General features: G+C 35.4%; 1 protein-coding gene across 4 annotated transcripts; it reads left to right on the top strand.

The window, feature by feature from the left end:
• Positions 1–24,983: 24,983 nt before the first annotated feature.
• On the top strand, positions 24,984–116,296 carry LRRC4C (leucine rich repeat containing 4C). Of its 4 annotated transcripts, none has more exons than XM_068684692.1 (3): positions 24,984–26,859; positions 64,584–64,716; positions 114,181–116,296. In XM_068684692.1, the coding sequence occupies exon 3, from the start codon at positions 114,223–114,225 to the stop codon at positions 116,137–116,139; it is 1,917 nt and encodes a 638-aa protein (XP_068540793.1). In that variant the 5' UTR covers positions 24,984–26,859; positions 64,584–64,716; positions 114,181–114,222; the 3' UTR covers positions 116,140–116,296. The 4 variants fall into 4 exon arrangements, with proteins under 4 accessions (XP_068540793.1, XP_068540796.1, XP_068540794.1 ...); XM_068684693.1 differs by lacking the exon at positions 24,984–26,859 and adding an exon at positions 32,222–32,285; XM_068684694.1 differs by lacking the exon at positions 24,984–26,859 and adding an exon at positions 53,452–53,547.
• The last annotated feature ends 27,883 nt before the right edge of the window (positions 116,297–144,179 follow it).

The raw sequence follows: 144,179 nt of genomic DNA, 5'->3' as shown, positions 1-144,179 counted from the left end.
AATAGAATAACCCTGCTTAAAATGTATCCTGTATAGTCTAAATGTCCATGTTCCAGTTGGTATTTATCCTTACTTTAAGCCACACACTGCTCAACTGAAAACTTTTACCTATACATTCTGATGTTTTGATTGAAATGATGGGGAACATTTGCTGTCTTTCCTGTTCACTTCAAAGTTGGTAACTTTATCATTTCTGCATATGCCAGATACTGCTCTGCAGCATCTGGCTGTTAAGCTGTTTAATCTCCCTGGGAGAATCTTGGTTTAAGTCCATGACTAACAATCATATAAAAATATGTCCAAGCCAGATGCCTTTCAACTTGTGTAGCTTTTGATATTGGGGTGTATAATGTGGTCAGTCTAGTTCTTAAAAATGTTTCCAAGTAATCCCTCCTCCCCCCCCCCCCCCCCAAAGAAAACTTCTCTGGAAACAAATGAGTGGTCTAAATAGATAAAATATTTAATTGTCTTTCTAACTTTCATGAGAGTTTGAATATATTACTTATTTTTGTGGTTTCATCTTGAGATCTTCTAGACACAAGATGTATGGTTTATGTCATCAGCTCTTTGACATTTCAGAGTATTGCTGCTTGAATACACTCGGTTGTGGAGACCAAAGCTATACATATGCTAGGGTAATTAAAAGGATAATTAAAAACAAATACAAAAAGCGAGTTTACATACATATGTTTAGAAAAATCAGTAATACTTTAAGTTGCTGAGAAATTATATGAACATTGGAAAAAAATAGTCAAGGACTAGTATTATTGTTTCTTCTGTAATAGTAGTTTTTAGAAAATTGTTAAAGCTCGAACATTTAACTTGATTCTGTAGTCTAAAATTTCATTTTGCCTTTTGGGAATAATCTTCATAGTTTCCTAAGAATGTTGCAAAAAGGCTTCTACTTTACTGAAAACAGCATAATCAGTTATTCAGGAATGCTAGAAAAATTAACATATTTTTCCTTTTAAAACTACAAAAGTTAATTGGAGGACAATAAATACTTTTTATTTAAAGATTTTTTTATGTTTGAATTTGAATTATTATAGTTATGTAATTTCAAATTTTCAACTTGAAATTTATTTTTTGAAGTTAGTAAATGATTTTTTTATTTTTTTTTTAATGTGTTGGTCTTCATTTCTCAAACTGCACAGCTTTTACATTTTTACCTCTTAGCTATTCTCTGCCTAGTTTTTCCCTCCTGAAAAGGAAAGGAGGACTTTTGCTAAAATAATTCTTTCCCAAAATTGATTTTCCCTTTTTTCTTGCAAAAAAATTAGATTTGTTTTTCTAAGTTGAAAATGTTTTTCCCCTGATAGAGGAAATCTCTTCGCTGCAAAAATGAACAAATAATAATAGAAGAAAATAATAAATTAGACATTATTACTAGTATGATCAAAACAAGGAAAGAGGAATTCAGAAAGATAATTAAATATATCTGGATTCCACAGTAAGATCTTCATAATAGCTCTGAACCTTTATCTGAAGACTACCACGTCTATCCTTAATGTAGTTTTGACCATTGCTTTACAGCATTCTCGTGCTTGACGGTGTGTGCACAATCAGTGCAAAGTAAATATCAGCATGTGCAACAAAAAAGCAAAGCAAAGCAAAAAACTGGGATCTTTGACATACGTGTGGCTTTAAATTAAATTGAGTAATGTCGTGTGATTCCAGCACACTCCATTGCTTATTTATGAAAGATTTACAAAGGGTTCAAGTCCTGTGGTGATTATGAATTGACCTATTACACATAATATGCACAGATAGCTCTGATTTATGTCTCTTGAAGATGTAATAAACAAAGTTAAATCTTAATGAATGCAAAATGTTACCATTACATTCTAGCTGAATTCTTTTGTAAAGGAAGGTTGGGGTGAGGTGGGTGTAGGGGAAAAGGAAAGAAAAATAAAGGTGGGGTAGGATGGGAAGGCTTTAATTACTACAAGTTATGTACAGGTTTTTAGTGGAATTTAACTACCCAAATTGGACATGTGACCGTACAGTGAGCTGTAAAGCCTTTACTTGTCAAGTAGAAGTTAGAAGTAGAGCTCCTACTATTGGGACGTAATTCAAACAAACACTAAAAGGTCAAAATGCTTACTATTGCAATAATGTCTTTTCATTGCAGCACAGTACATAATATTCTGCAAAACTGTGACTTTGCAAATTCATGCAGTCATTAAGGTTGGAAAAGACCTCCAAGATCATCTGGTCCAACTATCCCTGTACCTCCAATATCACCCACTAAACCATGTCCCTAAATAATTCCAAATTTGTCAAATTATTCAGTCTTCAAGGGTAAAAACACAGAAGAAGACTGGTACAAAAAAAAAATAAATCAGAGAAACTTCACCTAAGAACATATTATATAGGTATTGAATGATAATCACAACATACAGCTGGTGGGTGTGGGTGTGTGTAAACATTATTTTACACTTGTTTAAAATAAGAAGTTTCTGTATGAAAAAAATGTGTGTGTTTTTTGTTTGTTTGTTTGTTTTTAAAGCACAAATGTTTTTAGCATTTCATATTTCAGTTGTTTGTCTTCATGAAGTCAGTGTGGTCTTCCATATCCTCCCAAAATTACATTAGTATCTTTTTTAAAAAAGCAAAGAAAAGAGGTAAGCTGAGGGGTGAAAAAATGGACAAGGACCTTTTACTCCTTTATACCAATAACTTTTGGGTTTTTCTTTTTTGATAAGTTATATTTTCTACCATGAGCTTCAGAGAAAATAAACCTTTTGAACAATTTTAGAGGTGTTACTCTGTTTTCACGGATGCAATGATTTTATTATATAGAGAGCTATACTTTTTGCTACAATCACTAGGGGTGAAGTGAAAGATATGACCTCCAAGTGGCTGTTAAACAAGTTGATATTGATGATGTTATTTATTTTGTACTCTTAATTTTTAATTCACAAAATACCATATGAAATTAGTTCTCTTTTTACTCATTTTAAATATCATCATATAGAATCATAGTATGACTTGGGTTGGAGAGGACCTTAAAGATCACCTATTTCCAATTCCCCTGCCATAAGCAGAGATGCCACCCTCTAGATCAGGTTGCCCAGCACTTTGTCCAACTTGGTCTTGAACACCTCCAGGGATAGGGCATCCACAGCTTCTTTGGTAACCTGTGCCAATGCCTCACCACCCTGAGTAAAGAGGTTCCACGTAACATCTAATCTAACTCTCCCTTCTTTTAGTTTGAAATCATTCCCCCTTGTCCTGTCACTTTTTCAATTTTCAAATTTTTTCAAAATTTGCTCAAACAAAAAGTCACTCCCCATCTTTTTTTATAGGCCCTCTTTAAGTACTGAAAGGCTACAATGAGGTCTCCCTAGGGCTTTCTTTTCTCTAAGCTGAACAGCCCTAGGTCTCTCAGCCTTTCTTCATAAGAAGGAGCCTCAGACCTGGATGCAGCACTATAGGTGGGGTCTCACAAGGGCAGAGCAGAGGGGCACAATCACCTCCCTTGACCTTCTAGTCTCGCCTATGTTATATAGGCCAGGATGCAGTTGGCTTTCTGGGCTTCAGGTGTGTGCTGCTGGCTCATGTTGAGCCTTTTGTCCACCAGAACCCCCAAGTCCTTCTCTGCCAGGCTGCTCTCAATGCTTTCTTCTCCCAGTCTGTGCTGATGTCTGGGATTGCCCCAACCCAGATGCAGCACCCTGCACTTGGAACTTTTGAACCTCATTAAGTCCCCAGGGGCCCATTTCTCAAGCTTGTCCAAGTCCCTTTGGATGGTATCTGTTCCTTCTGTTGTATCAACTGTACCACTCAGCTTGGTGTGATAAAGTATGTTTGTGATCTTTTTTTGTTTGTTTGTTTGTTTGTTTTGTTTTGTTTTGTTTGTTTCGTTTCTTCTTCTTCTTCATATTCTTATATTTATTATCAGTCATAATAGGTGTTAGAGATTAATGTTGTGGGTTTTAATACAAGACTTACAAGGCTTATGCTAATGACGTCTAGACTATTTTTATGTAAATTTTCTGAATGTGACCTACTTTCATCTCTGTTACTACATCTGCAGATTCTCCTATTCATGTCATATTAATTCATCCAAGTTTAATGATTGTCCTGCCTCATTAACTGGACTTGCAGGACACATATGGGAGATCTTGATGAGGCCAAAACTTGTTTCTCAGTCATGCCAATAACATGTCAACATGTTTATTCAGCCCATTGTGACCCAACGATCTCAAGTAAATCTATATATTTTTAGTTATTATTAATGGATGTTGAGATCTATTTTGCAAAGTTTAACGAAACTACTTAATGATGGTCTGTCCATCTATACTTTTAATAATTAATGACAAACATACATTTTCACACATGCAGATGCAGGAAGAAAAAATGAATTTTAATGATGAATTGCTTTGAGTATTGAAAAGAAGAAAATATTGCACTTTCAATTTGTGTCTTGATGATAACTGATTCTAGCTCCTGCTAGAGTTTAATGTCTTTTGTTCCTTTGTAAATGTGGCAATTTGTTGGATCCTGTTTGATGCTATTTTCTGTTTTTCCTTATCATTTACTAGCTAGATAGTACTAACAGAAAACCTCACAACATATTTTACTAAAGAAAACTAGAACGAACATCAGATGTTTTGGATAGCTATCTATGAAGCCAACTGCATTTGTCAACTCATTATTTAGGTCCTCTGGAATGCCTCAGCTATTTCATAATGAAATTCATTCCAACTTTCCTTTAAATTACACAGTGTTACCAGATTCAATTCTATTATTTTCATAAGCAATAGTGCTTATGAAAGCTATATTAATGTTGGCATTGTATGGTACATAATATTTCTTAATCATTGCGAGGAAAAAAGTACCTTGAGTTACCCAGTTTATAAGTTAATTGAACAATAATAGAGTTTTAGGGGTAACTCCTTATTCCACCTTTCTGCCCCCAGGCTCACCTGTGCTTGATTGCATGTTGAGATGCTAAATTTTGCTTCTGACTTAGTTGTTGAAAATGTTGTATGCTTTGTGGAGATTATGGTTCCATACCAAGATTTGATTGCAGTTTATTGCTAGATGTTCTTGTCACAGTACACTTCAGTGAAATCTGAACACAATACTTCTGACAAGGAACAATGTACATACAAGATCAGAAAAATGCCTTGAAAGTTAGATGCTTAGGCATCTACTCGGTCTTGCTAAGCATGCATAAATTGATTGGGAAAAAAATCAAAATAACATTTGTGTTACGTTAGCTGTGCAGAAAGCTGAAAATACATAACTGAGGTAGAGCTTCAGAAAGCACCCAATTGTGAAGAACTTGAATACTCCTTGCCTACTTAGATATTCTGTATGTTTCACAATTCTATTGATTACTAATTATTAGATTATAATTGTTTTACATGCAAATCATTTAGATATGGGAGTTATGCAACATATAGCTTGCTACTGATATATCAATAGGAAATTTTTACCTCAGCAGATGAAGTACTTCTCAATACAAAAGATTCATGCAAGACTGAGAGTTTTTAAGTCCTCAGAATTCTAAAGTGGTTTGTAATTGATTTCTAGGCCTTCTGTTGGGTTTCTACACCGCTGTGAATTGTAATGTAGGGATAATTAGTAACTTTAATACTATAACTCCATGTTCACCTTGAATTTATTACAGAATTACTGAAATATATACTATATTCTAGTACATAGAACACAGTTGCATTCATTGCTTTGGTGCTCAAATTGAAGAGAAAACAGAGGACCCTAAAATTAGAAAATTCAAATTCAGATGTTTTTAGTACATCAGAATCTCAAGCATTTCACTGAGATTATTAATTTTCATGCTTAGGTGTGTTTTTGTCTTTTTTTTCTTTTTTTTTTTTTCTTTTTTTTCTTTTTTTGTGAGCAAGTGCAGCTAATATGAGTATTTTTCATAGAAATTTTTTGAATATGAAACAGATCTGCTATGAACATAAGTGAATGTCTCATTGTGTGAGGGTTGTATTTGGACTAGATTTTCCAAAAGTGAATGTACATTTGTAATTAGCTATGACTCACAGGACATTAAAATTCTGCAGTAGATTAATTTAATTGTATATAAAAACTGAGAAAATGCAAAACTTAGAATAACTTTTCTAATAGCATTAGAAAAAAAACACACCCTCAGTCATGTTAACAGTACCACATTAACCAAACCAAGGGAAATCTTTAAAGCAATCTTTAAAGCGTTTACTTATAAAAATTTATTTGAATTTAGAAAATATTCCATACTGAGAAGATGAAACTGAACCCTAACCAGGCTAAATACTCCATTCAAATAGTTCAAAAAGTCTGAGGTTTAGTAGGAAACTGATGGATTTCCAAATGCAAACCTAGAATGCTAAGTCAAGTTTTTTGCATATCACTGCACTCAGTGCCCCAACTCACACGTCCTTTGACTTGTGAGTTGGCTTTTATGATGTATTAACATATAGTTGAAAATATTATTCAAAAGGAGTTATTGAGGTGAACTTGTTAATTTTGCATTGAATTTCTTGTTTAGGGATTATGGGTACTGAAAGTAATGACTGAGTAAGTGTTTTTGAGAGCTATCTATAACATAAGGTTTGCAGAATTATTTTCCTTTTTTTTTTTTTTTTGGGGGGGGGGGGGGGGGGGGGAGTAGTCCTTCATTCCTTTCTCTGTCAAGCATTTAGCAAGTGCCAATATCAGATTTTTTCTTAACTGCCCAGTATGTCCTAGTATGGTTGTATGTACAGTAATATATTTGTTTTCATTTTATCTGTTTTTAAAAGAATTCTACAAATGGAAAATTATACTTCAGTCCTGTATAGGTATAGACATAGCTTCCTCAGGTGATACTATCCTCATGTAAATGTGACGCATATTTAATGTGATATCTCATTTTTCTGTATGTGTCCGTAGATAATATGACCAAAAAGATTTGCGTATGTTTCCTAGATATTTTACGTTAGTGATTACATAACGTGTTTAAGTGTAGATTAAGACACTTGGCATCATGCACTTTCTCTCCGTTTCCTTTATTGAAGGTCTGTTTTAGGGATTATTTCCTCTTCGTCAAGGCCAGGTTAGATGGGACCTTTGAGCAATGTGATCTAGTGGAGGTGTCCCTGTCCATGTGAGGGGAATTGGAACCAGATAATCATGAAGGTCCCTTCCAACCCAAACCATTCTATTTAGGATTAAAAGATTCACATATTATAAGTGGTTAAAAACCTCGCACTATACAGCGATACACAGCACTAATACTTTTATTAAATCCAGTGATATACTTAAAGATATCTTCAAACTTTTTTTTTTTTTTTCCTCCTAATAAAAACCACACAAGCATTTTCAAGGGAATGACAAAGACATTGCTGCAAGTAATGGTTATTTGTACCTTGTCATGCATCAACATTGTCACTTTGCAAATGTAGCATGAAGAGCTGAAAATCATCAGTCTGAGTCATATTCAGTGACTTTTTTTCCTCTCCATCTTCAATTTTTGCAATAATATATATTATGTTTACTTCTCTCTCCTAAATTGCTGATCTAAATTACAACAATTAAGGAATAAGGGGTATCTGGAATGCATTGGTCAGAAGACTGAGTGAGAACAAGGATATAGATTTAAGCAAGTATGATTAAAATGGTGGTATGTGTTTTTTTTTAATGTAGATGGAAAAAGCATAATGTTAAGTGCAGGAAGAGCCATCTGAGGCATGAGATGATAGCTCTGTGGCTAGAATGACAGCTATTTAACACTGAATCTGACAAAGCATTGCAGAATGAGATGTAGGAAATAACCCTGAAGTGCCTTAGGATGTGGACAAAACATTAATAAACTGTTTCACATTTTCAGAAATAATTTTTAAATGTGTACATGGCAATATTAGCACATTAGTTTTCATGAACATGTTATTTCATAATTGCAGATGGAGCATCTGTTAATAGTTTGGGTACTGAGGCTATTGAAAGTGTTTAATATTTCACTTTTGCTTCTGTGCAAAGCTTCATCATTTTGAAAAGTACAAAACGTGAGTGCGTGCTTTTTTTTTTTTATGCATAGGTATAGAAATAGTTGATCTCCCAATTCATCCCTTTAACTATAAAATCAAAAAGAAAAAGTACACTGTGACCAAATGGAAAAAAAAAAAGTTTTTCTGTCTTCCCTTTCTACTAATTATAATCAAATTATAAAAATTGTTTCAGACCCAAAGGCACATTTTGTTTGATCTGAATAAAATATTTTCTTTTTAATTTTATTCTATTCAGGATTTCTTTTTTTTTTTTTAATGAATTTTTAATCTAATTTTTGAACTCGAATATGTTCTAAATAAACCCTCAGCAAGTGGCTAGACACCACACAGCCTCTCATTAGGTGCCCCCTTCATCAATGTGGGGTGAGGGAAGTGGAAAGGAAGAGTAAAAGCAAGAAGATTTGTGGGTTGAGATAAAATTGTTTACTAAGTGAAGGAAAAGAGAGAAAGAAAACAAAACAATTTAAAGACAATCACTTACCATCTACCAAAGGTAGACTGATACCCAGCTAGACCATGAGCAAAAGATTGCTAACCTCCCTAAGCCCCCTTTTCCCTTTTATGTCTGATCATGACGTATGGCATGGTATCTCTCTGTGATTAGTTTAGGTCATCTATCTGATTGTGCCTCCTCCCTAATCTAATTCACCAGGGAGGGGGGGGACACAGAGTAAGAAACAGAGAAGGCCTTTGTGCTGTACAAACTGATCAGCAATAGCTAAAGCATAAGTGTGTTATCACTATTGTTTTGATCACATGTGTGAAACATGGCACCATATAAACTGCTGTGAAGAAAGTTAACTCCATCCCTGCCATAGGATGCAATAGATGTACAGAGCACCATAGGATGGCAATGAGGAGAAAGGCCTAGGAAGCTGGCATTTGGGAAACACCTAATACTGGAAAAAGAACAGAAGGAAGAGAGTTGGAAATTGAGGAATGATAACAGTCCATGAAAAAATATTGGAAAGGAGTGATCCCTGCTGAAGGTAGAAAGGATATGTAGCAGGTTTACTGTACCGAGTTTTTTCAAGTTTAATATTGGGAATCACTTTATAATAGAGAGACTGAAATATTGGATTGTAAGGTCCAATAATATCTATTGCCGAAGTCTTTCTGAACAAGTTAGGAAAAACATTTATCAAAAAGGATGGTGGTTGACATTGTGAGAGGTGTAGAGTGGTGAAAAAGGAAAAATTTACCTGTTGAAGGGACTGATTTTCTGAGTACAGAATAATGTAAATGGGTTCTAGAGCCAAGGTAGTCTAATTTTCCACTCCAAACTTGTAAACGTACTTTACTTCTAAATTTCTAGCGTTTCATTTTTGTATTGGTATTCAAGGTACAAGCATGTTCATGGTTCTGAAATTGTTAACAGAGTAGTTTGTACAAGTTCTTTCACTTGGAAATAATAATAACATATTTCTGCTTTTTACAGCCTCTTTTCAGACTCTCAGAATACATAAAACTGGAATGATTTTACCATAGATAGCAAGACTGTCTTGTTTTCCTTAAACAGTGGCAATAATAGGATAAATTAATTAAACTGGTCACTTAAACTAATGACCATAGCTTTCAAGAGGCAAATAAACTCTTCACGGTCATGTGGGAGACATTCTGTGAGAATGAAGTGCAAGAATAATACAAAGCCACTCTGAGATAAATATTCTGTTTTTTTTTTTTTTTTTTTTTTTTTTAATTATTATTATTTTAAATTTTATTTATTTATATATATATATTTTTTCCAGGGGAACATGAATTGATTTTCTCTTGGGAATTACTTTATGCAAATTTTTGGAATGTGGCCAGTTCAACAAGTAGGTCTGTTCAAATTGGAGTTGTTTTTTTTTTTGTTTGTTTGTTTTTTTTCTGGTTCTAGTGGCAAGATACGTAATTCAAAGGCAGGTTATTGTTCTGCACAGAGGGGAGCAAATGCATGTTTTTGACATCCTTAAATTTGTTCTCCTCCCCCGCCCCCAGCAACACATCTTGTTCATTTGAGTGGCAACTGAAGTATGGAGTATTATACTGAATAAAGTGAAGGGCAAAATTAAACAATTAACTGTTCTTTCCAAGACAATGAAGGTACCAAGTAAGATTTAGAAGAGATGGATATTAACCCTCTTTTTGTATGTAAATCATAGCAGAAAAAGGCAAGTGTGGTTGCAGGAAGTTTATCTCTGCTGCTTTTTCCAGCCTCTTGAGCTCAAGTTATGCAAACTCATGTAACTTTCATGCTTGTGAAATAAATATATTTCTCATTGGGAAGTTCTGGATAGCCTAGGAAATGAGGAAACATTCTTCCCCTCCTAGCCATCTGTAAAAATGGCTAAAAAAAATAAAAACGTTTATTAAAAAAAATAAATAATAAGGGACCATGGATTTATGACTTTTATCAGGCTTTCCCTTACAATAAACCTCAACAGAACAACCTAAGCTAAAGTTTTTAGGTATCATGCAGAGTACAGATTTCCTAGGCTTGATTCCACAGTAAAACTGAGCTGGATTTACAGTTTTGAAGAAGTAGGTAGGATTTTGACTGAATGTTTCAGTCTGTTAAACTCTAATACGATGTGACTCATAATAAAATGGGAGCCTGTAGCAGAACAACTGTACAGCTCTTAACAGCATCACTGATACAATAGTTTTCAGTCTCTGAATTTGCAGTAAAAATGATGTGGTATTTGCATTTCTTCATTTTGTCTTATACTTTTCTAGCAACTTGAGAATGTTTCAAGGATGAATTGATTTGCATATGTCAGAATTTAAGACAAAGCTGGGAAATGTAGATAATGCATGCACAGAATGTGTGCTTTATAATATGAGGTCATACAAATACAAATGTTTGGAGAAGTTTGTGTGCAACCTTTTTCTGATGCAAAGTGCCATTACATGGAAACACATTGGCTTTCATGAAAATTTCATTACAGTGGTTACTGAGGGCAATGGAAAACTCAAGAGTTGACTCATTCATTGCTGAGTTTACCCACAATGGGGAAGTTTCTTTATTTCTGCTAGCTTATTGGGACATTTTGGAACTTGAATTACAGTCAAGGTTACTGTACAGTTTATAAAGGTTTGTGCTTACATATTCTTAAAACTAGAAACCTTTTTTTTGTCACCTTATTATCCAGTTTTCTTTGGCTGTGAATTAAGTTTTCTCTTGCTTTAACTCGTGAAGATGTGAAGAACAATTAACAGAGGTCAATTTATAAAGTTATGCATGTCAGTTTATCCTAATTATTTTCCCCTACCAGTTGTGTTCTAGAAGAGTTCCAGGGCTGTGTTTTAGAGTTATGAAATCTTTTTTATTCTGTTGGGAATAATTAGTAATTAGTTTCACTTCATGTGAAAATTTTGATTCTATTAAAAGTTTTTATTAGCTGTTGTTATTATTTTGAGAGCTGAAGGCAACATATTCTAACACTTTAAATAAACCATTTAGTATAAATCATATATAATCCTGTAGGCATAACTCAAAACACTGCTCTGTAATCTCACTAGTCTTCCACAAGACTGTGATAATGTCTTAAATAGATTGGGGAAAAAGGCATACGTAGCTAGAAGTGTGTTCAACTGCATTTTACATTGGTGTCATCTTTAATGAAGCTTGTGCAGAAAAAGTTCCTTGATGAGACAACATTAAATAAAAGATCATTTGGGAGATATTTACAGTACGTGGCTGTTCTTGTAAACAGGTAATAGGAAAGGGAACAATTTGGTTTCCTTTTGTTGTGGTTTTATAATCAGTTGGTTCTATTTCAGTTTCCTTAATGCTATGATAGTGCTGGCAGGCAACATAGAAACAGACTTCAGCAGTGTGCGACATCTCTATCGCTTGTCTGAACTTTGGCACAAGAATGACAGTTGTCGGGAAAGACCTGAATTTATATACTGATCCCTAATAGAGTTTTCATGTCTTCTGATAACTTCATTTTCTCTTTTCTCATATGAAACCTGTTAAATTTTATCAGTACCTCAAACTTATTTTCTCTGGGTAAATGCTTAGAGCCATATTTGCAGGTACAATTGGTCTGATTCTGCTTGATGGGAAAAGACAAAAAACGTGTAAGTGTATATATGTATAAAAAATGGTACGTGGAAGTATATTAGCCTTATTTATATATATATATATATATTTTATGTAAGGGAACAAATAATTCAGCTTTTCTAATGAAGGTATTTCTGACAAAGTTACTATGTGTACTTGCTTGTCAAATAGGAACAGACTAATAATTTTTAGAAAAGTCTTAGAATTAATCTTTAGGAAACTATTCGCATCCTACTTCAATAGTCATGCACTGTGCTTATCCACTGACTATCTTACACTTTTTACTGTTTTTCAAGTGTCAATTGACTACAGAATATTTTGATAAAATGTTTTGATCAATGAATTTACTTCTTAGTGCATGTATATTCTATTATTACCTGTGAATAAATCGCATATTTTCTATCCATTTATATGGATTGAATCTGACTTTCTCTAATAAGAATATAAATAGTCTTTCTCACATGTTAGAGAAACTTTTGTATTTCTTTTCAGTCATGATTGGCAAAAAAGTTGCTAGATGGCATCTTTCATGAAACTTCTTTTTAGCTTGACTTTTTAAAATTCCAAAAAAATAAAAATAAAAATGCACCACATGTAATAACAGAATACATTTATGTAGATCAGATTAGGCCAATCTGGACTGTTTCAAAGAAATTTGAAATAAAAAATACAGCTGCTTCTGACACAGTTAAGTAATAGTTCCACTGTAACAGGTATACTTTATGTGTATTTTAAAGACTAAAATTTGAGATGAACTTTTCCAGTTGGATAATTCCATTCATACTAACCTGATTTTTGATATTGAATATGTCCAGGACATCAGAGGATCACAAGGAACAACAGGGTACCAATAAAGCTAAAAGAAAGTAACCAGATGTCTCACAATGCCGAGTCAATGATATTGCACAGTGGCCATCACTTCACTTAGCTAATATTTCTGGGAGACTGGATATACAAAGGTGTTCTCTGTTCTTTTTTTAATTCCTTGATCCCTCCTTTTCTGTATTTAGATTTGCCAATTCAATATTTTCATTCACATTTAAAAATATAATATTTATTTTCTTATGAAGCATTTCTGTCGCATAGGTTAGTGCACGTGATAGTATTTTTCTCCAACTATGTGACGTTCAAAACTGGTTAGGAATTTGTGGACCAGCTTTGCAATGGTGGATTCAGCACCAAGGACAGCATTGGAGTACCTAATTCATTCCTCCCTCACTGTTGTGTTTTTTTTTTTTTTTTTCTTATCAAGTTTTGCTAAAAATAGTTGGATAATAATTCTGAATATAAAGAAAAATTAATCATGGATGATACTGAGTTTACTGAAAGAAATTGATTTGTTAATGAAAATATGAATGCATAAATGCTTTCTAATATGAATATTTGATATTCATCCTGACCTTCTCATAATGCCTTTGCCAGCAGTATCATTGTCCTAATTTGTTCTCTTACTATTCTCAAAGTGTTCAGTGAGGTAGGAAATGGTCAGAGTAGGAGGGACATGCTCTGTGCTGTTTATAACAATCCTAATGAAATTAGAAGGTTTAGTTCGGGTCCCTTGATATCACTGTCTTTTGTATAATGATAAAAATGATAATCTGCTGGTTGAATTCCACTTGCATAATTGTATTTTGCCTATTAAAATTGTAAAAGATTGAACAGATTTTTTTTTATTTTTTTTATTTTTTTTCTTGGTATGAATATTCTATGTTGTACTACTGTGAATCATTTACCAGAAGTTATGCTCCACCACAGAGATCACATATCTGTGGTCTCTAAAATAATTCCGATGTGGTGATTTTAGACAAACTGTGATGAAAAGTTCTGTATTCATACAACTTACTGATTGTTTTTGTTGTTATTATCACTTTATAAGAAGTAAACTTAGATTTTTTTTAATCTTATAATTCTATAATATCTTAAAGATTGGACTAGATGTTTTTAGAGGTTTTCCAACCTAAATGATTATATGATTACTTACAAATTGATATTATTGATACGGGGCCATGATTATTAGCTCCTCTGTGAGTTAGTTTCTCAGGAATACTGTGCACCTCAATCATTATTGCTTAAATGTTACTCTAACAAGGAAGAATACAGCATGTTTAATATAATTTCTTTTGTATCCTGTTATCCACAGTATTCTAAAAAGTGAAGCATGAGTGAAGCCTAGATGAGCTTTGTAGGCAATGATACCAGCTGCTAGAAGCAAGAAGGCCTCACACAGTGCTGGTTGCAATGGCACTGCAATAATGCTTCCTGACCTGATAATTATGTTTGAGAACTATTTCTCTGAATTGCTGCTAAATGCTGATTTTTATTTTTATTATTCTTTACTCCAAGTTAGAAGATTATTTTAGAGAAACAAAGAAGCCAGCCAACCAACCAATCAAACAAACAAAAACCCAAACAGAGAATGTGGCTGTATATGGGGAAAAAAGAGGGAGAAGCAGAAAAATTGAAAAAGTTGTCACAGTATTGCAACTGGCTAAAGGACAGGGGAATGAAAAGTGAATTTGCTTATTGTGATTTAATTTTCTGCAAATACTTGAAGAGGCAAATTTTAATGGAAACAAGACGTATAAAGCTTTGTTCATATACATGTAGGCTAATTTTCAAAGATATGGAAGCTGTTCTTAATTATTTATACATGTAACTTGAAATTTTCTTCTTCAGGAAATTCAGGCTTCCATACGTGTCTAATTGGCTCCTCTTCTTTTTTTTTGTGTCTGTGTATTTAAAACATGATGCCTGTATCTGACCTCCTTACTTTAATGCCTTATTTCTTTATATTCTTCTTGGGTGATATTGAATTTTACTCTTATGTTGCTTTTGACCTTGCAGCTTCTGCCATTAACCTTCCTCTTCAGCAAAGTGTTGTGCCGACCACTCACTGTTTGCACATTTGACCTGGTAGTTGTTCAGATCACTTTACCTACGACTAATAGATGTGGTTGAATAATATTAACTGAATACTTTACATACTGAATTCCGACTGCTTCTCAGGAAACCTTACAAATACGTCTTGATTTGTAATTTTGTGGTTGTTGGGATTCAGTTGATGATCCCCTAGTTTGTGCTGCCAGATCATTTCCACAATGAGCAGCAAACTTGTGCCTGGATTGTGACAGAGATTTTTCCTCAAAATGACTTGTGCCTCTGCAATCCCTCTCAGTGCTGTTCAGCATCAATAATGTGCGTGCTCTCTGCTGTGCATTATGACAGTCTGACTGATGCACTACGCAATGAATAATAATGTGTCATAACTGCAAGTAGTTAGAGCTTCCTTCTCACTTCTAGCACCTTGCCTAAAAAAATCATCTACTCCTACACTGTTGTGTGACAAAGGGCTGGGGTATATTTATATACTTGCTCTCGTTTAACCAAAGCAAAAATCCTTGCCATTCTAGAGCTCAGAATAGAGGTCTTCATCAGTATGATTGACTTATAAATATCTCATTTAAATGCTTTACAGAATCAAATCCCAAAGATGGGCATGGGTGTAATACAGAACTAGCCCAGAGCAAACATCAATCAGTTTGTTAAGGAAGGAATGTATAGGATGGTATTTGAAGTTTTCTGCAGCAAGATAGTGGGGTGGTATTTCAGATATTGTCTTAGAAATTCTGGAAGGAAATATGAATCTGCGTGTATATTAATATATTTTCAGTCTGCACAGAACAACCCCGGCTACTATGACAGGCTTTTGTTTTGTTTTATTGACCAGCAGGATTAATGACTGGTTTATAATCCTGCAATACTCAGCCTCCAACCAAATAACAGAGCATACAAACTTTTGGGTTTCTTCTGCTCAAAGGAAGTAATAAAGAGAAATGAAGTCTTTTTAAAAAAATAAAAATTGGAATAGCCACCAATATCTTGTTATGATTAAGCTGACACAAATGGTACTGACTATCTCTAAGAAGTATTTCTTAGTCCTGTAAATTATGTGTGGACTTTATACATTTAACACATGTTATTAGGAGACAAATGGTGTTCTTGTTTGAAAAGCTTTCGAACATGAAGACATACAACACTTAGGTGATTAATGAACTTAAACTCTGTAAATCTCAAAATGTTCCAATGTTTATGCATCTGAATACCTCTTAAAATCTATCCTAGGGGCTTTGTTTGGAGAGTAGATTCAGGTTTGGTGGTGTTTTGATGTTGTTAGGCCTTTATACTTTAGCAAAAGAGAAGTTTATTTTGGTGAATTTCAGCAAGCTCAAGTTCTTATATGTAAAGCATCAATTTAAAGAAAACAATAACACTGCCTAGAAACTGGTGGAAAATCTTAGACTAACAAGGTCAAGGACCAGTCTGCATCTACCTCTCATTCCATTGTATTCCATTATGGATTTAACAAGCATATGCTATGTAATAAATACAGGCAACAGTATTTTAGGATAAATGTATGAGAAAATTCTATTTATTTTAAATCACAGGTGTACGAAAAAATGCCTTTTTTTTTTTTTTTTTTTTTTTTTTAATATCCATTACTGCAGTGTTTTGGAATGTAAAACAAACAAAAACTTAACAATGACAATATTTTAGACTTACAATATATCATTATATATGTATTTAGGTACATACATGTTTATGTAGCTGTATAGATGGCAAAAACAAACCAATTCTTTTTTCTTATATCTGGGGAAGTCATGGAGAAAGGGGAATTCATGGAGAACGTGAATCATCTATTACACTGTAATTCTGTCATCCTAATAAGGATTTGAATTCCTAAGGAAATATTAAAGAAAAATATATACATAAAAATAATCACTTTGGACCCCATTGTTTCTTGATATTTATGTATCTGGTATTATTTTCCTTTGAATGAAAGAAATAACTGTTGGAGAGAGAGAGGAGACATAATCAGAAAAAATATATAAACAACAAAAATGAATAAAAACAGGCAAAACATGGAATAGATTGTTCTACAAATTATCAAAATAGGAATACTTCGATATTATCAGTATTTTTGTTTTAAAATTAGTTTTTCTTTAATTATGCTATTTCCAGGGAAAATTTTTAATATAAAATTAAAACGGCTTTATACCTTTACTTTTGGGAGAGCTTGTATTAGATGTGTACTTTGAACCTAAATCTCTATTCTCGTCTAAATTTCTCCTCTAGAAAAGGAATTCTAGTAAAATATGATTTATGTTCTTTAGCACCACAGATGCTAATTCCTGCTTTTGTGTCTATGATTTCACATAGAGAATTATCAAATGAGTTTTCCAAAACTCACGATTAATTTCAACCGACTCCTGATTTTGGAGATCCCATTTTAATAGAGGTTGGAATAAAAAAAAAAAAAAAAAAAAAAAAAAAAGATTGCCGTGCCTGCTTTTGGTAAAGATGCACTAGAGGTATTTTTAATGAAACCCCCTGTCCCTTGTCCTCCTGAGTTTCACCAAATGTATTTGCACACATTTTTTTCAAACTTTGTAAACTTTAGTCCATTATTCCTGTATTCTTATTAATCCCCCAACTTATTGTCCTATACTATAGTACTGTAAACTTAGATGCCGCTACTACTTCTCATCTGTTAAATGATAGTTTGTGCATTTTTTTCACCATGTTGAAGATCATTTCCACCTACATTCATAAAGGGGTATAAAGCAGATAAGATTATTAGGAAATGCAATTTCAGTCTAAAGTACTGAAAAAGTATAGAAAGAGAAAAATGGGGGGTGCACACACAAGTAAAAAGAAAGCAATTTTACAGGTTTTAACCAAATTCAGACTCCTATGCATTACTACTTTTTTTTTTTTTTTCCCTAAAAAAAATACAATCCTATAATCATGATGTACAACTTTTTAAATTAATGTTTTGTTCCTTGCAGGATATTTGTCCTCTTCATTATCAGAAATGCCCTTCAGAAGAGGTTCTTCCTTAGATTTTGAAGATCAGATCTGATTCAATAAGGTAGGTTTCAATTTAAAACTCTACCATACCCATTGGGAAAGATGTTTGGAGAGATGATAGGAAAACTGAGTCTTAAGTATCACTGATGGAAAAAATATTAAATATACACTTTAAATAACCAATATTTTTACCATCATTTTCACCAGTCACAACTGACAGGATTTCTTAAAATCTTATAATCATTTCTAACATACAGTCAATAAAGAGTGAGAAATATTCTTGACCACAACTTTCTTTTAGAATTTCTTAGACTCTTGTTCTAAGGGAAGCAAAGATGTATATGTATTAAATCTGTTTCCTCTTATTGCCTCCAAAACATATTCCCTTGTAACTTTTCCATGGCTTAAGTTCATTCTTTCCCTTATTTTGCTTTATGAAATAAATATTCTGGAACCACTTACTATATATTCTCTACAGAAGTAATACTTCACTTCAGTGGACTAGTTAGACCATTGGATTGTTCTAGAGTGGTAGTAGCCTAGTAAACTCTAAAAGAATGTAAAGAGGCTCATTATTGTTTTATAGTTTTTAATCTACCTCTTTAAGATGACACTGAAAGAGGATTAGATAATTGAGGCTTTGTATGTTCTTTAAACAATGTACATTTTTCATGGGAATTAATATGAATACGGAGATAGCAGGGAGAGATAAAGACTGGATGAGAAAATCCAGAAAGCTCAAGACGAAAGTTGGTCTTATTCCATATTTCACAGCACTTATGAGTATAAATATGGTGAATTCTGCCTTTATTCATTGATAGGTCCTAAATTGTTTTCTCACTTTTTCACCAATCTGAGTCAATGTCTATCAAAGTACATTCATATCATACCACATTTGTACATCTTAAATTATTTAATTATTTTTTTTTATATCAAGTATAGATTTCTAGGGTACTGAAGAAAATGATAAGTATCTGTTTGTTTATTTCTCTCTGCTACCTCATTTTTTTCCTACTTGTTTGCATCATATGTTGGTAAGGTGTCACATATGCACTCCAGCTGTGACACTGTACACTCTCCCTAGTCCCCTTAATAATGAGTCCATGCTGTTTAACATGTTCATGAAGTATTTTTTCCATTTTACAGGTAGGGTAAGAGGCATATAGAGAAATCAAATAATCTATCCTGAGAGCATGCAAGCACTCTAGTAATAAAATCCCAGTGAACCCTGGCTATAACTCTTTTGATGTCCTCATCAGTGGCCACAGTCCTCCAAGGATTGATGGTAAGAAAATAGGTTACTATATACACTATAATTTACACAGTAGTTATGTGGAAAATAGAATATATGAAAAATACAGTTAAGTGGAACTTATGATGTGTGCGTATATATACATGCATATGCATGTGTGTCTATATATATATGATATATACATGGATATGATGTCTGATGTATAAAAATTGTATTTAGATAAACAGTTGGAAGTTATTTAGAAAGTTATAAGTATCTGAAAACAGAAAAACAGATGTTGAAAAGGAAAGTTGTCTTCTTAACTACTGTAATTTCTAATAAGTTGTTTTTTGTTTTTTTTTTTTTTTTTGTCTGTGATGTCTGTCAATAATGTGTCTTTGCATATACCGTTTCTTCTATTCCCCACTTTATTGAAAGGCATAACTTTATCTGGGATCTTGAAAGGTTAAAGCAAGCCATTATCACTTTTTTTTTTCAATGAAAATTTAGAAACCTGTTATGTTACTTTTTTCTTGGCTCAGAGTTCTTTTCTGAAGGGCTTTTCCACAAACCTAAATTTCACTTTGAATGTATAGACGTGAGGATGAGGCAGAGCAATATTGCTGCTAGGTTGTTTCTCGTTAAAGCTATGAAGCATATGTAGTTGAGATTTTATTTTCAATAAATGAAAATTTTGTTTTCCAGTCACAATTCCACAGTAGAAGAAATTAAGATGTCCAATATATTCATCTCTATGTCAGAGTATCATAGTCTTGTTATTTATAATTCACTGAAGAAAAAAATCGGTGTCACACAGTAAAGATATTATTTCCAAAGTGATGCACAATTCATGTCGAACTCTAGTTGTCTATATTCTTAAATTTTACATTCTTAAAAAATCCAATTTAAAACTAACAGTAAGATATCTGTCCTTCTCCATTCTGTTGACATTTTCGCAACCAAAATGCATTAGATGAGGTGTGAAAATAAAATGAACAACAGTTCTCAATTGTCATTTACACCCATTAATCCAGACAGACTCCATTGAAATCTAACAAATTATTCTTCCATGTGGAGAGAATTTCAGCAGTTTAATGTCAGTGGCACTCTGTCCTGGAAAGGAGAGAATTTGTCTAGAATTAAATTCTGACTTAAACTAGTTCTATAGGAATGACATGATTTGAGCCACTTTTTCACGGCTGTTTTAGAGGGAACAGTGTTTCGTAATGTTCAGACAAATCCTGAGTTTCAATTTGTGCCTGTTGCCTCTTCTCTTATGTACCACTGAAAAGAGTCTGTCTCTGTTGATGAGATTCCCCTTGAGCCTTCTCTTATCCAGATCTCTCAGCCTTTCCTCATAGAAGACATGCCGTTGTCTCTCTTGGGGCAGCCCAAAGCTGGACACAATACTCTAGGTATGACCTCAGCACTGTTGAGTAGAGGGAAAGAACACTTCCCTTGACTTGCTGGCAGCACTTTGCCTAAAGCAGCCTAGTTTTCTTTTCAGCAAGAGCACACTGCTGACTCATGCTCAACTTCGTGAATTGGTTGTCTCTGCCATAATGGAAGCACTGACAATACTGGATTGAAATCCATAAAATGGAAAGTCTATAAAGTCAGTGTTGAAGCAAGTTGCCATTCAGTTATGGATTGTTAACATCAAAGATGTTCCTAACTTTACTTTTTAATAGGACAAATTGTAGAACCATTCTAAACTTGTTCTGATAACCCACTGGACAATGAACATACAAAAAATCTGAGAATGTAGTTCCTTTCAAATGTAAAAAACAAAAAACAACATTCAGCTTCATTTTTAACAAAAATTATAGGTACTATGATATTACAGAAAGATGGGTTTATTAAACAGCACTTGAACTTCCTACGTGCTGTGCTTTTACCCAGATCTTCCTGAAAGGATAAACTTGTCTTTGACTTCTCCTAAACATATGTGACCAAGTAGAAATTACCTATAAATTAAGACTTAAAACTAGAACAGTAAACATTAGAACAAAAATATGTCTAATAAATGAGGAACCATTATAGTCGGTTGCTAATTTTGATGGTTATGCACCTGATGTTATTGTTTCATACTAAAAGAATTGAACAGTAATCAGTGACATCACATACACATAAAAACACGTACCATGAGTTTCAGTTACGTTAGAGAAGTCAATCACCCAGTGACATTATTTCTGATACATATTTTATATAGTCTGAGATTTTTAGCATCTCTTCAATCCCTAAATTAATTATTGAGCTAGATCCCTGCAGACAAAAGTAAGTTTGTCAGCATTTTATGTTCTCATTTGAAAGCAGTAAGCTATGAGAAGATGCAAATACTGTTTCCACATGCAATCAGTTTCTTGTCAGCAATGTTTAATAAATAGAAAGAATAATATGTTCCACAGCTTCATTTATGATTTCTTCATATTTAAGAGGAAGGCAGGGTTGTCATTGGCTTAGAACAACTTTGAACCTGCTTTTCACTTAAACAAAATTTTCTGGTTTTACTCTTTTTCACATAAACAATGGTCTGATTTTACTCTTTCATATAAACAAAATGGTCTGGCTTTACTCTTTCCTTACAATTAGTATCTTGTTATTCCATTTAAAGATTTATCTTCTCCTTTTTATGTACAGGTTAGAATTTGCTTTTTGTAGGCTTTAGTCATGTTTCTCCTCCACCAAATGACTGACAATTCTGTCTAGTCTTTTTCATTAGTCTCTTCCAGTGCTAATCACAGACAGAAGTTCAGTTCTTTAACTTTCATCACTTGTCAATAAGGAATTGTTATGACAGCTGGTTGTTGTCCATGTTTATTGTGTGAACATTTTCCAGTAGATACATTTGAGATTTATTTTCACCATCATATGCAGGATCAGGCAAGCTTGCCCCATTAGCTGAAAAAAAATGAAGTTCCCTGGCCAGTCTGTGTTTATTTTTTTTCATAATTCACTCTTTTGACTCATGATGATCCAGAAAAAGAACCAGGATCCAGTGACCTCCACTGTGTGGTTGGGATTTTGTACCATAGTGACCAGGACAGCTCCCAGGGGGAAGACCAGCTAACAGCTGCTCTTAACACTTGCCTTCCATTGGAGTGTGCCCAGTGGTGGGGCACCCGTGTTGGATGGGTCTGTGAGCTGATATGATGTTTTTCTTGCCCAGAAATTCTGCAAACTAAAAGATTGAAGGCAATGTACAAATAATATACTTGAAGGCAAGAACATCCAGTGTAGTACGTTAGAAAGTCACACACAAACATTTCTGTCCAGCCTTTCATTCCAGCCTCTTAACAGTGATACCCTTTTAACATTTGATTAGTGATCAAATGTTGTTGACTTATTGTGATAATGTTTAAATATTTGTTTTAAATAGATTTGACACATAGGTGGCACTCATGCTTGAAAAACAGATAATACAATTATATTTTGGATTTTGTTTGGTAAAATAACATTTAGCTTTTCATAGACCATGCAGTGTCATCTCATAAATATTGCAAATTAGGTTGCTTTAAAATTATGTTCTGAGAAGCTAATCACTCTATTTTCTATGTTTATTAGGTGATAAAGCATAATTGGTATATTTAAAATAATAAACTTTGAGAGAAGATTGTATCGTAGCCTACAGCATGTTACAGTCTTGATGCTAATTTTGTGTCATGTTAATGTCAGTAAATATATTATCTTCATATATGTATATGTACAGCTATTTAAGTACTGGCATATGTTAGAAATTGTATTTTGATGCCATCTGAATGACATAAAAATGCAGAATGGGCAAATTTCTGGCAGAAGTAAAATATTTTGTAGGATTTTTGTGGATACAGTAGTTTGCATCCACAGAGATAGTGTAGCTGTTGCAAATGCTTGTGTCTTGAATTCCGATTAGATTCCCAAAAGCTGTATGTCTTCTGTTTTTGATGCTCATATATTTGTTTAATTCAGTTATAGAAACCTTCAGTTTTACTCAGAAGTTCTTTAATATTAGTAGTAAATAAAGTGTTCAGGCACTTTTTAAAGAAACAGTGAAGCAAACATATTAGGCTGTGATTTATTTATTTTTTTTTAATCTTTCTGGGAAAAGGAAACAACTTCGGTGTTTGTTTTATTTTTTATTATTTTTTATTTTTTCCAGATTTAAAGTAGTAAAAAGAGAAAGAGTCATAAAAAGTTTGTAGGCCCAAAATACACCAGCAGCATCAATGAATCAGACAGGAACAAAATAAGCTCACCAGCTGAGAAAAAGATTGTTACTTGTCAGCAACTTCATCTCATATCACACTCACAGCCTTCTCCAAAATTTCTGAAGTCTTTTTTTAGTGTTCTTGACAGACCATTATGTTTGGGTTATTCGTTATTACTACACAGCTAGTCTTTCACCCATGCTAGGGAATTTGTGTTTGCCATTGATTTCAGTAAGACCAGATGCTAAATGGTCTAACAGTGATTAAGGACCTGGTTCCAATTCCATAACTTATATCTCAAGGAACTTTTTCACCAAAAAACCCACTGAGTCAGTAGAATAAATCTGAAAGTCAATGTTAATGATTCACTAAGTGTTATTTGACTGAATTCAGCTAGTTTATGGATTTTATAATTCCACAAAAACTTTATAATATGACATAAAACTTAAAATTTAATTTTGTTTTATTTTCATGTATGCCAGTTTCACACCAAAGATTGAAGACTGAGTAAGGATACCAAACATAATTCAATAATTTGAGAGACAATTCAAAGAACTAGCTATATTATTGTATGCATTGAATAACTCATAATTTCTGCTTAATATATAAAGTTTGCTATAATTACCATGAAAACTCCTGACTAGTTCTTTTTTTGGGGTTGTGTGGAGGAGTTAGATCTATAAATAATTTCTTTCTGATTTTGAGAGAGAGAGAAATGCCGGCACATACATCATCCATATTCTGTTTCTTTTGATCCTGCAGAGGGTAGCATGTCTAACTTTATACATGCCAAGTTTTCTGTAAAATTTCTTTTTCTTTTGAATTTAGGTCCCAGGGAAGAAATATATATATATAAAGTAGTATAAGTAAATTTGACATACCTTGGTAAGTGCATAACAAATGTGCTTGTACCTTGCAAACCCAAATCTGTGACTCAGTTTATCAAAAATCTTGGTTGGAAGTCATACTAATCAACGTGTGTGAGCCTAGATGTGTTCCTGCCACTTAACAACTAAACCCACTAAAACATTGAGGCACTTCATAGGGTTTTTGGCCTAGAACATCTGCCCAAATGGAGTTTTAGGTACATATATACAGGTTGTAAACACACATTTATTTCTGTAATATGAAAACTGATTGTCTCTCCATAAAAATGATTTCCACTGTTACTTTTTATGCAAAGATAACTTTATACCTCATTTCTTTTTACTGTCATTCCTCTGCCCCTGTGGCTGGGCAGTACATGTGAATAGTGGTTAATCTCTATTTCTTTTGCAAAGGTAACTATACCTTTTTTCATTTTACTGCCATTCCCTCTGCTTCAGTGGCTAGGCTGGTACCTGTGCATACTGCTTGATCTGTCAGAATCAAGCAGGCTTTTAAGAAAATGACTTTTGTCATTTCATTCCTTAAGATGATTCCTTGTTTTTCAATTACTGCTTTCTGACTTGAAGGTTTCTTAAGGTAACTTGGAGTTTGTTCCCAGACTGTCAACCAGGTGGCAGCAGTGCCACGTCAGAGCAGCTCCAATACCCTTTCCCTGACATCAAGTGTTAATGCAATTGACCAATCAGTGCTAAGATGATGGGAGGTAATTGGGTAATTGTATTTTACTGATCACAAGCAGAGAAAAGGGGGGGAGGGTGGGGAGGGGGGAGCGAGAGAAAGGGAGCGAGAACGGAAGGGGAGAAGGAGGAGTGTAGCCAGAAAGACTGGCCCCGGGACATTTGCAAATCCTAGGGTGCCACTGAAAGGTGGCGAGTAAGAGAAAGCTAGGGCGACAGAAAAGCGGAGCTACTCCCGGCAGCAACAACAGCAGCTGTCTGGAACTGGATATATACATAGATGCGTACGTCCATGCACACACAGGAAGAATTCAAGCTGGGAGGGAGAAAAGGTTTCGGCTGTGCAAAGGGCTATGCGTTTCAGGGATGAAACTAAAAACTGAAAGAAGCGGCCGCGCTCCTGGGAATGTATCGTCTTGGAAGGGAGGGAGACAGGAAGGAAGGAAGAAAAGGGGGAAGATAACTGGCATGTGGAAGACGATGGGAGTCTAACTCACTGCTGTGCAGAAGGGAAATCCAACTTGTAGATCTGAAATACACCAGACAGAGATTGCAAATGCGATCGGAGCTGCATTGAAACAGAGAAGGGGAGGAAAAGGGAGGCAGAGGCTGCAGAGATTTTATCCTTCTCCCTCTCTCTTTCCTTCTCTCTCAAAGAAGAAATAGAAGTTTATCCGTCTTGGTGCTGCTGGATCTTTATAGCTGCTGGACAAAAGATGGAGAGGAAGCTGAAATGAAAAGCAAAGGGAAGCTGGTCCTTGTGAAACTCACAGCTAAGAGGACAAATCACGCCTCCCCAGGCTTCTTTTGTGCCCCATCGGGGGAGTTTTAACATCAGAAAGATTTTGAGAAGTGTGGGGGGCAAAGGGGAGAGTGGGCGTTAAAAACACCCGTCCCGAGTGTTTAAAATATAACAAGGGGATGGATTTATTCTTGACAGCTGGTGGGAACCTTGAATTTTTCTCTACTCCCTCCCTCCGTCATTCCATTTAATGTGAGATTATGAAAATGCAGAGGAGTTGGAGGGAAGGCAAAAGGATATAACGTGGAGTTTAAAGCAAGGAGAGGGTGCTGATGCTGTGGATTGCTGGCTTCTTGCTGAAATCAAAAATCCAATTGCGCACTGGGTTGTGATTGGAAATCTAATCAGATCTTTGGAGAGGGGGGAGAGACACTAAAAGTTTATTATTTTGACATACACAAATAAAAATCTAAATGCATAAGGAGATTCTTTTTTAAAGGAGTGTGGGAGATAGGGAAAAAGAAGAATGGGAATCCCTGTTCTAATGTGGAGACACACGGATTGGATAACTGATAGTGCAGCAAAGAAGGGGGAAGAAGAAAATTGCCTGGCAAGACCTGGATCTTAACAGTCACAACAAAATTGCATTAAAAGAATACAGATGGAGGGCTGCTTAAAAAGAAATGTAGCTCTTTCTGCTCTCCAGAGAAAAAACAACTAGTAAGCAATGGAGAGCAGAGAAGCCAGAGAGGCAGAAAACCTCACAAAAAGGAAAGTAGGCAAAGGATCCACAGTGGAATGAAAAGTTTCATAAAGGAGAAGGACCATTTATCCTCTACAAGATTTTTTTTTTCCCCTGTTATTCTTAAACCCCTCTTTGCTGGTGAAGGGAAGCATCAATGTTACCACTACAGCAATTTTAAGCAGGAAAGTTGAACCCAACAGAAAAAAATAAAGGACAGAGAAGAGGAAAGCAGAATTGCCGGAGGGGAAGAGTTCAGCAGAGTTGGGTTGGATTGGCACCTGTATGGACTGAAATTGCCGGGAAATTGCAGTTGGATATCTTTTATTTTTTATTATTTTTTATTATTATTATTATTTTTTAATTTTGGTTTGGTTGCTGAAATGAAATAGTTTTCTTAACCCCCCTCCCCCACCCTGTTTTTTGTAACCACTCGGATTTCCAGCTGGATAGTCTTTGAGGATATAGTAAGTACACTTTCTATTTTATTATATCTTGGGAAAGAAAACGTGCCCCATTGCTTCTCTTCTTTTTCGTTATGCCTCTTTCCTTGGTCTGTTCCCCCACCTGAATAAAGAATGTGATTTAATTTTGATAACGGCGAGAGTGGGAGGGGGGGTTCATCGGGAAGAGAGAAGGAGAAAAATGAGGACAGAACTGAAATCTCACAGTAGCTCAAATGTTCCTGTTAGTAAAACTCCAGCCTTGGTAAGATGTTGCAGATGCCTGCCTGTGTGGCTTTATGGCATTTGTAAATGTTCACTAGCAAAGGAATCTTTTGAAAAAAACCCTGCAGTGAGTGATGGGTGCTGCCTGATTGCCCAATCTGTAAAATCCAGATGCAACTTGCACAGAATTGGATGTACAGGGAAGGTTTATTTACCTATTTTTTAAATTTTTATTTTTAATTTTGTAAGTGTTTAAAATAGGTTATGATTTCACTGCTGGCATCCAGTCTGACATTGCAGATCAACATGGTGTATTAACAGGAAAATTTTATAATCGAACAGGGAAATGAAGGATGGCTTTTGGTGGGAGTGGGGTCGTGTAGGGCAATAGGTGATGGGTTTTGAGGAGGCAGCTCTGAGAGAAATGGAATGTTTTACGCTCTGAGAACAAATAGTAGCAGGCAGAGAGAGGGCATTCTTCTGTTGAAGGGGAGTTTAGAGAACTGCTGTGCTAGCCACTCATGCCCTCCAGATCTCCTAGGAAATTTGTGATTTTGTGATGAATCCTCCAGGCTCCCCTAGGACTTTGATGGCAGTGGAAGGAGATTTACTGAGATTGACAGCCAGTGAGAGGATGCTGTCGTGTTTGGAGCTTTTTGTTATTATGTTGATAATGAAAATAATAAAAAGTGGCTTGTAGATGGTGGGGTTCAGAAATTAGTAATGATGTGTAAGAGACCAGTAAATGTCTCTCCCTTCCTGGAGAAGTGGGAGTGTGAAATAAAGACAGGGTAACGTGATATTTAAAATAGAGGTTCTTGTTTTCATGTGGGGAAGCATGCCACCTCCATCCACTCGTATGGCATGGATGCTTATCTTGTATATAGGGAGTTTTCTTCCTTTTACCCTTCTCATCTCCCTTACCTCTATGCTTCTCAACCTTGGCCTGCATATGGAGAGGATCCAGCTGAAAGTACTAGGCCACAATTGGGGTAGAAAGAGAGAGAAAAACTCATAGTTAAATGAACCACTGAACAGATATGGATAATTTTTAGCAGACAAGGTGCAGAGCTAGCTTTGCCAGTCATTTTACTTTTCTCTAGCTGGAATATTCTGGAGGAGGGGAAAGAAGGCAGGAATGGGGGAGATGTTGGTTGAGCCAGATCTTGATTTTTGCCATTTTTTTTTCTGGCAATGTTGCCCTCTTCCCAAGCTTCCTGTGTGAATCAACACAAACAAGAGCTCCAACTTCCCTGGATAAATACATAAATAAATATTAACTTCCTTTTTTTTTTTTTTTTTTTTTTTTCTTTCTACATTTCATACACATCACCACTGTTATTTCATGTAAATGTCCTGAATCTTTTGGCATAACGGAAATGAGACCTTCTGCTTCTCAAATGTGTCCCATGTGCTTCTGTTTGGAGGTCATGCCTCTTAAGCCTTTTCTACTTGTAAAGGATTAAGATTTAGGGTCCAGTTCTGCTCCTAAGGAAATCTCTGGGAGTTTTTGTTTGGCCACGTGTATGAATCAGACCCTTTGTGCTGTTGTGTGTAGAAAAAGAAGAAAGCAGGCACAGCAAAAGTTGTTCCTCCCAGTTCCAATTACTGCCATCCTTCTCAGTATAGCTAAATCAGTTTAGTATGAAGTGCTTAAGCCTCATTTATTTCTCTGGGCACGTGTTTTCTGGTGGGACACTAAATGGGTAATAAGTTTGTCAGCATCTGAAAGTATGCACAAAACTCAGTTCTCCATTCCTTCATGTATCATTATAAGCCTGTGCCTTATTGTGGACTACACTTACATCAGCAGTTGCAGTAATAGAGCAGCTAAATTTATGTTAAGCTGCTGCTCAGTAATTACTGAAGGAAAAAGAAGCTGGCTAAGGAAAAGGCATCTCCAAGCTTTTCCCTGGATTGCTGTCAAGTGAATACATAAACAGAAAATCTGATAGAGCAACTCTGTTTTTTTTGACAATAGAAACCACCATAGGTGCCTCGTTCATTTTGTACAATAACTAGCAGGAGGATTTTCTTGATGTGATAAGGAAGCACTGGGAAAATTTAGCCACCAGTATGGGCTGAAATAGGCAAACCATGTCAACATTAAAAAGCTAGGGATGCGCGTCTGCTTCTAAAGAGGCAACAGTTTCACACTTCAGTGAATCATTCATTTAATACAGTAGCCAAAAGACACATGGAACAACCCAGGGTTTAACTCATTCTGTCTCATAAGGGGAATGAGTATAGCATTTCTAAGCACTTGTGTTGGGGCTTATCCAGAGCCCAAGGGGCTGGTCATAAAACACATCACCGAAAGTGTCAATAGAAACATCCAGCTAAATGATGAGCATCAAATCTCCTCAAACAGAGGCAAGAACTGGTTGTCTCTGCTACTTCCTTTGCATGTTCCTGAGTACAGGTGTATCATTCAGCAGCTTGTGCTGATCCTGCAGGCTGTCTCCTCTCCAAAACATGGACTATCCTTTCACACACTGGTCTGTAAAGGTGGTGCTGTACCATTATGTGTATATTTAGGCACCAAATGCTTGTACAGAAGGAAAGAGACAGCTGTTCTAGAGAACCCTGCTCCATTTGCTGTAGTTTTTCTCCAGAAGGTCAGAGATCATGGATCTCAAACTTAAAGTTTTCTTGGCAACTGGAGGTTAGTACTGCAAAGGGGTAGCTGGTCCATGGTTTTTCACAGGTAGGGAATGATTTTCAGTTACTGAGAATAGGAACATGCTCAGTTTGCTGGAGCAGTAATTTTTCTACCACATTAGCTCTCAGCCTGATAGCACTGAGTGAAAAATAAACTTTCAAACTGGGCAAAACCCAAGAAAGAATGCTGTAGGTATGAACCAATACAAGCAATTGTATGGGACTGGAGGAAAAGAAAGGGATTTCCAAGATGTTGCCATAGCTTCCTGCATACAGACTCCAAAATGATTTGTCTGTGACCTTAAAAGCTGGATCCCATTCCACACACAGATTCTAGCTGTGACAATATGAGACAGGAAGATTTTTCACAGTACTCAAGGCAGGCTTTTAGCATGTTTGGTGAAAAATTGCAAGACAAAATATCCAAGAATGAAGTGTCAGTGTATTCGCTAAAGGAGTGCACTGTGCACAGTAGCAGTGTGCGAGAGCCTCCATCTCAGCTGTGCCACTATGCCTTCACTTTAGCTTGCAGAGATCTCTTTCATTTTGACTGCTAGTGAGGGAATGAGGAGAGAGAAGTGGGTGTTACTGCCGCTTGCAGTCTGGGAGGGAAATGACTGAGGAAACACAATTAGCACCCACTAAATTATTTCTGAGGTAGTCAAGCTGGCTGGACTTTGAGCTACTATTAGCAGGGGCCTTCCTCCTGCATTTCCATCTGTTCCTTTGCCAGCTGCCCTATGAAAATCGTAATGAAAAATAAGTCTCCTTCAGTTATAAAGTGCTGCCCCTCCAGGACAACCCAGATAATAAGAATTTAGTAATAGCAGCAGTCGTGGGGACCCAGAAGGTAGCCTTGCAGCGCTCTCCAGTTCCAGAGTGTGGGCAAGGAGCTGATCCTGCCTCCGCTTCCGGTAATCACGTCCTGTAACAGCAGAAGACATGGGGGTTGTACTCGTAACATTTTGGAGTGGTTTATTTAACGGTGCTATTTAAAAAATAAAGGTACCTGTTATTCAGCTTTTCTATCACAGCTGCTTCTTCTCTTGTGGGATAGAAATAGGGAACCAAGAGGGGCAATGGGTGTGCTAGTGGTGTGTTTTAATTGCGATGCACAAGCTGCAATACGTGGAAATGAATTAAAGCCTAGTTCCTGGTATGGGGCCTGGATTTTTTGCTGTCTGCTAGAGGAAAAGGCAAAAATCAGAAGCTTGTCCATGCACACAATAAAAGAGAATCAGGATCTACATTTGGTATCCAAGGAAGCGAGAGCAGAATCCTGCAGGGCTTTTTGTTCATTGTTTAAATGTTGCCATAGCAATATCTCAGGGCACAAGTTACATGTTTTCCACTTCTTGAGTTGAGCTTTTCTTCCCTCTCTGCTCTCTTTCTCTCTCTTTCTCTGTTTCTCTCTCTGGATCTACTCAACAACCAGGGGGATCTCTGCAGAACTTTGTACAACAATAGGAAAAGGACTTTGAGAGCTGTATTATCTGTCCACTTATGTCCGTTCCCTGTCATTTGCTAATATGTTGAAAACCAATTAGGAGAAAATTGTTGGACGGAAGTGAAGTGTGAGCCTCTTGTTGTTAGGACATTGAGCACATTGCAATATTTTGTGTAGTGGTGATATGTTAATTGGATAGCTGCAGGCAAGTGAAGTGTAGCAGTCGCTGACAATTAGAAACAACAATGAACTTGCCAGGACTGAGTCTATTCCTTGGGCAGATTAAAATGCATTGCAGGTATCTACCAGAGCTTCTGTAGATTGAAATGCTCGCACCACTGTAAGAACTCGTGAAATTCTGTTTTCACAATGCCAAGACAAGATTTACCCTTGCTGCTTGTGAAAGGGAGAGAGGCAGTATCAGACCACAGAATAAAGTCTTCCCTAGTATTTGCTGCAGAGCTTGTACTTGTTATGTCAGGACTGTGGGGGTGCAATGTAACAAGAAAACCAGCAGAATTAAAAAGGGAAACAAACCAACCCCAAATCAAAGAAGAAGAAGAAGAAAGATAATTCTCCAGAAATGAGGTTTCACATGCAACTACTTAAAGCTTACTTTAGGAGTAATGCAGCAAAATAAATAAATGAATGAGTTTTTGTCTGCAAACCCAGCATCAATTCAGGGTATTTAGGTAGGTCATTTGTGTTTAAAGGGATTTTCTATTGCTTTTCTGGTTTTTATTTGGCAGCTGTGGGATCCATACAGTCCCTGTGCATTAAAATAACCCTCAGAAATATGGATGTGGTTTCCCTTTATGTTTGTGTGGACCCTATAATATGAGCTGATGTCCTAGAAGCCTAGGTCTTGGTACTTTTTCTTCACTATACATACAAGAATGATTGTTTTAAGAGCCAGACCAAATCCCAAAAGGCAGTGTTGGTAATTTAAAACAAACAAACAGACAAACACGCTATTAATGTAGTTTTTATCTGCAGCATGTTTTATTTCTGCCTACAAATCTTTCTTCACTTTCATGGCAACAACCACTTCACTCATGTGACGTATTACGTAGGAAATAAAACCAAGAACATAAAGAAGCTGTTGTTTATTGATGGGGTGAGTGTAACATAACTGATAACATTGCAGGTTTCCTTGCAGTTTTGTTTCAGGTTTTCTTTTCCTTAAGCAAAAGACTGCCTTAAGACCTTGAGTAGGCACGAATTATTTTAATATACCTTGATTTGTCCTCAGCATCTCTGAGATGACCAAAAGAGTGGCCAAGTGTGGTATGGGGATGGAGATAATCACCTCACTTACCATTCATTGTGCTTCTGCTTACTCATCAAATTACTGAAGCCCACTGTCTTGACTGGAATTTGATGTAAGGAGTTTAGGATGAAAATTTTGGCATTATTGGGCCTTCTATATAGACTAAATAGACCAAAACTATAGACCAACATTTTACTTTCCTTTTAATCTCCAAAACCAACTACTACTGAGAAGGTGGAAAAGGCGGGAATTATAATCTCCCTTTTTTGTGAGGGAATTCTGTCTTGTGGAGAATGAGTTAAAAATAATGTTTTAATTTTAATATGCTAATGCATATTTTTCTGTTCTAGTGCAACACTGCAACATGTAGAATTTAGTCTGTTGTATAGTAACCCTTCCATGCAAACAGTTTCATACATTTTACATTTATTTCTCCTCACGTCTGTCCTTATGCAAAGATAAATGCAGTTCTGTTCCAACTAATCTAAATTGGAGCCTTAGTAATGACTGCAGCAGGACTGATCCTACTCTTTTTTTTTTTTTTTTTTTTCCCCTAAATTAAGCATAAAACCTGTTTCAGTTTCATAAAGAAACAATAGGGCAAGGATTTATATTCATAGGCATAAAAAGGTGATCTGAATGCCATTTTGAATTGATATTTGAATTGATAAACTGTCTAAATTTTACATTGTTCCAGATTACCCTCATAGTCCCTGATGACATTCCAGGTGGGAATGTAATAATTGATGGATTAATTAAATAATCTAGTCCCTGTTACTGCCATAGCAAAACTTCAAGTTATATTAAAAAGAAAAAAAAAAAAGATTTTTTTATATTTTGCAAAATGTCATATTTTAGGGCCGAATTCTTAGTCACTTATTGCCAGGAGAATTTGGTGTTGGTGTAAACTCTCTGCATTACATATTCACATCAATAACTAAATATTGTGACATGTTCTAATAAGTATAACAATAACAACAACAAAAAAAGAGTTCACCTTTAAAAGCTACAGGAGAGGGATGTGCAAGGCTAGAAAAGGGTTAACTTAAGGAACCATAGCTTTTCCTCCCTCAATGCATGCAGATTTCAAATGAAGTGTGCAAAAAAATATTAAATTCCATGAGCTTCTTTGCCAAGGGGCATACATGTTGTGCTACGGGTTTTTTACTTAGCTGTTTGGTTTTACAAGAATTTTCTCTGCCAGTACTGTATTTGTGAGCCCTTATTTGAGAGGCAGGTTCTTCTACAAGTGGTTATATATTATTTTTCCAGAGGCAAGCTTTTATATTTGTTCCATCATTTAAAGAAACGAGGTTCATTTTTGTTAGGGTTGTTGATGGCAAATCTACTAAAGGGGAAGGATGATGACCCCGTTAGCCTTTCAAGTTGCTCATATGCAGTGCACAGTCTCTCTTCAATAAGAGTTTTATTGCATTTAACGCCCGTGTGAATTTTGACTGTATATGATGCAGGGAATTAAAACCATAATGGATTTCTCTTTTGGACTGGAAAGAGGTCGAAAAGCCTCACCTTCAGTGAATGTTTGTGTTGATATCTCTCTTTCTGTAATGTGTTTCACTGAGTAGTCTGGCCCTGAAAATTGAGAAATATACATTAAGTAAAGGTCTGGAGGTATTTGTTAAAGACTGCTGAATCAAGCCATAGCAGAGGATAACTTAGTCCTTAAGTACCTTTCTATAACTTGTGGAAAAAATAATTGTCTTTTTTATGGGAAATTTCAATTTTTGGAGTATGTATGTCAATCTCAGAGCTGTAATAAAATGTCATTAAGAGCTGCAGAGAACTATAGATAATAATTTCCCATTACAAAAAGTATTGTCTAATTTAAGGCATCACCTATATAATCTTTCATTGTGGCAAAGAAAGATGAAATTGATGGTTGCCTATACTAAATGAAAGATAAAATGCAGCCAGTAATGGTGCTTCAGAAGGATTTCTCTTCTAAACCTAAGGAAAATATTGGAAAATAGATTGAAAAGAACATTTAAGCAGACATCTGTGAATAAAAACTAGATTGTTTCTAGGAATGTATTGTTTTGCCAGAGAAAAACCCAAATCATAGAAGAGTTCATGTTGTCTTTGATACAAGGGAAAATGAAGCCAAAAATTAACAATTAAGCCAACGTCAAAGCAAACTTTTATATAGCAGAGAGAAAAGAAAGAAAAAGAAAAAAAAAAAAAAGCAACAACCCATATAAATAATATGTTTTAATGTGAATATAGCTAATAAGATAATTTACCAAAGAAATCCAAAAAAAATTTTAATAGGAAAGAAGTGGTGAGGTTGGATGGTAGGCTGAAATATACTTAGAAATGAGGTATTGTTCTTATTGCTGTTCTTAGTGCTGCTTTAATTGCAGACATCTTATGAAGAGTTATTGACAGTAGTGATGCAGAAATGACAGAATTTTTCAATTAAAATTTCCATTCTGCATCTGGAAAAATTGTGATTAAAAATTTTTACCCTGAAAGGAAAAGGCAAGTGAAAAGAAATTGGAAATTATTTATTAGAGGTAAATATTTTAAAATCAACAGTCCTGTTATATTTTTTTCTGAAGATTATTTCAGAGTGTCTCTCTAGACAATATTCCAATGACATAAGTACAAATGATTACCTTGGTAATCATTTACCAGTTTGTCTTGCATAAATTTTAGGCAAAATAACAGAAAATGTAACACAGGATTCAGCTGGTAGAGAATTAAAGCAAGAGAAATGTTTGATGGCAATAGTTAGATGTTTAACTATTATGTTTAAATGTTTAACTGTTAAATGTGTTAAAGAGAAATGTTTGATGGCCTAAAGTTAATAAATAAATAAATAAATAAATCTATCAAGCAAACAATGTGACTGATGACACTGCAAGGTTCACAGATAGAAGTTACTGTGAATATACAGTAAAGTTAAAACTTTGGACTGCATAGGATACTCATTAAAAACTTGGAAGGACTGGTCAGATATTAGAAATGAGTATTGGTCAGAAATAAATATTATGGGGAAAGACATGTATATTTTAATATATTCTACAGGGTTTGTAACTCTTACAATACTTGGATCAATGATCTAGGCAGATCATTGACAGAAGATTACACTTAACATCACTGACAGAAAATTGCACTTAATGTAAGTGTAGGGCCCACAGCTGGTCAAATGGCTTGGATAAGAACAGCTGTTAGGATGACAATGTGAGGGTAAACCAAATGAATGAGATACACAAAGCAAACTGAGAGGGCATTTCCCCATAATGATAATGCTAAAGAGAAGAACTATAAACAAAAATTTAAACAAAGGGATCAGTTTGGAAATACGTGTAAAAGAAGCATGAAACTTTGTCAGGGTGAGTGGCTGGGCAGGTGAGAGAAACAGAACAAGAAACTGGCTTGACACTGCAAAACGTATCCCCGTGTCATTGTGATCTTGACTAGATCTGACCTAGGTGCTTCTGCACTGTATATTAACAACGAGCTAGCATCCAGCTAGTGGAGTGCTGAACAGAACAGGGTGTCACAAGCAGGTAACCACACTTTGCAAATTCATGGGAGAACCATGAGCGTTTTCTCCCCAGCAAGTGCATTAGTGGATAACAGCAAGTGGGACAGGACCACACAGAGCTGGACCACCCATATCTCAAGAGGAGGAATGAGCAAGCAGGGGAGCCTGTGTGCTCTGAAGTGGGGATATGCTTATAACCCACATGGCTTATGAGAGTATCTGTGTGGTATTATTTGAGGGATTTAACTGTAGGGGTGTTTACAAGTTTTTTAGGGGTTTATTATCATTTTTAAGTGTTCAGTGTTGCGGTTTACCTGTTGTATTGCTGATCATGTACCAGCAATGACTGATAGCTAATAACATTATTTAATCAGTAAACAGCTTTGAGAAGTGACATAAGTCACATGGATTGAGAAGTTTTTCCTTGTAACAGTAAGTATTAACAGCATGGTAAATTACAGGTATGCAGAGTGATATGGATACAAAATGTTATGTATAAGAATGACAAATATAGATGAATGAGGGACATTCATCTGTAAAAGCAATTCTGAAAAGTATTTGAGGTCATAAAAGATACGAAATTCTACATGAGTTCCCAGAGTGATCCTGTGTTTAAAAAGACTACATGTATGTTGTACCATTTGATAAATAAGCAGAGAAATAGAATAATGATTTCAACAGGAAAACATGAATGGTATGTACATTTCAGTTTGTAAACGTTTTCAAAATTATGTTGAAATGAAAGAAGAGACACAAAAATGCTGAGTTGATAAAGGAAAAGGTTTTAGATGTTTCAAAGTTTTCTAATATAGCAAATATAAGAAGAAGAAGCAATAGCTGGAAGCTGTGGTCTCATACATTCAGATTAAAAAATAAGATAGATTTCTAATGGTGAATGTAATTCACTATTTTAAAAGCTGCTTGGAGAAGTCCCATTTTTGCCATCTCTTGGATTCCATGTTCATAAATTGGTTTTCTTTGTGGAAAAGTGTTTTAAGGACGTATGTATTACTGAGTTTGCTGTGCTGTGATATTTAGTAAGGCAGACTAGCTGTTTCTGAGGTCCCTGTACCTATGCCTATGATTCTGCACGTAGAAGGAATGCAGCCTGGGCATTCATAACCAGGCTTCCAATCCTGTCATCAACAAGCATGTCTGCCTTGCAATAGGTAAATATAGAGGTGTCAAAGTTGTTTTACCTTTCTCCCTGTTTCTCTCTGCTTATAGGCCAGTAAACATTATTCTGTTAGTATTTTTATCTTGCTGTGAATGTCACTGAAGCATTTTAGGCTAGAAATATATTTTTTGGTCTTCATAAAAGAACTCAATTTTGGGACTTTTTTTTTCTTGTTTGCTTCTTTTGCTAATGTGTGTACCTGCATTGACAGAACAACTAAGAAGAGGAAAGAATTAAGTCAGTTTGACCCTGCATCTGCCAGCATATTAGCTTTTGGTGATATAGGTTACAATTGTATGCAGTCTCTGTGGGCTGTTTTCTCGTATTTCTAACTATTCTTCCCTTGATTTCAAGTTTAAGATTTGTTCCAAGCTTTTCAGAAAAATTTACTGATGGAAATCTAAAACACAGATACATATTCTTCACAGAGAGGGTGGTTGCACACTGGAACAGGCTCCCCAGGGAAGTGGTCACTGCACCGAGTCTGTCTGAATTTAAGAAGAGATTGGACTGTGCACTTAGTCACATGGTCTGAACTTTTGGGTAGACCTGTGCGGTGTCAAGAGTTGGACTTGATGATCCTTAAGGGTCCCTTCCAACTCAGGATATTCTATGATTCTATGATATTTCATACTTTCAGGTGAGATCAGTGGTCATTCTCTGCTTACTTTTGAGTTTCATAGTATCTTTCATAATCCAAGCCAATTTGTGTGTGTGTGTGTGTGTGTGTCATGGTTCCGCTCAAGTGGGCAGCCGAGCTCCACCACCGCCACTCTCTCACTCCCCCTCCTCAAAGAGGAACGGGGAGAAAGTATGTGAAAAGGGCTCAAAGGTTGAGATAAGGACGAGAAAATCACGCAATAATTATTGTAATGGGCAAAACAGACTCAGCATAAGGAGATAGTAAGATTTATTGCTCGTTACTAACAAGCTAGAGAAGTGAGAAACAAAGGAAAGAAACCAAAAGCACCTTCCCCCCCATCCACCCTCTTCCACCTCCTCCCCCCGAGCGGCGCAGGGGAACGGGGGAATGGGGGTTATGGTCAGTCTACAGCACTTCTTCTCTGCCGCTCCTTCTCGGTCACTCTCGTCCCCTGTACTGTGGGGTCCCACCCACGGGATGCAGTCCTTGATGAACTGATCTGGCATGGGCTTCCCACAGGCAGCAGCTCTTCCAGAGCTGCTCCAGATATGGGTCCGTACCACGGGGTCCATCCCTCAGGAGCAAACTGCTCCAACCTGGCTCCCCCACGGGCAGCAGCTCCTGCCAGGTCACCTGCTCCTGCGTGGTCTCCTCTCCACGGGCTACAGGTCCGGCCCGGAATCTGCTCCGGCAGGGGTCTTCCACAGGCGGCAGTCTCCATCGGTGCAGGGCCACCTGCTCCACCGTGGTCTCCTCCACGGGCTGCAGCGTGGAACCCTGCTACACCGTGGTACTCCATGGGCTGCAAGGGGACATCCTGCTTCACCATGGTCCTCACCACAAGCCGCAGGGGACTTCTGCTCCAGCGCCTGGAGCACCTCTCCCCCTCCTTCTTCACTGACCTTGGCACCTGCAAGGCTGTTCCTCACTCCTCTCACTCTCCCAGCTGCTGTGTGGCACAGCGTTCTTTTCCCTGTCTTAAATATGCTCTCACAGAGGTGCAAAACAACATCGCTTATTGGCTCAGATCTGGAAAACAATGGGGCCCTTACCAAACATGAGGCAGCTTCTAGATCCTTCTCACAAAAACCACCGCTATGACCCCCTGCTACCAAAACCTTGCCATGTAAACCCACTACAGTGTGTAAACTGTTTGCAGCATTCAGGAGCCCTCCTGAAGTACTACACAATTTGATTGTTAAAACTGAATATAGTTATTTTGAGAGGTCAGGGACTGTGAGAAAGTATTCTCTCAGGCAGCAAAGGGCATTCCTTTGGAGGTAAATATATTCAATTGCTCTCAACTATAACTTGTCAGCAGATTCTGTGTCCTGAGATATCAAATCCTTATTTCTTCCTTTTTCTTTCTTTTTCTGAGACAACAACAAATATCAACAAATTTGCAAGTCTTAGGAGATTTTGATCTAATTAATGTTTCCAGAATGAATACTCTGTGATACTTCAGCAGTACCAATGTACAAAGAGGCATATTTTGGAGTGTCAGGTTGAAACAAACATATTTTATTCTTCATCTTTGACCTTCCTTCCCTTACTTACTGCTCTGCACCCATTCTGTGTATATCAACTGCAGCTAATGAAAATGTAAAACAGTGGTATATTCTTTGTTACTCAACTGAATTGTCTCCCAGTTAATGTTTGGACTGTCACTGCATGAGATAACAGGACATTCTTCTAGTAATGTGGCTTCATGAGATGCTGTACAGCTTACTGTGTCAGCTTATCCAAAGAAAAACTAACATTTAATAGGCCTGATTCTCCGTGTGGCTTGTATATCACTGAGTGATCATCGTATTCAGACAGTACAAAACTAAAAGTGTAGTGTTTTCTGCTCTCCTAATGTAGATGGAAATAACTGTGTACAAGATAGTGGGAACTTCAATGCTTTGTTGAGGAAGTCCCCACTTTTCAGTACTGCAGGGGCCACAGAAAGCCCGCTGACCTTTCAAGTATTTCTAATTTTATGAAGTTCAAGATGAAGTTAGAGACATGGTTGTAGTTCCCACCTTGATAATCTATTTTGTATTATGCTTCTTTTGGCACTCTTTATTATACCCTTGCTTTGGATGGATAGTCTTACTTTTCAGGGACTGTGAAAATGAGTTAAATTATCTCATATGCTTGCTTATGGTAGAAAACTGTGGCATGATTTTATAACATACTAACATGCAGTGAAGTTGCACTGAGTCCTGGTATAGCTGCTGTGTGTTAGATTAGCTTACATGAAGGCATTGTTAATAAGTATGTCTGCCTGGGTAGTGAGTGTAGTAGTAATCAGCATTTTGAAAGTTCATACCTTAATCCTCATTCATTTTTCCATGTGTCCCAAATAGCGTGGTAATGGATTTTCAAGGAAAATTGTTACATGTCCCTTACTGCTCCCACAAAAACCAGTAACTTCCCCCTACTGTTGAAATCCTACAAAACTGATTGTCTAGGATAATGTTCTTAAAATGTTTTAATTTGTACTCTCAGCTCATCCAGGATTTATAATTTCATGAGGAATCGTTTTCCTACTTATCCTTCATTTTCTCACACACACTTTATGCAATGTTCATCCTTTAGATTTAAATCAAATAAAAAATTAATCAAATATAGCTGAAAATTTGCATCATTGTTCCATTAATATATTACAGTAAGTGTCTGCTTCGGTGTTGGAAAAACAAGGCTTAAGTCTAGCAGACATTGTCTTGGATGTTCTCTCCTCTTCTTTCTCTCCTATTCCCTCCCTAAATTCCCTTGTCAGTTTCTTTCCAAACCATTCACCTACCATGGAACCAGCCAACTGATGGCAGGGGTCAATATGTATTCAGTTTGCATACTGGGAAAACTAACTTTTGGCTGCTTCTCATTCCCAGACTAGAGTTCCTTATGGATATTTTGTGTCAATAACCCATCCCTCCCCAATGGTAGCAGAGTTCAGAGGCTGTTTTTCTCCTGCAAAAGTTCAAAAGGAATGCTTCATGCCATAGGTCTGTGAAAGATAAGGGCTATCTTGAGTGATCACAGCAATTAGGAGAGGTGTCTGAGGACTGGGGAAAAGCCAGCATTTTTATAGCTCTGTTTAAGGACAAGTTAAAAACTTGAAAGATATAGTGCTGTTCTTGCTTGCTCTTCTATGCGGAGAGACCTGTGGATCAGAAAGAAGTCATCTCTCTAAAAATAAGGGCATTCCATATTGAGGAAAAAATGTATTAGTGAAGCTGTCAGATTTCACTAGTTTGACTTAAACTACTTTTGCTACTAAAATTCCATATTCATTTGTCTGTATGCATGGGTGTGTTTAAGATCGTAGATTGTCCTTGAAGATTTTGGAATATATTTGGATTTATGACGTGTTAAACATGATGATTCTTTGCACAGGTGGTTGCATTATAGAAAAATAGCAGGGAAATAGTATTTTTTTTTTTTTTTGGATATATTTAGCAAAGCACCTGCTTCCTTAAGTCTCTCTGTGTAGGAAGGGGATAGAAATCTCCACACATTAGTCATGTAGATCTCAGAAGAATTATAACATATGGCATCTAGGTTTAAAAAAATATATCTTATTTGAGAAAGGTTTAGAGATGAAGTTTTTTTTCAATACAAATAATTTTTAAAAATCCACATGCTCCAAAAGCAAGAAAAATTATCTAATCTTATATCAGATCTTTCCCCCTCTTCATTTCAAATGATTCATTTTAAAGGGTAAACAGGATTAAGAGAGACATTTAAATATTGTAGAATGGACAGTTTTGGGTACTGTAATGGTCACCTCTAGAGATTTCTTGACTCTGGTCTCTGTGTGCCTACGTCTGACTTACCGCATGAAACAAAATACACAAATTCTATGTACTCCATTGTACCTCTCTGTAACTTCAGAGAAATTACTTCTGCATATTGCAGGGAAGAACCTTCCAAATTTATGCAGATAAAACTGTTTTTAATATTTCAGACATCAAAAACAGTTTAATATGATTTAAGCAGTGGGAATAGGATTTAAGGGGAGTTTTTTGTGAGATTAGTTCATAGTTGCATGAAAGGACCTTGAATAAAAGACATTTTGTAAGCCCAATTTTAGTGCAATCAGTATTGCCATACATAACACACATTTCTATGCAGAGTAGGAGAGGAAAACAAAGAAACATGTACATCTCATCCTTAAATATTCCATTAGTGAAATAATTCTAGACACGTATGTCAAAAACTTTTCTCATGCTTCCTTTCTTAAGAAAGGATTTTCCTGATCTGCCAGCAATTTCCTGATACTGCTAACTATTTTATATTCAGACTCTTAGTGATTTTTTCCTCCTCACTTATTTCGCCTCAGGCATAAATTGAATTGAACAAACAAACAAGAAATTATTCCCTTCTGAATGTTGAGGAGTAATGCAAGCCTGTCAAATCTTACTCTTAAGAGTAAGTATTTTCAAACTTAAGCATATTCAAATATCCCTTTGACATTCTAGCTCTAAGTAAATAAGAGAGATTCAGTAAAACCTTTTCAGGTTTTCTACACATTTTACACTGAAATTGTTACTTATTTATTTTTAAGTTATACACTGGAATGGTTGAAGAGCACAGTGCACAAACCCTGTTTTCCCTGGACACTGTTGATGTTGCAATAGTTCACAAGGTTTAAAGATAAAAAGTTATTTTTGTCATAATTCACAACTTTTGGGGCTCCTGTTTGCATTAGACGTCAACTTATTTTGCATTTAGTAGATGAACCACTTCCCACTGCTGGATGAAAGGTGCAGTGCTCTATATATAGATTTACTTTTTTTTTTCCTGAAACCAGGGAACTGATTTCTTTACTTTGTCTTAGGGGAAGATTAGGATAAATTCAGTGTTGAAGATCTAGACAACTAATTACTGAGTATAATATTTATCTGTATGTGATTGAAATAATTTTGGCTGTCTTAAATGCTGGGACCTGATGCAGCTAACCTTAAATTTAGTGGGAGGTATTCAGCCATCACGATGATGCATGCTTTGCTTCTCTTATGTTGAATTTGCTTACCTAGTCATTGCTAACATGTATCAAGTCAGCAACTGGCATTACAGATTCTTTTTGAAGGGTGGTAAATTCTCTAAAATCTAATAATCTCCTTTCAGCCTACCCTTCTTATGCAGACACTCATACCCTCCCTCCAATGCAAATGAACAGAGAACCTCAGGGAATACTTGGACTTTCAGATGTGACTCAGAGGTCGATAGATTCAGAGCCTCAGGCAGCAAGTGAAATTCACAGCTAAGGACAATTTATTGTGACCACCCTGATCCAGGAACCTTCCAGCACAACCAAGGGGTTTGGTGATGTCTTGATTTCTCACATTGTCAGCTTCCATGAGTTTGCATAGGAAGGCATGTCTCCTACTGAATTAGAAATATTCTGATGAATAAAAACTGCATATTTGAGAAAAGGCTTTGGTCAAATTTAATATTTTCATTACAGGTTCCCATGTTACTGTTCCTAGGTATTAATTACTGTTTATGAAATGAAAATTCGGTAAAACAAAATTTAGTCAGATGTTTGGTAGGGTGAAAAGGAAAAAAATGTAATGATAAGTTCCTTCCTTCTTATTTCCTTTCTTTTTTCATTCTTATTCTTTTATTTTTATTTTTCCTTGGGTTCTCTGTGGAGATAACAACACAGTTAAGGCACCTAAATCTATCAATTTAGCAAGCACTAGCGTGCTTGCTTTTGCTTGGCACATCAAGTATCTTTTAACAATTGTGTTTAACACAGAATCTGTCTTTTTGGTTTGAAATGCTTTGGTTTTGAGTGTTGTTTGTTTGTTTGTTTTTCCTTAACATTATTTCATCGTGTTTTAAAAGCCCTGAATAAAGTTTACATTAATTCAGAGGCCCTTGTTGAAGTTTTGTGCATTGTTTAAATTCCATGTTGCTGGAATGTTAAGGATAGAAGGCACCTCAATAGTTAATGAACCAAATAAAGGAGAAATTGTCCACACATTCAAAATTCATTTCTCACATTGGAGGCAGAAGATAGTTATGGTGAATTTTGCAACAGGCTTCTCCCACGGGGTCATATTTTATTAAACTGAGTAAATTGGATGAGTCAGAGACATAGCTGTCTAGGAATTTAAACAAAATAATTGACACATTATCTGCCAAACATACTGTATTTTTCTTTATTTTTGTGGTGGGTGGTAGGTTAAGAGATGTCTGCATAAACTCCAGTTGATGAAGAGAACAAGATGGTGCATTTTTGCATTTTGCTTTGTTCTGCATTCCACAAAGTAGATCTGCTTCAGATATCACTGTCCTCCTGTACTCCCTTCCAAAGGGTAAAGGATGAAGAGTTGTTTTTGGATGAAGAGTGGAGAAAATCCTAAAATCGTCTAATTTCCAAAGGAAAAAAATCCCTTACAGTGCTTACTGTTTTTTCAAACCCATCTTATTTACTTCTCTAATAGCAGCATTTTTCCACTTTTAATAGTATGTGTTCAACAGTGGACTGAAGGTAGAAAGCTAAAGGACTTCTTTGAATTTTATCATGGCAGATTTCCCTCCAGACTCTTAGTCCATAGATGAAAATAATTGTGCCACAATGCCAAGAAATTAAATCCTACCACAACTCCAAAATGCTATGAAAACATACCATTGCATAACTGTGATTCCAGTGAATGGACTCATTATGACTAAAATTGTCTAACGTTCTATTGCCTTTTTGTTCATATCTGGCAGGAATCAGGCTATCTCATCGTGGTACACAATAGGTTTTTCTAAATATGGGTGAAAACTAGAACGTTCTTTGGAACAAGTATTGCCTAAATACAACAGAAGTGAATGGAGAATGCTGGCTTTAATTAGTGATACATTCTTGCATTGGAAAATGATCAGCAGATCAGTCATCTTTGGGTGGAAGGAAGCTCCTGTTACCAGATGGAAAATAAATTGAACATTTCTCATCCCTCAAAAAGATAGTGCCAAAGTAGAAATCTATACATATTTAAAAAATCCTAACAAATCCTGCAATATTTTGGAAGAACTGAGGGGGGGTTGTGTGTGTGTGTTTTATTTTTTTATTTTAATTTTCTTTTTAAAATCATTTCACTTTGTGTTCTAGCAATAAACTTGCCCAGTGTAACTTGCTTTTTGTAGTTAGTTTCCTATTTCTTAAATATGAATGAGATATGAGTAAATATTAGACAGTTGCGCACTAAAAGTTCAATTCTCTTTAAAGAGTAAGGATATATGGTATTAATGCTTTGGAATGAGCAATCCTCAGTTTCAATTTTATGGTCTTTTCATTTCTTTTGTCTCCAGTATTTTATAAGGCATGGGAATTAGCTACCATCAATATCTCAGTAAAAGCTAAAGCCCTCAAACCTGAGTTCTTTGAGTAAGGTAAAACTAAATCTATATCCAGATATGTTTACGTGCAGTTTGCCTTTTCCAAATAATTTCAATGGCTGCAGTTCTTATGGACTTCAGCTCTTGGAACATTACAAAATGTTGAGTCCTAACATAATGTAAATCATGTATTTCATCAGAGCTGTCTTTCAAATAAAAAAGAATTAGTGTAGTTTGGTTTTACGTTCGCCTTTTCAAAAGATTATGTTGTTAGATTATATGTCAGTGTGCTTGAATAGACTAGAAGATGAATGATCATTTTGCAGTCCTGTGGTACAGGCTATGCAAACATTTATTAAATAAAACTGATAAACGTAGTTTAGTTTAACTGCGCAATTGCATTTATTGCCAAATCCAATCTATATATACACAACACATCTATCCTGTCAAAGTCCATTCCTATTGTGTAAGAATATATTAAAGTGACATGCACAGCATTGCCATGGTCTGCTTTGTCTTTATTCTTTACCTGGTTCTCTTATAAAATCTACTTCAAAAGAAGTAGAACATACAGAGAACATACACAGTAACTAATTTACTGTGTTAGTGTCTTTCTGTTTTACACTAAGTAAAATATAACAAGGTTTAATATCAAATGTACAGTCAAGAAACAGCTGGGTTTCTTTTGTGGTGTCCCAGAACTGCCTGAAACAGTTGAATCAAAGGTCATTGAGTAATCTTTCTCATTTTTCATATGTATACATGAGATGCGATGCAAGTCCTAATAGAGCACCCTGATAAAGTAAATCAACTAATTACTTCTTCTCATCTTTACTCCTTCCTTCTCCAAAGGAATACAGTGTTTTTTCTCAAGAGAAGTTGTATTTTTGTGTGTGATTTTTTTTCCCATAGCTTCTACTACTATTATGAGTGATTGTACAGATAAATTGGACTGCAGGAGTTCTGGAGTCATCAAGATGCAGTAGCCCAGAGATACTAATGTTAAATGGTGCCCTTTTCCTTAAAGGCATACACTTCATGCTTGCTTTTGTGTAGGGCAGTGTAAGCACAAGAAAATTTAATACTGGATTTACATGTATTTTCAGAATTACGAATCATTATTACTTGGCTAGAAACGTACTGATAATTAATAGCAAACAAAAAAGCACTTAAAATAATGGTAACTTAAATATATTTACAAAAGTAAAAAGCATATTAAAAAGTCTGGTTAGTTCATGACCATAAAACTCATACCCACATGAATAACCCAACTTAAATATTCAAATTATTTTATTGTGCATGACTTGGCAATACAGATGGGAGTAAATTAAAAGCTAGACTGAACAGTTGTTCAGCTCTTTCAATATGGGAAGGGATATCCAAAAAGAATCCCAAGAAGGGAATTGTGATTTAGTTACAGTTCCAACTCAGATGCCGCTTTGATCCATAAGGAAAACAATTTATTGCAATCTGTTCATTTTACTACCTTCTTTGCATAAGCCTTTTTCAGCTCACTTCTTCGTTAGGAAGAAGTGTTAAGACTCTTTCTTTTGCTCTTTTTTTTTTTTTTTCTAATTACCTTTACTGAAAAAGAAATATCTAGAGACTCCATGATCTGTATAGGAACTGCAGTAGTTAGAATGCTTTACTGGATCAAGACTAGATCTCTCTACCATGCAGAGTTGAGCCATAGAGGAGAAATGCAAGTTGCTATAATAAGCCAAGTGCAAAATTGGATTACAAAGTCATTAGAGGCTGTAGTTGTTCAGCACCTTTTAGGCCCTTGGGAAAGATTATTAAACAAATGAAAATGGTTTTAGAACTAAGCATTCAGTTCTTTTCAAGTAGGAGTTATTATTTTTTAACATCTAATTATTGTGCACAATATTGGATTATATCAAATACAAAATTTAGTTTATTGCACCTATAAAAGCAGATCAATTCCAATGTAAAACCCTTAAAACATACTTCTTTTTTCTTCCTTTGTCTGTTTCTGTAAATTGGATGTTTAGATAACCAAAAGCTTATATTCCTCTTTTATTTTTTTTTTTCTTTCTAATATTTCTGGTATGTTTTTTAAAAACAGAATGCCGGAGAACAGTCTTTAAACTATCTAAAATCATTATATTTTTGCATACTATGTTTTAAATTAATAATCTGTGATATTATATGAAAATAACTTATTTTCTTTATGTACCTTAATAGAAGCACATCATTTCTCTTTTTTTTTTTTTTTTTTTTTTTGCGTATGTGTGGTAAAAATAAATATATTTCATATTTGACTGACTATTCTAGCCATAAGTATACCATCAGTTGGAATCATTGTTGCTACCCTTCAGCTCCTAGCAGTAGTTAAGTGCCTAGGCCCAGCACATGGCAGCAGAAGAATCCAGGGGCTGGTGCTTTGTTGTGGTTCTTGTTTGGTTCCTTATGTCTATTAAAGAATGGCAAATTTTTGATTGCGACTCCAGTTTTACCGCTCACACATTTTCCTTGGAGGATTGCCCTGATCCTGCCCTGGTCAGACTGGAGTACCTGGAGTACTGTGTCTAATTCTGGGCTGCTGGGTACAAAAAAGACAGGGATCTCCTGGAAAGAGTCCAGCGGAGGGCCACAAAGGTGATGCGGAGCCTGGAGCATCTTCCTTATGAGGAAAAGCTGAGAGACCTGGGTCCGTTCAGCCTGGAGAAAAGAAGACTGAGAGGGGATCTCATCAATGTGATCTCATCATACCTGAGGTGTGGGGGACAGAAGGATTTGGCCAACCCGTTTTCAGTGGTTTGCAGGGACGGGACAAGGAGTAATGGTCACAAGATGGAGCCCGGGAAGTTCTGCACCAACATGCAAAAGAACTTCTTTGCAGTGAGGATGACGGAGCACTGGAACAGGCTGCCCAGGGAGGTTGTGGAGTCTCCTTCTCTGGAGATATTTAAGGCCTGTCTGTAAGCCTACCTGGGTAGCCTGCTCTAAGGAACCTGTTTTGGCAGGGGGGTTGGACCTGACGATCTTTTGACGTCCCTTCCAACCCTTTCAATTCTGTGATTCTATGATTGGCTATCAACTGCCTAAGCATTCTGAGAATCACCTGGTCAAATAGAAGACCACCAATCTGGAACCAGTTCTAAAACAGCTTTTTGGAAGTGTTCTCAGTGTTCTGTAAAGAGGAAAAAATAACCTTTTTCCTAGAATCATATAAAGTATTTTCAGAAAAATTCCTTCCTGATCCATACAGAATAGATATAACAAATAACATGTATTATGCCCCCTATGATTACCCTAACATGAGCCTGGACAGAGGGAATCTTTTCTTACTTAGCTGTCTCCGACAAATGGCTTTGAGGTGCTAGTCTCAGTCATTTGTTTTTCTGAGGCAATAAGTTACTTAACTCACAATACATATCCTGAGAGGTGGTAAGGATTATGTGAATTACAGGGACAAGACAACTGCCAAATTTGGTTCAACTACAGTGGACTGACTCTTCATCTTCAAGTAAAATATGATTTCTCTCTCCTACAGTGGTTCTTTCTTGGTGTCTTTCCACAAAATTCTGTCTTGTAGACACATCAGGTTTTGTTGTTATATTAGGCATGGAAAGCATCAGAAAAGATAACCGTTGTCTTTAAAGATTGATACATTTTCTTCAAGCTTTTAACTTGCAGTTTTTCAGAAGCTGACTGGGGCTACACTGTGAAAAAAGAAAAAAAAAAAAAAGAAAAAAGCAGTAAAGGTTATCACATGGTAGAATAGATCATCCAGCCTAGTAAGTGAAAATATATTGTTGAAATAATAAGTGAAAGCTTGTGCTTTGGTTACAATGCCATAAGCAGGTACATGCTGCAACAGGACAATATTTTTGACTATTTTTTCCTCTTCCTTTCTCCTCAAAAAGGAAAATATATGCAAATGAGAACTGAATGAAATATATAGTAATTTCATGTCAAACTTCTTAGTTTTAATTTCTAAAGAACTATTCTATGATTATAAGAAAGAGATACAAATATGTATATATATATAATTTTTTTTTCCTTTATGACTTAACTTTTAGTTTCTAAGATTGCTTTCATTGTATTCCAAGTAAAGAAATCTAAACTCTGAAATCTCCTTGGAATTCAAATTAAATCAGTGTTTGATGGGGACCACCAATACTTTATTTATTAGTATTTTGTGAAGCTTTTTTTTTTCCCAAACTTCAGTACTTACATCCATTCCAATTACTTTTCCTAAGTTCTTTTCTCCTGAGTCCGTACTCCATTTAAGTTCATAAAATACAATGTGTAAGTCATGAGTTTGTTTCATTACACATTTTTAATTTTTTTTTCTTAATTTGTAAACCCTTTCTATCACAACTTCTCAACTGCATGAACACTGTGCAGCTCAGTTCCAGATCTGAAAAGCCCCTGCTGTTCCATTCTCAAGTGTATCTTGAGTGCTGTCTGCCAATTTTTGATTTTCACCAGATTATGTAGCAATTAAGTTCAATTTAGTAGAGAGAGAGAGAGAGTTAAATAGATCGGCTTACTTGAAGGCTATCAATCAAAATCTATTATTTTCCTGGAGTTGAAATGGGAGGGATGATAAGAGCTCCTGAGTATTTAAAAAGATACTTAAATTATATCTCAGAACTTTTTGTGTACAGAAACAAATGTGAACAGATTTAATAGGTCCTCTGAAAGTTCCTGCTCTTATACAACAGACACCACTATCAGTTGTCTTATATTTCTGTTGCACCTGCAGCGTGCAACAGTGTACAACAAAAGGCAGTACAGGCTCTAATATAACCCTTCAAATTACTGTTTCATTACAGATCACAAATAAAATGCAAAAGTTAGGCAAACTGAATATAAAGTGAATCTATTTTTTTAAAATTGTTTGATTTTCTTATTTCTTTCATTGGGACCAATATTTCTGGTGTTTTGCTGGCTAACATGAAGTTCCCATTTGGTAACATCAAGTATAATTGTGTGTGGAGATGACTGAGATACAAAATTCATGTATTTTACACACTCATTGCAAGAGACTCTGAAAGTCGATAATGTTTTTTCTGAAGAAGGACAATGCAATGTGCATTTCAAGAGGAGTACTGCTAATGGAGATTTTAAAAATTTGTTGAAAGAAAATACAGTATTAGGATACCAGTGACTACCTAAAAGAATCTGGAAATTCACCACATTTCCTTTTTAGCAGACTTTGACCATTTCAAATATGATTTACAAATACCATATATTTCTGGTATTTAAAATACAGTTGTCCAGTAAAGGCAAAACTGTTTAGATTTTTTTGTTTGTTTGTTTTTCATTCATTTGTTGTTTTCTTTTCATTTTCATTTAATTTGTTTGTTGTTTAAACAAGGAGAGAGAAGTATTTATTTTCTTCTAGCATCAAAAACTTTCAAATCCTACTTTCTAGGGTTTCTAGACATGACATCTCTTCTATAAAATGTTTGCAGTTTTGTAAGCTTTGCACTCGCTTTGGGAGAACCTTAGTCTACTGTTTGTGAATGAGCTCAGTATGTGGATGTAGGGATGTGGGAAGCAGTCACAGTATTTAGCATTCTCTCCAGCTCAGACATTTCTTCATCCATCCATCTGCTTTTTCTGATTTATTTATTTATTTTTTTTAATAAGGTCACTAAGACTATTGTGATGTGTGACCTTTTAAAAATCATAATACTGCAGAAAGTTATGTTATAAAGAAAGAATGTTGAACACTATGTCCAGATGTTACTTAAAATAGGTTTTCAGATATAAAGAAAGAATCAAATATGAAAACACAGTGGATAAATAAATTCTTTCTTTGAAGCAGAAGGAAGAGGAAGGGAAATGAGGTCACATCTATTTTGACATCCCTTTTAAAAGGAAGAAGGAAAATAAAGAGGTTTTAAAATGTAGTGGTGCTCCAGAATGACTGACTAGATCTCAAAGACAAAAAAGGCAAATATGGATCATTTAGCCTTCCATATGATCACTACACAGTTGTTTCTTACAGTCTCATGCTTTGTCTACTTTATTTCCAAATGTTCTCACCTTTCACAATTATGTTACTTTTGGACAGATTTCAGATTTCTGAAATGTTTTTCTAGTGTCCAGTTTACTGCCTTCATTTATACTATCATTTTTACTTGGAACTTCATTTTCCCTGTACCATACTACATAAAGATTTTCTTCCTCAATGTCTGTAATCTTCAGGTATTTATAAATGATAAAATCTCATTTTACATTTTAAAGAGCTATATTGGACTAATCTGTCCTCCAAATAAGTTAGTCTAATAACTTCATCATTGTTCCATCTCAGAATATCCTATTTGTTATTATCATTTTGGTTATAAGGAGACTAGACTTAGGGTAATTTTGGACTCAGGTTGCATCAGACTCAGGTAGGGTACATGATCAAGATGATGGAGTAGGTTCATGTGAAGTATGCTAGTAGCATTTCTTGGTCAACTAATATTGCTAAGAACTTACTTCAGGTGCAAGAAATATACATGATCAAGGCTGTGGTGACTGAGATTTTCTTCTACTCAAAGATAATCATTTATTGTCAGAGATGAATAGGGGCAACAATCAGTCATTTGGCCTCCATCTTCCCTGAAGAAAAAAAAATATGTTTCTGTCAATTGGCTTTAAAACTCTAGAGAGTTTTTTCTCCAGGTATTGACAGTAAAGCAGCATAAAAGAGGTTTGGTATATTAGGAATTGGATATATTTGGTATTATTAGGAATGCTTATTTATTTTAAAATTTTAAAGTTATTTAGTTTCAAATCTCTTATATTTAATTAATTTACATACTTTTTTATTACATATAATAACACTTAGCAGTTCTGTAGAATACTATTTATTCTATTTTATAGAATTTTACTAATTATGATCATACAAGTTCTTAGAAGTTGGTTAAAAATATATAATCCTTTTTTTTTTTTTTTTTTTAATGAGGTGATTGCCCTACATTTTTTAGTGTTCTGTGTTGGATTTGTTGGCTTATGAGGAGCAAACACCAATTCTTAGTTAATTTCTTTAATTAATGAAAAAACATACTTGTTAAAAACAACAGTTTTGCTTTAATTCATCCCTTTGGACAGCTAGACTTGTAGTAAAGCACAAAGTTAAGAGTACAGATAGCTATTTCATTTATTTTATCACATTTTAGTGTATTATCATGTTTTTTTGTTTAGCATTCATTGTGAGACTAATAGGCCTAAGTCACAGTGTTTAGTGCTTGCAGCAGTATATCTAATGTGATAGACTCTTTTTAGAAAGAAGTAACAAATGTGGTCTCTGATTTATAAATAAATTAATAAAATATCATAAAGAATTTATTATCTATTTGGTAAATTGCAAAAGAAGGAGAAATTTTTAATCTTCATATTTCACAGAAAAATAGGAGGGAAGAGAAACAAAATTTATAGTGCATTAAACACGTAACCCAATAATTCATTATATATGCATGTTGCAATACCCCCTCATTAAGTGTAAACTTTTACACTCAATGGTAAATCAGAATGGCACTTTGTCAACTATTCTGTGTAAGCATTGTATTCTTGAAATGACTATGGTCCAAATTTCCATATTTTCTTTACGGAGTTCATGAAGTGCCTGTGATCATCAGGTCAGTCATTTCATGGCAGCTGATGACCATCTGGAACACTTGAAGCCATGAGTATATTTGGCCAGTAACAGTGAAGAATATCCAATCTAAAACTCTTTATTGGTCTTGCAGACTATCATAATAATTGAATTGAAAAAAAAAAAAAAAAAAAACACTAATTTCTTTTTTTTTTTCCTTTTAAATATTCTGTCTCTTACACATTTCACTTGCCATTGGTATTTAATGGTGGTGTTGGTGTTTAATTTATATACATATATGCCATGTACAAAAATAAGGAAAACCGTAGAAAAGCATGTTTTTTGTTTTTACTTTATAATGGACTACTTTGGTGAAGCAGCAGTACTGCATGTAGTAATAGGTGATAGGTTACTAATATATTATACATAACCCCAGGATGATAATTATATTATTAGTGTTATAGTTGGCATTAATGACTCCAAAGCAGACAAATGACCAGTAGGTGAGAATGGTTGTCAGAGATGCCATTGTACACACCACATTGTTTCTTGTGAACAAGATACAGAAGAAATAAATGCGCAGTTCAGTGATTGCTGGTTTTAGCTAGCAGAAAACTTTTGTTCTTAACTTTTTATATGTATATATGTATATATATATATCTGTATCTATATATATATAAAACCTGGCTCATCACTATATTTCTCTGGGCCCTACTTGCTTTATCTCTATCTTGCTTCATATTACAGGATCAGGAAATCCATGTGCCATAAGAGGATATTTTATACCCAAATTTATTCTATCATTTTTGTGTGCTGAAGATGATGGATGAAATTACTTACAGCATTTCTAAGTGATCTGTTGTTTTTATTAGACCCTGATAGTCCAGCATGAAACAGGTATTTGCATGTTCTCAGAAACAGCCTTTGGGGTGGGATCTTCCTTCCTTGATTTCTCTGTTCTGCTGCTAATCAAACCACAGGTTGGACACAAATATAGGATAGCTTTGTTCTTCTTGGCTGCTTAGTAGTCTAGAGACTTTGATATCATTTGAATTTTGTTTCTTCTCTTGATCAACATGTTTCTTTGTCATGCAGGCCTAGTCTTGATAAGTAGATCCCAATATGTTCCAAAAGAGTCACTGGGAATGACTGTGGTTAATTTTTGCATCCAACTTCCTGGGACTGGATATTCCTGATGGGAGTAACACAGATGTATTTTACTTTCTGGACCTTGTTTTTCTATTATTTTGGATTGTTTCAGACTTCATTGACTGTGTTCACCTGTTATACTACTGGTTGTTTCTAATGATGTGTGTATGTTGAAAATGTATCTAGACTGAAAGTACATGCATGGAAGTGGTATAGATGTTCATATATGAATATAAATAGTATATTTAAGATAAAATATCAGAAAGGCATGATGAAATTCAGAACTCCGATATTCTGATTCTCCGCTTGGTGAATGGTCCATTGGAACTGCTATAAAAACTACTTCTAACTGTTGTGGTTTAACCTGGCCGGCAGCTAAACACCACACAGCCGTTTCATTAATTAAAATTATTAATTTATAAATTAACTCTGTCCTAACTGAAACCAGAACACTAACAGAGAGATTTCCTTTTTAAATTAAATTGGTTTTGACAATGTGGTTGTAGTAAGTAGTTAAAGACTTGCTCGTCTTTTGTGCCAAGAATGCTTTCATCCACCTGATTTTAAGGAACACTGAGGGCTCTAGGATTTCCCACATTTGTTGCTAGAGCTAAAATCATAGAATCACAGAATCATCTAGGATGGAAAAGACCTTCAAGTTCCTCAGGTCCAACCATCAACCTGCACTACTGATTACCACCTTTAGTGCCCTGGCATTGCTTCTGGGTAAACGTTTTAATAAGGACTCTAATTCTGCAGAGTGCAGAAATTCTTCTGTTCCCACTGAATGGTACTGAAGGTTGCTAGGCACCTCAAAGGGCCAGTGAGTATCACAGCTTGCTTAGCACATGGCACTACATATGCCATTTGCAATCTCTGCGTAGAGCAGACTTCTACTGCTGTCGCCATAGATTATTCAGTCTAGTTTCTGAGTTTGTTTTGTTGTGCTTAGAATGTGAGCCCATCCCTTATAAAATGGTAACATTCTGTGGATTGTGGCTTATGGATCTAGCAAAAACAGGTCACTGAAGAAGTGGGAAGAGGAAAGACTTGAGATTTCTGTATGAATAGCAATAAAAAAGTTCAGTTCCCTGAACATTTCATAGAAGATGTCTCCAGAAGATCAAACAAGCCAATGACTGAGGCAATGTGACAGTAATAGCAAATCTTAATATTTTTTACCAGCTTTGTTAGGTCCTTATTGTTTGTTGTGACTTGTGCATTCCCGTATACTCTGTGTAACTGCGGCGGTATACAGGATGCACTTACCACGAAATAAGCATATCCCCAAAGCCTCAGGGTATTGAGCTACCCTTTTGTTCCACATAACTTACTGCAGAAGTGCTCACAGAATGACATGCTTTACTGTGTGTCACCTTATTGCTTTATTATTAGGCTTCTCAAAGGTCAGATGGGCTTGACTCAAATTCATAAGAAAACAATGCTGTACAAAGTTGCTTTTCCTCATTTTTTTTTTTTCTACCAGAGAATCTGCTTATTTTTCTGAGGCCTGCAAGAGTATTTTTGATATTATGTGAAAAGCAGAGAACTGTTTTCAATTCCCATTGTGGTAATCAATGAGATGTAAAATTGCAGAAGTTGCATGCTGCCTAGAGCCTCTCCTGACAAACTTCGTTTGGTTTGTCAGAATGCATAAAACACGTAGCATTAGCTCTATTTCTCTCTGATGCAACTGAGCACAGAAAGAACCCAGCTTTTAGGGAAACATTTTCATTTGCTTAATTAACACTGCCATGGCTGCCATACAGAAAATTCTTGCTGTGCTATGCATGTTTCTTAGGATGGGTATAGAGACCATTACCTGTATATGTGATACAAAAAAAAACAATAAACTTATGGACTAGCGCTATAATTATTTCACTTTTGACAATTTCATTCAAACATAGAAAAAAATCAGTCAAGATAACCTTATATTGTATTCTGTATTTTTATCATATTTGTGACTACTCAGGAAAGTTGTATTTGTTGCTATGCAGTTAGGAATCAGTTGGATACTGATATATAAATTCATGTTAGTAGTTCCTAATAAATAATTATGCAAATAATTATTATGATATATTTAGGAGTAAGAAACTCTTAATATTGTATGTTTTGGAATTATGTAGAGTTTGGCATACGTTTAAAAAAAAAAAAAAAAAAGGCATTGTTTAGCCCTAAAATATTTTCCTATGGATGTCCTTATGGGTGGAGTGATTGTGTTGCTTATGACATTAGTAGTGGGCCCGAAGCTTCTTGTCTGTGCCTCTGACGCAGATAACTATAGTCATCACTCATCAGTCCCTTGGAGGTGTTTATAAAGTGCTCTGTTCTCATTCCCTTTACTACTGGAGAATACATCCATTTTGTATAATGACATTTCTCTTGACTACCTTAGCTGATAAGCAAAGAAATGAATGAATGTTTGTAAATGAGGTATTCTTTCTCTGCAGTGGCTATTCTTTTAGCATAGAAACTTAGGTGATTGCCAGTTTCTATCTCATTTTGAACTGTTTTCTAGAACTATATTCCCCTTTTGTTTACTTTCCTTCAGGTTGATTTTCTAATGAACAAATGTGAATGAAGAGGCAATATCATTGCAATTTCCAAGCTTTCCCTAATTGCATTAGTTTTTTGACAGCAACAAAAAATAATAATCCTGAACATTGAAATGAAAGTTGGGATTATATCTTAGTGTACTATACATATTTTAAGTATACCAGCTATTACCTCAATTAGCAGGTCAGCAGATAGGAGTTTCTACCTTATGACTGGATTGCAGGATCTGGATTGAGGAGAACGCAAACAGTGGAAATAATAATCTATAACATCTGTCAAGAGAAAAGATGAAGAGGTGGATATGTTGGAATCATTCCCTTCATAAGAGCTCACCACTTGTGAGCTCTGGGGGATATCTGTCAGGGGATATGTGGAGAATGATCTGAACAGAAGAGGTCTGAAATTCTTCCTGAGAGAATTTAACATTTCTCAGCCATTAAAACCAGATTGTATACAAAAACGTGGTATTGTTTCACAGTCATGGTTTTATCTGAAATTCCATTTCTAAATTCTGATAGCAGCATAATTTGTTGGTTTTGTGTTTGTGAGGGCTTTTTAATTGCTTGGGTACAAAAATCTGTTTCTCAAGTTGAAGCTTGGCCTCATGATACAAATTCTCAGCCAAGGAATAAGTTTTATTTCTGGAGAGCATTTGAAGAAGATGGAAAAATCATGTTTTTATTTGTTTTTGAGTTTCACATTTATAGACATATTTTCATATGAAAAAATCCTGAACTGCTTCAAGTTCCTATTTTAATACTTTGACACCTTGCTGAAATTTTGTTGCATTTGGATTGCAATTTGAATTACTCCCTCTCTTTCCCTCTCTCCTCCCCCTCCCCTCTCTTTCCTTTCCCTCTCTTCTTTCCCTACCATTGGATAAAATGGCCTTTAATAAGAAATATATGGTAGTTCAGAAAGAAATAAAAAAGTGATGAAGCTTATAGTCTCTAATCATTAGATAATATTTTATAAGTCTTTTTAGGAGATTAAAAAGACTGAAGATATAGTGTAGGCTCAATGAGTCCTCCTTTTTGTCCTTCTCAAAGTATGACTAGGCGACCAACTAAGAGTAAAAAGCAGTTTGATGGTTTCTTTTCCACTGTAGGTTTTATCCGAACTTGAGTCTCCACTCAATTCAAAAGGTATTCATCCCTGAACTGTGTTGTAGAGTAGAACATACGTATTGTTTTCTGGTGTGCATTCCAGGACACTAATCAATTTATGTATGAGGGTGGTGAGGCACTAGAATATGTTACCCAGAAAAGCTGTATATGCCCCATCCCTGTAAAATCTCTTGAAATCTCTGGGTGGACAAATGATTCACTAAATGTATCTAAATAGTAAGCTATCAACTGAAGTGTTATTCTTGATAACACACTGTTTATTTTGATCTGGCAAAAGCATGAATAGTTATTTCTTTTAAGTACCTGTTGAATGCACTTTGTCAGTATCTCCTTGTTTTTAATCTTATGAATTTCTGAGATGACTTCCCTTACCTGGAATTATTCACACATGTATAACAATGATGTGTAGCTATGTACATACAGGATAAGACAAATTTTATTCTTCATTAATATAAGACAAATATTCTTTGTATCCTTCTGAAGTAAATCCATCATCTGAAAACTAGTTGTCTTAGAAAAATCTTTCCTTTGATATCTCAGAGAACATTTTTTTTCTCCATGTGTTACAACAGCAAGTGATATTACCTTCTTCTGCAATACCTTGAGGTTTTGAAGGGCAGAAAATAGATTACATAATGGAGTAGGTCTTTTGCATTGTTAACATATCTGAAACTCTCTGACTTGGGGAATGTATTATGACTGGGAAATGTCCACATGAAACAGTGAAGAGGGGCATCCTGTAACTCTTACCAAGTAGTTTGCTTCTGTGCTTTGTTTTTGAAGCTGATTTTCATAAATTCACTTCCAGTTAATGATTGAAAACTCATTAAACTGGGCATTAAGTAGGCAGAAGATTCCTAAATCATAAGAAATACCATATGAAACAGCAGAAGGATAGTATTTCTAAAACTGTAGCAATAATGCATTTAAAAATAATGATTATTAATTACTAATAACTTCAATTTTAATTTTGAAAAGCATTTATTTAGATGCTTTTTAAATAAATGAACTTATGGCTTCTTGTAATATAGTTCTGGAACTCAGTAAAAATTCTTTCTGAATTTTTCTGTGGCTGTTGGTCTTTTCAAGAGTGTCATCTTTCTTTTTTGTAGTGATAATGAATGATCCTTACCTACTCCTCTGATGATCCTACATTATGATATGGCAGAATTCCTTATAATTATTACTAAGATGAAAATATAGCAGATGTGCTAGTCTGAAGGGGGAAATCTAAGCTGAAACTATTTCAGTAGAATTCAATAGAACTCATCCTATTGCTTTTTATAGAACAAGAGAGTTGATTTTTCACCTGAGATTCACTTTCTTCTTTCTGTCCCGATCTGTTTCATTTCAGCCACACTGAATTTAGCAGTTGATGACGTTGGCACTCATTTCTTTATTTCACTGTATTTAAAATGCTAGACAACACTATCAAATGTTCTTCACTTCAATCTCTTTTCTTTCTGTTTGTGAATGTCACACTGTGTTGTACAAACACAGCAGGGATGAAAGCTAACACAAATGCATATTTGTGTCTACAGCACAAAAATGTGTATTTATAGATGAACAAACCAGGTCAAATCTTTCATAGTAAAAAATAAATTAAACAGCCATTTGTCAGATGAGTGTCTGGAGACTATTATTAGTAGTCAATAGAACGGGTCTTAAAATGGGGGGAATATTGGCAGGGGGAAATATGCAATTTTAATGACATTTTAGTTTATAAAGGCACACACACACTCAGATTAAAAAGACACCAGGCCTGTTTTTCACACTACACAGTAACTCTGAAATGAACCACTCATAAATTTGTATTAGTTAGGCTGAATAAGACCAATGGTCTAGAAGGACTGGTTCAACACAGATTAACTAGTTTATTGATTAGATGTACAAAACATATCCAAGTATATGAGTGAATTTCTTTGCTGCAGCAGATGACACGGAAAAGCTCAGAATGATTTTAGAAAATGGTATTTATACCTTCACTTAAGTTGTTTTGGTGAATATCTGTGTAGAATTACCTAACCTCCATCTGCTTAACTCAAATGCAGAAGTATAAAAATATCAGCATACCGGAGTTGCATCTATTCTTTGTTTTGCTCCATCTGGCATTCTTGAAAGAAGAAAAATCAGAAGTGCAGCATACACAAAAATTATACATCTGATTCAGAAGAATAATCCTTACTGAGGATTTTACTAGCCGAAAAACCAGGAAAAAATGTAGTTATGACCTTACCATGAATAATCAAAGATTGTGTCAGTTTGGCCAATTCTTTACTATATAAAAGTTCTATTCGGATAAGTATATAGATAAAATAGAGATCTGAAATAGCAAAATAAGTCAACAACTGAGGGGAATAGAAGTTGGCAAGAATGCCTCTTCAAATCAGCAAGAAAACACTGATAGCTAGTTTTACTGCACAGTGAATCAGCAGTTATTCAGAGGTGAGATTTAACTCAACTTCTTCATATTTACTGGTAAGACAGTGTGTGTATAAAAGTGTGTTTCTTTGTTTAAGAAACTGTACAGAGTATCATTCTCTCCCTGTACCCTCTGGGACTGTTGAAAGTCTTATGTGGACATAGCACATTACATTTTTCCTGTTTTATTGCCTTTACCCTTACTTGTTACCTAACATAAAGAGCTCACATGTATTTTGCTAACTGCTTGCGATTCAGATTCATAAGTAAAGGCATCAGATGCTATTTCAGATGTCCCAGAGTATCCAAGAGTTTCACAGGAGCAAGCAGACAAGAGATGGGGCCTATAGTGAACCTGTGCTCCTCTGGAATAACTCAGGGCAGATACAGTAACATGGATCATCTAAAATAGCCCCCTTTCTTTTGGCAGTTGAATGCTACCCTGTTAGTGATACATGTGAATAGCCAAACGTTTAATATTTATTACAAATGGCAGGAACTGAGTAGATATTTGTTAATTTCTCCTTGTGTATTTCATTTACTATGTCAACATGGTAGAGCATGCTACCATGTTTATTTTTTTCTCTAATAAGTCTTCTTTTTCTGCAGCTTTTTTTCATCTGATTGCAATTCATAAAAAATAACTGCTTTAAGAACAATTACAAAAGCCTGATTATAACTTCAATGAGCTTGTGTTACTTATTGCCATAATAAATGTTTAGAAAGCATTAAAGATAAAGGACCAAATATTGATCCGTTGTACTGGCATAAGTGTGGAGTAAAACCAGAGCACTTAGAACGAGGAGCTGGGCGTTGAGCTGATACTATTGACTATTTTAAAAAGATTTCTTGCAGTTTTCCTTCGTGAGTTATTTAAGCAAAGATTATGTTGTATATTAACAATAGTTTTCCTTTCACGTTTTCCTTACTAAAACTTCATTTTTCTCATAATGTCCTTTTTCCAAACTTTCTTTAACACTGCATTTTGCTGTAGTAGTCCATAATCAGAAAAATAAGCTATTTTACAGCTCTCTTTTTTATTTTGAGGAGCATTGGAAGGGAGGAAGATGGCCAAAATCAATCTTTTCAGTATAACCCTTTTTTAAGCATAAGTGTATGGCAGGTGAGATTTGCCAGTATAAATGTACTGTATAAATAAATGTACTGTATAAATAAAGTATAAATCTATACTAGATTCCATACTCAAACCTCATTACAGACTTCAGAAATTATGATGAGACTCCTTGTAATTTATTCTTCCATGTGTCTTGAGAGATTTCTCTTTCTCTAGTTTTTGCGTATTTCCAAAGGTTTTTGTCCAATGACTACTTTAACACACTTTCTTCGTTGTGTATGTGTCTTGGTTTCAGGTAGGATAGTGTTTATTTTCCTCCTAGCAGCTGATATGGTGCTGTGTTTTGGATTGAGGATGAGAATGCTGCTGATAACACACCACTGTTTCTGAGCAGAGCAGTGCTCACAAAGGGCCGAGGCCTTTCTAGCTTCTTGTGCTGCCCTGCCAGTGAGGAGTCTGGGGGTACACAATGAGCGGGGAGGGGACAGAACTAAGACAGCTGGCCCACAGTGACTGAAGGGATGTCCCACACCCTGTGGCATTGTGCTGAACAATAAATATGGGGTGGCTGGCTGGGAGATGTGGGGGTTGCTGCTTGGGGATGGGCTGAGCATTGGTCAGCGGGTGGTGAGCAGTTGGAGCAGTTGCACTGTGCATCATTTGTTTTGATATTCTTTTAATTATTATAATCATTATTATTTTCATTTTCTGTCCTATTGAACTGTTTTTATCTCAACCCACAAGCTTTTACTTTTTTTTTTTTTTTTTCCTCCCCCATTACTTTCTTTCATCCCACTGGAGGAGTCAATGAGCAAAGAGCTGTGTGGTGCTGAGCAGCCCACTGGGTTAAACCACAACAGTAGTAAAACTTATTATAACAATTTTTTATAAAAGTGCATGAAAAATGTTTTTATTATCAATTTATATGTTCTTGGACTTATTAAAAGAAGATTTCTTGCTGAAAGTGGGAAAACAGATACGCAAGTGTATGCTTCTGGTACTCTTCATTAGCTTTATTTCCAGGAAGGTTAGCTTAACACTGTAGAGCACATGAAACCATGATTATATTTTGCAAGAGTGGGAAATCCCAGACTGTCCATTTTTAATGGAGATGGTATGATGGTATAGTGTAAAAAGTGAACATAAGTATGAGGAAAGTGCTTACCAATAAGCTGCTACTTAACTGTGTAGTCAGAATTTCTTTGTATTACAGTAACTCCAAGGAGCACACATTGAGACTTTTTCAGAGAACTACAAACTTATGTCATTGCATGGAATGACAGAGGTAAAGCAACTTAGAAAATTACCTGTAGTGATTCCTTGAACTGAAAAACTCTTTCTCCTGCTTAGTGAATATCTTTGTACATCTATTTCTGTGGATGCTTCCACTGTTCATTAAAAACCTAAAAATGAAGCTTTTTTTATCTACTAGGTTATTTTTGAATCATTTTCTATCATCCATTTAGTTTTTAGTTTTGCTGGACACTGCTATGATTCAATATATTTTTGGTTTTCTTTTACAGTAGCTCAGATTTAATATACTTATTTTGTACTGTTAAGTTTGGCATAAATGAACATCGATGTCTTCATACAGGCAAACACCAAGATGTACATGTACTTCCATAATCTTACAACCATCATGGTCTCAGCATGACTCAAATTAAAATAGGTTGATGCAGATTTTTTTTTTTTGAAGTAAACCTGACTTTTTCTTTGGTGGTTGTTTATACTACTTTTTTTTTAAAAAAAAAAAAAAGAAAAGTCTTTTATTTATATATAGCTCTGCTGCTAGTGAGACATGAGATACAAAAGCCATGTCACTGCCATGTGACCGCAAGATATGACCACTATTCTGAAGAGTGAAGAGCAGATTAGGAAACTTCTTTGACCTTTTTTTTTTCTTCTTTTTTTTTTTTTTTTCTCCCTCCTGATTGGAGAAGAGGGATATGCTGATCAGGGGATGAATTGATCTAGCAGTATTTGTAAAGTGGTATATGAATTGAATTGGTAAGAAAGTATTTTCTCATGTAGTGTTGGTATATTTTCTGTGCCGTCCTCAATTTTGAAAAACCAATGAAGGAAAAAGCCCTGAGGAAACAGGCATTTCCAAGAAAGCTTCTGACTTGTTCAGAGAGAGACAGTCCATATCCAGTTTCAAACTACTTATTATAAGTAGTCCCATCTCCTTCCAAACTGTCCCACTTTGAGTCACAGACACAGCAGGAGATGAGTTTTAATCTCCATTTTCTTCCAGTGCTTGGATGATGCAGGAACTGCTAGTGACTCAGTACAGCAGCACAAACTGTCTTCATCTTACGTAAAAGCTCCAGGCTGCATGAAAGCAGGAGCCTTACATAAACAGCTAGTATTTCAGGGTGAAAAAGCGTATCAAAGAAGCAAATCAACAGGGACAGCAAGAAATATCAGTGCCCATTACAACAGGAGCTTCTTACAGAGACTCAGCTGTTGTCTCATGGAAAGTGGGATTTGCTTAGTTCCCAATTTGAAGGAGGTAGGTACCTCTCATTGCAAAACCAAGGACTGTGTCCTTTGCTGAACCACTGAGGTGATCTGTTTAGAATCCAGTGTTAGAAACAAGGAACAAACAGCTCTTTGTTTCTGTATCTTTCTTATAGACATTCTCATAAATAAATATATAAATAAAAACTGTCCAGAATTAGTATAGACTAAGAAAGCTCTGTGGAGGTTGCTAGGCAGCCGAGGCCAAAGGAATAGAAAGCAGTCATGTCTTTGAAAAACAGAATCAGTGACTTATGGGTTATCTGGAGTCACCATTTACTGTTGTCTTTAGTCATAAACATGAGCCAGTGGAATATATTTTTCTTTAGTGAATGAGCAGTAATTTTAAAAGATTTTAAATAAAAGGTCTGTTTTGTATCTCTTGCCTATTAGTGTTTACAAGCTATGAAATTATATGTATGATAATTATTTTTAATATTTATTTATTCATTGATTTAACTAGGGTATGTCCAATCTGTTCAGGCTATAAGTGGAAAATATTTTTGCAGAGTAATTAATTTTTAAACTTTTGTCCCATTTTCATTTTATCACTATTTGCATCTAAGACTCCAAATAAAGGAAGGTTCAAATGCTGGAAAGTATACTTCATCCTCAAAATGTCTATGTGTTTCACTGCTGTTAATGACAGTGGAAAGATCTAATTTCTACCACCATTTCCTTTATGTATGATGAAGCTACACATTACAGAAATATAGCAGTAACAAACACACTCTTCTCATTACTGTTAAGCTTGTAAAAATGCAATAGCAGGCAAGGTTTCATATGCAAGATTAAGTGATCACATTATTAACAAATTGCTGCCTGTGAAATCTCTGTGCTTGTATTTGTGTCTTTAAGCCTTCCCAAAATTAACTGCGCTTTTAGTAGTCATGTTATACATACAAGTATGCTGAAGGAACAGCATATCTTGCAACTCTCCTACCTTCTCGGGTAGTGTAATGACAGCTCTTCTATATCATGTTTTAGTCTACATTACTTATTCTCTCTCAACATCTTCAAATGATTTTGTCTCTAGGAGATTTAATTGATGCATCATGGATTTTCAAAATTTGTTTCTTCCACAGGGTAGATGCTGTTGTGGGGTCCAGGCAGCTTTGTGGAAAAGTCTCCAATGGTCTGGTAGGATGAGAAGGTCCAGGGGTAGTTTGGAATACGAGGAGAAGCATCACCTCCCAAGACGGTAAACCTACTGAAAAGGTAATTCATGCTAGGATACTTCTGCACAGTCTGCTGTTAAAGCTCCTGGATGTCGTACATGGCAGAAAACTAGTAGGGAACAGGAGCACATACTTTTAACGCTGTTCAAGTGCGCATACTGTCTCCTGCAAATCTTTCTTAAAGCCCTGGCTGTCAACTCCCTTCCTTATGTGAGTGAGAAATTGAAGGCTCTATCTTACAGTGCTTTTCTTGCCTTCCCTTGGACCTGTTTGAGAACACACAAAATTTACAGCAACTTTCCAAAAAATTCTTCATAGGGCTTATGACAATGCCAGCATATCTGCCACAACTTTGAGTAATTAAATGTTGTTTCCTAGGCAGACTTAATAGTTTTATTTTTCACAGTACATAATTATGTTTGGTTGGCTTATTTTGGTCTTATCTTTGAGGCTTAACTGTTGTGTTTATGGAGACTGTCTTTCTTCCCGAATCTTAACTATGGATGTTTTTATTGCTAACATTTCAGACGTCCAAGAGAATGAGCAAACTAAAGATCTGTTATCCCTCAGCATCCTAACTGTAATGCTTCTTCCTTCATGTTAAGAGAGAGTTCAACCAAGAAGTACCAGTCAATGAATGTTAAGTTTCTCAGCTGTCCCAAAAGTTCAGCTATGTTGTGTACATCTGAGCCCAGTTAAATCTCAGTATGTCCATGCTATGTATGTATTTACTGGTCCTCAGCTATAATTAAGTTTGCTGAACAAACAGATTTTGTGCACTCATCCTAAACCAATCATGTCCCATGATACTTTACAAAATACCTGAAAAGCTGACTTACTTCTTTCATTTATGAATGTACCTTAATATATGCAGAGACTAAGAGTATTAGCAATGGAAAATCACACCGGTAAAAAATGAAATGGGATTTTTGATGCAAAAGTTTTCATAAGGTTCTATTCCCATATCTCTTGAGACAACCAAAAAGAACAAAACATCATTTAATTAGGAAAGCTTTTTCCTTTGCTCAGGAGTATGGATGATTTGACTGGTTGAGTACTAGTCTAGGCTTTCAAATGTCTCTGGGAAATACCTTCCTTTTTGTTGCTGGTGAACTCAGTTCAGCTCCTTGGCATACATTAATTAAAACCATTCAGAGATTACACTGCTTCAATTCACAAATTGCTTCCATGCTTCACCAGGCTTGGCAGCTGCCAGAAAACCAGCCAATCTGTACTCACATAACTTACTTGGAGTTATTTATGTCTCTGTATAACCTATAGCTGTGGTAGAAAGAGAGAGTCAAAAGCCTTCTATAAGGAATAGAAAGTACTTTATTATCTGGGAGAAGCTATTAAGGTATGCGTGACAGAAGAAATGGTTGATATAGGAAAGTGAGAGGTCTTACCTCTCACTTTATAGATATATAAAAGTCATAATTTTGGTTTCGTAGTCTGCCTTTCAGAACTCTTCCACTCAAAGGTCTCACTAATCAATTTAGTCTAAGTTATCCAGACCTAATTTGTTTTTTTATTGTGTAGAAAAAATGAGCTAATAGGGCTTTTTGTTTATAAGGGTCCAGTAGTCTTTATAAAAATTGCATCAATTGATTGCAAGTAATTTACTGTAAACAAAAGACAAGAATAGCTAGCTTGCTTATGGTTAGAACTAGTCTGAGATCCAATGGATCTGGCTTCAATCCTAAGCTGTGTTTCTGATATTTTCTTGCTGCATTTTTTTAACCAATAAAATGAGTAGAAATTTTGTAATGTACCTTTGTTGATGCTTCTGTGACCTCAGTGCCATAGAGAGTAGTTTGGGTGCCAGACATTACACTGGAAAGAAGTTACAACCCTTCAGGGAAAGAAAACTGAAGCTAGATGAGATGAAACTGAGATCTCTTTATTTGCAACGTACTAAGTAAAATTTGAACTTCTCCAAGCCCTACACTTAATGAGAAACAGGGTGCTTAGTGGATTGATGTTTCAGTTTCTGATTCACTGCTTTAACTGTGTTTCATGGGAACTAGTGTTGTGAATGTCACTTTGACTTGAGAATGGGGAAGATAAGAATGTTGTTTAAATATAACATGATATCTTGATGTTAAAAGATTATTTTATTACCAATATTTTTGGTAAGAGGCTTTTGTCTTCATTTGTGTTGATATCAATCTGATATCAGGAGTAGGTATATATTCTTGAATTCTGACCATATTTTGTTCGTGGTGGGAACTTCAAATGTTTCACATTGTTCCAGCACATGGAGCTCTTTACTTGCATTTCTTTGGCTGCTCAGCTTACTGCGGATGTGTTTACATTTCACTTTTCTGTTTCTGTATGATAAGTACTTATTACTTATTTTTGGTCTATTTTAAGATGAATGGTTCTAATATTTATTTATTTATTTATTTATTTTCCCCTGTGGCAACTGGGACTGGAACTAGATGATCTAGCTTGTTCTGTTTTTCTTCCTTTCCTAAGTAATCAGTTAAGTAGCCAGTTCTGTTCTATATATTGTGGAAAAGTTCAAGCCTTTCAAATTAATTGAAAGGACATTCAGCTTCAGAATTAATAATATCCTTATACACAATGAAAAATTGCATTTGAGAATGAGGTATGTCCCAGCATTTCAAACAGCAGAAATGAGATATTCAAATAAAACCCGAAGTTCTTTTCACCTAGTAACAATTCATATAGACATGTTTAGAAAAAAAACTTGTTTTGAATGGCTATAGATACTGACCTGTGCGACAACAACTAGCTCTACAGAGCTGGCAATTGAGACTGAAATCACAAAGCAAGGATGTTTTCCATGCAAAACTGTGTAGGCAGTGTCCATTGCTATCAGGCAAAGGGAACACTCAACTAAGTAACTATATATATGTATATTCTTTGTATCCATAAATGAAAACTGTGAAGTTTCTGTTTTTATTTATTTATGTTTACCAAGGGACCTCCAAAAATTTATGTAAGAAGAAAGAACCCTTAGATAGAATTGAAGTTGATAGCCTTCGAGAAAAATGGAGTTAGGAAAACTTAGCAATTTCTTTAATGTTTTACAGAAACCTAAAGATTGTGACATCCCAAAAACAGACCATTGGATCTTTGGAATGATCTGAGAAATCAAGTATGAAGGAAACAAGTTACCAAGCAGCACTCAGTGGGCTATACACATTGTATTCCACAGCTGAGAACACCATATTTAATGAATTTTGTATGTTTTGTGGGAAAACTGATGCCTTCTTTTTGCTTAAACTCACTGTGTGGAATTCCTCCTTCATTAAAAACTGGTAGAAAAGCTCACCCCTTCAGTGTGTTAGGATTCAGTGTCCCAATTTAATTCTTTCTTTTCTCCCTCTCTAGCATTGTTTTTTTTTTGTTCATCTACCACTTTTGTTTTGTATTGTTATTTCTCCATTATTATTTAATTTTTTACCTATTGTGGCAACTTATCCCAGTTTCCTCAAGTTCTGTTATGACATAAGACAAGAAACTAGTTGTTTGGTACTGAAGGAGAGCAGTGTAGGGTATTTATTCTTTCTGAGACTGAATGTTTTAGGTACCTTTCTCAGAATATTCTAGTTCCTGTCATGTTTCAGGCTCCTGTCCTGCAATTTTTAACACTTGCTTTAGTGGAAGTGTTGTTTTGGCTACAGTAGAATGAAACTGGTGGTAGAAAATTTGATCCAAATAAAAAGTACTCAGTGAAATTCCTTGAGTCCCTTGACATCTTGGGAACTCGCAAAAGATTAGCCGTTTATTTAGCAACATATAATTGATTAAAAAAATTAACACCGAACTACTTTAAATGTCTTGTGACAAAAGAAGCTGTGTAAAAGGAGGAGAGAGGGGAAGAAAAGGATTTATTCTCAGATACAGCAGGCAAAGCACTTTTTATTTCTTTGCCATTTGTATGTATGTAGGAGGTGAGGTTTCTGTAAGAAACCGTCAGACGCACAGCAGCTTTTATTTATATGCAATGTCTGGAATAACGTTTCTTATGAAGGTATTGATAGCTGTAACAAGAATTGAACATTACCAAATGAACTGCCTGCATTAAGCAATATGATTATTAAAAGAGCAAACTGAAACCAATTTATATACACAAGGTGTCTGACTGCAGCTGGAACTCCCTAGGGCATTTAAAGCTGTATCAAAGTAGCTGGAGAAGACAGTTATTCTTGTGGAGCTGCATGAAGGGGGCATGATTCTATAAAACATGACTTTATAGCTGTTGAGCAAAAACACACTGAAAGACATTTTACATGAGGAATGTGAATGAAACCTAGTTGTAAGCATAGATTGGAACAACATTTTGATTAGAATAACATTTTACATTGTTCTGTTTGTTTGCTTTGTTTTGGCTTGCAATGCTCTGTTTGCTTGCACTGTGCAAAACTTTAATCTCAAGTTTTGCTAGGTATAGCTTTCATTTTTATTTTTAAACTGGTCTTGTACTGGGGATAAAAATGAATCGAGTGAAACAGGACTGCCTATATTGCTGTGGATAGAAATTCAAAAGATTATGTATGCAAGTAAATTAAAGGAGCTGTACCTTGGGACACAGGTGCTGGGAATGCTTCCTACTTCTCCATAAGCATCAGTATGGAGACGATGGCTGCCAAACAGCAGCCTTTGGGAAGGAATTCCCTCTGGCAGAACAGTCCTGTGTTCTTCCTCCTTAGGAGCAGATGGCAAAGAGACAGCCCACGTCACCAGGCAGACCTGGATATGCTTTGTGTTTTGGGGCTGAAGATTATTTTAATCCAGTAAATTGTTGTTCTTTTCAGCCATACAGATATTTGAACAGATATATGATACAGATATTAGGTAAAATAAAATTTATTTTGGGGGTAATCCCTGCATTTTTTTCTGTAAAGCAAGTGAGCTGTACAGATAAAACTGATTTTATATGGCATAAAATATAGTAGCTAACATAGGTGAACTAAAGCTAAATTGAGCATATATTTTTAATATATTAAAGCATTGCTTTATATTTGACAAATAGACTATTATATACTATTATATTATTATTTTCAGTAGTTTTCTAACATTGGTATATTATGGCACTATGACACTTTATGAAAAGAGCTATGTAAGCAAAGAGTAAAAAGGTGTTCTACAACATTGAGATGTATGCCAAAATGAGGGAAGCGATGTCTTTATTTAATCCCCTTGATTTATATCTATGATTTTGTGTGTGTGTGTGTACTGATTACAAGAGTATTTGACTGCTTCACAGTCATTAATTCCTTCAGATGCATAAAGAAACAAGAGGTGCCTCTCTGAACACAGTGAGCCTCTGATCGATACTTAAAAATACAGTACATCATAGTGAAAATGGTAGTACACTGCCTAATATATTAAATAACCAAGCAGCACAAAAGTGCTCAACTTCTCTGAACACTGCACTCAGAAATGGGTTTCTTTAGCAAAACTACATGTTTAGAAGCAGTATATTCTACGCGTAGGTCTTTTTTTTTTTTTTTTTTTTTTAACCTTTGCAGCTCCTGTTGTTTGATCATTATTCCAGTTTTACAGATAAAGAAGATAAGACACAAAGGTGAAGGATTAAGAAAGTTAGGACTTAGGACTCTTTCTTAATGTTTTTGAAATCTGAGCCTTTTTCCACTTAGTCTATTTAAATTTATTATTATGTGTCTTTGAATTGCAAGAATTGCAACTAGTGTCTGGGTTTCACAGTAATGGGGAATGTCACTAATATCCACTAGTGACTGATCTGAGAGCTATTGTAATCCATTCCTTTACTGCAGCCAAAAGTTAAATTTAAAATGACCAACATGAAAAATCAGTGTTCTTTTAGTACCAGAAGTAATTTAAGTCTGAATTGGTGGCCATTTAATAATGGAATTTCCAGCTGTCATGATCCAAAAAGAAAATAAAAGTGAAAAATGGGGCTCATAAACAAAGCTGGGTTTATCAGTGTTAGCAATAACAAATCAAATTCAAGCTGTATATAAACTTTATGCATCCTACATGGTCACAGAAGGAAATCAATGGTTATTCACTTGCTTAAACCAAAATTCTAATTAACAAAATGAACAAAAAAAAATCTAGAAAGTGCGTGCTGGGTTTAGGAATTTATATATAAACAGTGACACCATACTTGGCATACTCTAATATGTCAGTCAGGCTCTGCTAGATGAACCTCTTGATTATTAATCCAAGATCAAATGATAGCTTGCACCTTTCCTGAACTCCATGTTTTGGAAAGTTTTTCTTCCTTGATATTTTTTTTTTCTTAAATATTCCCAGAATTCTTTTATTCTAATTCTGTTTCAGACAGAATGCCAGCAGAAATTTTTTTCTAGTGACCTTTCCACTGTCCCAGTTAACAGCCTGATGAGATTCAAGTAACAACTGAAGATCACTAAGAAAATCTGAGTAAACCAGAAGTACAGTGGCTTGCAATAGATGCATTTTTCTCTTTTTATTTTTTATTTCAGTTTGATTAAAATCACAATGTGAGAAATGCTTTAGAAGTTGAAGAGTGAAATCTGATTTTCATGGGATTTAATCTGATGTGAGCAAAATGTAAACATAAACTTCTATTACATGTGTTTTACTTGAACTTGCTGGCATGCATTTCCAGTTCCAGTTCACAGAATGTTAGAATGTTTTTTGTTTTTTTTTTTTTTTTTTTTTAGTTTCACTGATTTATGGAGAAGGAATATTAGACATTATTTATTTCACTTGCCAAATTTTCAGATTTTCCCGAGCCATGTGTGAACAAGCAGTTTCCTATTGGACAGTCTAATGTAGAATTTGGCGAGAATTCCAGGATGAAAACTGTAGACTGTGCCATCCTGTGAATGAAATAACAGAAAGTCTTTATTCCATCATGCTTAGACGTGATTTTGTGAAAAGAAATATAGTAATCTACACTATTCTATACTATGCTATTCTATACTATTCTATACTATGAAAGAAATACAGTATTCTCTATGTTCTCTTACGGGTATCACTTATTCATTCCTCTATTTTCAAGTTAGGCACTTAAAAAAGTGTTAACACAAGTGGTTACAAATAAGTAACATTTGAAAACTTAACTATGGATCACATAGGTCAGAGAATTATATTATTATCCCAGAAGCAAATTTCAGTGTGGGGTTGTTATTTTTTTCCCAGTTGCTTGTTATTCCTTATCTCAGGAGTCAACATAGAACAAAAAAGAAAAATAGGAAAAGAGTAAAGACTTTCAGAATACAAAAGACTTCTACAAATAGGGCCTGATCTGAAACCTCTTAATACTGATAGAAAGGCATTTTCTCATTTTCAACAGGATGGGGTTGAAACTTTGACTTAATAGTAAGGTGCTAGTCTATTTAGATACATAAAAATATATCTAAATACATTTGATTATTTTCTTAATATCTCAGACAGAAACTTGTTAGTGTTGATACAATTTTAAGCATGTGAATTGATGTTTACTTATTATTACAGATAAAATATAAAATTTATGAGCACTGGCAACAACTGGAATGCGGGAAGGAGGAGTGAGAGGAAGGAATGAAAGGAAGGACTGACTTAGAATTCAGAAGAAGAGCTATTTGTTGGCTATAGCAGTTATGTATATTTGAAACACACACACACACACACACAAGTTAAATTCCTTCCATTCATGGTGAGGTTATAGAGCCATTGATGTATGTATGCCCACTGTCATACCAGGAATGCCATGGTTATTTCTAGTGACCTGAAGAAGAAAAGGACAAATTCACTCTCATACATTATATTCTCTACTTAAAGAGACTGCAGATTCCCTGGTCATGCTATGAATTTAGTGTACACAAGAAATGATAACGAGGACAAGTAAACAACTGTGCTGATCCTTATACATACTGGTTATAATAAGACTTAACATGAATCTGAACTTGTGATGACTATTGTGATGACAATAGGTTAAATAATTTGGAACTGTTTGGCTTTAGGATTTTAACCTCCTGTGACAACTGTAATAACAGTGTTCATGCACATGCCATTAACACCTCTGCTTTCTGCTTTCATCATTTTCTAAGAAAAAATTAAGTAGAAATTTGCAACTTCTTCCCTCCTCAGAAACAGTTTAGTTCCTATGTAAGGATTGCTGTGGTAGAAAAACATTTCCAGTAAAATGTAAATATGGGAGGGATAGAATGATAAACTGTTTATATCCACATAAATATTGTGTCACTATCTTCAAGTGTGTGATCATGTCTTAGTCATTCTTCCTATATGTCTGCCATCCACTGAGACCGTGCCTCATTCATTGCACAGGATTACTTTAAAAAAGTAACTGTAGAGAAAGAAAATCTGGGATATTTTTAAATGCTTGTCTTTGCAGCTGAGAACTTTTTTTTTTTCTTTTTTCTTTTTTCCCCTGAGAGAGAGAGAGTAATGTGTTTCAGGTGCACTACATACACATTTTTTTCCTGCTGTTATTAGGAAGTTTAAACTCTGTCAGTCAGTGTCCAGAACTCCCAATAAAAACAGCTGGAGGTCTGTACATGGAGGAGAAGTAGAATGTCGAGTTGAGCTCAGCAGTGTGTCTGAGAAAGGAAGGTGCTTCCCTAGACCTTTGCTTCCTCTGGCTGTAGGTAGTATAAAGAGGAGAGTTAAGACCTAAATACTCCAGATGCCCTGACTGTGCTGTCATTTGCTTACTCCTTGAATTTCCCTCCAAAAGAAATGGGTAAGTATTTACAATAGGATTTTTTATTATTATTAACTTATTATTTATATAATTTAACAGGAGAATTGATAGAATTGATTAACCTTCCAATTTTTTGCTACCTCAACTCTGCAGAGATATTTTTTGTCTCCCTTGATCTACTCTTACTCTTCTCCTTCTGCATTTAATCAATGCTTCTCTATTGACTTGGTCTTGCAGTTCTGCCTTGCAAGCTTCAATAGCCTCATCATATTTGGTGCTTATAAAGACCTCATGGAAAACATTGAAAAACATTCTTCTTGGAAACAATTCTGCCAACATTTCACTGATCTCATTTGCATCAAATTATGCGTTGTTTTTTTTTTTTTTTTTTTTTTTGTTGTTGTTGTTGTTGTTGTGTTGCTGACTCACCCTATCCTCTGCCCTAGATAGGTACCATGGTTAACTGACACCTTGTCATTCTGTCTTCCAGATCAGTGTTCTAGTTAGAAATGAGTCCTTCCCTTGTGTCACCTAGCTCTATTCCTGCTCTGTCCTGAGGCAGTTATTCAGTAGCTCATTGTGCTTAAGTTGATTCTGTCCCCATTGCTTATCCGTACCACTGTTTATGGGGTTGCATGATGAAAAAGATAGATTAAAAATAATGTTTTAAAAATAATGTTTTTTAAATAATCTGCTTTTATAGGGAGGCTTGCTTTTGATGTGGATGTTATAACCTGGTTCCCTGGTGGTCTGTTGAGTGTGTGGAATTATATCAGCAACACCAAATGGGTGTTCAGAGGATGGAAACAGTAGCTGGGGACACAGGAGGCAGGAGCTTCCTGAGAAAGGCACTGTTGCCAAGAGAAATGTCTGTGGAACAATGGTCTATTTGCCTTGTCATTTCTCCTCACATCTTTTGCTTTAATTAATATATTTAACCAACTTTCTGAAAGTTAAGGGCCCTTTCAGCTCATGTATTTTTGAGTGATCTCTACCAGTCAGTAGTAACCAGTTTCTCCAGGACAGGAGAGCAGAAAACAGCTGTGCTTATTGATGTCCTCATTTTGAAGAAGCTGAACTATATCCAGCAATTAAGGATGACTTGAAGCTTTCTAGGAAGTGTAAAAATTGGAGTAAGTAATAATAATCCCTCTTAATTCCCAGCTCTGCAGAACTGAGCTGTTGCTCACTGACAGGTTTCTTTTCAAACCTTTGGATGACCTCCAAGAGATTTATGGCCCGCAGTTAGAGAAAACATTACTTATCCAGTGCCCTTCCTGGTCTCAGATGCCACCTTTCTCTGAAGAAAACGTGTCATCCACTTTTCTTTTCTCTTTTGGAACACCATCAGTCTTAGCAAAAATGCAACATGCATTATTTATTTTACTAGGAGATTTATGTCTGGAACATGAAGCCAGGCATGAAGCTCGTCAAGAAGTTCAAGTTAACTAGACACAAGAAAACATTAGATGGATGTCTGTGATGTAAGATCCAATTGGATGCAGCCTCGGGGCAAAGAGATGACATAAAGATGGCACTTTCTTACCTAGTATTTGATCCATGTTGATCTTTGCAGTCTATTTTATTGACAAAGATGCACATTTTATAAAATCACGCCAAAATAGTGTTTCTATGGGAGGGGCTGGCTCCTGTTCCACTGTAAGCATTATGGCTTGTCAGGGATTTTATTTTTAGGGATGATGTAAGATGCAGAAAGCAAGTTGTTAAACTGGCTTTCCAGTGTAGTTTGTGATCCTCCTATTTCTCCATCAGCTCTGGACAAACAAGACTACAGTTTCTCCTCTTGTCAATCTTTTTTTTTTTTTTTTTTTTGGGGGGGTGGGCAGCAGCAGGAGGAGGTTTCCTTTCTTTCTTTTTCTTTGCACTCGTGTATGGACAGATAAATTTTTGATCTTTATTCTAATTATTCTGCATTTTATCAAAAGAATATCCAAGTGGTCCTTAATTTAAGGCTCGTGATTACTTTTAATACTTTCCTAATCTACCTCAGTGCAGCTGAAAATTATGAGTAATGACCATTAGATCCAGTTTTTGTCACTAACACAGCACATCTACTGCTGTATAGGCTTTTTCCATTTTCTTTTTCTCCTTTGCTGGTGCCATGCTTTTGGCTGTTTAATGGTTACTTTGCTGTTGAACTCCACAGGGGAACATATCTCCAAACATTTCTCTAACCTCATGCAGAGAAATCTAAGACCTCTTCTTCCTGTGTTCCCAGCAGGAGCTTCCTGCTTGCTTTTTATGTTTCAGCTACTACACACACATACTTAGGTTTGACTTCTTTGGTAATAGCTAACCCAATGAGCTATCACAGAGAGCAGCTAATGGCAATGCAACCTCATCCCCTTTCCCTATATAATTTTTATATCTACCTGTGAAGTCTTTCTTTACTGTGTGATTAATTTTGCTAATCTCAGAGTTTTAAAATAATCATTATTTCATTATTGTATTTAGCTATTACTCCAAGTGTTTAAGATCTGCATGGCCTTGTGCTGTCAATATGTTTTTACAACAGTATATATAAATATGCCACTATAAGATATTGCTGGGTAAACAACCACTAAAGATTTACATCATACACAGGTTACTCTGTAGAGTACTATTGTCCTGGGGAATAACTGATCCATCTCATTAAACACTGTCTTGTTTCCTGAGACATCACATATTTGGGGAGCAGTGGGTCAAACCAACTGAGGGATATAGACCTAAAATGCATGCTTAAATTGTTTCTCAGCATCTCTCTGGAACTGATCCCAAACTGTCTCCATCTCAAATGTTCTTGTTGTTATTGCATATCACAATAAATTATTCCCATTGGAAATTCTAAGCTGCTTCCAATGCTGCTAGACATCCCTCAATATCAGAGTGTGGTCTTAGAATGAGGAAATAAAATGAGGTATGTTCACTGATTTTTATCCAGGTTTGTGGAAAGGTAAAATTTGATACTTACATGATATGACTGTGATTTAATACAAGCCATTAAATGACTGGTTAAGTCATGCAGTATTTGCTGTCACCTTTCTAGAGAATATGAGGAGGGATTTTTCTTCTCTTAAATTTACTTTCTGATTTATGTCAGTGTGTAATATGTTCAAATAACAAATATAATATCTTGTATGTATTGTGTCATATAATAATTCCAAATATCAAAAGAATTTGACAATGAAATTTTGTAATTACAATCCATATGATTTGTTCAGATAAAACTTTGAAGGAACAGGAAAAAACCTCAAGAAATCATGCAGAAAGATGAAACCCTAGACCAGTCAATTCCTCTAAGACAGTGTACCACTTTGACACATTCTTCACCTCTGTAGCCAGGTGATGTGCCATTTGGAGAATACTTGATGTGATAGGACATGAATAGACAATGAGGCTTTCCAGGGAAGTGGTGGAGTCCCCATCCCTGGAGCTATTTAAGAGACATGGATGTGACACTTACGGACAAGTGATGGGACTTGGGTAGGTCAGGTTGACGGTTTGACCATGAAGACCTTTTCCAACCTAAATGATTCTACGATTCCATGAACTAGTTAACTTTTATAAGCTCTAGAACACTCACAGAAGTGTTGTACCAGCTTGAGTAATATGAAATCTGAAACTGTGAAGGTCTAAGTACTCTTAATGTGTTTCAAGTTATGAGGCTTTTGGGAGATCAGTGCTTTCTAAAATTCAGACTTTTATCTTAGTGCTGCATTCTATATTTTTTTCTGTCTGGAGGCTCAGATATTTGGCATAATATATATGTAAGAGGAAAAATGGCTGCATTTTGAAGTCAAGATCATAGAAAATGATTTTGAAATAAACTTACTGTATTTATTTCATTCATACTTGTCACAGTGCATATTACACTCTATGCTTATAAAACACCTGGACCTGCACTGAACTGTTAAGTTAATCAGTAGTGCTGTTTTATTCATAACTCTTACATGCAAAGAGGTGACCATAAGAAAGCTACAGCCTGTAAGGCAAATGATGAGAAAGTAAGATGTAATACTAAAAGTATTGTTTGTTACCTTTCTTTCTTTTGGGTGAAAGAAAAATTAAAAAATTAAAAAAAAAAAAAACAAAAACAAAAAAAAAAAACCTACTGTTGTGACTACTGGACTTGATATTGATTGCTTAATGGTAGACTATTTTAAAGTATACCTTCAGAAAATGTAAAGGAAGCAGGAAGATAGTGACCGGAGTTATATGACAGTTCTTGAGAGCAGCAAGTAATCAAAGGTCACAAGGATCCAGGACTGAACAGAATGAGAAAGACTGCAAGTATAAGTAAACAAGATGAGAATCTGTACTGTTTCTTAAAGAGCTCTGTGATAATCTATGTTTAGACTTCTGGAATTTTAACATTATATTTGCTTGCCTAAGTGATATATGCAGTGTGGAAGATGCAGTTAAATTGCTGCAAGCACAGCTACAACAAAAATATATGCTGTAGATGAGTATTTAAAATGACAGTGGTGCATACAAGAGACCCGCCAACTTGTGAAAATCGGAACTCTATTGCTTCTTGCATGATATTCAGGGAACTGTGTTAAAGAGAAACAGGGCTAATCCTAATGAAACATGACCTCTTCACTGTGCCAAACGTATGTAAACTGAATCCGACTGGCTGCTGCACTGGTGACATTTTGTAATTCAATTTAATGGATTCCAGCACTTGACCAAGCAGCTGTCAAAATCTCCCCTTGATTGCCCCCTATGTCATCTTTTCATCTGCTTGCTTTGCATTTCAATTATCATCTCATTCTCATTTTGCATCTCCTGATCACGTGGGTATCTAGCAAATGTCTACAATCAAAATAATCTCAATATTGCATGTAATTTCCCTTTATGATTCTATGCCACCTCCAGTTCACATCAGGTTCTTGTTTCAGTTAATAACTAAAACACGTTTAACAGATATAACATGTTATTTACTTGAAATATAAGGTATCATTCCTATTCTGACGAATGTTATGGTTTACTTAAATATCATAAATGCAGAATAATTAGTTAATCAATTTATTTGCTATACTAAAATCTACTCCATTTTTGTATGGAATGAGTCTATCCTCACAATGTAAATAAATCTCATATGTAAGTAACAAATATGGTTGCATTAAGTGCTTGTAAGACCAAGACCCAGGAATGGCATCCTCCTTGTGTTATAACAAAACACACCATTTTATTTATAGCTTATTTATGCTTTTAGCTTGCCATAATTTCAAATGATTCCATTACTGATATCACAAGAATGAAGAAGTAGGACAATTTAACAGCTAAAGTGGCTTTTCAGAAAATTACACAAGTTATTGGCATCATTCACAATTTGCCTGGCACCATTATATTTAATGTAAGATGACTAACTTCATTAAGGCTGAAATATTAGCTGGTAGGAGGGGCAGCCAACTGGGGCTATAGTTCTCTACCCAAATGTGGCTTAATCATTTCTATTAACGTGCAATGCAAGAAAGGATTTGTCCAGAATTAAGGAAGAACATGTACCTATCTATACAAATATAGACAGCACTGATTGCTGTGAGTTTGTGAAACTAAAAGAACAGAAGAGGCAGGAGCTTTGTAATATGTCTGAGAACAACATTAGAATTATTTGAGTTTGGGGAATAAAATGGGGAAAATATTAATAGACTGCCAGGGAATAACACTTGTAATACTATAGTAAGAATTACTCTGCATATCTTTCATGTTCCTTTACAAATATTAGAAACACAGTGTTTGCAAACTTTAATTAAATCATCACTACTCCACTGAGAGTTAACATTTTTAACCCTGTTTTAATGAAAAGCTGTGTAGTACAAAGTTATATAAAATGGTCTATGCCTTTTATTAGAATTAGAAACTGCTTCCTAATCTTCTGTGAAAATTACCTATGTTAAAAATAGAAAAGATATATAAATACATCTTTTTTTTTTTTTCTAATTTATATTTAACTTACAGTACCCTCAGGCATTTAAATACTTATGTAATCACATTAATCACTAATACAAATGATTATATCCTGATCAAAATAATTATATGATGAAGTCAAGAGGTCTAAAACTTAGGAAACTTTTTATAAAATATGAGAATAAATTTTCAAAACTTACTTTTTAACTTACTTTTTATTCTTTACATATAGAGTTTACATTCACAAAATGGCTGCTTTCAGGGTGGTAATGCAAACTTATAGAAATAAAATAATTATCTGTTTTTGACATTTTAATATGTTATTGTTATCTTTACTTTTGAAAGAATATATTGGATATTTCAGTTTCATTGAAAAGCATACTGCTGAGTGTTTTTCTCAGTTCTCCTGTAACTTGGGAAGCAAGCAATGAAAGAATAAATAAGTGAGTGAATTTATTTTATTTAAGAGCTGTCATGGCTCTGATTTCTGGAAGGGCTGATACAGCAACAGCTGTAATAGAAGCCACTGACAGCCATAGCATTAAGCATCATCTGGTTTTCAGAATCCTGGCCCTTGTTAATTCGGTGGAAGCCCATAGGGGTTGAAAGACATCAGATTTTCTGTAGCCTGAACCTTGATTTTCTACATTTCTTTCTTCTAATAGCACTACATTAAACTCAGTTACTGTACAAAGGTTTTTTTTTTTTTTTAATGGAAAAGTATCATTGAAGAGATAATAGATATTTAAAAAAATAGCATGAGGAAATGCTACGCAAGTGATAGTTTAAAGTCTTTTGGCTCTGTTTTTATTATTCTATGAAGTTAAGTATTAATAGAGTCAGTGCTACTTAAGCAAAGTCATTCGTATCATCTCACTACTCTACATGGAATTAAGGAAGAATGAACTCTCTAAGTAAGCAGCAGATAACAATGCAGCACGACATAGAAATGATTGAATTTGCCAGCAGTGTTTGTGCAATGCTTGCTAATTTACAAGGGCATTTTCAAGCGATTCAGTGGCTGGGATTCCTTGGGGGCAGTTCACTTGGGCACTGAAACTGAATCAACATTTAAATGGTTTTACTTTCAGAGTGGTTTAGAAAAATCCTAAGTAAGTAATGTTTTCATAATTAATACAGTAACTGCAAATCATGCAAGGATCATTTGCTTTTCAAAAGGAGAGAAAACAGCATTCTCATTTGGCTGGGCATCTTGCACTGCGTTTGTTGGTACTGTGAAGAAATATAAAATGCAGATTGCTGGATTAAGACGAGCAATTACTCACTGATCTGGATGGCTTTACTCCCTCTTCTTTAGTAGATAATCTATTGTGGAGGAAATGAAGTGAACTAGAAGTCAAAGAACTGAATTCTTTGCTCTGCCACTGATGTGTAGTGTATATAGCCTATGCCACAGCATCCCACCTTTCCCTGCTTTGGTTTCCCTTTGGGCAGAAATAGGAGAGCCAATGACCATGTTCAAAAGAACATCCAAACACCTGATTTTCAATTCAAGATGTGTTGTTTTCACCCTACAGGAGCTCCTATTGCTTTTCTTCCTTCTTAATGGCACAAACATGTTTTAACATATGACTGTGAATGTTTTGCTGTATAGAGGATATTACATTGCTCATTTCGTACTCTTTCTGTGTATGTACAAAGAGGGATAGGCTGTTAGATATTTGCATTAGATGTTGATGCACTAAATACCTGCACTCACTTAATTGCTGCTAAGTTCTAATAAAGCAGGAATTTGGGGCAGGGTATTAAAGGCTGGACCTGGTGCTTAGGGACATGCTGTAGTGAGTGGTGTTGGCAGTAGGGCAGTGGTGGGACCAGATGATCTTGGAGGTCTTTTACAACCTTTATAATTCTATGATTCTATATTCATGATAGGAAGGAAGGTGATGTTCTGGCAAAGAAACAGAGTCGGAGCAAGAGACAAGTCATCTGTTCCTGACTACTTAATTTCTTGAATGTTTTTGAAAGGCTTGCTGAAGTGAAATCAAAAATCCTTTTTATTTTTTTGTGAGCATTAACTTTTTTTTTTTTTTTTGTTAAACCATAATAGTAAAACTTCAGTAAAACTGCTCCACCTCCATCATTGCTAGTTCCCACCCTTTCGTCTGTAATAACTCTTTTTAAAAATGTACTTGAGATACATGAGATAATACATGAGATAATAAATACACATTTACAGAGGATGAAAAGATTTAAATAGCTTTCTCTTGCAAAGCCTTTGGAGGGCAAGATACAAAATGCAATTCTTAAATGCTCTAGGCAAATGTAAACCCCGAACTGGGAATCCTTTGTCACTGAAGCAAGAACAAAAAATATTGTCATCTCAGACCATTTTCCAGTGAGCTCCTGAGATTTTCAGCATTGCAGAAGGGGATCCTGGTATGAGCAAAGCTGGCATCTGCCTAAATCTGATTCAGACTCCATGGGATGAAAAATATTTCTTGACCTGTTGTTGCGACCTGTTTTACCAACCATTGAATTTTTCTTGACTCTGCCCTAGTTGTTCAGTAAAGCAATTAGAAAAAAAATAATCTCACAAGGTCTTTTGACTGAATTTGAATAATGCCCCTCAATTTCTGAAGGTTTTAATACTGTAGATGTTTATAGATTTACCAGATGAAGTTTCTTCCCAAATCTGTGTCCAAATCTGTGTCCTTGACTCCATCCAGGTTGTAGACTCTGAAACTGCTAGCTGTGCTAAACTTTTGGAACAGGAAACTTCTGTTTCTGAACTAATGCTTCTTTTTGATGGGCTTCCAGCTTAAAGAAAGGCTGGAAGAATTTTTTAAAGGCTCTTTATGCAAGCATGTTGAGACATGTTTTATTTTTATTTTTAAACTTTAGGTATTCCATTCATTTCCTTGTAAAAAATAATTTAAAAGTAAAACTGAAGAACAGAAAGGGCTGCTGGGAATTGAGTAGCACTGCAGATTAATGGTCTGTTGCCTCTGAATGCTGCATGTCATATATGAAACTTCTTCTGTAACATAACCGGAACTTGGTATTTCAGTTCATATACATATACACATGTATATTTTTATACATGCATGCTTTCTTCCTGATGTACGCATGAACTTTCCATGGGCATTTTTGCTCAGTGCTTAAATAGCTTCATTTAAAAGACTTATATTGTAATTTCTGTTGCTATAACAGTCTCTGAGGCATATGAAATGCCACTGAGTTTAGTAAGAGTCTCAGATCCAGTGGCTAGATGATCCCATAATGGCTGAAATTCAAATCAGAGTATGTTGATCATCTTTGAAGAGCTGTTAGTAAATATGCAAAACTTATATCAGAAGAAAGTTGGTTTAAAACCAGGTGATGCTTCCCATATGGAAGAGCTACAATGCCTAAGAACATAATTAAAGTTAGTCTCTGAGATCTGGCTTGGCTGCAAAGTCTGTGTAAAAACAGGCTTTTACTCTATCTTCCCTCCTATTCTCACCTTCTCTTCACATTGAAGTAAATTTCATTAGATTCTTTGGAACCTACTAATTTTACTTTGTTCAAATTTATAAAACTACATTATCTATTTCAATTTAAAATTTAAGAGGCACAGTGTGCATTATGTGAGATTCATCCTACTTTTCATATATATTATTACCAGAGATCTCTACTGTACCCAGACAAGTGGCTGCAAATCACCTCACAGAAGATAATTCTGTCAGTTGGTGGTTACTGCTACATATCTTTCTTAGTAAGCAGAAGTTCAAAAACACTCAACCAATTAGTAGATATGTGGTAGATATGTGTGTGAACAGCATTAGCAACTAATTTCTTCTATTCTGCAGATACTACTCTATAACATTAGGCGATAACCATGTTAAGCTCCAGGGCAGGCTACAGTGCGGCAATGTACAGTTGGTCTCTAACCAGGAGTGACACCAGGCAGAGCCATGCCTTAGAGTTTTTATATGCATCATTAAACAACTGGAGTTTTGCCTATGAGTTAGAGTAGAAGAATGATGCCAGTGTTTTTCGGTCATAGTTATGCTTCTGATTCATTGCATGGCATTAAACAAATCATCTTGCATCTGTTCTCACTTTTAAGGTGAATTTTGAGGTATCTTTCAGTGTTACAGGCATGATTTGGACCTCCAGATGCTATCGCAACATGTATATGAATGTAATGAAAATGTATATATGTAAATAGTAATGAAAAATAATGTGGTTCACTTTTGCATAAGAACTGCTTGAGTGCAGGGGATCTTACCACTTGATCGAATAGATTACTCTTGAATCACTGAGACCAACCTGTTATTGTTCAGATAGATATAAGTATATATTACCTCTGGATCTAACCTGTGTTACCAACCAGACTGTTAAATCTGTTCTCAAATGATCTCACTGTCTTTGTTGTACCATCTGAGTACATAAAATGTTATATGCATGTGAAGAACACAGTACTTTCACCCTATTTTTTGATTTTTATGAGTTATAGACATTATCAAATGCTTTAAGTCATAGTAGTCATAAGAAATCACAGAATTGTTTGGGTTGGAAGGGACCTTAAAGATCATGTAGTTCCAACCCTCCTGCCTTGAGCAGGGATACCTTCCACCAGACCATATTGCTCAATGCCCCATCCAACCTGGCCTTGAACACTTCCAGGAATGAGGCATCATCAGCTGCTTATTTGTATTTTCAGAATGGGGATAGGCCTTAATGAAAAATAAAATGCTACTGTTTGTACAGAGTTAAGAGATAAATGGCATAAAGCAGTTTTGTATATATATTATAGAAGCTCACTGCTTTTAAACAATGGAAACAATTTTTTTTTGTTGTTCTGTTTCTTATTGAACACTAGACATATGACAGATCTATATGTCTGAATTTGGCACCATGAAAAAGACCATTCACTTAGATAATTTAACCCAGATTTTGCACTAGACTCATATTTCTGTGTCAAAACTGTAGGAGCTGACCAAGCTTGGCAAGGGCAGTCATGTGAAACAGATCTTATTGCTAAGATACAGGCACCCCAAAACTATGGCATTACATATGCAGGGCAATGTAAGGTAGACCGAGAATTCCCTCTGCTAGGCTCCTTTGAAAATCTTAGCTTTAATGTAATTAAGTAAAATACTGAGCTGCAGTCGCCTTGATGGCTTGAGTCTTATGCACCTAGCTGACAGTTTCACTATGCTTCTGCATTGTCTGTACTTTGATTAGTCTCAGATACATTTAATTAGCAGGTTGTTTGATCAATTAGATAATGAACCCTAAAGTCACCTTCTTGCTTAGATGTGCCTTGAACAACAATTTTAATCTTAGTGACAGCTCTTCTAGAAAGAAAAGGAGAGAAACCAGTGTAATTAAGCTGTTAGTGCATAAAAATGCCTGTGTGGCCATGCAGCATAAAACTAAAAATATTTTGAACATATCTATCTTAAACATAGAAGACAAATAGTTCATTGGATGTTAACGGAAGAGTTTCATTTTTATTATCATTTGTTTATATCTAGGTTTATGTTGAATAGGTGAGAGTTAATATTGAATCATCTTTGCTCCCACTTCATCGATTTCTCTGGCATCAGAATAAGGCTAATGCTGAGTGACTGTTGTGTGATGCCTATGTGGTGCTTTTGTAAAATACTTCTAAGTCTCTAATGAATAACAGTAGGTGAAAAACAAAAGTGAACAAGCAACATTTTTTACTAGGAAAAACAAACAAACAAACAAAACTTTGGATGGAAGTAAGTGGAAGTTCCCCTTCAGACAATCAGAAATTAATGTTTGTATCCATTTTATTTCTAATGCAAGCATCTTTCATGGTTTACAGTTCAGTGACAGACCCCCAGGAATGTAGGTAGGGTTCCCTTGCTCTGCAAACTGTTGCGTCTCATGAGCTTCTTGATACTATCAAGTTTCTTTGAGGAATACTCTTTTGTGTTCTGGTTGTCTGCACTGCTAGATCTATTTATTTCTAAATAAAAAATATATTTTTAAATGTCCAATTTTATATTACCTAAACATGAAACCATCAAGATCCAGAATTTGCTTGCAGATTATCATCAAACGTTGCTCTTTATTGCTATTGAAAGCATGTTAAGAATTCACAGCTTCTTCGTACATCCGTGGAAATGCTTTCAAACTGCAAAGTGAAATGCAACTACACATGACATGTGGTAGATGTCATGTAAAGCAGGACGGAGAATTTGAGTAGAAAGTATGCTTTTAATTGAAGTCTTTTGATTGCAGGAAAAAAAAATAAATGGGAATGCAGTTGATAATCCAACTGTAATTGTTTTAAGAATTTTACTTCCATAAGTAAAAAAGAAACAATTTGCATGTTCTGACATGCAAATTGTCAGCATACATAGCCAGCAGTCCATTTCTCTTTGACATCACTTGAGGATATTGACTTAGTCTTATTTATAAGGAAAGCTGAATTAATGAGCATTTTTGGTTTTGATTCACATGTAATATAGAGAAAGGCCCCAAACTTTAAAATTGCCCTAAATTAGTGGATTCACAATAAACTCACTACTGCTCTGTATGAGCGTGAGATAGGCCTGACTATATCCTATTTCAAATGGGAGTTTAGACCCAACCCAGTCAGATTATTGAAGCTGGTAATAAGGATGGGTTGAGGTTCTTCTTGACTTTTGGGATTAAAACAAGGACACTTTATGCTGTGCAATAAACATACATTTTAGGAAAAAGAAAATGTAAGCAATTTTGGGGGGTTGATTGGTCTGCCTATCTGTAGGTCGTGTTCCACTTCTCTATGTCTGCACTGGAATTCTAGATCATTTAATTATAATAATAAAAATTCCAGCAATTTAGAGGATATTCCTCTATATTGAATTTTGGGGGTATAAGCAAAGAAATAGTATATAATGCAGAGGAACTTGCAGGGGCAATTAACAAGTCTCTTAAAATTTAACAAGTACAGTTAAAAAATCAAGGATTCAATAATTTCTCTGTGGGCATCTAACTTTGGCCAAATAAATACATAAACAAGAATCAAAGGAAACATTTTTTTCAGCTGTTCAAAGTGATTTAAGAGGCAGAAACTTACTCCAGAAAGGGTGAAAAAAAAGAAAAAAGGTTTTATATGTGTCTACACCATGCACAGCTGTGTGAGTGTGTCCAAATACACATACGTATAGTGCTCTCGGTCAAATATTTCTGTTGTGTTCTCTAGTCATGAAGGTTAACTTTGAAACATGTTTTGTGAAAAAAAAAAAAAAAAAGAAAAGAAAAAAAAACTTTTTATTTTCTTATTTTACTGTGTAGTTTTGATAGGATGAAAGCTGTAGAGCAACAGGAAAATAAATTGTTTCCATCTGTACTGGTGGTGGATAGGGTGGAATCCTATTATTACTTAGATACTTTGTATTACAGTCATGAATGGTGTATTGTCTGGTAGCATTCCACCAGAGAAGATTCAGTTTTTCTTTCAGGCTCTTAGACCACCAGTAGAATTGTCTATTATTTTTCTCCGTTATTGGAAAATATCTCCACTGACTCAACTAATCTCTCTGCACTGTTTGAATTAAAAGATACTTTGAGGTGTGGGTGTGAGTATATCTATATATACATACATATATATAGTAATAAAGGAAGTACCTTATGTAACTAGAAACATTAAAACATCCCACTCAGTATGCAGATACCAATCCAATTTGGAAAGGGTTAATTATGTTCTCTTGCTTCCACCACCATCCATTTTAAGTGTTCTGTCTTGAACATTATTGACACTTTGTGAGATGTGCTCTCCATTTTATTTTGTGCTTTAGTCGCACACTTGTTTTCAGATTTAAGTTCAAAATTCATGCAGAAATTCAAAATAAAAAGTAAACCTCCTCGTGTCTAACTATGTCATATATATTAGTTCTTTCCATTTTCTTCTCGTATCACCATGCTGACTCCTTTTTAACTTCTCTAGGAGGTATTTTGCTCAGAAGATTAGTTGCTCTGAAGATCTAGTCAATGTGTTCCCTAAAATGTATGAAATTGATAATATTTCTGGTCTCTTACTTATGCTATCCTTCTTAAGAGCATGAACATAGGAGTGTTCATATGAACATGACCTTTCCATGTCAGGCCATAGATCCATCTAGTTCAATATCCTTCTCCTGTAGTAACACACAGTGGATATGTAGGAAATAGGAAAAGAACAAAAAGCATAATAATGATTTATCGGTTCACTCTCCAGTATTTTTAACTTGGGACTTCTCTGGGATTTTATTTCTATGGTACTCTTGATAGCTTTTCATTCTGCTAGTTTGTTTCTTCAGTATTTGATGCAAGTTTACCCAGGTACTTGGTTTTATCACAGTGAATGCCTCTGTTAACCTCAGAGCTGATGCTGCGACAGTGTCACCACAGGACTGTCTGTGCTGGTATTCTCTTTTCAACAGTAGTTTTATGAACACATCAAAGACCCCGACACCAAAGAGCAGGTCAACTGCATAGGCTTCTTACCCTAGCTAAGTACTTGTCCAGTCTCTGACTGTTTTCAGTTTAGAGGAATTTATGACCCCAAAGTGGATTTATATTTAACAATTCTTACTGGGTTGCTCTCCCAAATAATTGTCCAGCATCCATGCAAATCTGTTCCATGTCTTTCATCATTTCAGCTACTGTGCTGTAAACTTTTTGTTCTTTTATATCCTTTTAAAATGTGTCACAGTATTCAAGAAGGAATGTCAGGAACTTAAGAGAATGTCAATGTTTTTGTTTTCTGTTCTTTCTCTTATAATCCCTAATACTGGTGTTTTTTTGACTGCTCTAAAATTGTTTTTATAGTTATCTACTGTAACTTCACAAAACCTTTCTCCACAGCTTTTCCCCTTTTACAAAATTTATTTTTCTGTATTATTTTCAACTTCCTGCAGACTGTCCCATTCTGTTTAAATTTCCCCATCCCTTTATGCAGTTTACTGAAACTCTTTACTACAAAAGTAAAAAATAAGAGCACAAAATATTAATAGTAGAATAAGATTTACAAATTTCACATAACCTAGAAATTCTGAGATAGTTTCAAGCACATGAGGCTAAAAAATTACAAGATTTCTTGGGCTGCTGAGGAAACTGGCATTCCGTCTTACACAAGCCTTGATGCAAAGATAGGCAACAAGAAACCCTTGGAGAATCAGTGTAAGCCAAGCTTACAGAGCTTCAAAGTTGTGTGTTCCAGGGCCACCAGGCCCCTCACTGTGCACCAGGCAGAAGGATGCTCTCAGATACAGCCTCTAAACAGGGCTGACAAGCTTTCTGGGCTTCCCACTCCACTGGAAGCCTTGACAAATCTGTCTTTTTGCCAAGGATATTCTGAAAAAATAATGTCTTGTAAAATTCCTGACCAGTCTTATTATTCAGCCCACTAAGCATAAAATCAAATGGAGGAGGTGGCCATTAACTCTCAGGGAAGCCTGGCATTTTTATTTATTTTTTAATTATTGTTATTCAAAACAGCAAAAAGCAGTAGTATTCAAATGGACTGTAGCTGCATCTGCAGCAAATGCCAGTATAGAAATGTGGCTGGTAGTCGTTTCAAAGTACAGAAAGCATTATGACTGACTGTAGGAAGGTAATATAATTTGACACTTAAAAATAATATCTCATTATAAAATCATAAGAATTGTCAATAGCAGCACAATGACTCACCGAGGCAGGTAACTCATTATCATGACCTAAATATAAAGGAAGTAGGATTGGCTCTGTTGAAGAGAAAAGATTAATACATCCTAAGGGAGGAAAACTACCAGCAGCTAAGTTTGAGGAGGTCTATAGAGAAACATATATATTTTTAACTGTTAAGCTGTTTTGTTATTTTCCATGGAATAATAAAGCCCAACCATAGGAAAGGCATGATTTTTGGACTCTGCCTTGTTTTTAGTGAATCCTAGGAAACATGCCTGCTCACACAGTGTTACTAATAACAACGTAAATTATTAAAGCTGACAGAATTTTTATAGCTAATGCATGTGCTCTATGCACTCTGCACTTTCTTCAGCTTGGGCCTTCAGCTTGGGCAATGAACAAACACCAATCAGTTTCTGTTCACGCACCAGCACAATGCTGTTATATGTGTAATAAAATTGCAGGAAAATCATAAAATGCAAAGAAGAAAAGGTGAAAAACAGGCAAATAATCTCCTGGGTTTAAATTAAAATTTCTGTTGACAGCACATTCTTGTAATATTCCTTTCTTTAATGGAAAATATAAATATCTAAATAATACAAAATTTAAATGTGTCCAGTGGCTTTCATAATCTCATTATTAAGATTGACATCACTCCTCATGATGTTCCTAATAAGCAAAAATGCACTTCTCTTTGTATATAGGAGAAAGCTCTATTTTTAAACTGAGATCTTGAGTTCCAGATGATTTATAAAATCAAGTGATAAAATAGCTTGCCTTTGAGCTCAGAAAGAAAGGAATTAGCAGATACAACTTTGTCAAAAAAATCTGTATCTTACTGATTTTTGAATGCTTAAATCCTGTTTATATGCACAGGCAATAAAACAACTTTAGAAATATTGAGCATTCTGGTCTTGCAATTTAGGTGTTAACTTTCTCTAGAATAATTGATGTAATAGCATTTGGGTGCTGGCATTGATTCTAATGGAATCATCTGGCAAGGGTAAGTGTAAACTTGTAGGAGTGTTAGGCAACAGAAAATATAGAGCTGGACTTTGACTGTTGTGGTCTAGAGAATTTTTTTTATAGATTTCTCAAATTCTCCTTTATGACATTTTGCTGGATATTTCTAGTTATATATAGGGGATATTGCAAATCAGGTTGTGGTATATTCATACAGGCTTTATCTATATGCATATACATACTTATTTGTAAGTTTGATGCAGAATGAAATGCCACAGATTTATTTTTGGATTATGGTAATAGGAGTTGGAATTGCTTTTGTATGCCAAACAGTTTTCCTCAACAACTACAGACCATGCCTTATCCTCTATTACTCTTTTTGCAAAAGATGACCATATTCAGAGATTCTGACTGCTTTATTCCTTGTTACTTTCTTCCTGCTTTTGGGGTATGAATAGCTATCATTGAAGTACGATTTTTTTTCTTATATCCTGCCAAGGGAGGTCTCTACTGTGCACAGCAACGTGTTGTCGATTTAAAAGAATTCTTCCCTGCAGGAAGCAATAACAGTAGAAATGATTAAAACAAAACCTGAAATGTCACCTTAGACTAATGAAATTCCATCATCAAGCAACACAGAGTTGACACTTTGGCAAGACCCTTTAAAACTCAGATTAAGAAGAGAAAATTAAACTTGAACTGGGGAGGAAACAAAAGCAGCTCTCTTCTGTGACAAGAGTTGAGTACAGTATGTTGATTATTCTCAGACAAGCCGATCTCACAGACAGTGACCCTCTCTCAGTGTAAAGAACAGCTAACAACATTCCTTTAGAAGGCTGGCAATGTTATCTATTGGAGTGAAAAAAATGCAGATATAGACATGAAAGCAAGAAGAATTATAGTTAGATTTCAATTTAAACTGTCTGAAGAGCTTCACCTTTCAGATTGTAATGAACTAGTGCATTCATCAAAGAAATATCTGTCTGTTGTGTAACTATCTGTAGCGTCTCTCCCATGTCCCCTCTATAGGGACATAGCTGCGGAACTGTCTTACTAGCTCAACCCAGTCTTATTCTCATCCAGTTTCCCATCTCTGGGAGTGGGCAGTACAGATTGCTTCAGTGTAAAGTATAAAAATTCTGCACAGATGGCAATTATAAAATAACCTGTGCATAGGGGAGTTTTCTTTTAAATTCATCTAATTATATACCAAGGCCTGCTTGGAAACTCAGGGGTTTGTAGCTTTTTAATTCATACCACTGAAGTTGTAGTTTTAAGCCACTTTGGATGTTCACAGTATCGAAAAGCATTCCCTCATCCCCACATTTAAATCTAGGTAAGCTCCTACCCTTGGTGGTACCTCACAGTGGTGAATATCACAGACCAGCTGCTTTTTGGGAAGGGCATCAGTGCTCATAGAGGTTCTGTGGTGTCAGTGCAGCACAGATGTGAGAGCACAGCTCTGGGGAACCATTTCTGAGCTGCAGCTTGGGTAAGGGTTTTAAGTTTCCTACAGAGACACTTCTGCATTGCTTTAAACCACTACGTTAGGCTATGCAAGGGTGAAATATATATATATATATTTATAGCATTTAGGCCAAATCTTGAGGTTGGTATCTTCAGCTGTTTTTAGGATCACATGGAAATGGGAACTTCAACTCAGATAGTCCCTGCACACTCCAGCATTTTTCGCTCAGCTGCGTGTGAGAGTTTAGACGTAATTTTGCCTTGGGCACGAAGCCAGTCCCTGCAACACTGAGAGAAGTGATAGTTCAGGGCTGCTCTTTTACTTCTTTTCATCACTGCTGAGTGTTGTTTTACTTTCCTCATTTCAGAAAGAAACCGATCATCCAATGTGTGGGCTGTCAGCAGCTCCCTCGCTCTCCCATTTTTTCTGCAGTACAGCCTGGAGGTGACTGCCAGCACTGCACAGCCTTTCCACACCCTGGCTGCTGTGCCCCCAGATTCCCACCCCCCTTTGCCTGCAGTGCATACCATAAATCCCCCCCGGCAGACACACCATTGCACAGGGTGCAGATGCTAAGGCAGCAGCTGCAATCAGATAGAGAGATCTAGCAGTCTGCTTCGTACAGGTTTTACGCTATTGGATCAGGTCACACACACAAAAAAAAAAAAATTAAAAAAAAATGACGTCCAGCATTTTGCTTTAAGCAACAACTGATACTTGATGTTTTAAATGAAGCTGAAAGAACCTAACAATGTAACTGAAGAATTAGGTATTGCATAAGAAAAGGGTTTATTTTAGCTTCTTTTCTGGCCCATAAAACAAAAGCATAGTTAATTCTTTTATAGATTGCAGAGCCATTGGTCCCTTCTGTCTGTAGTTGGACTTGGGAACAATTCAGGTCTGGGAAAAGACACAGTGAGAGAGAATACATGTGCAATTCAGACTTGCTGAAAATGTCTTTTCTATCTTTTTATCTGAATCTACAGACAGGTTGGAATTACCCTAGCCAAGCTACCAAAACTTATTGAATTACATGCTATTCAAACTAGCACACTGTGCTGTTAACGTTGTTTCGTTATGTTTTATTGCTGATTGCAGGGCCACTGGTATGGAACACTGTGTGTTCAGATAAAGCTCCCGTGAAGCACCAATTTGTTGAGACAGTGGAACACTGATAAGGATGTACAAATTAAGATAGCTTTAATGGGTTATAAGAGCACTGTCCATCCTACAGCTGTTCTTAGAAACTGATAGTGTTTTCCATGTTCTAGTGATCATGTAATTTTAAAAACAGGGATGTTTGATGATTTTTATTGGCTGATAATTTTGCTTGAATTCTATATGCTGATGATAATGAGACTAAAATTTTCTCCATGTTTAATTTCATTTCATTATCAAGATTTAAAAAGTACCCAAACTATGGGTGATACATTTTTATATGAAATTTTTGGTCATGCAGTGTTTCAGGAGGTCTTCTTAGTGCATGCTGAATCTCATCCCCAGTAAGCTGTTCATTGTTGTTAGGCTGCTGGATATCTTTTCAAAGGAAACACAGAATCCAGAACTGATAGCATTTTGTAGACATAAGGATATCCATGATGTCACAAGAACTGCATTTTATAAAGAAACAGCTCTTCAGCGAAGAAAGATTTTCCAGCTCCTTTGTTCTTAGAAAAGTCAGGCTATGCAGATCTATTCCTTTGTTGGCAGAGTTGTTTTCAAACGCTATTTTATCCAAAAGGATGAACTGGGATTCAAAAATTTAATCAGCCACCATAACTAAAATGTAGAGCTAGCATTATTTTTTTTTTTTTTAAGTGGATTTTTTTCAGTCATATAGGACCATATATTTATCAAATGCACAAGAAATATTTGAAGGAGGTTTTGATTGATTCTGGGGACTGCAGTGGAAACCTCTCATGTCTGTGTCTGGCTTAATACAGACAAAGCTAATTAGGAGAATGCTCTTTTGGTTTGCTGTGCAGAGATTAGCTTCATTTCAGTGGAGGCAAAATCTTGGGTCCTTGATTTAAAAATAGGTATTGCAGACATTCCATGGAGGAAAGCTCTTTGAAATGTCTCCTTGGGTACATGCAGTTCCCTGCATTTGTGCTTAGCAGTAGGGCATAATTAGATTTCAAATCAATGGATCACATGACTACCCTCAAACAAGGCTAGGCTAGGGTGAGTCAGTAGGCAAGTGAGTTAATTTCTTCTTTTTAGATCTTAATTTCAGACCCTTCCTCTTTTTTAAGCGTATGTGTCTGTGATATATGTGTGCCTTGAATGTTTGTACATATCTGTACTCATCTCTCAATTAACAAAATAGTCAGTTGACCTAAAGTCCTTGGCAGGATGAAATAGCCTCTGTAAATGTCATTATTTGTCTGGAACCCCACACTGCAAACAAGTATCTGAGGAACTGGTCTTAGGAGCTTTAAGGCATGATTATTCGATGAAATAGAAAATGGTAACAAAGACACTCATCTTCCCTTTTCATTACCTCATCCTCGAAGCAATTCTGCTTTATTTGCATGGCACAATATTCAAGTTGTTGAATCCTAGTCTCTCCAGACCCTCTCAAAGGAGTGGTAATGATTTCAGACCCTCCGTGTAAACATCTGTTGCACAGTATAATTCTGCACTTTCTCAGCTCCACCATTTTTCCTATTTCTGCAGCACTAGTAAGAACTTAATAAGTGAAGAGATTAAATTAGGGATAGAGGAAATCACAACAAGCTTCTCTCTTTAACTTAGAAACAGGTGATCTATATATTATTCAACTGAATGCAGGATAAGGTGACTTTAAAAATTCCTTGAAAATTACAATAAATAATGCAGTAGCAAGTCATGGAGAGTGACTCTGGCTTAGATCCACAAAACTAGGTAGATACCTTACTTCTACTTTAGGAATTAAAGATATGATTACAGTGAAGTATTTTCACCTCAGTCCTTTCCATCACCAAGTACCAGTACCTATGCTTATCCATAACTGATGTATGAGAAACTATGTATGAGTGAGGGGGAGTCTGGATGTAGCTTTTAACAGAGGCGAGAAGAATAGAGATCTTGTAAAAATTGAACAGGACTGCATTTCTTTCTCTTCTAAAAACTTATAGAGTATAATGAACCTCTTGTGGAAGGAAAGTGTTTTTCTAACGATTTTACTGGGGCCATCATTCTCTCCTTAGAACCTAATTAAAAATGATTTCTTTTAGATAGTGGTTTGGGGTTATCTTGTAGGACATATAAAAGTCACTTGTAAGGTCTATAGAAATTAAATTCTTTAGATTTTTATCCCTAGGCTCTGCAAAAACTATTTCTAGGCCTATGAATAGTTTATTAACATCAAAACCACTGTGTACATTTCATTGTATTGCATAACAGGCTATTGTTCAGTAAATTCTATTGGCAGAGTTTTTGGAATGGATAAGGAGATGAAAAAAAATGAATAAAAAGAATATTAAGAAGGCAACTTTAAAAGAAAGCATGTCTTCTAATTAAATTTAATTTTAAATTATTTTTCTCTGGCAAGCCCTGTACACTTTTTCATTGTCTACGCCTTACGTTATAGATATATCAGATGGTCAAAGGAATAATTAACCATAAATCAATGTTTCTATTTCATTCATAATTACAAAAGAGCATTTTTCATGTTTAGTTTGCTGGGGTGCAACCTTTACAGTTGTTTTTTTTTTTTTTTAACACCACATGAGTCAGTGGCTCTAATGAGCTATGGCTGGAATAATTAACTGAGATGAGCTTTTTTTTTTTTTTTTTAAAATCCAACCCCTTATAGAGAGAGACTATATAACTATGATCTTGAGTCAGGAAGATACTCTGCTGAGTTTCAAGATCAAATCAGCTTCAGCTCAGACTGCATAATGACCCCCCCCTCCCCCCCAAGCATCTTTCAGCAGCAGGGTATAAATTTATAATCTTCAGTATCACAGCACAAAAGTTCTGCTACATGTATTGCAGGAATAACTCCGTTAACTGTGCTATAGAAGTATTTCCTTCACCTAAGAGTTGCAGCTAATGGCAAATGCAGCGCATACCACTCAGCTTCACTGTGACTGTACATGTAGAGTAAAATAATCCCTAAACTGCTTACAGAAGACAAGTTTTAATTCTACTTGAATGTATTTATTCATTACTGTACCCATCTTGCAGAAAAAATGTATGACAATGTTTTAATTATACGGGGATGATGTATTTTACAATTGCAAACTAAAACTAGAGTTATGTTTTATTTGCCCTTCAAGTGCTCATCCTCCAGTCACCCAGATAGGAAGCAGAGACCACACCAGGTGATTTGGCAGACCAGTCATCCAGTTTATACTGTATTTTGAAGGTCAGGGTCATGCTTGTTCTCAGTAATAGAATTAAAACGTATATCAGACTAATGCTAAGCCAGTCCCATTTTCCTGTTGCTTATTATAGCCATTTATGTTGCTGCATCTGCATCACAACACCAACAATACATATGGTTACATTATGTATTGAAAAACCATGAGTGAGGCATTAGGAGTATGGGAGTGTTCTTAGCAGACAGGGCAGTATGTGAAGTATCCTCTGTTCAATCTCTAATTCCCTTCTACATCACCAGTGGCTTTAATTCTTTCCATAGATCCAAATGTATGTTACCTAGACTATGCTTTTAGGACTCCCTCTAATTAATGGTGAATCTGTAGCTTTGTAAAGTTCTTTGACTAATGTGAAGAGGAGAAGATGGGCTTTTAGCATCCAGTTCTCCTGAACTGACGCAAAACTTAAATATTGTTCTATTCTCTTGTCGTCAGAAACATTTGCCCCTACTAATCTGGTCAGAGGTACTCCAGTATACTTGCATTTGAGATGTCAAATACAGATCAATCCTATAGCTTGACAGTGTATGATTGGTGGGAAAAAATAACATCATTTTAACATTTAAAAAAAACGTATGTGTACTTTTTTCTGACTTTGTAGGTTTCACTGAAGTCTGCGTATTGTTAGATTTCAAGTTTTGTTATTATTACATAATCACACAAGTGTATGTTATACTAACATTTTTATTCTGTCTCTTGATAATTGCAAAAAGAAATGGACTGTGGAGTTAACAAAATTTTGTATAATTCCAGAGTCTCATGTTAGTCTCAAGTCTCAGTCAAAAAAAAAAAAAGAAAAAAAAAAAAAAGAATAAGTAAAGCTTTTATTCATTGTAGGTCTATTTCGTATTTGATGAGGAAAAAAATGTTACAAACATTTCATCTAATATTATTCATTTGACAATGGAGTTGTTCTAGTTATAAAGCATATATATATGTGCACGATTCTTCAATTTCTACATGCAATGCTTATGCTATGCTACATATAGTGCTGATGTTTTTTCATAGCATGTATAAGTTGAAAAATGATGATTTGCATTGCTCAGATACAACAGGTATCATACTACACGTAGGCATGTGTAGAGTAAAAATGAAATCCCTAAAAGAATGATTTGTTTGGGCAAATGCCATTTTTATGTCCAGAAAACCTGGAATTCTGCCCTTTTAAGTGAGTATGAATAATTTTCTTCCTACTCAAACATTTTGAGTTGCACTGTAAGCTGTGGCAAATTGCCCTTTTAAATACATTTTGGAAAATAAATTTCAGACCTTCAATCAGCTTTAGAACAATCTTGAAGTGCAATCTCTTTGCAAAGCCTTTTTGCAGTTTCCAGATTTTGCAACCAGCTGCTTTGAGTAACAAGAAAAAATCTATTAGTTAATACTTGCCTTTGTATGAATAAGAAAGGAATCAAACATCAAAGAATATGGGTGCTGTTTTCTAATACAGTCCTGATAGTTTCACACACTTTGTTCTAACTCAGCTGAAGTGCAGTCAGGCCTCATTAAGATCAAACATTCAAGATAATGGAAGGCTGTGATCTTCTGCATTATACTTTGTTAACTTATGTTTAAGATGGATCTGTAACTTTAAAGAGAAAGGAGAGATTTCTGCATATTGCATAAGAGAATGTGATATTGGTAAGGGGTATGGCATTTGCCCGAAGGGACAAATGACAAGCAGCAATGTAATAGAAACATGTAGAAGCAATCATCCCAATTTCTCTTTTGAAATCCTCTTAATCACTTCATTGGTAAATGGCATGACTTACCTTTGAGTGAGCTGACTGGGGAAATAGGGGAGATAAAGTGATTCACTTGATATCTGTGGTTCAAAACAACTGAGCATTTACTTCCTGATTGTGTAAGTAAGCTTAAGGTGGATTTAATATTATCTAGAAGACATTGTTGGTTAGACAAAAAAAGTGAACTTGAACTTGGGACCTTTCAATGTTGATCTTGAATTTGTTAGTTACTTATGGTATGGCTTTGGCAACTCATAATTCATCAGCAGAGGAGTAAAAAAAAAAAAAAATAAATAAAAATATACACCACTTAATGACTTAATGTCTTCATTCCAGAGAGAAGACTATTACCACGAGTATCAAACACTGAATTCCTCAGAACCATCATCCACACCTCCTAGAAACATTCTTTTGCTGATTTTTTGTGACACAAATCCAGTAGTTGTTCTAAAGAACAGAGACACAAAAAGTTGCAGGTGGATTTTTTGACCCTGCTGATTGAGTTCAAGTATTTTTGAGAAATAATTAATTAGATAATTTTTATATGAATATAATGAATATATTTGTGAATATATGTATTTATATGAACATAATGAATATGTATGTGTATATATACATAGATAGATTTGACTATAGTAAATAATTACCAGACATATTTAAAACCTAATCTTCATTCTTGTATGTGACAATACAGGTATGTCATTAACAGTGAACAAAGAGATGAAGAATATCTTTTTTCACTGTGCTTTTTTAAATTATTATTTATTTATTAAGAGTGAGTGAGTTCACCCTCAGTTGTCTTTTACCAATGCTTGGATAAAAACGCAGGATCAGGGGTTTGAGAAACTTTAAATGGATGCAGTGAGACAGATCCTGTGCCAGTGAAGCTACACTGATTTATACAAGCTGTGGATCTGGCCTGTGAATTTTATTTTTGACAGCAAACAGTAGCACAGTCAGGACTTTCTACAGGCATTCTTCATGCCATAGAGTGCTGTTTCAGCATCCATAACTGTAATTTTGTGTTGAATGACCTGATCTTCCTGCACTGGATTGAACTGGAAGCTTCCTCTTAAATGAATGTCCCAAGAAACCAAAATTCATTGTGGATTCAGAAGATGGAACTGGTAGTATTTGTTGTTGGTGGTGGTGGTGGTTGTTTGTTTTGTTTGCTTTTTTGTTGGTGTTGTTTTTTGTTTGTTTGTTTTGTTTTTCAGGGATGAAGGGAGGTCACCGTAGCTGAAGTACAAAATCTGGATCATTGAAATCATTGATGTTATTGATGATTGTGCCACCAAGGAATGGACAGAGTGGCATATCCAATGATCATCATAACGCCCAAGGTCTTCAGAAGGCCTTGGTTAGTGCATACAAATGTCTGGGAGAAAGGAAAGAGTGAATGCCCATACTGATCACTAGTGATCTCTTTGGTGTTTGTATCCACCTATAAACCTTATGTTCACAATATTTAGAGAGAAATTAAGTAAAAGTATTTTTGTTGTAAATGGAGTCAACCATTATTCCTTGCAGTCTGCAGGGGAGGTACAGCAAATCCATGTTCAAAATCCTTGAATCAATAATCTGAGAAACAGAATTTCAAGAAGAGGACAGTAGTAGCCTCATACCAACTTTCAGGTGTCCTGTCTGCTGTGGCTCCATTGTCTGTTCAGCAATCACTAATGAAATTATTCCTCTCACTCACTAGTATGCTCTTGCTTTGCCTTTCAGTAAAAATTGGGAGATAAAGAATAGCAGTGAAGAGCAATTGAATTTAGTCTAGTAAGTGCCTTTCTCACTCGTAAGTACTGCTTGTTAAATTTCATTTTGAAAAATGTAGCTGTATTTAGTGTAAATGTGAGGAATCCCGGTGAGAAGAAAAGCACCCCAAACCATTAAAAGAAAAAAAAAAATGTTCTTTTTGCTGCTATATAATTTTAAAATGACTTAGCAATTTGTACTGCACTTCAGGAGAAAAAAAAAAAAAAAGCTGACAACTTGGACACCAGACTGCAGGTAAATGAAATTTTAGAAGGAGAATTTTGTACTCTTTAAAAAGGAAGAATGAAGTTTATAAGTTCCTGGCAGACCCTTAATTAAATTGGAAGGTGTCTTGCTATGCTACCTTAATATATTAAGGAGAAATTATTACGGCTGTTTTGGTGACTGCAGTGTACTGCAGTCATGCAGGTTACATTGCTGGGCTGCTTTGTGGAGTAGCAGCAAGCTCTACCCCCTTAAACAGCATTAAAGAATGATGGTATGATTTTAATATAGCTTTGCTCTCTTGCACATGTGGTTACCTACAGAGGGGACTTTAAGTCCCCGTATATGTCACTGAACATTAAGTTGGTACCTGTTGTAAGAAAAGAAGCATCAGCTGCTGAAAGCAGTCTAATCAGCAGATATTGAATTTTTATAGATCTTACCAAATTATGCCTACTCTTTTGCAGTATTTGTCTTCACTTTTAAGATGAGAGAAGATAATTCATGGCAAACTCTTTCCCAAGAAATCTGTCATGTCCTGGCTTACTCAAGACAGATGTCAGAGATAAGAGTGACTGCCTATCACATCCTTTGGCAAATACTGATAGATTATCAGTATGCATGTGTTACTGTTGACTAAAGGTTGTGGAATAATAGTCTCCTTACGCTGGAAACCTAGTTTTCTGTCTATGCTGAAAAAAGATCTATTATATCTGCCAAACAAGACAGAGAGCTACAAGAAGCTATTTTAACAATTCTGTAAAAGCAGATTGTTCTTCCAAGCTAATCCTACAGCAGTGCTCTAGTGCTGTACTAACACAAATACTCTCTAACATGATACAAGTGAATGAAAAAAATCCCGAGTCAAGCCTTCTTTCCAAAAAGCAGTTTCCAAAGCAGTATGGAATTTTACCCTGATGCTGCAGGTCAAATTTGAACATAGATATATACCCCGCATTTATAAAGTTTGCTTTCAGTTTGAATTGAAGATAGCAGTCTTCAGTATTTCCTAATATAACATGGTATACTGTAAAAAAGCCTCTATGTTTCTCTCCAGAAATAGCTGAATTTAAGTGGAAGATAAGGTAATTCTAATATACCATATATGTTGTTTGTCAGTGTAGGATTTAAAGCTCACAGGCGAACTTCTAGATAAAAGTCGGTGTATATCTGTAAGCTATTACCATCTATTTGTCAATGTAAAGCCTAAATCCCATGTACACCCAGATATAATACATTATAAGGGTTGGAGATAAGGACCTCTCTTGATTCATCACAGGCTATATCTGCTGTTTTCAGTTCATAGCCACTATTGCAACCCTGTATTTTATAGTAGTAAGGAACAAAAAGAGAAAAAGAAGAGATGATTATTTTGAAAAAGAGAGTTTTTGTTTGTTTGTTTTAAGAACTAAAATTAAATCCAGTCTTAATTAACATTGTTTCAGCATTTCAGCAATCAGAAAACAGATCTCCCTTATTTGCATACTTTAAAAAAAAAAAAAGCATTTGTCTTATCTTTACCATTTTTATAAAAGCTACATTTTCTTAGCGATTGGCTGTCTAAACCTTCTGATAGTTTAGAAGAATGCATCATTCTAATTTAAAAGGTAACAAGGCTCACAAACTTCAGCTAGAATAAAAATCATTGTGATTTTCATTGACTTGAATAGAGCAATGCCAGTTTATCCCATCTGAGAATTAGACCAAATTCAATTCTATAGAATTACATAGACCAATTTCTATAGAATTATAAAGATAAATATTGCCTTCACATTTCTGGAATTGAAAAAATTATGAAGAAAAGAAATAATGGGAATGTGCTATATATATAACTTGTGTTTTTTTTTTTTTTCCTCCTCAGAGCCATAGAAGAGACTACATATTTAAAAATAAAAATAAAAAAAATCTCCATCACTCTCTGATAGTGATAGCTTGGGTTTAGATCTATGGCTGCAGTATTAGAGGAAGTTCTTAAATCTGTTCATGCTCCTTATCCATGATACCAAGCAGCTCCTCTATCTTCATTGAGATCCTTCTGAGACTTAGATCCCAGTCCAGAAATCAGGGCTAGTAAAAGAGATCTCTGTGCTTCTGTGAAGTCCCACTGTGAAATGTAACTTCCTGTAGTGTTCACTGGTTCTAGCTGCTGGTATCATGTCTTGTCAAGTCTTGAGCTTTCTATGGACAACAGTATGAGTAAAGAAATGAAGATGTTTTTCCTAAGTTAATTGAATCCAGGGTTTAAAATCATTCTTGCAGATCAAGGTCAGATATTGGCAGCCAATTACTTGGCCATGCCTAATGCCACTATTAGGAATTCTTGCACAAGTGGTTATGGTCAGAAATACCAGATAAATAGGAAAAGATACTCTACATTTACTTATGTAAGCTTCCAGACTAAATGGCCCGCTATCCGATGTAGGCCTGTAAGCAAAACAGTGCTGGGAATATATGCAATGTACATTGTCAGTATTTCAGTGCAGTGTTAACACGTACATTTCTTAGCACTTATATTTAGCATCGTTCTTTGCAGTCCACAACCACATGGAACTGGCGTGAAATACTTTGGTAATAGAGTGCCTGATGATGCCACAAGTCTTCTCCTGCATGCTTCAGGGAAGGTCTGCATTATCAATGGATTTATTTTCTTGGAATACTTATGTGACCCCTACAAATGATTGTCTGAAGATATTTAGTGTGCTTATCCTTATGCATCCATGGTACAGTAGGGAGTATAGATGAGAATCCAGGATATAGGTCTCAGCCAGAGAGATCTGGATGCATTCGTACTTTTGTCATTCAATTTTATTTTTTCATGTGCTCAGCCTGGATCAGTAGCTGCTGGTTTTTTTTTGTTTGTTTGTTTGTTTGTTTTCCCTAATAGGAAACATAATTTTTAGAAATAGTTTTGGGCTATATTTTACAAAGTATACTAAGTATACCTATGCATAAACAAATACAAATATTTGTATGAAAACTACAATGTCTGCCCGTATTTTGATACTATCTTTAACTACATGACCAGATCATATTTGTCTTATAGAAATCCTGTGTCTCTCAGTGTACAGAATGAAAAAGCAGCCTGAATTTAGTACTTGGGTACTTATTGGTAACGTTGCGTTTTTGTTACTATTACTTACTACTATAAGGGCGCCAACTGCTTCAAAGCTGCCTTAAGGATGTCTGTAAAACTTTCAATGACCACGGTGTAGGTATATCCCTTGCATGGAATATTTAATCTGCAAATGGTTAAAAGTTTACATTAAAAAAAAAAGAAAACAGCATTTCACAATGGTAGATATTGGACATCCTTAATGGTATCATTGCTGTCTGTAATAAATATACATGTATGTGTACTGCCATATAAGTTATCATAAAAATGGAAGGGTTTACTACAGACATATTTATAGCCTCAAATAACTTCAGCTATCAAATTTATTCTGCTTTGAACAGATAATTTTGAAATTTGTTTCAAACCTTGGATTCACTCTTTCTTTACATTTTTATAGTAGCAGCATAATTGCTTGGGATCTTTTAAAAATCCAATATGTTAATATCTTGTCATTTTATAATATTAAATTACTTTTGTTTCATAGTACTCTGTCACACACATGAACTCTGTCTTTTTAGCTAGCTCAGTCACTACTTACTTTATGCGATAGTTTTAATTAAATGAAAATTAAATTTCCATCTCCCTGAAAACTATCCTAAAAGAAAGACATCAAAGTCCAAGCTCACATCAGTGGTAATGTGCAGTTGACTCAATATACCAAATTCTTATTCACATATGAGATGGAGTCCTGACTCTGCTAAAATCAAAGACAAAACTCCCATTGATTTCTGTAAAAGTCAGTTTTTACTATGACTTTCTCTCATAGATCTTGTTAAAGTGGTCAACCCATGAATTTAGAATACTGCATCAGCACTTCAGAATCTGAATTGGTGAAAAAGCAGGCAGCACTTCTGTTACTCGGAATTTTATCATGTTGGTTGACTAGAAGCAGATAAACAGCACTTCAGTGAAACTTATCATTTACTTAAGAAGTATATGCCAACCTTCATAGTTCTGCTATGAATTTCATATTTATGTAATAATACATTGAATTTGGCCAATGATTTCAATAAGCAGTCTATAAGCAGTCTACTCAGAAAAGATATTCCATCACATATACATGTATTCCTGGGTTTAAAGAGCAAGTCTTCATGAAAATATGAAGTAACCTATTATTTTTCTCTATAAGACTTAGCACAGTATAAACAGAGAGGAGAGTGTCAGTCTCTTTTCTCAGGTGACAAGTGAAAGGACACAAGGCAATGGCCTCAAGTTGTGCCAGGGGAGGTTTAGACTGGATATCATGGAGAATTTCTTCACAGAAAAGGTGCTCAAGCACTGGAACAGGATGCCAGGGAGCTGGTGGAGTCCCCATCCCTGGGGATATTTAAGAGATGTGGGGATGTGGTGCTTAGGAACATCATTTAGCAGTGAACGTAGTAGTGTTAGGTGGATAGTTGGACTTGATGATCTTCAAGGTCTTTTTCACCCTAAATGATTCTATAATTCTAATATGCAGATAAAAATGAAAAATTTAGTATATTTAATGCATTTCTGGAAGGTGTACAAATACTATGGTAAGAATAATACAGGAATCTATAGAATAGGACCGAATATCTTTTACTATTTAGTCAAATTCAGTTTTAAATGTCTTAGCATGTTGGTCTTTTAAAGCGTGAGCATCACACCCTTTAATATGTACATAAAGTCCATATTTCAACAGAAATGTGATTCTGGAGTTCTGGCTCCCAGTCCTGCCTCTGCTACTGACAACTTTCATTATAACATATCCACTTAGTCTCCCGTGGACTGCTCTGAGCAGGATTCATCCACACTCTATTCAGATTCAGACTCTGTCTTTGTGCTTTTGGGGCTAGGTTGGAGCAGTGCTGTGAGGCATCTTAGCTTAGGGTCAGCAACAAAAAGTTACTGCATGGCTGTCATGCGGAGCAACATGCATTACATCTAGTCAGTGTGGAGTGTGAATCTCATGTTTATGAAGTATCCTGTAGACACATGCTAAATTTTGCCAACTGATTTAATGCATTCATGCATCAGTCTCTTATTTCTTTTTCAGAGGCATTGTGAGGATGTGTTTATGTGTGATGTTTTATTAAGACAATCCAGGCAACAATGCATTGTTACCAAAGTTTTCAGTGTGTGCAAAGGGCTCTGTAGCCCCTACATTCATGCAACTCCCAAAAAACAAAAGTACCGGGTGAAAGTTTGTCCTTCAGATCTAGGAAAATGCTTGTAGGTAGTTGTTACAGTCCCCCTCGAGTCATCACATAGTTACACTCTTAATTTTATTTCACTAGCTGCCTCCTAAATTGAGTCAAAACATTTTCCCACTCGTAATATTCAAAGGTGTACAAATAGTGTATGCAAGAGCACCTGTGACCTATTCATTGCCCAGCAGTGATAGATCTGGTAATAATGTGCTTGCTATTCTGGCTGTGCTGCACTTTGGTAAAACCTAGGGTTTAATTGAAATACACCCTGACCTTGGTTTTGTTCATGGGGCATAGAATGGACATAATTACTATGAATCTACTGAGGGATATTATGGCAAAATGTCATATTACTAATTTTGGTTACTCACACCCTTTTGAAAAAAAAAAAGAAGAAAAAAAAAAACTCTCAGTAAAAAACAACGCACTGCAGTTTCACAGAAGTCCTAAAACAAGTAATTTTCCAAAAAATTAACTTCTTATTATTCTCTGTACCTATTTTTTTTCTCTCAAAATGCTATCACAGTATGATAATTACATTGCCCCTAACAGTTTCATATTCCTTCATAATTAAATAAACAGCTTGTAAATTGCAGACCAGAAAATGCCTGTGTTTCACTCTTACCTTAAGGGGTTTCCATAGTTACCAAGGACAAGAAGTTTAACCATCATTTGCCAGACTCGAGGCTATTCACAGCCTTAACTTTTTATCTCCTGTCTCTCTTTCTCTTTGTCTCTTTGTTTATTAACAGAATGAGGGAGTAATTTGGACTCAGTTAGCCACTACAAATGCAGTGATGCAAAATGGACTCTGGTGCTTTAGTGTGTTATTAGCTGGGTATGTTTCTCCCAGAACATCTTTTAGAATAATGCATACTAGCAATACAGTTTATAGTTACCAAGGTTATGAAATACCTATCCAGCACTTCTCCAGCTTAACATTCGATAATTTGTATCTTAAAATAGGAAAGCACCTTTCTTAACACAGTATTACAGCATAGATGTATTTAGGCGGATATTTTAATTAACCCACAAAAAGCATTAGTGAAGATTTTGCATTGCTGCTTTAATATAATTTCCTTTCATCCCTCAGTCTCCTGTTTTACATGTACAAAATACATTTTGAAAAACTGCACTTGTTAAAGTCCAGACATGATTCTGTATGCCACTGATGTGGACAATCCTCTGATTTATTAATCTCAAAATAATCTTAATATTTTTCTAAACGACTTCAAATTTTACTGAGCATTCCTTTTGTCAATGTATAGAAGGTATTACTGATTTACAACTGCACTATATTTTTATCAGAATTAAATATTTGTGTCAACTAGTTTATATTAGCTACTGAGGTCAGGAACTCAGCATGGATCAAGAGATGATTTGTATTGCTAACAAAAATATTCAGCATTTGCATATTCATTAAATTAATATGCATATTTTACTTTAGGAAAGGATGTTAAATCCTATTGTTTTTGATTTTAAAATCTGAACTCTAATTTTATAACATTAGGGTGAAATTTTCTTAAGGGATAGTATATGCTCTTATACTCATTTCTATCTGTTGATCTTCGTTGTACTGGTTATATTTGCATATGCCTTGTTAGACTATGTGGTGGTCTGATCTGACATTTTCATTGTCTCTGTATTATAGTTTGTGAGCAGGGAGAAGATCTGGGGAAGAATCAGGGCTAAAGTATTGGTTTCCATCAGTCTTTCATTTTTTTGCCTTTGCATCCTTTAAAATGCACAGCATTTTATTAACCTATAGACCTAACCTGCCAATTTTTGCCTGATAGTTTAAAACCTTGTAGCATGTTTTGGGAAATTATTCTAATTTGTAGAAATTATTATTTGCTTGTAAAAATTGATAATATTCTACCTAACTAAAAGTAGTTTGTTTGAAATGAAGTATTACTGTAGTACCTTGAAATAGATGTCTTTAATCACTGCTAGTCTGTTAAAAACACAGAAGTACTAGTGTTCCAAAATAATGACCCCAGTGTGACAAGAGTGAAAACTCCAGTGTTTGGACCATGGCTTTAGAGTATCATTTAATTTATTACTAAGGGTTGCTTTTATACTAATTTTTTTGTGGTTCGCAGATATGAGTTTTGATAATAAACCAAACAGATTAAGAAATCATTCTTCCAATAATTATAGGTATACTGCAGTTTAATAGTGGTTCACTGAGGTATTTCTGGTATAAGAAATAACACACCTTCAGTTGACATACTGAAGGTGCTTGTATGACTTCTGTTTATATCATGGTTGGCACATGGGACGTAGTGACATGCTGCTGTAACTAATTAAAAGAATTTTTTTATCAGGGCTATTGCAAAATTTCTTCTGTACAGTTCTGTGGTCCCCCCCCCCAGATAAATATCTGTCTAGAAGAATACAGAAGATGAAAGCAAAATAGTATGTTCAGAGAAATGGTGTTTTATCAACTGAATTAGTGAAGGAGAAGAGCAAAATGGCAAAATGGGACTTGAATAACCCAAGGGATTGGTGATGTGGTAGAAAACCTTTTTACCTTTATGTAATTGGTTTGAATTGAGCCCAAGTCAATACAGAATGAAAGTTCCTAATGTCTACATGGGGTCTCAAGAAAATGAATCCAAATTAACTTTGAAAAGGGACTAGCTAAACTGCATTACATTCTTTTATGGACACTCTTAATTGAAATTACAGTGGCCTTGATTCAATTTAGCTTAAATTAAATTCTAAATAAGAGCGTCCACACAAAGATTTAATGCAATATAATTAACCCACTTTAAAAGTTAATTCCAATTAAATTTCTAGAATGTTTCTGGGTAGACTATTACCACGCTCTATTCTGATGGCTTTTATGAAAGAATTTAAGCTCTTTCATAGTGGACAATTCATAGATTGCTTCCATTCACACAACTGTGAGTAGTCTGAACAGAGAGATTTTATCCTTTCCATCCTTTGGGTGACATCCAGGCAAAGTACAGTGATCAGTAAAGAAAATAAAAAATTACTCTAAATAAAAATAGCATGTCTTGAAGAAATATCCATTCATATTGCCCGTAAATTAGCAAATGTTGTCTGTTGTACTGAAGATACAAAGTACAAGTCAAGCTTGGGAGTAAAAGACGATGTATAAATAAAGGGGCATGCCAAACCCTGCAAAATTTAAAACTCTGTAAAATCTATTTCCAGCTAAAATGTGAATATTCCTGCCTGGACCAATGTGCACTAAAAATCTCATCTTAAAAAATATCTATTTCATGCTCATTTCTGTCAGTTGAAGTTAAGGAGAAAATTAAAAATCTTAGGAAGATAAAACAATGAAATCATGGTAGAAAATGAGGGGTATGAAATAAAGTTGTTTTCTATATAACAAAATGAAAGAAAAGAAGTAAAAGGCAGGCTGGATCAAACTCATTCTTGATTGAACTCCCCTGAAATGAATGGTGATTTAGGAGGATCGAATGTGTCCAATCGCATTTAGGTCTTTCAGGTCAGCGTCTTAGTGATTCAGCTGAGTCTTAGAGGATGTTCAGAAGAAAACTGGAATGCATCCATGGTACAGCAATATCCCCTCTGCATCCTACACTTACATGCTTCAAGGGGCCATAGGAAATCCTCACGATATCTGAGAGGAAAGCAGTGAAACATGCAAAGAGGAGCATAATTTGCATTATGAGTGTCTTGATTTATTTGATCTCATGTGTAATCAAGTTTGCATTGCAGGGCTGCTTCTTTGGCCTCCACTGTATTTAACTAAAAATAAAATAAAAAACAAATAGATAAAAGCTGCTGGGCTTTGAAACCTCCCAGGTTTTTAAGCATTATTGCAATGGCTCCCTAAACTGTTGTTGAGACTTTTAAAGTCCTAGAGCAGTGGAAAGCGAAGAGATTTTTAAGAATGGAGGTAAAGATGCACAGCTATATAGTTGCAGTGATAAAAAAAAAAAAAAAAAAAAAAAAAAAGACTAAGAAGAAAAGACATGAGATCTGCTTTAGCCCAGTCTATTTACTGATTTTGTGTCATTATTATTGTAATGCTCAGTAAAGAACATAGTATGTTTTCCTCTGTTGGCAGCAAAGAAAATGAAGAAAAAAAAAAAGGTGTCGTTTTACTGTATGTGGACAGGGAATGGCATGAAAAGTGTTTGTACTTGTATTAAACTGAGGAGCACTAGTCCTCTGGGGTACGTCCAGGTGGAAAGGAATTTCAGGACAGAAAAGGCAGGAAGGAGGACAGGAGGGTATGGTGAGTGAATTCGTAACAACGTGTTTCCATCAGCCCAACCCTTCACAGCCATATGGGGACACACATCTGAGGCTGCAGAAGCATTTGCAGAGCAGATGTTGGTGGAGGATTTCTGACCCCAGTGGAGCTCCCTGCCCACAGTTCAGTCTCTGTTCAGGGATCGCGGTTTGCCCTTGTGTGTTTTAGCATTTTGTGCAGCTAAAACAAATTGTGTGCTTGTCTCCTAGTATCTGCACTGAAACCCTCTCGGCATTGCTGCCTGAAGGGGATCAGTCACACACTCAGAGCAGTCAGAATTCCTCAAAAGAGAGGCAAAAGAGTCATTTCTGCATAAGGTCATCCTGGGGTGTAGACCTGTTTTATTACTGTATGCCATGCTCCATTCCATACAGAAAGTATTTGCATGCTCCAGTGTTGATACTACTGGAAGAGACTTCCCAGCATAATAAGCTGCTTGATGCACCTAGCTCCTCTTCATATGTTTGGAAATCTGCCATTTAATTTGTAATTTTAGAGTGGCTTGTTTACTAAAAAATGCATATATATTCGCAACGTGTTTTTCTTTCAATAAGCTCTTTAAAATGCTGTGGTGTACAGCATATATAACTGCTATATAAAGTGAAACAAAGGTGTCTTTTCTTAATGTAGCCACATATTTGTTAATTTAGTTATAAAAAGTGATCTGAATGCTCTCATCCAGGATATTTCTGGCATGAACCTAAGGGAGAGTTGTGAAAATTTAATTGTACTGTGATAATTTAATCACCTGATATCTGATGTTCTCATCGTGTTTTCAATGCAGTGACATATAGCATCACATCTCATTCAATTTTAAGGCAGATGCACAGCACCAACCAATGTGTATTAGATTATGTTGTGTCATAACCCATATACTGGGCTAATGCTACAGCCTTTGCACCACGCTGCTCCGCTGCTGAGACTGTTATTCATAGACCCACAGACTAGATAGAAAACTAAAGATGAGTTGCCAACAGCAACTAAACTGGAGTGATCCAGCCAGGGATCACTTGAACTTGGGAAAATATCTTTGCCCCTGCATACCTCATCAGATAGATTTTTGGGAAAGGTGTTGAAGTTCTTTTTTTTGTAATCAAAATCCATCATTACAGGAAAATCCCTCAATAATCAGAGCGAGTGTAGTCACTTTATAATAATGTAACAAAAAAAAGTATAGTATAGTAAAGTAACAAAAAGTGATCAAAGAAGCATATCGCATATCAGGTGTAAGACCTAATTAAAAAAAAAAAAAAAAAAAAAAAAAAGAAAGAACCACTGGTTCCGCTATAATGCCCACATAAGGAAGACATCTCTGTGTATTCATGGTATTCATGTTCAGCAAAGTTACCTTTCAATAGCATAACTGCTGCATCCTTCAAGTGGTCCCTAAGGAAAACTGCACTGTACATCTCTGTAGAGCCATATTAGCTTTGTCATTCCTTGCTTCATCTTCTGCATTGGAAGAGGGCAATGCTTTTTGCTCAAAGGAAAATGTGTAGTACATCAGGACTACATCACGTAAGCTATAGAGAGGAGAACATGCGTATCAGCAGTCCATTTGAGTGAAGACTTCCTGAGTTCTGAAGAAATAGAAAAAAAAAAAAAAGCTATCTATATGTGTGTGAATGTGTGTCTCCATTACCATAAAGAAAATATACATTACTGTATAAGCACAGTTTTATAATTGTATGGTGTCTGGGAAGTGGATTGAACTGTAAGGATATTTTAAACAAATTTTAAATGTATGCAGCAGAGGGCACTAGTGTTATTGAATTGACCATAGAGTTGATATTTTGGTACTAGACAGATGAAAAAAAAAATTGCTTAGAAGACAAAGAGTTGTCAAGATAGACTAAAGAAGCTGGTTGATGGTATGTGTTCCATGTGTGGATTTATAAAGCTAAACCTTCATGTGTCTCTAGCATAATAGACAGATATTGAATAGCAAATTACTCTGGTACAGAGTTCCAGATGGGTCTTTATGTAAAGCCCATTAAAATATTTCCATAATGTTCTTCAAGGCTTTAAATGAATTTTCTACTGTGTTTTTGCACTGGCTATTTTTTTTTTCCCAGGGTATTTCCAGACTATTTATATTTGAAATGACTCTGGTGTGAAATGACTGCACAAAGACTTCCTGAATACTTAAGCTCTGAGCTGTGGAAAGCTACCAGTATAAAAGAAAAGAACCTTTTTTAATACATTCCTACAGCACAAGAATTCTCACTGCAGTATATTAGCCTATTAGCCTCATGCAAAGCTTGCAGGTTGACAGTGAGAACTTGCAAGGAGCTGCCTGGCATAGCTTCTGCTGTCCATGACAGCTTTTCATATCATCAGATTCCCCGTACTTCAGTACAGTATTCATGTAAAATTTTTTATCTTTTATTTATTTATTTTAATCTTGGAGCATATGTGCAGTGATGGAAAGGAAAGATTTTCTGGATAAAGGAGTGAATTAGGGAATGGTGGGAGATGGTGGGAGCTAGAAGTTGGAACAGGAAGGAAGTGCCTTGCAGTTCTTGAAAGCTGTGGTTGAAATGATTGGCTTTATGGAGACTGGCAAGGCAACTGAAGGGAGTTTATGCATATGCTGGCTGATGTTAAGGGTACTTGCTCTCCCATGACCTTTGTTATGTTTGCTACACTTTCTTGTTCTACCATCATTTTGTTCTACCATCATCTTGTTCTCCCATCATTTTTCAGCTCCTTCAGGTTATCCAGGTTACAGGAATGAGAATGGAAAGTAGCAAAATGAAAGTTAGAGAAACCATATGGTATGTTGCAAAGCTGGCCTGTAATGATGCATGGGTATGAGACTTATAGAACATAAAAGATTGCTCTAGCTTCCTGGGAGCCACGTGCTCCCTGTGCTCCCCATGCCCCACCAGCCATACAAGGATAACTGGCAGCTCTGAAGCTTGAGAGAGCAGAGTTCTCATCTCAGTTACAGTGAAGACAATAACATTACACTAGTGTGATGGTAGAATAATTAGTTTGGTGTGTTTCTGCATCTGTTTTATTACTTGATAATGCATTTATTCCGTCTAAGTCATTAAGGAATAAGTTTTAAAAGACTTTTAAAAAATGAGGCAGGAAAAAAAGAGAGAAATCTACCTAGTAAAACAAAACTAGAAACAACAACAAAAAAATGCTAATAGAGTCACATTAACTATCATATAAGGTGGTTAATAACTATTCAACAGCAAAATTCATGGATCATAGAACTTAACTAAGTCTGAAATCAATATTGATCAATTCATGAATAATTTATCAATATAATAATAATAAATTGAATAATTCAGTTTAATTCAAATGGGAAACAGGTCCTTTTCAAACCTTTTTTTTTTTTTTTTTTTTTTTTTTCAGTTGGTCATACTATAGTGGATTGTTTGTGTAAGAGAACTCGTCTTTTAGTGAGTTTTAGGAATTAGTTTCGGAGTGTTTCTATATATTGTGTTGAGCACCTCTGAAGAGATGCTTGTAAACCTGCAGTAAAAGGGAAGGTGTGTACAACAGCTACCCCTTATCAGTCTAGTACAGTATCCTAAACCAATGAAGTAGGAGTGTGGATATTCATGATTTCAGGAGTATATGGTTCAGGAGTATGGATATTGGCAGACTGAGAAGCAGGAGCATCTAATGCTACAGCTACGAGGTTATCCAGGATCATATGGCAAAAGTTAAGCCACAGGCAGAGAAGTTGAGTGCCTTGCTCAAGGTTGCAAAACACATTAGTTTCATGAATCTTTCATACCAAGACTGATGTTTTATAAATAGCACTTAACAGAGCAGATCAAACAAACAGCCCAGATCTTCCAATTCCCATTCACTGGTATTTAAGCCATTATATTGGCTTTCTCTGCAGTGAATTATTAAGTGAGATGAGAACACTTGCTAGCTCTGAACCATTATAACAAGTTTTAAAAAAATGCAAAAGTGAATTCTCAAAAAAATACATTGTCTGAATATATAATTAGAAAAAATCTTTCATTAAATGAATTGCTATGAAGATGAAAGTTATGGTTTTTTGTTTTTTTTTTTTTTTTTTTTGTTTTTTTTTATTATTTTTAATAATTATTATATATATATTTAAAAATAGCTTCTTCACACACAATGAAACAATTTAAAGCCTGGAGTAGAAAGTTTTTGCATTTTAGTATTTTGTTTGTTATACATTTGGGTGCTCTAGGTTATAAATATGCTCTAAGCACGATGTAATTTATAAGACTTCACTTTTGGCTGATTTATAGGAAATTTCATTAATCTCTACGGCAGAGGGACCTTGTAGTGAGCAGAAGATTGAAAATGAACTGAGGGCTGAAGGCTTTAAGAATTACCCCAAACGAACCAGTACTGAAAGATTTAGAATGATAATTTGTAGAGTAAAGCCTTTTTCCCCCTTTTAGTAACATCTGTAAGATTTTTTTAGAGGTACTAATGAAATTGTCCACTCTGCAGCTACAGAGATATTTGTCAGCATTTAAATGGCTATTCTTATTTCTGTGTTCAGCACACATGTACTAATGCTTGCTTCTCTGCTGCTGCTGGTGCTAAGCAAAAGAATTGAGGAAATATGAAATGGGATGATACTGTTTAACAGTAAGGAAGAACTGATGCTCAACATGTTTCTTTTGTATTTTATTTTTAAAATCTGAAATAGGCAAGATCTTGCCCTAACATTTCCATGATGTACTACATTCAGTATCAAAGACTTTACTTTTAGTCAGATTCTGATGCAGGAATCACATTTGTATAGATAAAGAGTTTCACCAATAATGAAAAATAAAAATAATAATAATAAAAAGTCATGAGTCTCCATTTAGTCTTCATATTATTTCTTGTCTTGATTTACTGTAATGTTAACAAAGTTCAATCCTTGAATATTGTGATGATTCTTATCTTACTCAATTTTGTTTTTTGAGGTTCTTGACACTTCTTTCAACTCTTCTCTTGAGTTAGAACATTTCTCTTATGTACCCAGTGTGGTTGAACTTGTTATCTGCCATCAAGCTACATGCATTATACTTTGGAATGAGCAGGAAAAGCTAGTGTCTGGATATTTCTTATCTTATTGCCAATTACACCTGGCATGGCTTTACAGGAAACAAAATATTAGAATTTGTATAGCTATTTATACTACAGTTTGATGAAATTGGTAGAGCTGACTGAAAGGACTTGAGAAGGCTCTCTGTTCAGAGAGCACATTTAAATATTTGAGATTAATTTAATAATCTCCTTTTCCCTTCTTTCTTTCAGACTATTCAAATTCCAGAAGGACCAACACCAAATAAATTATGAATGTTGAACAAGATGACCTTACATCCACAGCAGATAATGATAGGTCCTAGGTTTAACAGGGCCCTATTTGACCCCCTGCTTGTGGTGCTGTTGGCTCTTCAGCTTCTTGTGGTAGCTGGTCTAGTGAGGGCTCAAACTTGCCCTTCTGTCTGCTCCTGCAGCAACCAGTTCAGTAAAGTGATTTGTGTACGGAAAAATCTGAGAGACGTGCCAGACGGCATCTCCACCAACACCCGGTTACTCAACCTCCATGAAAATCAGATCCAAATCATTAAAGTGAATAGCTTCAAGCATCTGAGGCACCTAGAAATCCTGCAGCTCAGCAGGAATCACATCAGAACAATTGAAATAGGGGCCTTCAATGGTCTGGCCAATCTCAATACTTTGGAACTCTTTGACAATCGTCTGACCACTATCCCAAATGGGGCTTTTGTATACCTGTCAAAACTGAAGGAACTTTGGTTGAGAAACAACCCCATTGAGAGCATTCCTTCTTATGCTTTTAACAGAATTCCTTCTCTCCGGAGGTTGGATTTGGGAGAATTGAAAAGGCTTTCATATATCTCAGAAGGTGCCTTTGAAGGTCTGTCCAACTTGAGGTATTTGAACCTTGCCATGTGCAATCTTCGAGAGATTCCTAACCTCACCCCACTTGTAAAACTGGATGAGTTAGATCTTTCTGGGAATCATCTGACTGCCATCCGGCCAGGTTCCTTCCAAGGGTTAATGCATCTTCAGAAACTGTGGATGATACAGTCCCAGATTCAAGTGATAGAAAGGAATGCTTTCGATAACCTTCAATCACTTGTGGAGATCAATCTGGCACACAATAATTTAACACTACTGCCTCATGACCTGTTCACACCGCTCCGTCTCGAAAGGATCCACCTGCATCACAATCCTTGGAACTGCAACTGTGATATCCTTTGGCTCAGCTGGTGGATTAAAGACAAAGCACCCTCCAATACTGCGTGCTGTGCCCGTTGCCACACACCTCCTAGTTTGAAAGGAAGGTACATTGGTGAGCTGGACCTGAACTACTTCACGTGTTACGCTCCAGTCATAGTGGAGCCACCAGCAGACCTCAACGTCACTGAAGGCATGGCTGCAGAGATGAAATGCCGGGCATCAACCTCCCTGACCTCTGTATCTTGGATTACTCCAAATGGATCTGTTATGACACATGGGGCATACAGAGTTCGGATTGCTGTGCTCAGTGATGGCACGTTGAATTTTACAAAGGTAACTGTGCAAGACACGGGTTTGTATACATGCATGGTGAGTAACTCTGTTGGGAATACCACAGCTTCTGCCACACTGAATGTGACTGCCCTGGATAACCCTGGTTACACATACTTTTCAACTGTCACAGTAGAGACTGTGGAACCTTCTCAGGATGAGGCACAGACCACAGAGCAGGTTGGGCCCACACCAGTTACCAACTGGGAGACCACTAACATGACAACCTCACTCACTCCACAGAGCACAAGATCAACAGAAAAAACGTTCACCATTCCTGTGACGGACGCAAACAATGGGATCCCAGGAATAGATGAGGTTATGAAGACTACCAAAATCATAATTGGTTGTTTTGTGGCTATCACTCTCATGGCTGCTGTGATGCTGGTAATTTTCTACAAAATGAGGAAACAGCATCACCGGCAGAACCATCATGCTCCAACACGGACTGTAGAGATCATTAATGTGGATGATGAGCTTACAGGTGACACACCCATAGAGAGTCACTTGCCCATGCCAGCAATAGAGCATGAGCACCTAAATCACTATAACTCTTATAAGTCTCCTTTCAACCACACAACAACAGTTAACACAATAAATTCAATACACAGTTCAGTGCATGAACCGTTATTGATCCGAATGAACTCAAAAGACAATGTACAAGAGACTCAGATCTAAAACATTTAAGACATTATGGGGTGGGGGTGGGGACAAAAAAAAAAGACGGTTTATAAAGCAAATGACACAAATGACTGGGCTAAATCTACTGTTTCAAAAAAGTGTCTTTACAAAGAAAAAAGAAATTTATTTATTAAAAATTCTATTGTGATCTAAAGCAGACAAAATTATGTGTATTCCTCAGAACCTGTTTTTTGCTGCACTTATTTACCCTCCTCTTTCCCTTTTTCCTTCCCACCCAACCCTGATTCCCATTTGCCATATTTTTCATAGGAGATCTTGATTCCCTAAAAGAACTGGTCTAGGAAATTTTGTAAGAATTCTGTTACACTTTGGGAATTTTTATGGTGAATTCTAGTGGTGAGATTTGGTCTATTTTGTCACTTCTTTTTCTTTTCATTTTCTTTTGTTTTCTCATGCCCTTTTTGAAATTATTCAACAGGGAATGGAATATTAGCAGCAGCTTTACAAGTGAGCAAAACAAACAAGCAAACTTTTTTTTTTTTTTCCTCCGTGTAATGATTTGATAATTTGCTCTGTATTTACCAAAAGGACCATTCTGTGAAAAAAGGAAGAAAAAGTAAAAAAAAAAAATAAAAAAAAAAATAATTTACTTGTGAAAACCTATAAAACCCATTATCTTTTAAGCAATTCTAGAACCAGAATTTGTAGTTCAAACACTAAACTAAGATTATAAATAAAAGATTGTTTTTTTTTCTGTACTTGGATATAGCTCATTTGTAGTGTGGCTTTAAACATCAAAAGCTTTTTAAATTTCTTACAATATTCTGCTGTGATGGTCCAAAACACAATCACTTTAAAGAGAATAATTAAAGCACTTTGGATCATTACTGAAGAATAGCACAGTTTTTGTTTTAGTCTGTGTAAGCAGTCCACTAGCAAACAAGGTTGCCTGGCTTTTAATGCAAAATAATGCTGATATCTTCTAACAGTGTTAAGAGTTATCTCTTTTATATCACCAGATGTATCCTGCAGTACCAGGGAAAGTTCTACAAAAAGTTTTGGGTATCACTGGATTTATTAGACAAAGATGAAAAGTATGTTCTGTTTTTTATTATCTATAGCTATCAATAAGAAAATTCTTTTTTTTTTTTTTTTATCAAAGCTAGAAGTTTCCAGTTCAGCTATTCTGGTATTCCTAGACAAATATGAAATATCTTTAGATATCTATAAGACCCGTGTTTAGATCTATATCTCTGTGTGCAAAATTACATCAAAATTCTGTTGAAGGTGTAACTTGGAGGACATCCAAGGATTTTGATTTAAAAAAAAAATAGGGGGAGGAAAAAAGACAGGACAGGCTTAGCCAGATCAGTTTAGTGTGATTTGCATGACAATTAAACTGCCTATAAAGTAACCAGTTTAGTTTAAATAAAACTCAGACTCATTTACTGATAGGACCCGTACACCCATTTCTTTCATTTCTTTTCTATTTTCATATGTTCTGTGGATTTAGCTTATTGGTATAGGAATGGTGTATATCTTGTATGCTGAAAGGTAAAAGGAAGACTTTGCTTAAGAAAAAAACAGACTCAGGACACTGTATTCTTCCAAGTGTAGGATTAAACTATTGAATTAAACTACGCATTGGCAAATGAGTGGAAGCATTTTAAGACAATGTAGATTAGGAAAAGCAATCATACTGAATATTAGTTCTGAATGTCTTTTCACTGATTTCTTTCCTTAACTACACACACCGTGAGTTTCAGTTGACCTGTTCCAGGTAAATAATGCACTTAGTTCTTATCAAAATTTCTGTGGACCTTTCTGATATGAACAGCATGCAGGACAAAGATCCTCCTGAACAGTATACTTCTATTTTGTAAAACTAAGAAGGAATGTCTAGATAGGTTGATGGGGTAAACATCTTGTTGGATACACAGTCCTCAAGGTTGCAAATGAATGTAGCAGGAAGAAGGTCTGATTTAAAAAGGACAATGTTAAGATATGTGACAATGAATCACGCAGTGCAAGGAGTCTGATAAGTATAATGCCGAATGAACCCAAAAGTTCTATAATAATCTCAAAGAAACATTTGGCAAGACATTATGCTTTGATGTACTTCATGAGAAATAATATCTACTCTAAGGGAATTTTAACAGAGGACAAAGATGGACCTGAATGTAAAACACTGAAGTAGTGATTCCTTGCTTTGCCTATTTCTTCAAAGTGCATTACAGAATTTTGTTGGTGATTTCTTCTAAGTGTTGTGATGAAGTCTGTACAGAAATGCTGCAAGTACACGGGTATTTGTATTTTTGCCCATCTGGCTAGTAACATTATTAACATGGCCAATACTTATCTGACAATTGAAAAAGTTGCTTCTGGGAAACCTATATCTGGACCATCTGTAATCAACAGGTTTATTTTAAAAAGATGGCTACTCCCTACCTGCTAGCTGCTAAAGCACTTTAGGTCGCCATGGTTTTATAAACATGCAGTTTTTACTAACTGCTAAAGGTTAAGTGTTGGAGGCCTTTAAGAAAATATAATAAAAATAATAAAAGATATAGCTGTTGCAAAGCAGGACACAGTGTCAGTAACAATCTTTATTCCTCTTTGAAGTGATACAAAATAATATCAGTAACTATTTTTTAACAATATATATTTTTTTATTGAGTATTAATCAGGTTATATTGACTAATTGAATAATACTTTAAAAAAATAATAAACAAACAAAAAACACAGATATTCCTGATCATTCATGATAGGGATAAAGAAAAAGCATTTTAGTGTGTTTGGTTAGAAGATATATGTGCTAAGTGGAAACTGTACTAGTTGTGACATTCCCTGCATCTTCCCTATCCTTCTTGGAATTACAGAGATTATTTTTGCAGATTAATTTAATACCAGTTAAAGATTATCACAGCTTCTGAACTGAACTGAATTCTGAACTGAGCTCTGCAATAATGTGAGGGGAGTGCTGTGCACTTTCTTGTTTTGGTGTTTAGGTCACAAGTTAACACAGCCTGCAACTCCTGCAAAGACTACAGTGTTAAGAATGAAGCCTGAGTCTCCTATAGGGGAGAGCATAACTGATAGAAAGCTCTAATGAAATTTCTTTTACAGGTGTCGTGGTTGTGTATGATGTAAAAGAATTGTGGGGAAAAAAATGTGACCTTGATTATGAGCTATCACTTTCTAGTGGGCTCATGAGAAAGTATGAATTGTTCTTCAGATTATTTGATGGAGTTTGAAGATGGTTCCCTGTTGTCCTATATGAACACAAAGAACAGAGCATTTTCTTTCTGGAAGTGTCATCAAGTCTTATACATCTTGCCATGTACAGAAATAACTTGTGAAAAGCAAAGCAAGTGAGTTCCATCCAATTCATTATACAAGACAGACGTTTTATTTTACTTTGAAAAGGGCTAAATACATGAAAAGTGTTACAGTAATCGTATTTTTTTTTTTGCTCACCTTAATGAATTAATTATATTTAGTGTTTTTGAGATTCCCCTTCCCCATATTATAGCTTAATCACAGCATTAGAGAAAAGATAACTAAATTGATATTGTATTTAGATGTACTAGCTTCATAGTCTTGTGAAAATATTTCATAACAGCTTTTATATGTTAGATATGACCATTCCTGTAGTCTTTTCAATGATGAGAATGGAAAATCTTTTCAACCCCTTCTCCCTATATTCCAATTTTTACATGAGCTAAGTACAGCATGTTTTGAACTTTTCTTTTTTTTTTTCTTTTTTTTTTTTTTCCTAAGTCTTCGCGATGAAGGTCTAGGAAATGTTAGGAGCTACCTTTCAATTTCATACTAAAAGAGGTAAATGAATTAATATATCCTTATCTTCAAGTTATAATAAGAGGGGTTGAACTTCACTATCTGGGTTTCTGTTTTTCTTACTAGAACTATTTAATGCATCTTTTTCTCATTTGTGCAGATGTTGCCATCTTCAGTCTTCAGTTCAAACGTATATCCGAAATTCAGTCTACAGTTAGTCTGAACATAATGGTGGATGCTTTAGTGTGGAGGTGGTATTATTAGTATTATATTAGTACCAGAGTAGAATGATATCTACAGCTATCGCTACTAAAATACAGCAGTGCTAGCAGAAGATGGGTTTGGGGAGATTCTGGGAAACCTGTCTGGTAAATCTGCAATGTTTGTTGGCCTGCAGCCTCACTCTGTGGTGATGTCCCATGGAAATGCTGTGGTTTTTTACTTTGCAGCTGGAAGAATATGGCAGAGCTCTAAGTTAGGAGCAAGTTCATTGGCTGCTCCCCAGTTAAGAGCATAGATGCAAAACTAATCAGGGTATAATAACTCAGTTTCAGACATGCAGTGCATGACCAAAAATGAAGGAATTATTTGTCTTGTTTATTAGATTTAATCGCTGATAGGTTTTAAGGCTTAGTGTCCACTAAACTGTAACCTTGAAGAATAAAAAAAAAAATCACAGGTCTACAGTGTAAGTTTTACACAAAGGACAAAGTCATTATGCTTCAACAAAATGCTAACTCTGGTTTAAAGGAGTCTGGGAAAGTATTTGCACTATTAAGAACTCTTAAGAACAAATGAGATCTGTACTTAAGTAGTTACATGCCATTTACTTCCATAAGAATAATTTGAGATTTCCCTAGGTGAGATTTATTAAACAAAATACTGTTTTCAGTTTGCCTTGTTTTAAGTCCTTTCACACATTTATAAACTTATACTCAGAGTGTAATTTGAGTAATCTCAAAAGGACTGAATCAGTGAAGCCTGGCTGACTTTTAAAAGTGAAAAACCTTTCCTATACTGTAATTCTAGTGAATTACTCAATTTTGAAATGACAAGGAGGTACTGAAATGATGACATCATCAGATGATTATTTTATGACTATCCTTTGTACAGTAAGTAAAAGGAAAATAAGGTCTGTCGTTTTGAGAACTTTGAAAATCCAATCTTATGCAAAAGTAGAAAACTAGTTTTTTAAAAAACAGAAGATATCAGAACACTTTTGTTTTGAACTTGAAAGTATCAGTAAGATGGATTGATTACAGCAAGAAGTGTAAGTCAGACATCCTAGATAAACTTTACATCTTTTTAACACTATATGCAAACTTAAAAATTTGAACAACTTTCTGTATCATTCATCTTGTTCAAGTATTCTGGCTGCCCTATCCACAGATTTCTGTTTTCATTTTAAATGTTGAAGTACACGAATGATGTAATCTGGGCTTTCAGCTCTGGAACAATTTCTCAGACAGGCCTTGCAAGGCAATTCTCTTTTAATATCTAAGCTCCATTCACTGCAGGTTCATGTTTAATATTCTCTGGGGCTTTCCTTAGTTTGGAAATGGCTTGTACAGTGAAAGATTCCTCAATTTCTTTGATTCTGTTGTGCAATAGTAATATATGCTGCACATATGAGTTTTAAGAATATGGTTTTGTATGGGTTGTACTTTCATCATATTTAAAACATAAATTGCAGTTGTATTTTATTTTGGTAGGAAATTTTGAATTCTGTTAACTTGAAAAGTACTTCTGTGCCTTTCACAGTAACTCAGTTAAACTCATCTAAATTACCAAAAAAAAAAAAAAAAAAAAGAAAAAGAAACCTGTGATGCTATACATGTACAGGTCTGTGTGTAGAATTAAAATGTGAGTTTGTGATTTTACAGGTGAGATAAATGGAGTAAAAGAACAAATGCACAAATAGGGAAAGACAGAATAAGTTTGCTGGGAGATGATCTAGTAAAATTAAACTGGAGTTATTGGACCGCTGAATTAATCCAACCCCTATGACTAACTTAATTCTGTAATGTGTAATTCAATTTGATTTAATCTGCTCATTTACTTCCTCAAAAGGATGGATAGTTGACAGAGCTTAGTCAGTGCAATCTGAGTTTTGTTTTTGACAATACCCGCTGTCTTCCCTTTCCCTGCCCTTCTTGGCTTGCCATTTCTGTCTCACTGTTCAACTGTCATTTTTTGAAGCTGTCTTCCTAAGGCACTCATCTCTCCATCCTGTCTTCAGATTGAATTCCAGTGGTCAATGGGACAGACAAAAGGTCAGTGTTGTAACACTAAGTAGAGCTTCTGAATGCCTGGGTACTGGGTGTTTAAGTCCATTAACTCCTAAACAACTACTTCTTATTTTATACTACAGAGTAGTAACATAAATCATGTATTTTTTAATTTTAATCTTGTATGTACAATTATGTTTGATCACCTGCTGCCTAGATGATAAATAGGAATGCTCACTGATCATTCCTAGAAAGCAAATGCCTAAACAGACAGCATTTCCCCCTGTTTTTTCTTCCTTTGTTTGTTTGTTTGTTTGTTAAGAACAATTTATCTATTTGACTCTGCAAAGTCATCAAGGTCTTATCAGACTGAATAAAGCAGAGACACCAATAAGTGCCATGGCTTTTACTCAGATGTAATGACAGAGATTATTTGTACTGCTTATTTTCTTTTTTATAAATTCTATTGCTTACGTCAGTAGTGCTTTCATCAGGATGGATTTGAGCAATTATTGTTGGAAATACTGTCACCTCTTCTTTCTGCCTGAAAGCATTGGCTCTGGGTGTTTCTCTTTTCATCTCCCTGCTAATTTTTGACACTTCTATGGGGAAGCAATCAATTCACTGAAAAGGAAGCCTTGGCCCACCTAACACAATAGTGAAATAATAAAGGGCTGCTGAGCCAGGCAAGGATGAATAAAGTAAAATGCAGTGGTACAGAGGGGAGAGAAGAGTCCTGAAATATAAGTAAACACTACAGAAAAAGGGGAGAGGGGGGGAAGGGAAGGGAAGGGAAGGGAAGGGAAGGGAAGGGAAGGGAAGGGAAGGGAAGGGAAGGGAAGGGAAGGGAAGGGAAGGGAAGGGAAGGGAAGGGAAGGGAAGGGAAGGGAAGGGAAGGGAAGGGAAGGGACGAAAGAAGATGAAAAGGAGTGAGAAGCTCTTTCCTTCATTTTTTTCTTCATTTCAGTTATACCATTCTTGGCATAACGGGATAACAGTTAAATACACTGGTGAATGCATTCTAAATAAATCATTTTGAAAACTGTCTGAGGAATTATTTTAAAAGTAATAAAACAGAAGTCCTTATCCTTGTGTGGGTCAAACCAGTCTCAGAGGACTATTTAGGATGTTAGATATTGTAGTAAAACACTACAAGGTTACTGTAGCTAGAGATAGAATTAAATTGAAAGCCTGAAAATAACTGTTCTTATTTATCAGTAGAAATAGTTTCCCAACCAAGAGAAAAAGTAGAAATTTGTATGCTGGGATCACACAATTGGAAATTTCTGCATGTAAATATCATTTTAACATTAGCTTCTGCTGATTTTAAAATTGGTCCCTTAAAAAGAATCTGGAAGAAAATGCATAGAAAAGGCAAGGATGGTATTAGTGAAATGTTTACTTTAGTACAACTTTCTATTTCTATCTTCTTTGATTATTTAAGTAATAGATTATTTTTATTTAGAAACTTAGAGGCTTATTTTTACTTCATCCACTCAACTGGGGATATAATTTTTATTTTATTTTATTTTTTGGCTGGGTAATATCACCGGTATTAGAATTTTGGAAAAAAAGAAACCCCTGGTCATTTGGTAGTTTACTTTTGCTTTTCATTTTAAGTCGCCTCTTCTTGCTTTTACAAACAAATAGAAATAAAGCAAATAAAATGGGATGATAAAAATCCTGACTCTACAATGAAGTTTGTGAATATGCAACTTTTATATGTACTTGCCATTTTCTTAATTTCATTCTACTTTTCAGTCACAAAGGGTAGGAAGACCAATTAGGTCCTTCTTATTTTTTTTTTTTTTCTTCGTGATTCCTTAGTTTTTGGATATATTTTCCAGCACTGTCAAAATTAATTTTCTATGGATTTCATTATGTTATAGATTTGAAGCATTTTTCCTCATCTCTTTTTACAATCTTAGTCTTTTCCTGTATCTTGAGTTTTCAGTCAACATATTTTCTCAAAAGCTCTATCTCTTTTCATTACGTATTTTTTCTGTGACACACTGTAGTAGAACGTAAATATGAGTCGCCTTTCTATATGTCCTCCCTAACTTCATGGCAGTGCTGATGTTCATTATGTATATTATTTGTGTTTATTATTATATTTATTATGTTTAGTAAGTCAGTACCCTTGCAGCATTATTTGGTTGTATCATTTCTTTCATCTAACTGAGTACCTGAAAATTTTGGGTATGTTTATTCCACAAAAAGTGTTGCCTTTAAATGGAAGTGTCCAGAATGTGTTTCAAGGCACATTTGCAGCAAAACCCCATAAACTCAAACTTTCCAGGCTTATTGGGGTTTGACTGCAGAAAACCAGCAGAACAGCCTGAATGGTGTGAAATAATTCATCTCGTGTACATCTTAAAATGGGAAGATGCTATCTTGGAATAGAAGAGCTCTTTGTATCCTCTAAAGATTGTCTTACAACCTCAGTAACAAGGAAGCTTGGGCTTTTAGTAAGTTGTTTTCATATTTAAAATTTCTGAACTCCATTGATTTAGATTTCTGAAATCATATTTTGTGCACAGTTGATGGAGATGCTGAAAGACTGATATTCAATCAGCATCACTGACAGATCAGATCAGCTTGTTTTTACATGGATTTTCTTCCTGGTGACCACAGTTAACTATGTGTCTTTTTTTTAAAACGACTGTGAAGTACTGATGGCATGGTTATGCAGGTCCGTTACTAGAAACAATGCCAACATTTTACAGTTGTGCAGATTCATGGCATCTAATCTAGTGGTAGTGGTCTGTTGGTTTAGTTTAATTTTAAAGTTGAAACCTGACATGCTTCTTTAATGGTTCAGTAGAGGGTGTTATTTTGTTCTTTTAAATGTTATTTATACCCTAAGAGAATTGCTGGGCTGAGAATCGCATTCTTCCCATTGCTTTACTGTGACAGCATTGCAGCTTTGACTTTAAGGATGCAGCCACAGTGGATGAGAAGCATTCAGTTTCTGTATCTGCTCCCATGCAACCAGTCTTCTGTGACAAATGCAAGTTCTCAGAAAGAATATTTACTCTGAGATACAAACTCTATTAGACACTTTGAAAATAGACCACAGTATACAAATCATGGGGTAATAAATATAATATCTCTTCCTCCTGAATTTGGCCTTGGGATAGCATTGTATATCTTATTTCAAGAGCTCTACAAGCAGTGTAGCTGCAAAGTGGCTGATAGCTAAGATCCTCTCTTTGGAGGGTAAGTTATGCAAAAGTAAATGAGTTGTCACTATATATCTGTTGTTTAGATACTAACTGCTCTCTGACAGTCCTTTATGGTAACTTCCAATAGTTATGTTTCTTTGCAATCCTAACTGATAAGATTAATTCTCTTTATTCCATTTCTTTTCTCAGGCATCTTCCAAGGAATGGCACAAGTAACGGCAAGAAGAAAGAAGTTGGTGATTTTGCTCCCAGGACATATGTGAATCCAAATATTTGTGTAAAGAGCCCATGGGGGAAATATATATACATATTGTCCTTTATATATATGTATATATATATATATAATTTATACATACTTTATATGTATATATATATAAAAGAAGAAATAGATCTTTCAAGACACAAAAGATTCAAAATATATATAAATCCCATACTTTTCTCTGTTGTATATAAATATACATATATAGATATAAATATAAACTTGGGTATATACATACATGGTTTGTGGCTCTAATGCTATTCAGGAGTTCCCTTTAGTGGAGATGCAGTGCATTTTCCATTGAGTGCATCGTGATACTGGACCTGGGGCTATCTGCCTGATGACATGCTTGGCAGAGAAGGAAACTAAGACACAAAAAGCTTTCACCAAGGCAAAAATTCTGGTGGGGATGGACACCTGCTATCCCTGAGGCAAGAGTCAACCCTCTGGAAAGAGTGCAGTGAATCTGGAGGATCTGCTCTCTAGTTGGCTCCACCTTCTTGTGAAATGGCTTAAATGAAGACATAGGGCACTGAACGATTTGACTGTCAAGTTGGGTTACCACAGCTACTTTAGCTATTATATTAAGATGAAAGTCAAAGAACCTAAAGAGAGGAGGATGGGTTTCCTTATGTATAGCCTAGGGAAAAAAGGTAAGACCCTTCACGCACTTAGAAGTACTCTACTTTAGGCATCTGAAAGTGGAAGAAGGTGAATGTCTGTGTAGTTTGGCAATGGTACATGTGATTGCCATATAAAAAAAAAAAAAAAAAAAAAAAAAAAAAGTCTGTTTATGACCTTTTGAAACAGCTTCCCCATTTGCAAGGTGTGTTGGGAAACAAAAGTACAAAAAGCAGTTGAAATGCTGGTCATTACTTTTCTTGCTGGTTTTTGCTGAGGTAGGATTTTTTCCTTGTGTTTCTTAAGCATTCAGTGATTTTCTTTGAGGATGGTAATGGAAATTATCTTCACTGATGATCTTCAAATAAAAGAAATACATGATTTGGTGGTACTACTTGAAGGTTATATTGTGTATGTTGCACAGCTGTGATATCACTGACAACAACTGTGGACAGTAACAGCACATTCAGATTGTGTGAGATGTAAACAAATTCTGCAATACACTCCTCAGTTCTTTTGTAGCTTTCCCAGACATTTGCTTTGGAAGAAAGGGTAAAACAGACCGCATTTTCTATTCTATAGGAAGAAAGTGAAGGGTTACATGCACAGCTGTATGAAGCAATCATAAGTGATGAGCAGCACTCAGAGTGGGGGTGAGATGCATTTCACCTGGGGAAGCTGTAGAAAATAGCTTCCCTTCTTCCTCCAAGAGGAAGACTTCTCCTGAGTAAGTAAACTTTTGCAGATTGTTGTGTTTTTTTATTCTTAACATCACATTCAGCCTTATCTTTTTCAATCTTATCTTTAGTGTGGACTGTAAAGTGTTCTGTCTTCAGGAAGATTGATTCGATTAAAGAGCGGAAAACAGTTATGGAAAAGAAATGTAACGTTAAGGAGCTAGGAATTGACTGAAGGAAGTGTGTGAACAGAGTATGTGTTCATGGTTATAGGGGTAAGGAGAAGTTGCTGTTATTTATTGTTTCAGCAAATCTTCCACAAGTTTACAAACACTTACTGGAAATATTCCTCATCATTATCTGTAAGAGGAGGGAAATTGTGATAAAAATTGCCTGAGTTATTTTTTCCCAATTTGTGAGTTACGTTACATAACAAGTGACATGAACAGGGGGACCTCAGCCACTAGGGGAAATGCTCATCCCATGGAGTGGCTGGGAGTGTTTGGGGAGGGGAGGCTACAGATGGAAAGGGGAAGAAATTTGCTGAGGTCCTGCAGCAAAGCAGCATTAAGCTTTGCCTTTCTGTGATGTGAAAAATAATAATAAATAAATAAATTCTGGCAGCTCAGAGGAAGCACACAGAGTTTGCTGATAGCAGTTAAGGAGACCTCCAGTGAGGAAAGGGAGATTAATGCATACAATGTTCTAGTTTAAATTCTCTTTGCTATTATCTATTTAGAAGGCTAATTATTTTAGTCTATATGCATATATTTAAAAGTACCTGGCTTTTGTGTTTAAAATTTTCAAATCATCTTCAATGATATTACTGTCAGGAGTGGTCTTGTTATATTCATCTGAAAGTTCAGGCTGATTTTATTCTTTTTCAAGAAGAATAATATCTATTTTAGAATGGAGTGATCTGAGACAAAGACTAGTTGAATTATGTTGTAGCACAGGTAGAAAGTAATCTTTCTTCTTTTCCCTTTTACTGTGTGAATGCTTTACTTACTTCTAGGCCCCAATATATATGGTATAAATGTCCTACAATACATCAATATTTTTGTATCAACTTTTTTTTTTTTTTTTTTAAGAAATATGTGGCAACAGTAATATCCAAGCTTGTGTCCATACTCTTGGCATTAAATAAATCTCCTCTCATTGCTGACAAATCATTTGATCAAAAAGGTGTTATTTCTTTATTATTTTATATTACTGTTCAAGATTGAACATAATTCTTTTAGTACCTTGAGTTCCCTTCCTTTAATTAAGGTTGAATACATCCCTTTAATACATTTCTTCAAGCAACTGCTTCCTCAACAGTGTATTAGTAACATAGAACAGAACAGTATGTTACAGAATCAGTTTTTAAAATTCAGCACTGATCTCTCAATTAAAAAAGAACACAAAATCAAAATAAATATTTCGTAACTCCAGCATTCAAATGCAAAGATGTACTCTCTTGCTAGTGTTAGCAACTGAAACATTGCTGCGTTCTTACAGTTTATGAGAACTGAAGAGCAAAGCTAACTGCATGTTTCCTTTTTTTCTTTCTGAAATAGAAAGGCTGAGGGTAAATGGAAAATATAAATGCTGAAGAGTGTGCATGTGACTATGAAGAGTATATGTATTTTAAATTATAATATTTTTATATTTAATAATAAATAAGTATTAGGAGGTACAGTCATTGAAAGTAAATCTTGCATAACCAGAATAGTTTAAGAGTTAAAATGTTGCTTTGTCTGGTGTTTAGTCTTGTTATATCATTACTGCTAGCAAATAGTTCTAATGTCAAAAAAAATATAGAGACAAACTTATGTGTAGAAACAACTAAATACAATGAAATTCTCTTTGATCAACTAATAATGCATATCTAATGAGGTACCACTGGACATTCTGATTTTTTGGTCCTCTGTTATTAGCATAATTGTTTAAGTGATGCTCTCTGAGGTAACAGAAGTTTGTCTCTCAGAGTTATTTTCTCAAGACAAAGTATAAAAGTTTCAGCATTCTCATCCTAGACAAATATTTTTGCAACAGATTAAAAATCACTAATAAAACATTATTATCTCATTTAATAAAATATTTTCATCAATGTTATGACTCTTAAGTTAGAAGAGATGAGTTGTATGGGTAAGTTAATATATATATATTTTGACTGTAGAAAGTAATGTATAAGCAAGTAAGCTTTTGCTGTTGTCGCCGTCCATCTGAGTTAAGACAGAAATGACAAGCACAAAGTTTTGTAGGGAAGAACAGGATTTACTTTCATAGTATTGTTAAGCAGAAAATAAAAGTTGAGTGTTTTTTGTGAAGTATCAGAAGGAACTGTATTTTCATTACAGTTATGGAGTTTGAGGATTTGGGGGGCTGCTGATTTTCAACTACTCTGATATAATTAAGTTTGTAATGATGAAAAATGTCCCAGTCAATATAGAAGAATGAGCAGTGCTCAGAGGTCTGTGGTTACTGAACTGTGAGAAAAGGGACCTTCACTGTAACTAAACCATGAGGAGAAAGCTAGCTACATAAAATAGGTTGTAAAAGGATTTGGGAGCAGGTGATGTGTGGTTGGTACGATGCAAAGGAAAGAATTGTCTCTGCTGCAGATAGTGGGCATACTGGGTTAGGTAGTCTCATCGCATACCAGTCTGATGTAATCATGCCATTTGTGATGGATTATTGCTTGGTGCTGGACAATATGTTTGTACTTCAGTAGAATCATGTTTTTGAGGTACAGGGTATCTAACACCACCAAAGCTGTTTGGTGCCTGCTTGGTTGCTTCCTAGCCCTATGATGTCAGCTTGTGTTGGTTTTGCCTTCTGCTGCAGTTCTCTTTTCAGAGCTGAGGTCTCCAGAGTTTCTAGCTCTGGCGATGATCAGTAGGTGGATGTGTAGACAGACAAACAGACAGATGGTGTTCTCATTTTCCCTTCTTCCTGCTGAGAGCTGCAGGTGGTCTTCATGAGGTCAGGAGTCTCTGTATGTCCTGAGTCAGAAATGGTGACAGGTGGGGAAGACTGTGGCTTAAAGGGAAAGAGCACATCCTGGTATTGGGCACATGTCTTAGGAAGCTGGCAAATATGGTTCTCCACACAGTGAAGCCTGTAGGAAATCAGGTGTGAAAGTCAAATGGAAATCGATGTAGGAGGAGAAAGAGACTTGCAACCTACATCCTTGTTCTACAACCTACATTCTCGTGTTCTAAAAAAAAAAATAATAGTATTGGCTTACCTGATATGATAGTGATACTTTATTTAACAGAGTCCAGAATCAAATTTTAACACCCGATATTGCTACAGCTGGCTCTGTCTTCTTACACATTTAAAAAAAAAAAAAAGGGGGGGGTGGGGTGAGGAGGAGGGACAGGGCAGGATGGGTCTGAGTCTGAGTGACAGAACCTTAAATACATGGTAGATTAAGTTGCAGCTTCTAACCTGATGGTTGGTGTATATGATGTCAATCAATTTCATTTGGATTCAGTGCCTCAGGCCTGACTGTGAAGTCTATATAAAGAAACTTATTCTATGAAGAACATGCTCTTCTTGATATAACTATCATCTGTCTTCCAGCCTTCTCCAACTGCTTCCTTGTCTGTAGGATTTATTAACTGCTTCTTGTATTTCTCACAGTATCATAGTAAATTAACAGATAAATTCCACAGGTTGAATTCTTGGCTCTAAAAACAAACAAACAAAACAAAAAAAAGAGAGAACAGTGTTGGATACCCTTTTTAACCCCTCCCCAAAATAATACTTGCATAGCAAGATATTTTCCCTTAAAAAAACATAAAAATAAAAATATTCAGGGTTACACAGCCAGTTCTTTTAAAATAAGAATCTGGCTGCTCAGGCAACCATAACCACATTTTAAATTGCTTGATTATTTTTTTGTGGTAGATAACTGTTATATTGCCTGAAATAACACAATTATGTTGCATTACTCAATGCAATGTCTATCACAAAAAGTAGATAAAGAAATAGATTGAGCTTGTTTTAAGTACCATTTGAATTATAATTATTTGAGGAAACAAATGGGAATTGTGAGACCATATACAAGAGATTGAAATTTCACTTGTGAATAAATAGCCAACAGAATGCATTCAAGCTTCTAAAATTATTAACACACTCTTATGTTTCAGATTATATAGCCTAAATTGAAGTGCACATATTTGCCAATGAATAACTTCTGTTGCAACACAGAAGAAAAAGTGAAGCTCACCTGTCAAGAAGTATTAGTAACCTAAAAGAGTTGAAGTACTCTGTAACTTAATTGTGCTGCAAATGGCCGTATTCACCTCTGATTGAAAATCAGTAAATTATATTCATATATTTATTTGAATGCATAGTCATCTTCATAGATGACTTCTACATAGTCATCTGCATCATGACTTCCAGCAATAAAGCCAGGGCAAATTTATAGTCCAAATAACAAGTTTTTTGTTTGTTTTTTTTTTTTTTTTTTTTTTTTTTTTTTATTAGCTATGTATGCCACGTATATTGAAACTTACTTCCATGCCCTGAAGTACTCCCCAGCACCACAGTCTGCAGTTGGAGTCCAGAGAAAGGTAGAACCAGACCAAGGCTGTGATGAAGGCTGCTGTCCATTTCCACAAATGCTGCGTAGATTCCAAGTTTTCATCTTGTCATGAGGATACTTGCTTCAAAAAAATTAAAAGAATGGATCTTAAGTGCATAGAATAAAGTTCATTTGGAGGTTGGGGAGGATTTTCAAGAATTAAAATTTCCAGTCTGCAGAAAATAGATTACAGCTTGGTTTCCAATACTTCAGTTTGTTCATTTTAAAATATTCCCTACTGATTTGGAATTCATAGATTTGATTGCAAAGAACAGAAAGAGAATGTGGTTCCATATAACTCATACAGCAAATCTGGTTTCCCTGCAGTCATTGATTTTTTTTTTTAATATTTTTTTCTTCATCCCACTACCAAATCAACGTCTTGCTGTTTAAACATACATATTTTGCTCATGTGCAACTTTAGTTTCCGTGAACTAATATGGCTTGAATTGTCTATGATCAGTGTTCACTCAGTTTGAGTTTCACTCAAATCAGTTCACTGCAAAACATAATTTCTGATACATATGTGAGAACAAATAATTGTATATTAAATAGGAAAACAACATACCATTGGGAAATAACAACCAAATGGAACAAAGGCTTGCTAGGACTGCTGCATTCACGTGATTAGTTTGGGTAGCCTGTTACCAGAGATTTGAAAAGCAGATTGTAGGAAACAGTGCTCAAGAATGTTCTGAATTCATGAGTGGTATGCTATTTTCCAGCTCCATTCTCTGAAGTACAAAGTTAGGATATCAAAGATGAAAGAAGGGGTCATAGAAAAGGTGGTAAGATCTGAAAGCATGAATTCATGTCTGGGAAGCAAGCAGCATAAACACAGAGACATAAAAGGCATATGAAAGTCAAGATTTCCACAGCAGATGGGTTTGTATTTATCTTGCTAAAACTGGAACTAGTGGGTCCCAAAATACTCATTTTCGGTTTAATTCCCTGTTTAAGTTTGATGGCATCATGATGAAAAAGTATGAAGTGAGTTTTTTTTGTGTGTGTGGTTTTTTTGTTTGTTTGTTTGTTTGTTTTTCCCCCAGTGTAAAATTTCCTCTCAGAATACTGGACTTTGCTAACTTTCCTCAAAAATGGGGATGCTTGTTCTTAGTTGCCTGTGTGTGACTAAAATCACAGTTAGAGACTTTTAATGAAGAGCACTAGCGTGAAAAGCACTCACTTAGATTAGGTTTGTTGTCTTGTATGTTTAATTAATCTGAGGTTGATAGCTGAGCCTCTTTGGGAGGAATCTGTGAACATGTACATGTCTGTGAGAAACTGCATTCATAAACATCTTCTGTGAAACAAAGTACAATATCCTTATCTCTCATACACAGCACGTGCAGTGGAAAATTCTTTCCACTTAAGTTTCTAAAGCTCTTGGGGCAAACCTACAGGTCTTTGCTGCTAAGTGAGCTCGAAATTTTCACTATAAATGGAAAATGGCAATTTGAGCTTATTTATTTATTTGTTTTAAAAAACATACTTCTTGGAGACATATATATATATATACACACACACATACATACCTTCAAAGGTGTGTGTGTGTATATATATATATATATATGTATATATATATATATACCTTCAAATATCCTTAGAAAAGTAATGAAATAGATATAATATTTACATAACTTAATGGCTTGATGAGAGAGCTGAATCATGCTGAGGGGTGTGCTAACGCTTTCATATGTCATGAAGGAAAACATTAGTCCTCATGCAAAATTCATCCCATGTTGTCCCAAGCCTAACAGGAATTTTAAGTGTTGTGGTTCTTTTTCTTACTTTTCTTTTTAATTTGTTTTGGTTGGTTTAATTTCTTGGTTAATGGAATTTAATTTGTTACAGTGTTTCTGTGGAGGAAAAAAAAAAAAAAAAAGGAACATGAACTTGTCCTCCCAGAATATTTACTTTTGATGGTAAAATCTGCTATTATTTAAAGTAAGTTCCACTGAGTTCAAAACAGGTATCCAACTTGAACAACCCACTGAACCGTTATGAAGCCTTGCCTACAGGAAGTTATTCAATCAATTTTTTTTTTTTTCTGCACAGTTCAACTAGCAAATGACTTCAATTTACAGGAACATAGTATTCAGACTTTATATCAGACTTTATTCTTAACGTGAAAAGCAAGATATCATCCCTCTCATACATCTGTTTTCAGAAAACGAGACTGAATATGCAGTATTTTTAATCTGGGCTTGTAGCTGTGGTGGAGTACTGGAAGTTGCTGGAAGTCCTTTTGTTGACTATATAAGGTTTGATTGATCATTTTGTAAGTTTTTTGTTGTTGTTTTTTCCTTGCAAATAAACAGTACTCTTGGGATTTAGTAAATCCACTTTTGACAGTACTTTATGTGAAATTTACCCATTAGCTACCTTACGTTATATATTATGGTGGATTCCATGTCCAGAACATGATAGACAAATGATGTATGGCTTAAATTTAAAGATTAGTACTTTCATTCCACGCATATGATAAAGAGAATAATATGGAGATTTTGGTTGAAGAGATACAGGCTTTTTCAGTAGATCCAAATGAGAAACAGTTTAATATCAGGTGCCTGTTTCATCAATTATGTTTTGAAAGTACCTGGACTGGGGTTTACTTTCATTCACAACACCTTATGGATGTTCTGGAAACAGAAATCAGTGACATAGTGTTTGGATAAGTTTTATTTCAAGAAAAGCAAAAAATTAAATAGAAATCCCCCCCAAAAAGTATAGTGAAATCACCATGTTGGCACAGTGCTTCTGTAAATTTTTTGGCAGGTTTCTGCACTGGAGTTAGAAACACCCATGTTGGTCTGAGTCACAAACACTCAAGCATCCATGGCATATAAGTAAAAAATACTTTCCGTATTTACATAGCCCTTCACATTCCACTCAGGCAAAACCTTCCCCTGGGGACTACTAAAGTTTTGTTCAGAGCTTGGTGGTTTGTCCATGCTGAACCCAGGCAATACCAGATGATGACCTAATCTGCATATGGAGAAGTGAATACAAGAACTTCCTAACTTGTATGCTGTTGCTCCCTTTGTGATGTTTTGATGGTGATGCATATTTCTGCATCTGGATTCTCAGAATGTTGGGCATGTCACAGGAGCTTCACTACTTGAGGATCTAATCCATGTCTCATATGATGCTTGATACGTTACCATCCACTTTCTGCATTGTAAATTTTCATTTCTAATTTTGCTCTGTTCTTTCTTTTTCTGTGATATAATAAGGCAGATCATAGAGCATCATTGAAAGCTGGATAGACATTCATGTCTTTTCTGAGCACCTGCAATTATACACCTCCAGGATAAGAGAACTCTGCATCATGATCCCCTTGGCAACTGTAATCATCCGGACAGATTACATCATTCCGAGACCAGAATTTGCTATTCAGGGTCATATCTGAAGCACAGAGGAACAATTCAAATGACAGGGTGTGTTTTTTTTAGTGTGTGTGTGTGGGGGGGTTGTTCCCCCCTCTCTCTCTTTGGTCCTTTTTTGCATCTCTCTTTCTTTTCTTGTTTTTGTTTGGTCCTTTATTTACTTATAGTACATGGATAGGGCTGGGCTTGGTTTTAATTTAAAGACATTGGAGGCTACATGAGCTGGATTTAGATGGTAGAGTCAATAAAATTGCACATTTTAAAATCACAATATGTTCAATATTAGAGTCTGCTAAATCTGGTATGATCAGATGACCAGATTTCTGGGACTTGAAGATGTTTGCTAGTGTCAGCAGTGCAGTAGTGTTATTTTTGCCAGTTATAGTATCTTCAGCTGTTAGGATGCAAATGTAATCCCAAGCACAGGACTTACATAACAATTATAAAGTGTTTGGCATCATTGCTATTCATGTAATATAGATAATACAGAGGACTCAGGAGGAGCACCATGTTCTATTTTGGCCAGGTTCCTTATTGTGGCATGTATTGAATCCAGGTTTGGGAACTGGAAAGACTCTGTCACTGCTAGTCTTCTTGATGAGCAGTCAGAGAATAGAGTCTAATGCAGTCAAAGGGATTTTTTTGTAAAGAGATCTGATGATTTAGTTGTGAGGTGATTAAGTGACTAAGGCTATTTTAGCACACCTCTTACAAATGTTGTGATTGCCAGCAGCTGTCTAATTTGAACTGTCATAAGATCTGTTAACGTGTCTCTGGGAGAGAGCAAGGGGGTAACCTCAGGCTATAAGTCTTTTGGAAAAATGTGTCTTTTTAAGAAAATGTCTGAAGTAAAATTGGAAGGCTGGGACAGAGGCAAGGGTCTCTTTGCTGTGGGTTAGAAAATAAAATGATGAGTAGAAGTGGTAAAATCAGATATCAGTTTTGAAGAAAGTAGTTCTGAGGGAAAAGGAGATGATGATGAACAGGATGTGTGTAACTGTATATAATCTTCAGCTGGATCATTTAGTGGGTGAAAAATATCCTTTTCTGTAACTATAGAATGGGTAGTAAAGAGATTAATAATCTATGTCTGTGGCATAAAGGTAATGTCAGTTATAACGGCAAAGATACGCTGTGAGCAAACTTACTGTGAGAGGTTGACATATCCTTAAACACATGTACATGTTTTCCCTTTTACTTTTTTCAAACAGTGTTGTTTCTGGAGTCTGCTAGAAGTAAAACGACTATGTACACATCCATTATTTCTCTATTTCCACAGTACTTTGAGATATTCTTTGAAATATGAGCATATACACAAACGTGTTTTCTTACTATATTTGAAGTTTTAAAGCATGTTTGACGTATCAGCTATTGAATAGCACATTGTACATAATGGTCTCTTGAAATGCTGAGAGGGTACATAATGTTCACGTAGGAGATAATGCTTTTTTTTTTTATTTATTATTTTTGTAGATGGCTTTCTGGTTTGATATCCCTGTGGAATATACTGTAAACACACCATGGCTCTATTCTGACTGGAAAAAAAAAAATGCTTCCACAGAAAGCAACACATCCTTGAGTTGCAATTTTGCCATCAGCTCACAAATTTTGATTTCTGTATTCGCTGTTTAACAAATTACAGAAGTTTTGCCCAAGCCATTGAGCCAGTTTGGGACTGGCTGACGGGCCCCTTCCTGTTACCTGGCAACTGGCAGGGAGGATGTGTGGGAGCCACAGGAACGCTGAGTCAGTGCACCTGTGTTGGCAGCAGCAGCTCAACAAAGTGAAGTGGGGCAGGAAAGGGAAAGAGGACTCCTTTAGAATTCCTCTTTCTAGGTTTTCTGTCATTTTGCTCACCAACACAAAAACTGTTGGTAAGTAACGTGAATTAGGGTTGTGGTGACTTTTTTCACAGGGTGATATCGTTATCTGCTTCTGAATTTGTTCAACTACTTCTGGGAAGAAAGAAAAAAAAAAAAAAAAAGATTGTCTCTAGCCCTCAGCCAGGTTTGAAATCCTTTATATAGTCAGCTATATTTATATAGGTAGTTCAGTATAATTAACATAGCTATTAAAATGCACTAACTATAGGTGTCCCTGATACTAGCACCCTCTTACATAAACTCCCCCAAGCAGAAGCTTTTATGCCTGATATATTCTCAGATATTTGGAAGAAGAATAAAATACCAGGAGAATATGAGGGTGGCAGATGTAGAGGAGCATAACAGAGCGCTTGACTAGAGATTAATTGGCTTTTATCAAATATGCAAGGATCTATTTTATTTCTTGCTTTTTAAAGGTAACATTTTGTACAGTAGAAAAAAAATACTTTTACAGTTTATGTCCCCACAAGAATTTTATATTAAGAAACATATGAAGTATATTTCTTAAGGTTTTCAATATGCATTCATTCATTTATACATTTTTGACTTCTGTGTTCGAAAGTTTTTTTTAAAAAAGACTAGTAATTCAATGGTTGTTCATAAAAAAATATATATATATATAATAAAATGTTAATATATCCAATGAGATTATTTTCCTATGAAAATTATCCAAGGAGGTAAACCCCTTAAAACGAAGAGGGGGAATATAAGTGTGGGTATGCTCAAGATGAATGAAAATTAAATATGGGTACATTTATGAATCCAATTTATGGCACTGTTTAAAAAAATATATTTGAATTTCTTATTTTCATAAGGTCATTCTGCAAATGTAGAATAATGAATATTCAGCTTTTTGTCTCTTCTATTTTTCTGATGTCCCTTGTAAAGGCCTCGGGACAAGGGCGCTCAGTATTTTTGTAGAGATTCCTAGCTCAGGTAGACCCTATTCTCAATTAACTAAAAGTTTGAAAGAATTGGTTTGAGAGCTAGGAAGAATGTAATTGTTTTCAAATGAAAATAAAATCCTCCATGTATTTAAAAATACAAATTAAATGTAAAATAGAATATTTTTAAAATTGTAATTCTGAAAAAAAATAAATTATTTCATTGACACTGGTCAGATTTTCTTTGGGATCATTAGAGTTAAATGAAAAGAAATTTCAACAGTATAATCAGTATCAGTAATCACAAAGAAAATAGAATTTCACCATTGACCTTGGGATGCTTTAAGTGGGGACAGTAGATTTGCTTTTGTTTTCTGATGGCTTTGAGATCTGTTGATAAAAATTGCTATAGAAGATGAAAAGTTTCCTGATGTTCTTTTTTTTTACTTTTTTAGTTTATTTTTATTTATTTTTATTTTTTTTAGTAGGGAAGAGAGGGATCTGTAAATGAAGAAGCAAAGGCTGATTTCTGTATGAACTCCTTTGATTAAAAGTGTTCTAGGAAAATGTATGTTGCCTACAAAGTTATACCAGAGAGGTGTATGCTCTTCCTCACAAGAGTAGCTGCATTACAAGCATCTTTGTTACAAATGGGCCCAACAGGGAGCTGATATGGCACAAACATGAGTGTGATTAGCAAAAAATGATGCTGGAGTACGCTGAACACCGAATGCTGATTCTGTCCCACGTGATGTGGCAGTTGCCTGAATATGGTCCTGATTTACTTTCTTTCACTCTAAACATGAGCTGTAACTCATAATTGTCCCTCATGGTAGTGAGAGAGTGACCAGCAACTCCATGTTCTGGAGGTATATCTCTGAGCTTTTGCTTCCCTTAGGACCTCTGTACCACTTGCTTTTTTCCTCTTTCAGTCCGTATTAAACAATATGAGAGAAATGTCTCCTTTCCACTGCAATTAATGGATCCTACTGCTTAAACATTTACATCTTCTTCAGTATAAAATGTTCAATGGTTGTTATAAATTATTTAATGAGATGTCATAAACTAAAGATACAGGTGACCCCTCTAATCCTCTGCATCATCCTCCCTGTTCTGCTGCTGTAAAACATTAGAAGCCTTTATTGTTATGCATTAATTGGTATTAATGGGGTTAATCTTTGCAAAGTAGGGATTATCTTGCTTTAGTCAGACATCCAAGGGGGAACTTAATTAACCAAAGGCAGAAAAAAATATGAAAATGCAGAAAGATGTGAATACTGATGCAAGCTGTTTCTCTGTTCTGTGGTTAAATGTGCAGATGTTGGGCTGCATGTTCACTTTCAGAAATGGATCCCAAAACCACAGCTGCCTATTGTGCCCTACCAAGTAGTGATATGTTGAGGGAAGCTGACGTTTTTACCTATTTCATATTGCTTTTCGTCATTTCTTAAGCTCTGTGAGGTAAGATTTTGTCTTCATAGGTCTTAGGAATTCTTTGTAGGCATGGGTCTAAAGAACTTATGGAAATTTCAGTAGAATAAGAATGACTTGGTATAAATGGATGGCATGAGGCATCTAGTGAAAAATACTTAAGGAGCAATCAGAATCTTGAAGACGGGTTACATAAAAATATATTGGAACTAAGAAATTGTTGTGGAAAAAGAATGGAGAAAAGAAGGTATGTTATGTGAATTATTATCTTAGTCTGAGAGAAATATAATGCAAGACCCAGAAAAACTTTATTCTTTGAAAAGTAAAAAAATATTATAATGGATGCAAATAATTACAGCAAGGAATTTATTGCCAAATACACGTGTATGTGCTGGAGATAGCATGTCCACACAGGAAGAATTAGTGATTGCAGAATATTCTCTAGTAAAAATATATGTGTGTGTGTGTGCATATATATATATATAGAGAGAGAGAGAGAGAGAGAAAAGACTAACCCCTTTCCATAAATGACTTACACATTGAGAATCCAAGGCTAGGTTCAGAGTGAGCAGCTCTATGCAAATTAAGGTTTACCAAACCATAAACTTTCTGCATGGGCATGTAACCGGTTTTGACTCTTTTCTTGTCCAGTCTGCATGTTTCAGTGGTTGCTGTCTGCTGGCTTGGGTTATCCATCATCTTCACATCATTAATATCTGCATTCTCTTTTCTAAAACCTGCAGCCTCTAGTGACTGGAATCTAAAACAGGATTTCTATGAAAGCAAAGCTTCACACGATAGTCAAGCTGACTGAATCTTTTTGCTTGAAGATTGTGCAAAATTTCCAAGTGTAATTTATCGTTGTCTAAAACAATTTCATCTCAGTAGCTATTTGAGAAGCTAATTGAAACTGTGTGCATGATTTAGAGGGAAGATTGCTGTCACTTATTCTCCAACGGATTGGTTCAGGGTCAGCATAAAGTTTTTACCTAGTCTTGATCTAGGACTTTAGTACTTCTCTGGAGAAGAGATTTCAGCAAGAGCCTAAATATATTTCTTATTGATTAGTTAAGTTAGTCTTACAACTGTTATGGAAAGAGCCTCCAGTTTGGTAATGATCTACTTTTTCAAAGCTTTCATAAATATGGCTAAGGTTCCTCATGCTTTGATGACTAGGAGATGTAAATACTCAGTGTTAGCTTAGAATTTAACCACGAATGTGTTAAATATATGTATTTCGACAGTCTTGATGAACAGCTGCCAGTTTCTGATGAGTTTAAAGATCAGATCCAAATATCATTTGTCATTATGTGTAACAGTACTTCAAATGAAATAGAAAGAAATAACAGAAAAACAAACAACACAAAAAAACTTCAGTCTAGTATGTTCCGTAGTGATCCAGACATTCAAATTTGATTACAGTAATGGCAAGTTATATTGCTCTTATGAATCCCATCATGTAAAACTAGAGTATTTTTTCCTTCTTTTCCTTTGGTATTTGTGCATGTCAAAAGTTACATATTCATCCTGAACCTAGTTGGATATAAATTATCAGTGTATATGTGTTGAGATTTTGAGCAGTAGTGTTGATGATGTATATGAATTTCTGTGGCTTTGATGCTGAAGCCTCCCAGGCTTGTTCCGGCATATTGGTTGAATTACAGAAGCAGTCCTGCTTGCTTCTTCAACCATTGCCTTGATCCATTTGCAACTCTTATAATGATGTCCGTTTTGTGCACTGTTTGCTTGTTCCTTAGCAAAATACAGTCACTTTTATGTTAGATGCTTGAAAACTAACCGAAAACACAGCCTATTAATTTAAAAGGAGAAAATGCAGGATGCTTGTATATGAGAGACTTAAATTCAAGAGCACAACAGCAATTTGAATTGTTTTTGTTTTTCTTTCTTTGTTCTATTCAGATAAACTAAAAAGTACAAGAGAAGTAAGTACAATGGGAATACATAATGTTTATATACGTACCTGCTTCCACATAGTTAGAAAATGTGAACTTCCTCTATAATAAACATAGGAAACAACTCTAATTTTGAAAACACATAAGAAAAAGAAGTCATAATAGGCAATTCCTACATATGCCAAAAAGAGAACAATCTCAGTGTGAATAGGATTTCTTATCCATCTCCAAATTAGAGCAAACTGGATGCTACAGAAGATAATTTGAGATGAGCCCTTCAGGCATGATGAATATTCAGGATGTTGAATTTGAAGCAAATATATATATATTTTTTGCATAAAGTGCAAACATCCTGAACATTATTTTCCTTTTTTCCCTTAAATATTAAACATATTTCTGCCCTGAATTATAAATTCAAATAAATTCACTTCAATATATCCACCAAATATTTCTCACTATACATATTAAGAGCCAATTATAATGGTGTATTTGAGTTAATGATAAAAAAAAAAAGCAGTTACATTAAACACCCTAAAACAAACAAGCAAAAACCTCTAGGAGGTATTTTGCTTTTGGAGAATAATTTGCTTCCTGTGCTCATTTTGGTCACGTGCCGGGTACTTTATAAATACACTTGCCATATTTAAAAAAAAAAAAAAAAAAAAAAGGCAAGTAAGACTTCTTAAAAAATTGTAGAAATGGATATACCATTCAACCTAGTAGCCTATGGAGAATAATATTTTTGGAGAATGGAAATATAATGGTAGCATAGATAAATGCTTCCTTCAAGCTAGCATTCGAAGCTCCTTGTATCAGCAGCCTGGGCAGCACCAGAAGCTGCAGCTGCATTGCTAATAATCCTTGATGGGCTTTTACTTCCATGAACCTATCTAACCACTTTCTAAACACATTTGTGTTTTGTAACATCCTGTGGCAATGTTTTCCATAATTTGATTACATATAGCGTGAGAAAGTACATCTGTTTATTTTATACCTGCTGCCTAATAATTTCATTTAATGCCTCTTAGTTCTTCTGCTATGTGGAAAAAAAATAGATAACCATGAAAATTCTTCCTCTTCAAGCCGTTCAAGTTCACTAGTTTTTCATGCATCTTCATTGACTCCTCCAAGTTGAAGAATTGTCTAGTTCATCTTTCTTCATTCTCAGTCACCGCCGTCATCATTGTTCCCTTGTCTTTACTGTGAACTTTTCTAGGTCTCCAGTATTCTTAAGATGGGGCAATGAGAAAATGAAATAATACCTCCAGGTGAGGATTTCATTTTGGATTCATTCAGAAGAACAACAGTGCTCCCAGTTTTCTCTGTGTACTTTTTAGCAACTACTGAACATCTGTTTGCCTTTTTGGTCACTCTTGTGCTGCATACTTCAAGTTGATGATATCAAAGAACTACCTATCCTGACATCAATATTTTACTCCTGAATAGCTGGTGGTCATTTGGAGTCCATTTCTGTGTATTTAGTTAGAGCAGTTCCTTCCCCATGTGCATCACTTTGCATACCACTACTAGTTTGTCTGTGCGTATTCATAATTCAGGCTGACTTCTCATTAATGTTGGTTTCTATAAAGTGGCTGTTTGAGCCCAAGGAGCTGTATGAATTAAACCCCAGTAACTCATTTTGTGTAGGCTGCTGAACAGACATTAGATGAAAATGACTCTTGCTCTCTGTTCACCTGGGCTAATTTCAAACCAATGTCATAGGAGTGAAATGCTCTGTGTCTTGATACAAGTCTCTGGAGCTTACCCAGTCAAATCCATTTGTGATTCAAAAATTATTTATCATGAAAGATGTGTTCTGCTTCTTATAGAGCTGAAAACAAATAAGAGATTTATATATATTTTTTTTTCCATCATAGTTCTAAAGGAAGACAAGTTAAAATAGCCACCAATCTTGCTGTCAAGAAAAAATAGTTTTCAAGGTGTCATATGAAACTATACTCATTTCTCACCACAACCTCATGTACACATGTAAGTTAGCAATAAAATGAAGCTTAATTTGATGTTCCATTGGGGAAATGTTGTTAGCAACTGAGTACCCTGGGTGCTGAAATTCAAGATTCTGAGCACAGCACAGAGGGAGATTTAAGTCTTTGAAATGATTTCTACTCTCTAGATGAGGTAAAGAAGCACTATCTGACCTGAATTTGTGGTAAGTGTTGCTTATCTATGTTAGCATTAATTTTCTGAGACTAAATAAAGCTGCAACAGTCATGCACAGTCGTGTTCCCAAAGGTGTGTTAGCATGTTCTGCCACTTTCTATTATGCATATTTAGGCTGCATTGGTTTAATTATAAAAAGTAGAATCAAAAGGCTTTAAAACATATATAAATCCAAAGAATTTATAAATTTAAAACTCCGTCTCAGAATAATATATTAACACTGTTTAACATGTAAGTATCTCTTAAAATGCATTATGCATTGCTCCTTCTTTATCTGCCTTTAAAGAGCTTCAGCAGATGCCGTTCTCCAGAGTACTGACTTCGCCCTGTAACACAAATAACTCTACAGCCTGCTCCCTGAGATCAAATTATCTATCTCCCTGGTGTTAACCATTATAGTAACCAAACATCCCACAACACTTAATAATTCCATGTAACAGACACTGTTTATTTTTTTTCCACTTCACAAACGTTAATCTAAAGCAGTGTAAAATATCAAAGAACATAACCATGGCTCCAGAATGCTTCTGTGACTAAACCCAAAGCCTCTGAAATCACCACCTGTCCTCCAGCCCAGATTCAGAGCTGGGAGGAACTGAGAATACATCTTGGTGAAATATAAAATGGATCAACTAACCTCATCTTACTGACTAGCTGTCCTTCAGTCAGCAAAGCTGAAGCTTTAAGCTGGTTCCTATCCTGTTCTTGTAGAAGGTGGTGTGAGTTCCACTGTTAACTTAAATCAGAATGGAGAGTGTGATCAGAATTGGTAAATGATTAAACTATAAAGATCAGATCAAGCAGGTAGTTCAGTCTTTCCAAACACTTATGTGAGTGATCAGTCTTATTGTTTGTCATGAATGTTTTCTGTAAAGCCCAGAGGCTCCACTGTATGAATGCAGAGAATTCACTGTATAAGGACTAGATTTGTATTTAATTTTCAGCATCTTTGATTGACAAAATCTTTTTATTTTCTTTCACATTTTTTTGATAGATTTCACATATTCTACACCCAATGTGACAACTTAGATTAATAGGGTTTGTTGTACCA

Source organism: Anas acuta, chromosome 5 (genome assembly GCF_963932015.1).
Source record: "Anas acuta chromosome 5, bAnaAcu1.1, whole genome shotgun sequence".
NCBI lineage: Eukaryota > Metazoa > Chordata > Aves > Anseriformes > Anatidae > Anas > Anas acuta.
This window is presented reverse-complemented; position numbering and strand designations above follow the sequence as displayed.

Excerpts from the sequence above, each read along its gene's own strand:
- LRRC4C (XM_068684695.1), top strand. The coding sequence starts at position 114,223 with ATGTTGAACAAGATGACCTTACATCCACAGCAGATAATGATAGGTCCT.